The sequence below is a fragment of the Anticarsia gemmatalis genome, chromosome 20 (genome assembly GCF_050436995.1).
Source record: "Anticarsia gemmatalis isolate Benzon Research Colony breed Stoneville strain chromosome 20, ilAntGemm2 primary, whole genome shotgun sequence".
NCBI classification, from domain to species: domain Eukaryota; kingdom Metazoa; phylum Arthropoda; class Insecta; order Lepidoptera; family Erebidae; genus Anticarsia; species Anticarsia gemmatalis.
In genome coordinates this window covers 11,014,474-11,158,652 of record NC_134764.1, presented here as the reverse complement: position 1 = coordinate 11,158,652, position 144,179 = coordinate 11,014,474, and the positions used below count along the sequence as shown (strand labels likewise).

General features: G+C 38.0%; 2 protein-coding genes across 5 annotated transcripts; both read left to right on the top strand.

The window, feature by feature from the left end:
* Window positions 1-44,382: 44,382 nt before the first annotated feature.
* Window positions 44,383-87,117, top strand: LOC142981965 (uncharacterized). 4 transcript variants are annotated; one of them, XM_076128163.1, is made up of 2 exons: window positions 44,383-44,544; window positions 85,100-87,117. In XM_076128163.1, the coding sequence occupies exons 1-2, from the start codon at window positions 44,524-44,526 to the stop codon at window positions 86,732-86,734; spliced, it is 1,656 nt and encodes a 551-aa protein (XP_075984278.1). In that variant the 5' UTR covers window positions 44,383-44,523; the 3' UTR covers window positions 86,735-87,117. The 4 variants fall into 4 exon arrangements, with proteins under 4 accessions (XP_075984278.1, XP_075984281.1, XP_075984280.1 ...); XM_076128166.1 differs by lacking the exon at window positions 44,383-44,544 and adding an exon at window positions 55,559-55,794; XM_076128165.1 differs by lacking the exon at window positions 44,383-44,544 and adding an exon at window positions 55,602-55,987.
* A 13,535-nt stretch (window positions 87,118-100,652) lies between these two features.
* On the top strand, window positions 100,653-107,011 carry LOC142981513 (apolipophorin-3-like). Its single transcript, XM_076127493.1, has 5 exons — window positions 100,653-100,778; window positions 106,026-106,114; window positions 106,197-106,409; window positions 106,492-106,650; window positions 106,801-107,011. Exons 2-5 carry the CDS (start codon window positions 106,073-106,075, stop codon window positions 106,948-106,950), a joined length of 564 nt encoding a protein of 187 aa, XP_075983608.1. The 5' UTR covers window positions 100,653-100,778; window positions 106,026-106,072; the 3' UTR covers window positions 106,951-107,011.
* Window positions 107,012-144,179: the final 37,168 nt, after the last annotated feature.

Genomic DNA, 144,179 nt, shown 5'->3' with positions numbered 1-144,179 from the left:
ATGCTTGGGTACTATACAAAAAGGTAAACACAGTGAAAGGAAAACTTCAGAAGAATATTATGAAGTTAGCAGATTTTAGAACTGAGCTTGCCGATACTTTATGTAGATATCAAAGTCACTCGAAAAATAAAAGGGGAAGACCCAGTACCAACAGTCGACAAGACACTACAGTAACTTCTAAAAGACCCCGGACAGGTGTACAAGTACTACCCTCTACTGACGTGCGTTGCGATTGTATTGGTCATGAAAAAATTTTTATGGATTCTAGAAATAAGTGTAAATTTAATAATTGTAGGAAACTTACATCCTGGTTCTGTAAAAAGTGTAAAGTGTCGTTATGTGATAATAAAAACAATCAATGTTTCGCATTATTTCATGCATAGGTATATTTGATTTCTTTATGGCCTTAATGCCTGAAGTATCAAAATTGATACCTGCTTTTTTTTCTAAATAAATATGTAAAATAAATATTGTGATTTTTTTAGTTATTTTTCCCTTCATCTAGACCCTCAAACAAACATAGTAATATTTTAAAAAAATCACTTCCGTAAATCAGGCTACTAAGGGTTAACATAATTATATTATATATACCTCCAATTTAGATGCCACGGCCTTATTATGAACTAAATTATAAAATACATAGCTATTGCCTGTGGCTTTGTTTGTTAAAGAAAAGTTTGCGTTTATCTTACTTTGACGTATCTAGTAGCTTTCTAAATAAATACATTGTGTAAACACCGCAGAGGGGATTAGGACTGTTACTCCTTAATACAGGCTACATTATAGCCTAGCTAGGAGAACAGCACTTCACCGACCTGATTGAAGATGTACTTACCTACCTCTTATAAAAAAATTAGAATTCGTATGTTAATTATGTACTTACATGTAATTTCAATCTATGTTTAATATAAATAAAGATTTTTTTATTATTATTTATCTTACTACGAGAGAAAAGAGGTCTAGTCATGAGATATATTCCAGGAATGAACTAAGTAAAATAACTCATGGAACATTATTCCAACATTGATTTAATATTTCCGTTATATTTCGATTATATTAACAGTCTTATAAAATGTGTCTCGGAAGGGTTTTTCAATATTGATTGAACCGTTTTGGAAGTAACAGCAAATAAACGAACAAACTTAAATAAGACATCACATTACTATTACAAGTATATAATTATATTTTTGAATTATATTATTAGAATAGAGATTCAGAAAAAGTCTGAAAATATACCTAATTCTCTAGGTAGAGTCTAAATGACTACGAATGCTGATATATTCATATTTATTTATCAAAACAAACTTAGTCGCTATAACAAAATTAATTTAATAACAAAATTATACGGCGCAGTTATAAAAAAATATTTCTTTAGTAAAAAGGTCTCATTAATATTCAATGGCAAATAACTGTGGAATCAGAATGGAAAGAATTAGGTAGTATAATATTATAGAGTAATTTATTTAATTAGTTCCGAGTACGCGCCGAGAGAGGGTTATGTGGGTCACGCACTCGAACTGCGGATTACTGGGCGAGTTTGGTACATAGTAAACGTATTTGTGTGCGGTAGAGTGACAGAAAAGTGTGAAAAAATATGCCAATAATCTTCTTAATCACCTGTATGATGATTACTTAGAAGTCGTGAAATATGGGCTTATAGTTTTGAAGATTTCGTACATATAGTTCAATTCTCGGGTCGGGTAAAGTGATGTATAAGTTTTACATAGTCCTAGTCTTCCGAAGTTTAGTTCCTGAAATATAGCTTGCCTCATGATTTAAAGGACCAACCAGAAAATGGAGAAATATGGGTGTATTTCTTACCCTCTGCTTATAATTTTGGATATTGCCAGGTTGACATAAAAAAGTCATGCATTAGGAAACTGCTATAATCGCTCTTTAACGTGATAATTGTCAACACGGCTCCATAACTAGCTATAATAGTCGACAATAAGCTCCCTACAGTGCTGAAATCCGTTGTGTAACGTGTCACTGATGACGTCACGATGCGCCTCATTAGCGGCTAATAGGCAGTGATCGGATTACACGTGTTACGTCATCACACTCACCACACTCGACACACTCGGCACTGCGAGTGCACTGCGAGTGCGCTGTGAGTGCACTGGGCGGGAGTGTTGGTAATGCCGGTACACTCTCGGGTCAATACTTAGTGCATTCGCTCTACTTGTTACTTCACACTTAGTGCGCACTAATTTCCAGTGATTATTCTATTAGTCACTGACTACAGTAGTGCAATAGTTAAGACGTGATTATATATTCGGCCTCCGGGGCGAAGTGTCTTCACGCTTCTACGTTGGGAGGTTGTAGGTTCCGTTCTTATACGGAATAGTCGACAAAGACGTACTGTGTGACCCACAATTAGAATTGTTACACTCTTAGATTAACGGTCTCAGGTCATCTTTGGATTGATAGAACTTACAGCAGCATCACCGGAATAAAGCTGGAATCCGGAAACTTTAACATTAGTCTTATTACTGAACACGGGCCAAAAGGTAGTATTATTCTGAAACAATCTGGGCTTTCCCGGTCTTCCGACAACACTAATTCTAACATATTATATAACATATTACTTACAATAATAACAATATAACTGCACGCATCCTGGTAATTACGACAACTGTGCTAAACACAGTGTTACCGTCTATTGTCGCAAGCGCACGGAGATGCACAGGAATGCGGCGCGGCGCAGCGCGTGGCGCAACCCGCGCAGCAAGCCGCCGAGCTACAGAGACGCACCGGTGTGTCAACTACGATGGCTTAGGCCCGGTGCCCATTGGCGACAAGAAAAAGAACCCTCTGGGATTTGTAAATGATAGCTCACACTACCGGATTTGCGCCTTGGCATGCTGCAACGTCCTTACGGATACAGAGGCATTGTTAAGAATGCCACACTGTTGTCTAGCTTACCAAAGTGTCGTCGAAAAAGAGACTTTAGCAAGCTTGTGTTATTTTAACTGCGACGGCCGCGGCGTTTTAAGGGTAACGAAGTATTCCGAAGCATCTTCGAGATAGCTGATACAGCCTCAAGCATATTGAAGAGGTAGTTTTGCTACCAAGATCATATACCATGGGAAGTTTTTCATTGTTGCTATATTATTAATGTATATTTGCTTGTTTAAATCTCGTGCCAATGCCGATAATGAGCGCCGAGCCTTATGCATTTGGATACTGCACATATTTGCCAACTGGCAAGGTCTTGCAGCTTATAGGTTAATGCAATGGCAGTTTTGTAATGTTTGATCATAATCGTCTTAAGCGCTTTGTTTCTTCTACACACCAAAATGTCTGACCCACTGACATCTGTTAATGATATGAAGTTAGCAGCACTCCTTTAAAAAAACCTTCTCATCTACATACATACATGAATTTAGCGTGGTGGCCACCACTGCATTACAGACGTTTATCTTCAGATTGTCACTTGACTTCAAATATTTACTGTCGGACAAATATCATAACTACTGAGAACTTAAGTTGGCTTCACCGTGTTACGTCATTACTATGGAATCGTGCTTAATATTCTGCACATAAATTTGTCGGTAGTTATTCGTACAAAAGTTACAATGGTTACTGCTGACGTCACAAGCTTAAGTTGACAATAGTCGCGAAAATGACATGTGTTACTTGACATATTGATGGAAGTAGAATTAGAACAGACGTGCATTGGTTGTCTCGGCAGTAAGTGTACGTCTGAAAGTCGAGTTAAAAAAAATAATTATTATTATTATGTACGTCTGTTTTATATCTCGGGACTACAGAGTCCCGGACATTTGGTAGGCGTGCGTGGGGCCGAAGCCAACACGTAGAGGCCCTTTTTAGACGGCTTTAATCTTTCAATAATGTATGGTGTCACAATCCGGTGATTATCCCTGTTTACACTATAAAATGCACCCAAGGACAATCACCGGACTGTGTGGGACTATGGCAAAACTAACTGGAAAAACTACTTGGGCTATTGGGATGGGGTGCTTATGGACTGGAAACCAGGGGATCTGTGGGGACTATGGCGCCTGCCGATAACAATGTTGAAAACATGTAAAAATGGCAGGCGGAGACTTGCCAACTCACAAACTGGGCCACCCTAAACAAGTCGCATAAATAGCAACTAGGGGGCAACAGGGACGTGAGCGGCTGAAGGACGGAGAGGCCTCGCTGGACGTTAAACTCAGATCATTTGCTCCCTGAGGGTCCGGCATCACTGGCCCACTAGCCACTTACGCTCAGCATCCGTCCTCCGAACAGAGTGGGAACTCTGCTCTCGCGACTCCACTCTGGACGGCCAATGAAGGCAAGCCAGAGGCGGGGGACCGCTTCCTCGTCAGTTTTCACTCCGACCAGCCAACTAAGGCAAGCCGGAGATGAGGAAGGGTGACTTCCCCCTGGAGCACTCAGGTACCGCGGGGTCGCTACTCCCCGTCACCTCGCCTCAAGGTGCCCTGCGGGCTATTATTATTATTATTATCGTATGGCTAGTGGTCAACCTAGTGTCAAAGTTGTACAAGCCGCCCGAAGGCCTTTGACGTGGCTTAACGACTGTTATCTTAATTGACAACAACCGGGACCGACATTTTACGTGCCCTCCGAAGCACGGAGACGCCCTGTTCAATTACCACTATGCGGTCACCCATCTATGGAATGTCCGCGCCGAGGTTTGCTTAACCCACAGATCGTTTACCGACCGGTGAGCGCAACTGGCTACGGGCGCCTTGTGTATGAAAATTGGAGTCGCGATAGACCTTCGAACTTCAGAAAACTCATATAGCCATCTTGCATAGTCAACCGTTACACTGGGCTTAAGAGCAACGAAATACAGAAATTACCAGTCACGGTACTAGTGTATTGCACATGCATAGAGCTTTGGAGAGCATAGTCATTCCAAGGCAAACTGCCAATAATATTGCTCATCGGGGATATGTATTTCAGAAAACATACATACATAAAATCACGACTTGGTAGAGACCAAAAAAACGCCACTTGGTACGATCCCTACAAATTTGCCTTCAAGTTAAAATTAAGTAAATCCTAGAAATCGTGTTCATTTACAATCTAACACTATAACTAGATGAACAAGGAAACTATGTACAGTTGTAAAACGTTTCATTTAACAGTTAGTGTTCAGTACGTGAATGAGTGAGAATCACGCAACAGACGCTCGGACCTCACGTCGAAGATCATCTACAATAACAAGTTTTTATGAGGCCTTCATATTTCATACATAAGTCATGGACATCATTTGCAAAAAAATATACATATATGAAAACTTCAAAATTAAACAATATTTGCGTAAATATATTTCGTAGAAAAAAAGGAGTCTGTGTTTTGTGTATAGTTTTGTCCTGGGATTCGAATCTACTACACATAGCGGTGGTATCTGACTGCTTACTATTATTATACGAAAGGGTCAACCCTTAGATCCGCAAGCGGATCATAAAATAACGCCTTTTCCTTTTGCTACAATGCTTACAAAGTACTTTCCTTGATTCACTTTCATACACCGTGTACGTACTCAAAGTCATAATTAGGTATTAGAATAGGCCAAACCATAAAATAGTTATTAAATCAAATACCATTCTCACTTTACCTAAACACACAAAAAAGCAAGTAAATGTATAATAATATAGGAAGTGTTATATGAAACAAAAAGTTAAAGATCCACACGAGTAGTGTTCGTGATGTTGATGAGTGGTTGAGCGTCGTGCGGGTGATTAGTTGAAGGCTACGCACGTTTAGGGTACATTGAGCAAAATGATGAGTGATCGACACGACGATTTTGTTCCTAGTTAAATGATCATGTAGAAAGGCAGTTGCTAAAGGGTCCTTTAAAAAAACGTATTTGAGATGACCATTTTAGCAGTACATTTAAAATGTGAGAGTAAAGAGATAACGGGTAGTTTTTTAAATGGTTATATAAGGCATAGTCCATAATTATTTTTGGGTATTTTTACAAACTCAAGGCCTAACCCCTCCCTCATTACGGGAGGAGACCCTTGCCCAGCAGTGGGACAGTAATGGGTTAAATTTATTTATAAATTTATATTTTTACAAAAATCAGTTAGGTTAGGTTGAATGGCGGTTTTTTGTACTTTTATCGACAATTAGACACTAAAAATTATCTCTTAAAAATCGGAAAACGCTAAGGGGCTGATATTTTTTCGTACTCATTAGCTGTTGTATCCAGTAGTGAAACGAAATTGTTTCTAGGCTAAAATAAATTCAAATTCTTCAATTATCACCACTACCTTCAAGGCTACGCAGCAAGTAATGTTTTATTAAATAGTGTGCTACCTACAAGCGGTTATTAAACTTTTCATTAACAAGTCTATGAACTATCGAATGTTCTAGCAACGAGTTTTATCTCGTACAAAACTTGCATACGATTATATAGCAATTATGTATTTGGTAATAAAATTAGTAGGTACGTCAGTTTGTTTGTTAAAGAAAATGCAATTTTCTTTGGTAATCGTGACTAATATTTACAAAGACATTTTCAGAACTACTATGAAAAGCGAGGGAGGCTTAGAGTAGATTATTTTACCAATTAAGGTTAAACGACTTTTGTTAGTTGTTTAAGTAACCATAAATGCACAGTCGTCAGTTTGATTCCCACATGCTGAAAAAATTGTGTGTTCCACAAATACATAGCTACCCTTGGTTCTTATGTTTAAGGAGAGCAATTGTCTCTGAAAAATTAAAATTAAAATCTGAAAGAATAAAACTCTACTGGCTCTTCAAACAACGCCACGATCTTCAACTAGTTACATATAAATAATATTTAAAACGGCTCCGTTCTAATAACTAAGAGTAAGAAGGTCATTAATATACTTGTATAAATAAATAAAATATAATATACAGTGAGAGAGCATGTTCCTTATGAAGCCAAGTGTGAACGCTCATTATACGGGTAACGCGCCGTGAACGAGCTGAATTAAGTGATAATCAGACCATATACGGGCGGAGTCGGGCGGCAAGCGGATACTGTGGTTCATGACCAACATTTTTCTATTGTGGCAGATCCATTCGAGATTGTATGAATGAGTGTTATTTGTAAATGAAGATCTGTGACCACCGCCAGTGCAACCGGCGCTGAAACGCCGAAACGAAAGGCTTGGAAAGCCTTTAATTCCATTAAAATTTTGTATGAGAAGAGAAATTTAGAAATAAAGGGTCGTAAAACACAAACGCAGATGGTGAACAAAATGATACAAAATATAATTCTGTAACATTGTAATTTGAAAAATAAACATTATTCGTGACAAAGAGCCGCGTGTGACATTTACATGAACTTTGGTTTAACACATATGGCAGGACGGTTGGATGCCGTTAAAGATGCATTGAGGAAACGAATAAAAGAGGTAACTGAAATTATATGAAATTAACTGTAAATAAAGAATATGGTTCGAATTCGTTCGACTAGCTCAAGCTGTATAAGTTAGCTCTTTGGCTAGATTATCTGGTTAGTAGGCTAATAGTTTAATAGCAGTATAAATATCGAGCAGTAGATATATGACGTAGTCGGTCTAGTTAGTGGTGAGCGGAGTGCGGTAATTAGTGCGCGACACTTTACGTGCGTGATGAGGATTTCAGCTCGTCGGAGTACGGTTGCCATGTTTACTGTGCTCTAAAACATGGCGATGTTGAAGAAATCTAGGTTATATTGACAGTTTTTTCAAGACTTCTGAAGTCTTTTCACGTTTATTATTAGGTTAGGTAATACCATACCAGAGGCAGAATATTATCAGCGCTGATTATATCACAGAATGATAGAACGGAGGTTATGGTTACCACCACAGTACCTACACACACAACACACCGAGAAAATAATTACATAAAAATAAGGTTGTGGTTTTCGAAAAATGCCATGGGCTATATTTCTTAATTGTAGGAGAGTTGTTTATAATTATTGGAAGAATCTGAATCAAAATATATATTCTTCCAATAACTTTGAACAAGTAAACAACAGTACCAATAGGCCTAACAAACTATTAATAAGTTCCCTTCCTATATGTATGAAATCGTCTGTTTACTATTTCTATTTATTTATGCGTCAGTTAAAAACTTTATGTACGTAATATGTATGTACAATTTAAGCAAGCTACCGTGAAGGTGAACCTTGGCACCGATTTATTTTATTTTTATTTAATTCTAATATAATTTTAATTACACTTGATATATACTTGTACTCATTAAATAACACTTTATGCAAGTAATACTCGTAGATCCAAGTTTAATATGCGGGAAGCAAACACGTCCGCACCTACCAAAACAATTTTTTGCAACTGTGACAAAATGTCTCTAAACGCTAAAGCTAAACGTAGACAACTTTATACAGTATCTTATAAAGTCCAAATGGAAAAGTTGCCGACCCACCAACACTTTCCTATGAGTTGATGTCGACGACAATTGGTTTCAAAGGAGTCATATAAAGAGGTAGGCTGTCTTTAAAATATAGTTTTCAACATCAAATCGTCGACATGTGCCAGATTGTAGTCATAGGAAAATTAAAATTGGTCTTGGATTGACTCTTGTAAATCAGTAAAATATTTTATACTCGCCGACTCTCGCAATCTCACTTATATCTAAGTTTCAGAAAACAGTAGCGAATATTTGATACCGAATCTACAAAAATAAGCTTGAAAATGACAGTTACACGTTGAATTAAACTAAAACAATTCCTGATGAATTTTACAAAATCAATCTCTTTAATAAAAGCATTGTCTATAGTGATACCATATCATGTAATTAGTAAGTGACCCTCATATCACTGACGTCAGTCATCATTTTAATTAGCAAACAGCCGTACTACAGATTGGCGACATTTCAAATTCTACGCCCATGCATACGCCTTACAAATACACGTCCTTAGCAACGGATGTACAGCCGTCAGCAATATCCCAATACTCATAACTTACAATAATGTACGCGTATTGTTTAGACTGCGACGCACATATCAATAGCCACCGTGGCCAGCTGTTCGGGGTCAATGACCGCTCATAAATCGCATTCGGTTCTTGCACTGTTCTTAATAAGGGCACACGTGGGCTGCCGTGAATGAGATTAAATGGGTATTGTATTAGTGACAGCCCTAAATAAATATAATTATAACTAAATACATACATAATATCAGGTTTGTTATACCCGAAAGTTTGGACGGAGGTGTATGAAATATACATATGTATCTACTTACGTTTCACCATAAACTATGTACTTAAGACTTACGTAGTAATCTCTCATCACTCTGAAATAGGTTAATTATTGAAATGTAATTTTATTACTGGTATCTACTGATAAATTAATATTAAATAAAAAGATATAAAAAATAACAGACACGTTGTCCTGATGTCAGCCAATGTGAAATTCAATCATCAATGATTAGCTAAAGTAGTCAAAATCCTTTTTATTTTCTGAGCAAAATGTAGGATTGTAAGGAAATTGTAGTAGACCTAGAAGCAGTTAAAAAAAGCTAAAAGCTTGACAACATGCTCTCACCCCAATTGAGTATGACGACGGGCTACTATAGATATAGGGCCATCATCTTAATCAACTATAATGTTTGTCTGGCCGTTTAGAAATATCAAAGCAGTCTACTCAATAGACACTTCTGTCATTTACAATATAGCGAATAACAATAAGTCAAGCATTTAACTGTGTCTAAGACCACACACACACGCACCTCGACTAGCGGTGCTCGGTGGTGTGTCTTGCGCCGCCGGTGATTAGCCTAATTTAACACGATCTTGCGCACAGCCTCGCCGCAGTGCAACCACGATGTCAAACAATGTAATAGCCTATTAATGGCAACCACTTAAACGATTTCAATATTAACACCGCAAATTGTATTTATACGCAATTGTTGGCAATTTGCGTATATTTTGTCAAGCTTGCCTTAGCCTGAATTGCTTGTGGCAATTTGATGGCAAGACTGTGTGGCTGAAGGTTATAGGTATCTTTGAGGGACCATATCAAGCAACCCACAGCTAAGTCAATTATATTTAAAGCCTTACGATAGCATTGAGTCGGTTTGTGAGTTTACTGTTGCTATGGTAACAACCAAGAGCACGGATAGCATGCGCCAATAACCTTTGTCTCTGAACATTGCTAGTAATAAAATAAAAAAGCGCATAAGTCACTAATAGTTTCCCCTTACAGTCAATAGACTGGTAAGGAGAAACTATAAAAGCCTCTGAAAGGTCTTAACCAGACAGGCAGGTATTGGTCCAGAAGGGTCAGAGATTGAACCAAGATATACAGAAATCACACCAAGACAGGCAAGAATTGGGACAAGAGAAACCGTGATTGGTGAAAATAGACATATGTAGATAGGTCCAAGAAGCACAGAGGTCTAAGACGTACTAAAACTTGTCTTAAACATTTCAGGATGTATTTAAAACGCAAACCTTTCGCGGAACAGAGAGAGTGTTGCGTAACATATGTATTGTACAACGTTTCCTACTGATGGTTGCATGATAACATCTGCGGCGGCATGTCCGCAATGAATAGAAATGTTATTTAGCATGATTAAGTGAAGCAAGCGCTGGAACGTATGCCGTGTCTTATGTATCAGTTGGTGAATATTGCTGTAGAAGGCTCTGGCAAGGAGGTCAGTTTTGCGGCATGTTTTTCTACCTTTTCGCAATACAAGTCGCAGAAGACGTAGTTGGGCGACTTGAGAGAAATTTCTGAGTAGAAGGACTTGTTTCGCGATTGGAGTTAGTCTGTAATGCACGAATCTGAATGTGATAATTAAACCCTTTGTACTGAAGACTGTCGTTTTATGTTTTTCGGTAATCTGGGCGTTGACTAGAATTAATGTATTCTGCGAATAAGTTACTTAATCATTGATTTATTGGATATACAGATCTGATACAGTTTAGCCAGCATTAGTAGAGCAGTATAAGAATTACATTCATTTCTATTATACGTGTTTTCTGTTCACCTACTCGAACCTTCCATAAGTTCGTGTATTAATTAACAATACAAATTACTATTCTCGTACTCATTAGTACAGACGATAAATAAATTAGCAATAATAGCAAATTATTAACCAATACTTATACTTATCAACCAGTACTTGTTAAGATAACTTCAATAATTATAATTATCAGTGAGACTAATTGTATAATTAACCTTTGTCGCGTGTATTATTCATAATAATGAGATAAGAAATTAACTTTATGCATATTTATTGCATTAGTCTTGCCTCTGCCAAGCCTCTGGTCAAATACTGGCCACACGCAAACACTCCGGTTTTCTACTGTAATGAAAAAAAAATAGGACCAGTAGTGCAATTCTCTACCACTATCGACTAACGACAACCGGCTAGTTATCGAGAAATTTTGTACAAAAGTCAGATCAGCGGCAACCGTAGGATCTATTGTTGCAGTAGATTTTAAATGTCAAACTCTAGTTACTCGATAGCCCCGACTATAGAGAATCGTGCTACAGTTTCAACAACTTATAAATTAGTGCTTGTTAACCTACGTGTTAGATAAAGTAACTTGGGAACTCGGGAGCCCGGGAACTCGGGAACTCGGGACCTCGGGAAATCTTCTAACGCGGATGAAGTCGCAGGAAGGAGCTAGTACTATCATACATAAGAATTAGGATGAAGATTTAGGATGCGGGATTTTACCGACAGTTCTTTAACGCAGTTCTTGAAGGATTGCAAAGCCCTCAACCCGCAATAATATGGCCAGCGTAGTGGGCACAAGGCCTAGCCAACGTTTTTGGTCAACGAGAAGTTCTTTGGTCAAGAGAGGGTTTCATTGCTATGGTTAAAATTTTACCAAAAATAGCGCCAGATGGTTGTCGTTAGATGGCGTAGTGGCATTAAAATCCATTAATTATGGTATTATTCATTCACCGTATCATTGACATCGCAATAATACTAATACCTTAGATAAAATTAAATGACTCATGAATGGAAATTTTGATACTTTTAGGTATTTATTTAAGTACAATAAACATAATGTTGTAATTTCCAGACTGAGGTATTTGTGTGAACATGACTCAACAATGTGTCGTTTTAAAGATTGATTTCAAAATAGATAACACGTTATCAGTTCTTATCACGATTATTCACCTACATGCTAAATCTCAAAATATTTTTAACACCTGTGAAACTGGAGGTAACTTCGTCCGCGTGAATACCGGGAATGTACTGTAACATGTAACCTAATCGGTAATCCAGATTATAAATTACGGGAATATCAAATTTCGTTAAAATCCGTGCAGTTGTTTAAGCTCGATTGAGTAAAAGACATGCATACACACATCCAAACCTTCACATTTGTAATTTTAGTAAGAAGTTAGATTGCAGCTGCAAAGTAAGTCGTCTTATGATCTGTCTATCTATCTATCGTATGGTTTAGTGGTCAACCTAGTGTCAAAGTTGTTCAAGCCTCCCAAAAGGCCTTTGACATGGCTTAACTAATCTTAGCTGACAACAACCAGGACCGACTTTTTACGTACCCTCCGAAGCACGTCTTATGGTGCTAATACGGAGCCCTTTGCCAGTTTGTCCCACTGCTGGGCAAGGGGCTTCTCCTTAATTGGATTGGGTTAAGTCTTGAGTCCACCAAACTGGCTTCTTGCGGGTAATGTATTAATGCAAGGCAGTGAATTAAATTCAAGTAGGGTGATTGAGTGAATTTGGCAACTTATCGCAGAGGTTAGCGTGTTGTCATTGTGTTCTCGAGGTCGCCACAACACAATGTGAGAATACTAATATTTTAACGTGTTAGTTGTTGCGTCAACAATCGCCTCTCTACTTTTACTCAATCTATAGTTATAATACAGTAACTTTTGCCCAATAATAATTATCGCAATTAAGAATTTAACGAAATGTGTATCGATAATTACCTGTTGCATATTGGTCAACAGATTCGCCGCAACCTTTGTGCTTGTGTCATGGGTTCGACTCACAGCTGTAACAAATGTTTGTTTTAGGTCTGGTTGTAATTACTGTCTGTAGATAATATATAAAATGTTTTCAATGAGGAAATCAAATCGACGCACGTCGTAGTAGCAACCTGCCTCCGTAACCACTGCGCTAAAGCGATCATGAAACTTAAATTTTTCTATTTGATCTTTGTGATCCGTTATTTTAATTACCCTTGACTTTTAAAAAACCCATATAAAAGGGTCACCATGATTTATGGTCGATCTAAAAATACAATCTTACAAGTCCTTCAGTCCCCTTGAAGGTCAAAATCATTCGGTCACAGGTCAATTGACATTGTATCAATATGTACATAATAAATAATATTACAACACACTTGTATTTTGTATTCGAAGGAGTCAAGTCCCATTACTATGCTTATTACTTAACACGGTTTAATTATAAGCTGGAGTTTAAGTTTATACGTTGTAGGATATAGGAGCGGACTTGCGAGGCGTCGGGAAATTGCACTTCTGGTTGCTAATCACTATTTGTTATAGAATAAGGTTGAAATGGAAGTAATACACTAATTTGGTGTTTATTTTGTTGGTCTAGGGATATAAAAGCCAGCCTATTGAAATATAAAGAGCACGTTATTTTACTCTGGGCTACTATAAAGAAAATACTACCACAGGCCTAAGTCCACGGTGGCCAAGTGCGGGTTGAAGACATCGCATGCCCTCAAGAAATGTGTTAAACAATTCTTAGGCATCCAAAGTTTCATCACGATGTTTTCCTTCACCAATAGAGCAAGTGATTATTATTTCGAAGTTATGTGTGTATTACACATAACTTCGAAAAGTCATCGATGCGTTGCCTGAGGTTCGAACCATCGACCACTTGGGTGTGAGGTGCCAACTTATACCACTCGGCTATCACTGCACATTTCGATATCAATAGTCAAAATGATTAACCTCAGATTTCTGAGGTACATTTAGCGGTGGTTTTTCTATTTGAAAATGACAGTTTAAATAGTTAAATGTGCCTCAGAAACTGGACATAAGTCAGCTACAATACTCTACCGTTTGGGCTACAGAGTGCCTATAAATATTGACATTAAACTTCAATAGAATGATGACGAAGTTTCGTAACAGTTTGTTTGTTTAGTCCTTGTCGCTGCTGACCCCTCGCCGCGCTGGCCGCTGATTGGCTGTTGCGACACGATCCTGCGTCTAATGGTTTAATTGATGCGCGTGCGCAGTTATGTGACAGTACGTTGGAAGGTTAATTTATTTTGATTCGTTAGTAGTTAAATATTGTGGTGAATATTAACTGTAGTTTACGTATCTTACGTGAGTGATGCATGTGATGCGACGTATCGTGAGGACACAATAATGTTAGGCCGGTTTGACCGTATCCGTCGCTTTGCATTTTCGTAAATTATTGTTTTTCCTGACCTACATGTTCAATCGCAATAATATATGATTTTCTTTTCTTCGTCCATAAAGGTGGGTCTACGCTGAGAAAAGTACACAGCAGCACAAGCGAAGTCCGAACCGAGCACAAGCCGAGTTTATCTTAAATAAGCAGTTAGGCATAATAAAGGACATCGACACACATACCTTCTTTAACTTCCGATCAACTCATTTTTTCCACCTCAATCATTCTACATCATAAAATAAGTTCAAAGCATAAATTCTTTGCACACAGTAAGGATTACAGCTAATCTGAATGTAATCAACTGATTATAACACACGTTGTTAGGCTTTATCCTAAGCCGGAGCCACTGATCGCCTTATCTATGTGGTTCTAATTATAAGTCTGCATTTTATCACAGTTTGTAGAGCTATTGAACACTCGTAGTGAAGTAAAGGCACTCGAGTCGCACTGCACGTGTGCGCAGTGGTTAAAGTTGTCACCTCGCCGCAATAACTGTAGCAAGGCGCCCATAGCCAGTTGCTCTCACCGGTCGGTAAACGATCTGTGGGTTAAGCAAACCTTGGCGCTGTCATTCCATAGATGGGTAATCGAATAATGGTATGTGAACTGGGCGTATCCGTGCTTTGCAGGGCACGTAAAAAGTCGGTCCCGGTAGTTGTCAATTAAGATAACAGTCGTTAAGCCAAATCAAAGGCCTTCGGGCGGCTTGAACAGCTTTGACACTAGGTTGATCACTAACCATACGGTAATAAAAATAACCGCAACGCCGCGTATGGTGGGTTCGAATCCTTACCCTGGACAAATCTTTATGTGATGAGTACGAGTATTTGGTCTGAGCCTGATTGCTGATGTAGTGTCTATGTTATTATGTATTTAGAAGTATATGTATTATGAAGTAGTATGTCTAACAGTCGTTTGGTTACCAATAGTTACCATAGTACAAGCTCTGTTTAGTTTGGAATCAAAGGGCCGTGTGTGAGTTGTCCAATGATATTTAAGGATTTATTATTATTGCTTAATTTTTTAGCTTTTATTTCAGGGACTTTATTCATCAGACGGTATCGAGTTAAACGGTATCGGTAAATAACAGCAACATTTTTCAGTGAAGTTTATAAAATATGTAGGTCATAAACTTACAATACGTAAATACCTTAAAGTTATCGATCATAACACGCCGGACATGATCAAGTAAAGACCATAAAATAGTAGTTATTTTATGGTCATTATGTTATGTAAATACAGTTTTAGGCATGTTTTCAGTGAGTATCGCTGAAGGAAGTGCCGCTTCCGTAGCGTGGTGATACTCGTTCCTGCTTCCTGAATACATCGTGCATATTTAAATATTAATGTTTGCTATTTATAGTGTAGCTGTATTTTTTGTTAGACAGGTCTCACGCTAGACACGAATTCTCGAAGGTTCTAGAACACAAATCGCATTTTTTTATGAGAATTACAGTTAACTTTTGTGTGACCTATAAATATAGATACACCTGTTTTTTAGGGCGAAGACAAATGTCGTGAAGAAACTTTGCATTCCTGAAAGTTCTTGAATATAATAATATGTTGAGTCCCCAACTCTTACTCTTTAGAAGCTAAGTAGACTCTAAGCCTCACTCCTCTTTTATTACTGGAGAAGACCTAAGTCCAGCAATGAGGCAATAATGAGTCCTTAATTTTTCTTTTTTATTAGGAAACTAGCTTGCACCCGCAATGGAGAATGTTACTAGGTATGCCAAATCGCTTGAAATTTTGACTCAGTAAAGCCTGTACATGTACATGAAAACAAGTTTTTGTTTTAGTCAAAAATACCAAGTAGTTTTGGTTTTACAAGCATTCAAAGTTTCAAAAAATATCGAGTCCCGCTAACAGCGTGACGTCATAGTACACCATGCCGCGCGGGCCGCGTCCCACTTAATATCAAGTCTCCAGCCGTAGATGTAATAGCTTATGCAGTATTTTGTTGTGTTTTCGTCTGCTTATTACATTTAAAGTGTAATAATAGTAAATATTATTAAAAAAGACTATGTGAACCAGACTTAGCGTAATGTACAATGACGTCACACCGACTCGCGCGGTTACAACTTGTTTTACTTATAAATCGGAAACTAATTGACGTATCAAAGTAATTCTTTCACTAGTATTTTTTATTTTTAACAGAGAATATGGAGAGCTAATAATCCAAATTTGTTAACATTCTCCATTATGGCCGCGTATACCTATATTTTAAAAGTAATGGCTCTAACTCCGCCAAATGTCTTTAATATTGGTGCTGTCATTTTTACATGATAAAATGACAAACAAACACACTTTCAAAATAATAAATGTAAGCAAATATTAGCACTATTTATTAGCTAATCTATTAACAAAAAGAATGTGCAAAACCCAGCACTAAATTGATTAGTTATCTCAACAGTACAGAGAGCGTCTCAGATGTAAGGAATGTGTTGATCAAGACCAACTGATCATCAATTACAGTTCGTTAATCCGCCAAATAGTACACGTGTGTGCTCACTGAGCGCACAGTTTGTAGCTGATTGTAGGCTAACTATAAAAAAATAGTTGCCCACAATACTTATTTATTGAGAGCCCAGGGTCAGCTAGAAGTTTTTATTGTGCAAAATGCAACGTGCATAAACGAAAGTAGCTCTTGATTTATTTATTTTCTCGAACTTTCAGCCTGAAAACAAAATACCAGAAGTTTTTTCTATATTGTTTCACAAGTTTCGTCTGGTTCTCTGGATAAAATGGATTGAATTGTCATTGTTTTAATATCACTGAGTCGACTTTACCTTTAGCTACACTTCCAACTAGGTTTTTTACTTCATCACAACTCATCACAAAAGACATTGACCTCAGCTTAAGATTTGCTACTAACTATACGCGTGATCGGTCTAACCTTTCAGCCAGTGTGATTGTCCTCTAAGTCGCACAATTATTATGATTCATTTGATTGGCAAACACACACACACACACACAAAATATATTACGTGTGTAATATTGGTGAGAAATGTCTTAAAATTAGCGTCGGGGCGCTTACTTGACTATCATTCTCCGTTATATATGTAGATATAATATCACTTACTTTTGTACGTGATTTCACATGTTCCATAAGCTATTTTTTGTTTTGTTTTATACCCATCTTGTCGTTATATTATATGACTGCCAGCTGCAGTATTATACACCTGACCATTTTGAAGAAAATCTCCATGTTACAAATAAATATTTTGTACAAAAAGTATTATGATTTAACGCGAATAATGTAACTTCCTACTAATATAATAAATGCGAAAGTTGGATGGATGGATGGATGGATGTATGTATGTATTTTTGTTACTCTGGACGGAATTAAATTAGGTAAATTGATAACTTATAACCTGGATTAACACATGGGTTATTTTTATCCCGAAAAATCTTTTCACACGGACGTATTCGGCGGCAGAAGCTAGTTCAATATAAAACAAAAGGTTTTAGAATCGGTTCAGTGGTTTTCGAGCTAACTTTGCAACAACAAACAAAGTTTACTTCTATATTTTAAATGTAGAATATAAAAATATTATTAGCACCCATCACGTCATCAACATAACATTTGCAAAAATACAACCAGGAAATATTTTATACAGTTCATAGATAAATGTTAGAAGCCGCGCTAATTAAGACTCCGCTAGGCTTTATAATGAATACAAAAAAATAATACCTCAAAAACAGCTAGCATTTAAATGAATATAATTTGCATATTTTAATTGATAGTATGCCAAATCTATTTTTGTACAGAATCGCATAGATTTTTATCAAAATGTCAGAATTTGGCAAATATCTACCTACTTGTTAATTGATTGTACTTCGAAATGTCAAATTTATTTGTGTCAAATGTCATTGTGACCTATACTCCAATCAGTAGCGCGATTCTCTTTAATTGGAACCGTCGAGTATCGAGAGCAGTCGATAGTGGTAGAGAATCGAGCTACTGAATCTTGCTCATGTTCAGTTGAACAGGAATTCTCTACAGTCGGTACTGTCGAGAATCGAGAGTTAGACATTTAAAATGTTAAAAATAGCTGCCAAAATAGTTACTACGGAGCCCGATAGAGGCGCTAAACAGATTTTCGTCTAAAATTGCCCTATAGCAAGCCGGTTATCAGAAAATGCGTTCTATGAAAAACGGACTCTTAATGTAACTTTTAAATAGACTGCTACAGAACCTCAAATAGACCACATCGCTGCTGGGGGTGTATCGTGAGTTCGATTCCCACACGAAATAGACGTTTGCGCGATAAAAAATACCTTTTATTTTTAAAACAATTATTTTCATCACCCCCCGCGGCACAATATTGATACTTAACTCTAGAATAATTTAATAAAATAGCAAAAACATTGCTTTTTCAGTCAGTTAAATATGAGTGAAATAAAATATTCTCACGGTGTATTTATTGTGAGCCATCGCGTGGGATGATAATAAACTTTTCTGTTCTAATTCTAGTCAAAAGACTGGTTTCACAGCATTTATATTTTATTTATCTACTAATAATATAAAGGTGAATTTGTTCGTTTAAGTGCGCTTGTCTCAGAGACTACTGGATCGGATTGGAAAATTCTTATAGTGTTGAGTAGCCTGTTTATTAAGGAATGTTATAGGCTATATAACATCACGCCGTGACTAGATAGATAGGAGTAGAGCAACAATAAAAAATGTTGTGAAAACTTTAATGATCATAATAAGAATAATATATTGTTAGGTACTTATGTTTGTTTTTAGAAAAGACAACTCCCGCACTAAGAATTGCTCTTGTGTCGCGGGGACTTGTATATCGTGAAAATAGGCAAACTAAAGTCCAAGTGGGCGAAGTCGCGGGCAACTACTAGTTTAATTTATAATTGGACAGAAACACAAAAATATATGATTCATTGTCCGAACTAGTTTATTACATGTCGTTATAATGAGCGTGTCTTCCTTATTATCATGTTATGAAATGTGAACGTTTTATTTATAGTTACATATATTATGTACGAAATAAAAGATGAGATGGGTTACTTCACTCCCATAGAAGCGAAATGGAAGACAGTCTTTTTGGATAGCAATTAAATAAATGAAATAAAAATAAAATAAATACCATTGGACATCTGACACACGGTCATTTGATTCCAAACTAAGCAGAGCCTGTACTTTGGTAACCAGATAACTGATAAACCTACTTATTTACTTCTAAATACATACTTACAATAGATATATTAACACCCAGGCTCAGAACAAATACTCGAGCTCATCACACAAATATTTGTCCCGTACGAAAAAAGTAAATAGTTCTTTGGTCTCGGCCTACCCTTATGGGACGTAATTTTGTATATGCATTATGTATAAAAAATGGTCGACAAAGCGAGGAACTAAAGAAAATTAAGCCACTTAGTACTAACTAGAGAGTTCAGCAGCGCAAACCACGGATTGAACAATTTACACTACTATTTAGTCACGGCATCAAGCTTCCGAAAGACTACTAGTCTTCCGTTTACTGGTGCCAAGATTATGTAGTGTCCACTTTATTTATAGTTGTACACAATAATACACATACATTACCGTGGCGCCGCTTGTCGTTAACGTTTACTGGCTCGGCCATTTAATGAGTTTGATGACACCACTCACTGGCAGTCGCTGGCTAGACTATTGTTTACACAATGCTTTACTTACCTCAATCTAACCTTATCTTTAAATGTTATTTTAACACTGTCAAAAAGGAGTCTTTGTTGATATTACTTATCACTAAGACCGAAAAGATTTTGTGTGTTTAAAAATACAAATTTGTTTTGATTGCTAAGAATACATGGAGATTAACTAGTGTGTTATTTACTTATTTTAGCTTGACGTTTCAGCTCAGTGACGCTTTGTCCACGGGAATGACGACTGCGACTTGATAAGAAAGCGGCGGCAATACGACGCACATGCCTTGCCTTGCGTCCAAAGACGTCGTAATCTTGCGTCCTATGTAGCTGTCGAAGGCATTTTGCATTCAATCATTTCGCGTCACGCATTGCATTAGGTACGGTTCGGTAGCCTATTATTTAGAACAGTTATCGATTGCATAATGAAGAAGTTAATGTTTTTTGACCTAAACTTTGACTCTGTTACCTTTTAATTAAGTAACTAATTCACAATTTTTCTTATCACAAAAATTTTTCCCATGTCTTGAAAATATGACCGCAGGATTTAGTCGAATAAGTCAATACGTTTCTACGTTTTGTGCTTAGCAAGACGTTTGGCGATACATTTTTGCGTCGCGTCACGTCGCTAACGAGACGCAATACTAAGCGCGATGTCAAAAAACGTATAATTTTCAATAAAAAACTCTAATTGTATTAATGCGTTCAATGACCTATCACTATGTCCCGATGCATTAATTAACGCTAAATCAATTGATGCATACCTGGAGTTCTATAAAACAGATGTGAAATGTATGTAAAGTCCTCAACCCGTACCAGGCCTAACCCTTCCCTTATTACGGGAGGAGACCATTGCCCAGGAGTGGGATATTAATGGGTTAAATTTATTTCAATTAATAGCAGAACAAATAACTCTGTTCGTTGTCAGTTGATATTAACAATAACTCTATGTTGTAATTAGAACGGAACTGTTTCTGATAGTACAATGATAGCTAGATCGTCTGCGGGATGCTGGGTGTCGATAGACAGATGATTTTATTGCTTTGTCAATAGATTGATTAATGAAACAACTGTTGTAAAGTTAAGATGTATGTACTGTGCGTAACCACGAAAATTTTTCGTTTACTTACATTTTCTTTCTCATATGTTTCTTCTCTGCATGCTTTAAAACATAGACTCTTTACCATGTTTGTCTGTATATATGTTCGTGATAAGCTCCAAATCCACCGTACTGATTTTCATGCGGCTTAGCACTAATAGAGTTATTCTCGAGTTAAGTTCCAGTTTACTATTCGCTAAAGTTAACCCGTAAAGAACGTCTGTGATACACGAAGGTTGAGGAAGATGGCATTGTGTACGTGATACTAAGATATGAATCAAACCCGAGACCTCGCCATCAGCAGAAATACAAAAGCCTGTCTGTCTGTTTGTAATGACTTTAGGGCTAAACCACAAAACTCGTTTTAATGGGCTTGAAGATATTTGAAGACCCGTCTTAGAAGGAGTTCACTTATTATTTTAGTCATCGCTTTAAAATGCGACTCTTACTCTCATAATTCTGAAAGTTCGTTGTTCTCTTACAAAACGCTGTTACAAGTCATATCTCGATAATCGCAAGTGATGCTAATGTGTGATAGCGCGTCATACGAAGGGCAATGACACCGTGTAACAACACTGCATCTATTTATACTTGTAAACATCGCCGCCGGCGTTAGCAGGCGATCGCCGGCGATGGTGTGACGTCACGGTGAATAACGACCGGTGTTACTAATATAAATAACTTTACAACTTTTGCATTACTTTTTACTTTAAGCTATCGCGAGTTGGACACATAATATTAAATTGTTAAAGGGGTCTTAAACAGGCTGTCATCTGGCTCAGTCAGCCTGTGACCGCAGTCGATGCAATTCGATCGAAACGTCGGGAAAATTTAATTAAACTTCGTCGTTTTAAGACCCGTTAGCAATTTAGTATTGCTTTTTACTGATTACCGTCCCATTTCTGGAGAACAGATCCCTCCCAGAATGAGGAAGAAGTGAGGCCTCTAGTCGATCACGCTGGCTAAGTGTCATGACTATGCTTCCCAAATTTAATTACTAAGGAATTAATCATAATTTTCTTGACGTTTTGGCACTGACTTTGCTAGCTGTTTTTGCAAGCTGACTAGGCTAGTATCTTTGGTTGAATTATGCTTTTTTTCCTGTATATGAGTAATATATAAAACTTTTAGTATTCCTCATGATTCTTCCACCGTTAGCATTAGTGATAATATAATTATTTGTAGGACACACATAAATTCAGAAAAATATTTTGTTTGCTTATTATGTTTAATCATAATAATAAAATATATAGAAAAACGGCATTATAATTTATTATTTACTTCAATTTCCATTATAGTAGAACTTAATATAAATAATATTCATACAATATTACAAGCTGATATTATAGTGGATTAATTAGGTCAAAAACAAATATACATTATTTTAATTTTCCCTTTAAAAATTCTAACTAGGTATTCATTAACGTGCAAACATACCGTTGCACGGACAATCAATGATTATATAACGTAGTATAACTAATATAACAATGTAGTCGATAACTGCTAATTATGAGGAAAACTCCATAATGTTATTACTTAATAATATGTACAGGAAAAAAACACAATGATTATATACCTCTAAATAAACTAACAACCTGGCCGGCTTCGCTTGGTTTAAACAAATAATTTTACAAGAAAACCTTTACAACTTTGACACATAAACTTTCTTCTTGAATCACCTTATCTATTAAAAAAAACCGTATCAATATCCGTTGTGTAGTTTTAAAGGTCTAATCCATACATACAGACATAGAGACAGACGCAAGAGGCGACTTTGCTTTATTAATGAGATGAATCACCGGAATGTATGCACATAACTTTTGAACAATTGAACTAAATTAGATATTTTTTAATATGTCTGTAACTCTCGAGACAAGGTTTGTATGTGATCGATGGTATCAAGTTCCCACGGGAATGGAATCAACAGGATAAAATTGTACTATTCCTAGACAAAGTAGGGCCAGTCCGCTAGTTAGTTATTTAATCATGTACCATTATTTATTCTTCTTTGAATATGTCTGGCGTTTGCCAAATGTCGTACACCTACCGTGTCTCCGTAGTTAAATAAAAATAGTTTTAACGTTGTTTATCCCAAAACACATATAACGTTGAAGACAATGACGATATAATCTGTGTTGTTAGTTATTGTAGTTATAAAATAGGTTAGGTATTAATTATAATTAGCAGGCTTACAATTTACCTTCCATGTAAGAGTCCTTAGTTGCTAAGAAAGTAACGTTAGATATTACTAAATACTAAACATTGGTTCAAGTTTTATTCGTGGTGCGATTCCAGACTTGAGCTTATGCTGAAAGTTGATTGATTTCTAGCATTATATTAGACATTTGACACAATTTTCTACATCATTATCTGTCAAATACATTGAATATCGGTCTTCTTCTTGTATGGTTAGTGGTCAACCTAGTGTCAAAGTTGTTCAAGCCGCCTGAAGACCTTTAACGTGGTTCAACGATTGTTATATTAATAGACAAAAAACGAAGGAAAAGAAGATCGAATATCCGCAAAAAAAATTAATTAAAATACATCAGTATAGAATTAAATACCGAACGTTTGAAACGCAAAAACGTTTAGTTAGCATACAGAACTACAAGAGCATCTATTATATTACATAACAATACATGTCATAATGTCCATATCACTCGGATTATATTAAATATCCGTGTTTGGCGGAAGCATCTCGTAAATAACCGCTAATAGCCGGTTACGGCCGGTTATAGCGAGTTATTTGCCATCATCATTCAATGAGAGCAATTTGGGTAATACCCGCTGTTGTGCGCAGTCGCATGGAAACTTTTTATTTTGGACAAAAACTGTACAACTTATGAACTTTGGAACATCCTTATTAAGGCAGTAATATGTTCTTACTAGCTGACCCGCGCAACTTCGCTTGCGTCACATAAGAGAGAATGGGTCATAAATTTCCCCGTTTTTTTTACATTTTTCATAGCTACTTCGCTCCTAATAGCCCTAGCGTGATGTTATATAGCCTATAGCCTTCCTCGATAAATGGGCTATCTAACAAACAACAAACAAACATACAAACAAACGAACTCTTCAGCTTTATAATATTAGTATAGATAGTATAGATTAACCCTCACTACAGCGTTTGTTACCTTATAAGATATCTCTTGCATGATGAATATTGTGTCAAATGGTCCCTTACCAACAGATAGCCCGTACTTTAGTCTGTAACCTAGAACTCAGTAGTTCGTCCACAATAAATAGGTAATTCGAAATCATTATTCTAAACTTAATCTTTAAAAATTTCCGGTTGCGATTTTCTCAATATAAGATACTATGGTGACTAGTAATTATATGGACTGTAATAGAAATATTAAGTAAATCCTTCAAAAGACATTATGAAATTCAGGCAGGAGAAATTATGATGAAGATCGTTGAAATAATTTCAAACAAGAAAACTAAGCAGGACGAGCAATAAACTTCAGTGACAATTAAAATTGATTCAATTTCAACAGAGAAATCAAACTGGGAATAACTATTCAACTTTATGAATTACTCAAACATTAGTCCCGTGTGAGTGCACGGCGCAACCGCGGGGTGAATGCATTATTGTTGTACGGCAGTAACGCGAGCAGAGTCAGGTGTCACAGTTTACACTACACACAGCCTGTTAGCAAACACCACAGTACGAGACACCAGAGCTCGCCATTCTTTCGAACACTTCCTTCTATGTAGTTCATGACAATAGAAACACTTTTACTTACGTCTCAGTACTTTCGCAAAAGAGAGCAAGAGTTTACGAATTTCCAGGTGGTAATTTTTAGAAGTCACAAGTTCTTAATCTTTTCCTATTTCTAGTTAATGCCAGTTATCCCTGTTCTGTCTCAATCGTTGGTCTTACCGAATATAAACCTTTGCTGCTTTATCATTTGGATTACAATTTGTTACTGTAAAGCTTGTTCATCTTGTACCTGACAACATACATGCCACGGCATAAAAAATACAGTGCGATAAAATAGTAATAAATGAACAAATGAATATCATTGGACAACTCACACACAGTCTTTTGATTCCAAAATAAGCAGAACTTGTACTATGGTAATCAAATAACTGATAAACATACTTATATACTTCTAAATACATACTTATGTAGATACATTTACATAGCTCAGAACAAATACTCGTGCTCATGGATTCAAACCCATCACACACGGAGCTACGGTTATTGCATTATTGTTATTGGTTAATAAAGCAGAGCACTACGCGGTAAATGTAAGACGATAAACGCAACTTTCGACAATGCATATTTTTCGAAAGATTTCACTAAAAGTAAATATAAAAACCAGTGTAAGTACGATTGTGTAACACAAAACCTTTAAAACAACAATCATGTTGACATTTGTAAGCAAAATCATCTGAATGCAAGTCACAATACTCACAATTGCAGCGATGACATTTCCTTTGCGCAAACAGCGGCAAGGTTGCACACGCACAGGTTTGGCGACAGACAGTATAGCCCTATAACTTAGTTGAGAGCTTTGTATGCAAGCTTCATGGCTGACGGAGGTATATAAAATTCAGGTTTCTTTTTTATATTATACAGCTGACGGTAGCCCTTATGATACAGATTCTTGATTTTGAAAATACACATAATACTTATATGTTTTTATTGTAGGTAATCGAGACAAATCGTGCGTACCAAGGCTCTTTATTTTGTTACAAACAGACAAACATAGAATAACGCCTTATTTCCACAGGGGAAACAGAGTCCAAAGAACGCCACTTGTTAAGATCCTTACAAAATCTCCTTGGTTTATTCAGGAGGCGCCCATAGCCAATTGTCCTCACCGGTCGGTAAACAAACGGTGGGTTAAGCAACGCTTGTCGCGCTCATTCCACAGATGGGTCACCGCACAGTGGTATTGGAACTGGGCGTCTCTATGCTTCGGAGGGCACGTAAAAAGACGAACGTTCGATAAGCCATGTCAAAGAGTACGAGAGAAGAGGATAAGATACAGGATGCCTCTACCTTGTTGTCGGAGTATAGTACGATAGCTCGCCGCTAGAGGTCGCTGATGAATGTCAAGTGTACTGAAGACATAACAAGCTCAATTAACGATCAATATCGAGCTGAATGTTCTAGATTATAATACCTTAGTAGCGACAGCACAAAAGTGAAAATACCAGGAAGTTAAAGATTCTAATTTTGAAACGTAGTAATTACGTAATAATTTATGAGCTATTTTTAAACTTTAATTAAAAATGCTTGTGAATTAGGTCAACTTCGCAAAGGTCTGCAATCGAGATAACCCTTCAAAATTTACTACTCTAAATAATTATCACGCGCGCTGGACCGGAGAGTATCGTATTATAAGTCAAATATATTTTACATTGCCCGACCTGGAAATCCCGCACTTAAAATTGCTCTTGTGTCGCGGGGATTCTTACAAACATACAAACAACGGACACAGAGTTCAACCAGACCCGAAACAACTATTTGTGGGTCATACAAAATATTTCTTTTTCGTGTGGGAATCGAACTCCCTTGCGACCACCGCGCCACGTAAGCCACCACCATATCTGAAGTCACATACATTACTTGCTCAAATCACAGACTCAGTAAATAAAAATATCGAAATGTTAAGTGTCTTTCGTTGCAAACTATACAATTTAAAATATTCTTATTGAATCGTACACAATGAATGTATTTTTTATTTGAAATGTCGTCACAGTTAGCCGACTGTGACAAATTGTTTCTTGTTCAAGGGATCTATTGTAATGATATAACTTCTTGCTTATAGAATTTTGAATGTTAACGATACATTCAATTTGTAGAAATAATTATTTTTTATATTTTTTTGTTATGTTTAACTACGTGTTAAGAATAAATATCTAACTGACATGGCCCTTTAAGTGCATTAGACAAAGGTCTGTGTTATACAAACCAGGTATCTGTACTATTATTTTATTTATAGTAAAGAAGAACACTATAGAAGTAATTCAGTCTGTATCTCTGTTTGACCATTTATGTTTGTTTGTATGTCTGCCTGTTTTCCTGTCTGTCTGTCGGGTTTATCGGTGTGTTTGACTGTGTGTCTGTCTATAATTTAGCCCGTTTCCTCGTTTATCTGTTTCACTTTAACGGTTGAACCGCTAAGTCGAATTTAGACATCATTTTATTCTGAAGGATATAGTCACTCACTCGTTACACAGAAAATTGTCAATTAAAAAGAGCAAGCCATGAATTTCTTACCGTTTCTTCTCACAAGCAACCACATTTCCTAAACGGTGGTAGACTAAACATACTATGACTATTTCAAATATTTCAAAAAAGTTAAGGCATATTTGACTTAGACTTAACTTATTCCTCACTCCTTCTCAACCAAAGCTAGTACACCTACAACCAATTTAAAACGAACAAACTATCTAACAACACACTAATAGTCTTTCAATACCATCAACTATAACACAAGTCACCGTCTGCCAAGCGACGCGTGTCATTCTCGATGGAGTAGTTAAGAGGTGCTTTGTATGCAGTCTAAGAATAGTCTCAACGCAGTTAGTCACAGCGCCCCCTGCCGGAACACGGCGCTGACGAGATGCCTGGACACGATGCAAATAACGGCACACAAATAACATACTATTTAGGTGTTTACGTTTGAAGTTATAATGGAGTGTTGGATACATAAATATATTAAAAGGTTAATTATCCCCGCGATAATAATATGCAATAACTGCTTCATTGGCAAGGACGGCTGCTGCGCAGAGGTTTTGGAGTGGATTTGCGGGTCGGGCGAAGTACATATCGAGTCGAAAATCAAATTCGATTGGTTCGAACACACGGCAAAACGTAGTTTTTAAATATAAAACTAATGTAGCGACATAGAAAAGGAATGATGGAAATTTTTTATCACGAGCTTACCTTGATTTTTTGCTTGACGTTTCAGCTCGTTCTACTGATGTGGTTGCTATTCAAAAATGAAATTCTTATGCTATGTGATGATAAATAATTTTGTCCAAATATACGGTTACTGGTAGCAAGTAACTTTTATTAGTAGTTTAATATAAAAAATATAAATAAATGAAATAGTATTATACATAGATAACGCTCGCAATCAGTTTGTCCATACATCCGTCACTATCAGAGCGTATGAGAACAGGAAGTACAAAACTGTACCACATTCAGCTAAAATTATGTTAGCACATACTTTCAATACGCGCAATCTATCTCGGCCGACTTGAAGTTAGCAGCAGTAGTTGAGCAGAATAATTTTTTGGAACTAAGTGGTGATGTTACAGGCGTTACCTGCGCAGATGTACCATTATGTCTAACTTCAAACCGGTCAAGAGTACGCTTACTGTAGTTTAAACTGGGTACCACATATTGTAATTTTTCAATTATCTACTCTTTATCACAGTGCCTTTATAAAATTGACATACATGAGTTGCCAACTGATTGCAGATTCAAAACAAGCATTTGTGGATCAGAAAATTATTTGTTTCACAGCAGCAGCGGTGTGGTTTCCCTAAACCACTGGTAGTCAAACAACGATCACTATGTAAGTATTTTAATGAGCATATCTCTCATAGCGCCACGCTTCGCTCAGCACAGCTCGTGTCCTTTTGCCGAATGCTTCAAGTTTAGGCGACTCGTTAACATTCCGCCGACTAACACTAAATGTCACCAGTTAACGTGACCTTATCACCTTGACGATTGATTAAAAACTTATAGCATGTTATGATTATACTGTGACCCGAGCGTACGCTATGATAAACTTTTGTTTCTCTAAGTTCTATACCGATTTTCTTTCTCCTGATTCAACCCTGAGTTTCGTGTCGTGCTCGGTATATAGGCTATACCTTATTATTTACATTATTACCTACCTTTATAATGTATACAGACAACTCCTTTTGCAAACAGACTTTAACAAACATAAAACAACGGACACAAAGTTTAACTAGACCCGAAACGAAGCGATGTATTGGGCATACGTATTAAATGACAAAACTTTTAGAAGTGCATGAATAAATACAATGATGCACTTTTGCAGTAAACCAGAAAACTTTCGAGTCTTAAAGGAGTGTTATAAGTGAAGTGATAGCAAGCAGGCCAAGCAGACGAAAAAATAACCAAAAACTGCGATTAAAATAAAAATAACTCTTATATGGAAAAAAAAATTATAATGGTTTTATCCTTCGAAATTTGCGTTTAGTCATGGATAATCGCAAATTGCTTAATTGATAGATGCGAAATATTAGAATATGGAGATTTTTTTTTAATTCGCAAAGCAAGCTTCAAAAAGCAATTACAAAATTACTGACTTGGGACTGAACCTGAACTAATCTTTAAGCGACTACCGGTCATGCACATTGCCAGTGGCGATTTAAATGTTTTTGAATAGAGTTCATTTGTTTTGGTTGTCCTTTGGTTTACCTACTCTGAGTTTTGCCTAAGTATCGTTGTTAAGATATGGTATGTATGTATGTATGTATGTATGTAAGTCGTTTACAACGGTCAATTTTCGGCGTGCGGTTAGTCGCTTCACTAAACCACATCGATAGACCATTTACGCGGGCGATTAAAACCGCAGGCATGAATAAATAGTTCATGTCGGAGTTAAAATATTTAGTTATTATTCTATTAGTTACAAACTTAAATCAAGGTCGTGGGTTCGTGTTATCCACAAATAATTGTTACGGGTCTGGTTGTACTTTGTGTCCGTGGTTTATATGTTTGTATAAGTCCCCGCGACACAAGAGCAATTCTTAGTGTCCTTTTTAAAGTCCCGTCATTAGTTCATCACAGTAGTCCATTATCTAAACATCTTAACTCTCGAATAAGCTACAATGTTGCAGTTAACTATTGTTCAGTTAAATATAGCTCGGTCGTTCGAAGTCGGAGCTCACCTTCGTACGCGCAGTCTTCACTTTATATACGATGTCTATTTATGTTCATGTATGTTGCATATTCAGTGTGTGAAGCTACGGGTAGTTAATAGTTAGCGGTTGTATATTTTAATACCTCGTGGTGTTTAGTATCATATCAATTTTATTTTAGTAGGCATTCCTGCCGAATCTTTGAAAGTGTGGGTAAAAAAATATTGAACGACAAAAAAGATTATTTCTTTCTAAAAAATCTATCAAATCGTCAAATAAGATGCGTTCAAAATAAAATAACCAGTTGGAACTATTTTTTTTATGGACAACTCACGCTTGACCAAAACATTTCAACCACAATTAGATACTGTCAAAACAAATAAAATTACTTTACTTCTAAACTTTAAATAATAAATATGAATACACTGTGACAAGACACCCATCTCATTATCTACAAAGAATGAGCCACGTATTATATTACAAACTACACTAACATAAGACAGTTCATAGAATACACACGCATACACATAGCAATGTAGCACATGCCATTGACAGAAATACATACAATAACATTATCATATCTAACTAGCATGCCTTCATCGTACACGATCAGCATGCGGGATGTGACATTGTCCATTTATTTTTACTTTCGACTATGGAACACAATATAACATGACATAATAAGAAGAGCTCGTGGCTAAGTAACAGTTGCAGGTTAAGCTATGCTTGCCGAGGTTGTTCTGTGGATGGGTGACCGTATTATACTTACCAAGTTACTCTGTGTTTTGGGAGGCACGTTAAATTGAGGATCCCGGCTGTCGTTTTCAAAGATCTTTGCCAGCCGTTACCAGTAGCCCGAAGTTTAACAGTCTTACCGAGGGGTACCCTGTTACCTAGGTAACTGTGTTGTATAGGTCCGAAAAGCAGTGCTCTATCTAAAATCCTGGTATTCAACTTTTAGTATCTGGTGAGACAGGAAGCCGACTCAAACATAGTTGGAAGAAAGGCTAGGATGATTGTCTTATTACACAAAAACGCATTCAATGAAATTGTCATATCAAACTAGAGGTATGCATACATTGTATACGATCAGCATGCGCGATGCGAGTGGCCATTGAATTTTACTTTCGACTCATGACATAATCTTACAAAGTATGATGTCGATGATCATTTATTACTCTCAATTATATCATAATAGAGATTTCACTAAACCATGCTAACGTTAGTTTGTCTGTCTGAAACGGTATAATAGCAATTTGATAAAATTTGCCGAAGTGATGGTTTGTAGAGCGTAATTTTTGACAAACTGTATCTCCGGGCATGCATAGACAATAGTTTAACTCAATAAAAAATTATGAAAACCAAAGGTTTTAAGACATATAATTATAAAATAAATTTGGTGTAATCTTGAACACTACACGAAACTTGGAAAAACTTGCTTAATATTTTTAAAGAGCTATTAGAGCTAGAAAAATGCTTTTGCATGCTAACTTCATCGCCGTCATTTCAGTCTCGACATATCATACAAATTGCAAGGCACAAGCATGCTAATTTATTTCCTACAAATAGGTAATGACTACGAGAATACTTCCAACACAAGCAAATACAAAAACAGTAGCTAGTTTAAACTTAACTGACTACTACGATGGTTGGGTGATGATGTTAATTACAGCGGTGATTGATATTATGCAAAATAGTTGCATTCGAAGTGACGCAAACTAATAATTAACAAGCATCGATAAAGTTTAATTGTCAATATGAAATAAAAACGTTTACAGCGGTAAAGTGGGACGCGGTAGAGGTGCGCTGACATGCGCGCGCGCATCGCGAACGACAGAGGCTGACAACCTGAGGCATGCTGGAAAAGTGCGAGTAAAGTATGCAAGTTTAACCTTAAAGTTAAGGGTTCCCTTAATAAAAGTACACCTTTCCAGGATACTCTTCCAAAATAAGGGTATAGTTTTCCTCACAAAATTCTTGGTAATCCAATATAGAAAAATTGACATAAAAAAAGCTATAAACATGGATTATCGAGATGATCGACAGCAACGGGGGAGGACCAAAACGAAGAGAACGGTTTGACTTGGACGCATTCCAGAAAAGACTTGAAATTTAAGGCAGAGATCTTTGCCGAGCATAGGGACGCGAATTTACACATATTGCTAAAAGTCTTATTTTTTGAAGGTTGTTAAGCCCTGATGTAGAGATTCAGCGCATGCGCGGTAATGTCACGACATTTCGTCGAACACATGCAATTACAGCGCATGCCGCTAATAAGAGAGCAGATATGTTGCGCAATCATGTAATTAGCGACAATTAACATAAAGGTTGGGACAATGCCGCCAAGTACTTACAATAAGTGTACGAGTGTACTGTGCTTTAAGTAATTACCTTGTTAGAGACTGTTATTTAATTGTATTCGCTTTATTAAAATAGCAGTCTGTAGTTAATATTCAAAACTATGCATAGACGTCCATGTCTATGAAGTCTCGTTTTTTGTTTTATGTTCAACTTTCTAGGGACTGACTGACTGAAATGTCTTAGAATAAAATTCGCAGACATGTGAAAAACTGTGTAAATGTCACTCTACTAGGAAATTCAACTATCTAATAGATGATAAGAGGAAAAGTCATGCTAGCAAGTTTGGTACACTGGGATCTTATATTGGCATATTGCATAGTTCGAAGCAATGATATAGCAAGAGAGATCTAACAGGAGCTAAAGTGCAACGCTTTAACACTCCAATTCCTGACCCCCAACACTGAGAATTTCTTGAAAACTCAAAAATATTTTATTGATCCCTACCGGGTTTCGAACCCGAGACCCCTAACTAGCAATCGTTTACCTTGCTGAGGCGCTACATAAGCAGTCAAAACATCTAATGCTCAACATAACGTACTCATAGCAACTGGTCAAACAGTTGTAAAATCAGTACATTTACATACTAAGTATATCAGCGATAAACAATGGTGTTTGTGAGTTTATCGCGAGGCCTTCGCGATTAGTTCCAGTGGTGTGTGTATGGCGCGTGGCGAACCGTCAATGTAACGCGTTGTGGGGCGACAATCGCGGTTACACGAGGCCGATGTGACCTGGATTGGGTACTAACTAATCGAATCTTTGAAAAATTTATGACTATTACTAGCTAACACGGCAAACGTTGTCTTGCCATATAAATAAAAAAAATAGTATTAGGGATATAAAAAATAGATGTTGGCCGATTCTCAGACCTACTCAATATGCTCACAAAATTTCATAAGAATCGGTCAAGCCGTTTCGAAGGAGTTTGGCAACGAAGACTGTGAGGCGAGAATTTTATATATTAGATGAGTGTCAACGATACCTTAGAAGTTGATTGAAAGAACCATTAAGTAAAGCTGACAAGAAAAAGCTATCAATTCTGTGACTGATCGCCGAGGTCCATCGCTAGGCACAGATTTCTCATAAAAACTACGTCACACGCATTCAGCTGCTACCGACTACTTTTTGCAGGCTAGCAGTCTATCTAGGAATAACCCTACTTTGATAAACACCAGGCATCTATTTTAAGCCGAATATCTTCGGGTATTACAGTAGTTAATATTATAAGGAACTGCAACCGTCTACCGATTAAGAGAGTGCACTCAAGTCATAAAATAACCAAACCATCTGTGTAATATAATGTCTAAGAATAATAAGTTATATTGGGAGTATACACTACAGCATGCTCATATTAGGAGCACACTATAATATGATAATGCAAATTCCATTCAAAAGTTTTCAGGAACGGTAACTGTGCTTGGTTTCTGAAACATATTGTATTTTATAAACTTCTGCCTAAACCTTCGTTGTGCGAAAAGTAAATTTAAAATGTTTTATTTACCCATACTCTTCTAATGAATTTCTTTAACCTAATATGGAAGTTTGTCCTGGCTTTTTACACAATATTAAGAGTGTATAACATTATAATATTCGACAACCGTCACGCAATAATTGCATGCACATAAAATTTCACCAACACGATGCGGGCGTTGCAACTTGCATCGCACCAATGTTGCTTTGTGCTTTTTATTGCAGCTGTGATGTCTTATACAAAATCTAATTGTTTAACGTAAAAACTCCGAGGATGACAAGGGACGACTGATTTTTACTTTATGTGCAAGTCCCGCTCTGTGGCCCAATTCTCTACACTCGGTACTGTCGAGTATCGAGAGTTTGACATTTAGAATGTACTGCTTAAACAATTCTTATGGAGCCTGTTAAAGGCGCCAAACAGAATTTCATGTAAAATGTCTCGATAGCTAGCCGGTTGTCGGTAGTCGATAGTAGTAGAGAAATAATTTAAAAAGTTGTAAAATTTCGATCTGCTCTAATTAAACAGTGTTCACATTATGCATCTACATTTGTATACGCAAGTGTCATATACTTTGACATTTGAACGATCGCACTATCGACTGATTGTGATCGCAAACACATTTATTTTATGATCTTAATCCACGAGTATTCCTGATCGTTAGGTAACTAATACGTATCGTGTGCGTTACTGATTAGTATTTTACTGCCTTAGTTAATTACTTGCGATTATTAGTGGTTAATTACAGTACAAACGTAAGTAAATATCGCTTAGCTGTTCAGTGATAGCCAAGTGGTATAAGTATAGCCTTTTACGCACGTGGTCGAGGAATTAAAAGCTTGTCAGGATACCAATAACTTTGTATTAAAAACCATTCCCTTTTTCAAAGAGAAAGGATAACATTTTGAGAAAACCTACGAATCAATTCTTTAAGTAAATTGGATACTTGACTACCAGTCAAATCAGTTACTCTTTACAACATGTCACAAACACATTTAAGTGTAGAAATAAACTGTGTAGTGACGTGACACTCACAGTTTCTTATTTTCGTTGGTATCAAATGAGTGCCTAATAAAATGTTTCAGTCGTTAATACGGCATTGGGATAGTATTATTAGTTCCTGTATATCGCCGTGTATATTATTGTACATATTCAGAACAGGAAAATTACAAACAAAATTCAGCACTTATTTCATTGAGCGTTGGCAATTTGCTTCGGTGTTCTTATATGACCGCTGAACACGAGACTCCCGAGTTTTGAAACTTATAATTTGTGTGTTACTGAGGGTTCAAAGCACTTGCATGGGAAGCATGGTATTAGACTATTCGACCATACAATTCCTTTCACCATAATACATAGTTTACAGAAAGGATATTCGTCTATCAACTTCAGTAGCAATTTTGAGTATATTTCTTGAGATCACTTATTGTAACCAAGTGATTCACGTCATCGTAGGCCTGATCTAACTGTTTTATTAATTGACCGAGACCAACATCCATTCTACCGAAACACGGACACCACAAAACGGCAATCCATATAAGGAAAGTCTGCGTCAAAGGTTGCTTTACTCACAGATCGTTCACCGACAAAGACTTGTTGCTACGTCGTGTTAGACAGCTGTACATGATTGTTCATGGTACTACTAATGATGAGGCGCCCATAGCTAGTTGCGCTCACCGGTCGGTAAGCGATCTGTGGGTTAAGCAACCCTTGCCGCGGTCATTCCATAGATGGGTGACCGGATAGTGGTTTGAGCTGGGCGTCTCCATGCTTCGGAGGGCACGCAAAAAGTCGGTCCCGGTTGTTGTTGATTAAGATAACAGTCGTTAAGCCACGTCAAATGCCTCTCGGGCGGCTTGAACAACTTTGACACTAGGTTGACCACTAACCATACGACAAACAACATTGTTCATGAGTTATCAGTTTGGTGAATGGGCGTGTCGCGACCTACATCGAGTGCACTATTATTAGCTAGTGCCACGGGGCGACGACCCAAATATTTACACGAGTCTCGTCAGCTTGAGACTGTAACACTAATTATATCGGTACGACATCTTATCTTCTAAATAAACATGTGTTATTATTGTTCGTTAGTTCATCGTGCGTGTGTAAAATTTTCTACACTACGTCTAGATGTTTCCGTGTACAAATCGAAATGTACTTGGGAGTTTTCTAATCTTCTAGCATTACCGCAGGTCTGGTTAGGAGTCCAAGTGGTCGCCATGGCCGAAATTGCTCGGATAGATCATCAACACTTAAGGTCTAATCCCTGCCTCAATGGAGGAAACCCTTGCTCAGCAGTGGGACAGTGATGGGATTAAGAAAAAAAAATTCTTTCATAACATTTAAGCTTAAAATTTATAAAAAAGATTTTTATTCATCTCTATCATTACTATGTAGCATAGCCTAGCAATGATTTTACTCCAACGTAATGTGACACTCTAGGTTACAAGTACTAATGTACCTGTCACTACACATGAGACACCTGAGACCACCACCGACAGTTCGTTTCACTCGTGCACCTTCGGAAAACTTCGTGAATCTTCGGCTCGTCTCAATCGTTGTGCGTCATAGTACGCGCCAGACACTTTTTGTTTTTCATGCGTGGGTAGTTTAAAGTTTACTACTAGTTTGTTTTTAACGTTTTCTAGTTGTTTTTTTCTTTAACAGTGGATTTTTATGTTTCAACGTCAGAAGTAAAGTTTCCTTCTTTTGGTAATACTGGTTGTGGCGCAGAAATTTATCTCTGTATGATGTCTTATGCCTTCAGCACTACTGAATTTTAGTCAGTTTGTTAATTATCTGACAAAAATTTAGATGTAATTTTGACAGTTGTTTTGTTTCGTTTTCATTTTCTGTAACTTTATTTAGCAGATAGGTTGTTTGACACAAATTTACAAGACTTAAACCGAAAAGACAAAAAATTAAAACTACTGTCAAAATTCCATGTAATGCAATCTCATAGATATTTAGAATCAGTGATATCGGCCCTCAGTTTAGTCTCGGAAAACGTTTATGGGTATAGTTAGACGTTAACCGTAGAGCTGCATAGAACTAAGGCGCTTAACACACTGCCCCGCACCACGCAGCGTAGCGCGTGAATGCGTGTTCGAACGTTGCTTGTAAGTATCTCCGTTTGTATGGAAAACACGCACAGTCTAACACACAGAAAATGCATCCACGCGCGTTCACGCGGATCACGCGCATACACGCGGAGAAACATGCACCCCCGCGCGTAGGTGCGAGGCGAGACGCAAGGTATGGCACACCGAATCCCGCAGTGCCGCGCGTGATTTTTATCAAGACTATCGTGATGTAGATCTCAGTACTGCACGACCACCACAGAGAACGGCGAATAAATGAGAGCCGCCGTGCGTGAATCTACAAAACACACCTACGCGCGTGAGTGCGCAAAAAACCCGCACGATGATGCAGATCTGCACTCCCGCAGGAACGCGCGTAGGTGCGTCGACACGCGCTACGCTGCGTGGTGCGGGGCAGTGTGTTAATCGCCTAAGCGAAAATTCACGAATTGGTAGGAATCCTTAAGCTCGGTTTTTCACGTGCCAAACAAAACAAAATGGAATTCCAAACTATGAAGTTAGCGGTTGCGAGTTTAATGGAGTTATTAGTGGGTCCGCTTCGCTCGCGGTGGAAGCCTGGCTTTAGTCTGAAAATGAGATAATCCGGCCAAGAGCAAGATGTTAACGTTACCTTTGTATTAAAAATTATGAGTTTGTCCTCACAATGCAAGAATAAATTATATGCAGTTGTCTTTTTCAATAGATAATTATGTCTTGTGTATGTTCTAGCCATCCGTTAGGAGATATTATGACTCCCCTTGAGCTCAATGTGCTCTCATCACATGACAGTCTTTAGCACAGTCTGTTACAAAAGTACCTTAGGAAGTTTATATTTTTAAACACTCTTTATCTCAAATTCGGCCTCCGCTGCACAGTGGTTCAGGTGGTTGCCACGCCGCGCTACTACCATTGCATCGGGAGGTTCGATTCCCACACTTGACAACTATTTGTGCGAACAAATAATTGTTTCGGGTTGGTTGTACTTTGTGTCCGTTGTTTGTATGTTTGTAAAAGTCTCCGCGACACAATATAAATATTTTTTGCGGAAGTTGTCTTTAAAAATTAACAAAAAAATCTTAACAAGTGCATAAAAGATTTTATCTTTTATTCATTATTATTATTATTTTTTTCTCATCTTGCGTTTGTATGATTTGCTACGTTTAGTTTCCGCAACCGGCAGATGGAACAATGAACGTTTTGTTATATTTTTTATTTATTTTTTATTTAACACATAATTATTTTTGTTTTATTTATTTTATTTACTTTAACATTTACACATTTATATTATTATTGTTGAGGTTTATTTATAGTATTACATATATTATTATTATACATTCACATTGTTATTATGTCGCTACACGACGACAGTGTCGATAGTGATGATTTTTTTTCAGCTGACAGTGATTCCAGTTATGCTAGTGTTCCTTCTCTCGCTGAAACAATATCATCTCATTTCTCTGATGCTCTTAGAAATCTTAATGTTGTCCATATAAATGCCCAGAGTATTCCGGCTCATTATCCAGACATGCTGACTAGTTTTGACTGTACAAACCTGCACGCCATATTGGTCTCTGAGTCATGGCTTAAACCATGTTTAGCATCCTCTGCATACTCACTCCCTGGTTATCAGCTCATTCGAAATGATCGGGCTACGGGAGGTGGGGGTGGCGTTGCCATATACTTAAAAAATAACATCCCCTATTCTATTATTAGTTCGTCGTCACATACTGATGTTGGCGAACACCTTTTTCTTGAGATTGTACTTCTCCACTCTAAAATACTGCTCGGTGTATTTTACTGCCCCTCTTCTCGCATCGATTATTTCTCATCTTTTGAGATTCTTTTAGAAAACTTTACTCCAATGTACAGTCAAACCATAATCATGGGTGATTTCAACACTTGTCTCCTGAAAAACGATTCCCGCTCCACCACACTCCAGTCTATAGTTCAATCCAACAACCTGTCTATCCTTCCTCTCAGTGCCACTCACCACTTTCCCAACTGCACTCCCTCCCTACTTGACCTCATTCTTGTCTCCTCTTCAAATCGTGTCTCCAAACATGGTCAGTGTCCAGCTGATGCTTTCTCCTACCACGATTTACTTTTCCTATCCTACCGAATCCGACCACCTAAACCCAAACCGAAAATCCTTGTGCATCGTAATTTTCGTGACATGGATGTCGTTAAGCTTTGCGAGGATGCCGGAAATGTTGATTGGAGCTCACTCTTTGAATCTGATTGCGTTGATGACAAGGTGCGTATACTGACAGTGAAATTAATCGAGCTTTACGACACTCACGCACCCTTCCGTCAAATTAAAGTGAAACAGCTTCCGTCGCCTTGGCTTACTGACGACATCAAATCTCTGCTCCACAAAAAAGCTACAGCCAAATCGAAGTACAGATGTCGTCCCTCAGAGGCTAATAGAGAAAAATATGTAGCCATACGTAATCACTGCAGCAAGGTGTGTAGGAATGCACAACGCCGACACATTCATGAATCCGTTGAAAATGGAGATCCAGCCAAGGTCTGGACATTTCTCAAGTCGCTGGGGGTCGGCAAACCACAACAAAACCCTGTCCCCAATAGTATTAATATTAACCTCCTAAACCAACACTTCTCTGCATCATCAAAGTTAGATAATACCACGAAATGTAATACACTTAGTTATCTCTCATCTTGTTCGACTCCTGACTGTTCCCCATTTGTCTTTAGTCAATTCACTGCTTGTGATGTTAAGAGGAGCATATTGTCGATCACATCGAATGCGCAGGGTACTGATTGTGTCAGCCGTAATATGATCCTCCCTGTCCTGGATGTAATACTCCCTATCCTATGTCATATCCTTAATTTTTCCATCACTAGCGGCATCTTTCCGTCAACATGGAAGGATGCCCAAATTGTCCCTATACCAAAAAAGCGTAACCCATCTTCCTTTTCAGAATATCGTCCCATATCCATTCTCCCGTTCCTATCGAAAGTACTTGAACGCCTGGTCCATATGCAACTTAGCACCTATCTTTCCTCTAACCTACTCCTAAATCCTTTCCAATCGGGTTTCCGTCCTGGTCATAGTACTACTACGAGCCTGGTTCATATTACGGAGGACATTAGATCAGGTATGGAAGATGGCCAGCTTACGACCCTAGTATTGCTAGACTTCAGCAATGCTTTTAATTGTGTAGATTTCGATGTTCTACTGGGTATATTGTGTTCTCTTAACATATCTCCATCGGTGGTTGACTGGTTTCGTAGTTACCTGTATGGGCGCCGGCAACGTATTATCATTGAAAACAATGTCTCTGAATGGAGTGCATTATCCGCTGGCGTACCGCAGGGCGGCGTTTTATCTCCTTTACTTTTCGCTGTTTTTATCAATACAATTTCCAATAACATAACTTCTTCCTACCACCTCTATGCAGATGACTTACAAATTTATTATTGTGCTCCCCCGGACAGGTTGACGGAAGCTGTGGAAACAATTAATAGCGATCTGGTTCGCATTTGTGAATGGAGTAGAATGTATGGACTTGACGTCAATCCTAACAAAACTCAAGCCATTACCATCGGTAGCCCCAGGATGATCTCGAGAGTGGATTGGTCACTAGTACCCAATGTGATCTTTGATGGCACTGCCATCCCTTTTGGTGACAAAATCAAAAACCTGGGGCTATGGTTTGATAAGACTTTGTCCTGGAGTCCTCAACTCCAGGAACTCAGCCGTAAAACATTTTCTTCGGCGGGGTCCTTGCGCAGGCTACGCAATTTTCTCCCCATCAACACTAAAATTGCGCTTGTACAATCCCTTCTCTTCCCCATTCTTGATTATGCCGATGTCAGCTATCCCGATTTAACCGAGAACCAACTTAATAAGCTTGAGCGCCTTCAAAACTTCTTTATCAGGTTCATATTTGGATTACGCAAATATGACCATGTCTCCGAGTATCGAAACAAGCTCAAGTGGTTACCTATACGTTCACGCCGGAATGCTCACATTCTCTATCTTCTGTACAATATCTTGTTTAATCCCTCGACTCCCTTCTATCTCAAACAACGTTTTGTTTTTCTACATGACACGCATTCAAGGTTTTTACGATCATCAGAAAACTTGAGACTTAAGATGCCTGTGCACTCCAGTAAATTTTTAGACCACTCGTTTACTGTGCAAGCTGTGCGGTTATGGAATGCGCTGCCGCTATCCATTAGGCAAGTGCAAAGCTTGCCAATTTTCAAAAATCGGGTTAAGGAGCACTACCTATCACTGCAAAACACCTTGCCTTGAATATCTCCCTACTCTCACTCTTCTAACTTTTTTCTTTTCCAATGACTGTCTAAACTCCTCTTGCTGTCTCTGTATGAATATAAATATATATTTATATATATATATATATATATATATGTATTTATTTATATATTATGTCTATTTTATTTATACAATTTCTATAAATTCTCTATTTATGTAATAATCAGTGTATGTTATTATGACCTGCCTTTATTTATGTTACTCATGTATTTAGTTTATGTTACTTGTACACAATTCTACCCTTTTCTACATCTACACTTCTCTCTCCATCCCATGGTTGCCTGGAAGAGATTGCCTTGTGCGATAAGGCCGCCGTTTGTTCATCAGTATCTTATTTATATTTAAGGTTTCTCTATTTTTATTTAATGTATTTTTATTGTGGACAATAAAGAGTTTATATTATTATATTATTAAAAGATCAAGTAAAATTAATTGAGATTAAACATTGTATTCAAGTTCCAAAAGATTAAAGTTTTTCAGTGACTTTTAGAGTTAACTGTACATAATAGTAATTGAAAACATCAGTTGTACAATGAATATTGCGAACGTCTCATTCATGTCCCATTTTACAAGAATACAACACATGATTACTATTATTTACAGTACTAACAATCTATTTATATAATACTTTGAAATAAATAATGTTTGTAATGGCTTTGTTTTGTTGCATATTCTTCAGTTGTGTGTCCGTTAGAGTCTGTGATGCGTCATACTCGTTTACGAATGCTAACCGTTACCATAGCAACAACATACGTCAACACGAATCAGTCATTGAGATGAGAACCATGATTGAGATATTGTACGCACTATGAGTTATTGGGCACGGTGTTGAAACCTGGGGGCCTATCACGTATCTTAGTTGACAACTATTTGGAAGCCACTATGCTGTACATCATTTTCTTCCCTATATTATAGTTACCAACACGTTATGTCACAGCAGCAATGTACTGAATAGTGTGACTCACTCACTCACTCGGTCACTCACTCACTCATTCACCCACTCACTCATTCACTCACTTACTCATTCACTCATTCAATCAATCACTCATTCACTCATTCACTCAATCACTCACTCACTCACTCATTCACTCACTCAATCACTCACTCAATCACTCACTCATTCACTCACTCACTCACTCACTCACTCAGTAGCTACCCTTATAAAAGTTTAATGCAGCACATGCTCCCAATCTTCTAAATGTTCGTCAATAGTGCAGTAGCAGGCATCTCACGACGGCAGCGCGTGAGACGGTCGGTCGCGCTCTGCTTATACCACGGTGTACAGACTACAGTCCACGAGAGTCGGTACAGTTAGCAACGCTCGAAGTGATACACTTATCGCGTTAGCATCGCACATTACAGCTTCACACTCGCCTTCACACTCGGACTGTGTTACTGATAGTCAAGGAGAGGTTACGAAGACAGATCAGATGCATTTTCTTACCGCTACTGAACTAGTTGTTGATGATTTGTAAAATCAAACTTTATTATTACTATTCTACTATATAGGTTGTATAAGGGTATGCATATCCCTCGTAAATTGACGAGGAACTGTATACAAGGCAACATTATCATCAGCCTGGCCTTTTTTCCAACTATGTTGGAATCGGCTTCCAATCTCATCGGGTGTCGCTGGATACCAGTATTTTACAAGGCAACACATATTTCACATATGCATGTTTCTAACGGTGAAAGAAAACATCGTGAAAGGAACTACAAGGCAGATAGTTCTTTTAAGTTCTTCAAGGGACATAAAGTCACTGGTTAGCTTGGTGGCTTAGCCTGTGAAGGACCTTTGCACGAGAAAACCCTTGCCCAGCAGCGAGACAGTATTATTTTCATCTAGGTATCAAAGCAATTACATCTGACTGCGTACGCTATTAATATAAAAGTTAATAATAAAAGCTCTTATAACACGTGCAGTACATATGCAGCTGCGTCCACGCTCAATAGTGTATAGCCACTACATTGGAGTTCCGCTTCAATAGGCTCCCTCCCGACTTATTTACATGCACGCCAGATCCGAGGAGGAAATACGAATATACCCTGCTTGGTATTTCCGATATCGATTTAATTTCCTTATAAAACCGTTTTGTTTTGACTGTAGGTAAAAATTTACTGACATTGTTTTTAGACACTTTTCTCGGTATTCGTAGACGTTTTTCAGGTAGGTATGGTATAGTAATTTGGCCTTATTTGATAGTCAAGCCTTAAGGGAAGAGTTTGCACCATACATTATTAACAAATCCTACCTATGATTATCCATGCAATACGCCTTGCATCGACGAAAAAGCTAGCCTTAAAAATCCAGCAAAGATCCAAGAAAGAACTCTATCCCGATTTCCTTACCCTAAGGAACTCATTTTTCTATCAAGTATAAAAAATAAGTACCAAATCTTAGAAAGGCGTCACATATACACAGTCTCGACCGTTACTCAACAGCAGACTCTATAGTTACATTAAATCCTCTCTCAGTTCGAAATTCTCATACAATTAAACGTTCTACTACCTGGCAGTGGCCGCATTGGCACATTCAGTTGGCTACTACCTCTTCTACGGTGGTAATCGTCAGCGAGCGACGACATGCGCGCATCCCGCGCATGCGTTACGTCGCTTCATTAATTTCGGCGCACACACACTCGCGCGCACTCTACCAGTGAATTAGGTCGAGCATTGCTCTACTTGCGCGCAACTAGAACTCGACCTCTCATTTACTCGATGGATAGATTTTCATGTTTGCTTGTCTTCGCTGAGAGATTGGATATTGAGTCGGTTATGCACTTGACTAGAGTGTTCCAGATTAATTTGAGTCTTCATAAACTGTTCTTGGTTTCATCCGATACAAGCATACTCATGATGAACAATTCCTAACAATTCCTTGGACCACAAAGATTTTTGCATTTTTATTTTACAAAATTGCATTCAGGTAAAATGGTTGTATATTCAGGTATTAGAAGTTTATGCAAACAAATAAAATACTTTGTATTTTTTGCCTTCTTTTATTATTCTTAAAAAAACAATTTATTATGAAAGTACACACTAACCGTTCTAATATAAATTCAAACATAAATAAATATACATAAATAATCGATTCGAGTTAATTCATGTAGAACACTCTGTTTATCAAACACCGTGACGTCACTATGCACACGTGTACAATACTGTACAGTGTAGTGTCTGGATGCGCATGCGCAGGAGCGGCGGGACACAGCCACATACAGGACGTTTCGTCACCCATCACTCGTCAATCACTCCATTGTTTGCTCTCATAGGGATTCATTAGTCGAGTGCGCGAGTGTACTGGATCCAGTCAAATTATAAACATCGACTTCAAAAATGTGATGTGAATTTGAACCGACTCTAATTATGTGGATTTCTGTGAGACGCGTATGTATTTTTACATTATAATTAATTAGCTATACGTTTTTAAATGCGCTCCATTATAGTGTATTTTTCTAACTTGTTTTTATGCAAATAGAGGAATTTTATTTATCTTAATATATTTTCGACAATATACCTACCTACTGTGCATTGTCTTCATTGTAGTTAATTCCTAATTAATTATAATTTAGTTTTTTTTATGTTTAGTAATATAATTGTATTGAGGCTCTAAGACAAATGTTGTAAGCACTTATGTAGTATTCGTACCAAATATAAAATAAGCAAAACATTTAGGTAGGTACTTATAAATTAATCGCGCTTAATTAAAAATATTTTAGAAATAATTACCGCCTAATTGATTAAGTAATATATTCGTTCCTTCATATTTTTGTAGCAGAAATGTAATTTAGTTAAGTAATTTTTTCCGCATCCTTATTACAACTATTTTTGCAATTTAATATAAGTTAATTAATTTAAACTAACTGCTCAGCTACGCCACTGAACAAAGGTTATCTCCCTGTTTTAAACAGGTTAGCAGTATTTTTTTAAGTAAACTTAATTTTCTATCCTTTGATCAAATTTTCGACGGCCTCCGTGGTGCAGTGGTTAAGGTGGTCGCCACGTCGCCACAAATAGTTGTTTCGGGTCGGGTTGTACTTTGCATCCGTTTTTTGTGTTGTGTTTGTAAAAGTTCCCGCGACACAAGAGCAAATCTTAGTGCGGAAGTTGTATTTTTAAACAAAAAAAAGGAAGAAGTAATTGTATTAAAAATTAATAAAGCAATTTAGCTATGCTAGCAACAGTAGCAACTCACAGTTATTTTCAGTAAGATTTTTATTACTTCTTCAGGTGATATTTTAAATTGACCACGCATTTTGAAATCGCAGAGCCAAAGAACTTATTTTTAATTTAATTGCGTAACAATATTTCAGTATAATAATAGCAAAGTCTCACATTATAATTATGTGCATAAACGTTAATTAAGGTCACCACTCGTCATCGGACAAACCAGTTAGAATTGAGAGATGTACAAAAACAGTTAGTCGCATTATCATAATTGTATGAGCTGGCGAGTTTTGGTGCGCATGCGCAGACATCCTTCAGTACACTCGGATGAGACAATACATGCACTTGATTGATCGAACCATCGCAATTTTTATAACAACGATAATGTAATTATATATATTTATATATATTTGGACCTTTCCAATAGGATGGAAGGAGGAATTTGACTATGGTATCGTAAATTGAGAATCTGCATTAAATTTTTGTCATATATTTAATGATGAAAACCTGAAAGATGCTTTTCTGGATGTGCGAAAGGTTTTTTGGAAACCACTGGTTATTGCCAAAACTGCACTTGATTATTTTCAACAGAATATTTAATTCGTGACTCTTTTTAATGCCGAATCATACAGATTGTTATTACTTATTTTATTACCGTGACTATTTTGGAGTTAAAAAAAGATGTCTTAAGATCTAAACTGTAGGACAGTAGGTAGTTCAGGAAGACATACCTGGGTGTGAGATTTCCGAATATGATGTTGAAAAATGATAAGGAAGGCTTCCACCATCAGGAATACCACCACCCACATAGGATTAAAAAATGGAAACTAAAGTAGTGTAGCTGCTTAATATTGCATTTTAATTTCTTTCAAATCGTTCAATGAATCAGCCGCTTTTCAGCAGACTAAAAAAATACTAGATATTTTTAATCAGTATTAATTCTGGCTACACAATAATATCTATACTTAATAATAATAATAATAATATCTATTATCAAAGGATATCCGATCAACAAAGAGTTATAATAAACAACAGAATGATATCCGCCACTAGAGTTCAACAAATAAGAAGGGAGGTAGAAACACAGTTACAAATATCTCGTACAAACTCACATAACCTTTCACCCAATCACTCACAAAATCACTCACTAAATCTTTCATCGAACCACTCACCAAGTAACACTCAACAGTCACTGACACACACACTAGATTCAAACTCACACGAAAACACTCCTACAAACAATGAAACTCCACAAAGGCATACTCATGTATCTACCACGAATGTAATTGAAAGCAACAAAATTGATCAAGAGTTCCATACCGCATTTCATAAATTTAAAGACACCGACCCTACATCAAGACCATACTTGCCGAAACAGAGACCATCGAGAAAACTAGCTTTAATAGTTGAACACCTAAACAAAAACATACTACCAACCGTTTTAACTTTAGATCAGGATTTTACTACACTACAAACAACCATATATGTAGCAGCGTATACAGCAATCAAATGTAACGGAGGTAAATTAGAATTCGAGAGTACAAATGTACAGACACAAAACTTCAAACCTTCTTGGCAAAGGAGATTAGAAGGCAAGATAGACAGATTTCGGTCAGAAATAGGACATTTAACACAATTCATCCAAGGTAACAGAAGTTTAACTATTTTGAGAACAGTAGAATCAATAAAAAGCAAATACCAGACACACGCACAATACGAAAACAATAACACGGAACTAGAACACTTTTTAGATACACTAAAACAAAAATTAAACGCAGCTTCCAGCAGACTGAAAAGATATTTAGCTTGCTCGGCTAGAAAGAAACAAAACACACAATTTTCTAATAATGAAAGGTTTTTCTACCGAGAATTATCACGAACACATGCAAACACTACCACACAGGAACAAAACACACCAACACCCGAAATTCTAAGACAATATTGGGCTAATATCTGGGAGACCCCTCTTGAGCACAACGCAGATGCCGAATGGATACACACCGTGAATGAAACCACCAGCCACATACCTGATATGCAATTCGAACACATTCCCATAGATACATTTATAAATATTGTAAGACGTACACATAACTGGAAGGCACCTGGCACAGACAACATCCACAATTACTGGTATAAAAAGTTAACATGCACTCACCCATACTTACACAATCATATCAACACATTCATACAATCACCACACAAAATGCCTCAGTACATAACACACGGTATCACATACATGCTGCCAAAAGACAATAACACGGAAGACCCTGCTAAGTACAGACCCATCACATGCCTCCAGACCATATACAAGATTCTTACAGCATGTTTAAGCGAACTTATATACAATCACTTAACTAGTCACGAAATCCTTGCTGAACAGCAAAAAGGTTGTAGAAAGAATAGTCAGGGATGCAAAGAGCAACTGATTATTGACTCTGCCACAATAAACCTAGCATACACTAATAAATTAAATATCCACACTATGTTCATAGATTACCGTAAAGCCTTCGACTCAGTACCGCATAGCTGGTTACTAGAAACACTCCGACTCTACAGAATTAACCCCACCATCATTTCATTTCTAAAGTCATCTATGCAAAATTGGCAAACCACCCTCAAGCTGAAACAGCACTCCCCACCATCTGCTATTGAACCTATACGTATTCTCCGCGGTATATACCAAGGAGATGCACTAAGTCCACTATGGTTCTGTCTAGCATTAAACCCGCTATCTCATTTACTCAACAATAGCAGTTTAGGATACAAATTAAATATTACCGGGCCTCAATATATGCTATCACACCTGTTTTATATGGACGATATCAAACTTTTTGCCAATAATAAAAACGATCTATTTCATTTAGCTGATCTCACACAAAAATTCTCAACAGACATCTGTATGGAGTTTGGAGTTGATAAGTGCAGAATATTGTCAATCAACAAAGGCAGACTAGAAACTAATAGTTACAGCCTCCAAAATGGGGAGGATATAGAAGCCATGGATGAATATTCTACATACAAATATTTAGGTTTTAAACAAGCACGTAAAATCCAACATAAAGAAACAAAACAAGAACTCATAAAAAAATTTAAACATCGCATAAACTCTGTCTTAAAAACGCATTTACATTCCAAAAACATTATTAAAGCCATAAACACATTCGCCATCCCGGTCCTTACTTACTCATTTGGTATCATAAACTGGTCACAGACGGATTTAATTTTCTTACAGCGAATCATAAACACTCACATGACCAAACACAGAAAACACCATCCAAAATCATCCATAGAACGACTCACACTGCCACGCAAAGAAGGAGGAAGAGGACTTATAGACATACAAAATCTACATAACAAACAAATCACAACACTCAGAACATACTTTCACAATAAATCACAACATTCATATCTACACAAACACGTCACAGACATTGATAAAAAACTCACACCACTTAACTTACAGGACAAAAACACACAACCCAACGAGAAACTTAACACTTTAGAGCAAAAATTAACAAAGTGGGCAGGAAAGTCGCTTCACGGGAGACACCGAACCGATCTTAGCCAAAACTACGTCGATAAAGAAAAGTCGAACGAATGGCTTAAGAGAGGGGAACTGTTTCCCGAGACTGAGGGCTTCATCTTGGCTATACAGGATCAGGTTATTTTAACGAGGAACTACAGGAAATTCATAATTAAAGATCCAAACCAAACCACAGATTTATGTAGACATTGTAACTCCGCCTCAGAAACAATACAGCACATAACAGGCGCCTGCAAATCCCTCGTTCAGTCCGACTACAAACACCGCCATGACCAAGTCGCTGCAATAGTCCACCAACATCTAGCCCACATGTACAAATTTATTCCGCAAAAAGTCCCTTACTACAAATACAAGCCTAATACCATACTAGAGAACCAAACCTGCAAACTCTACTGGGACAGAACGATAATCACCGACAAAACAATACATTATAACAGGCCAGACATCACATTACACGACAAAACTACTAACACTATTTACATAATAGATATAGCAGTCCCCAATACTCACAACATCCAGTCTACAATATCCGACAAGTTGTCAAAATATCAGGATCTTGCAATCGAGTTGAAAACGCAATGGCGAGCAGAAACAGTCCACATAGTCCCTATAGTCCTATCATCAACTGGAATCATACCAAAAACCCTTACGCAAAGCCTTGATATCCTCCACATGCCCACACACTCTCTACACTTATTACAAAAAGCCACTATCCTCAACACCTGCCGCATTACACGCAAATTTCTCACATCATCATCTATTTCATCATCTTTATTTTCAATTTAACGCGCCGCGCTTGGCTTAGGCCCGCGTGGTGTGTAGTTCATCCCTCCAAAAGAGGGAGATATAAAATGTTTTTCAATAATAATAATACTCTATGGCACGACATCATGACATATGTCAAAAAATATTTCTGCATATTTTAAATTACAATATTTTAAATTTTACAAATATTATCTACAAAATTCATCAACAAAAATGTATATCTATATTTCAATACGTGAAGCCAAAACTTTTGGACCCCAGTTTACAAAAAAAAACGTTGTTAAATGTATGTTGAACGTTATGTCAATCTAAAATGCCATATAACCTAAGAGTGAGATCAAGTGCACATCCTCCACCTCCGGACTCGTCGCATAGCTCCGCCTCGCAGCCATCGCAATCTGCAGCAGCACCACTCGTTGAGGTTGTTGAGGCGTCGAGCTCGACTTCAAGCGACGAGTACTACTCGCCACCATCGTCGCCACCACCTGTACGACGGGGACGAGGCCGGCCGCCAGCATGCCTGGGATCCCGTGGCCCACCGGCTACGAACAGGATCCTCGCTACCGGCGGTAGTGTGCAGCGCATGAAATGGACATCAAAGTTAAATGAGAATGTCATGCGCGCATACTTTGCGGCTACAGAGGGAGGAGCCAACCTCACGGCGTACCGTAGTCGAATCCTATCTCTGTTTCAGGAGCTTGAACCAGCTGTCAACGTATCTGTTCAGCGGCTATCGGATCAAGTGCGTGCCATCCAGCGATGCCACCTGCTTGATGACGCGACACTTGAGAGACTACGTTCTGACTCATTGAGGAGCTGTGTTAACCCGACCTCATCGCAGACAGTCACGCCTACCGCGACTGCTCTGGCACCTACATTGGTCCCGGTGTATTCCGGCCCTACTGATGAGGACGTAGGTGAAGCGGTATCCTCTGTGAGTACCCAGTGTAATAGTCAATTGAGGAGTGCTCTGGAAGATGCGATTCGGGAGTATCGAAACACACCTCCACATAATAGACCGCGTTTACCTCGTTTGCCCACCCACAGGAAAAACATCTCGCTAGTCGTTGCCATGGATATGCTGCTAGCCGACTATATCTGTACCTGTAACGATTTGATTGATGTGCATTCAATTCTGTACTGTGCGGCCAATGCAGTATGTCGCATCGCTGGTGTTAAATTCCAACAAGACACAGCGGTGCGACCGAAGCCAGCCGTACCGGCTTGGCAGTACAGAATTGAACGACGTATTGCTGATGCCAGGGTGACGATTGGCAAACTTATCTGCTTCAGGTCGGGCAATATGCGCCCGAGAGTTATGCGCTTTGTGCGTCGAGCATTCATGGGGACTGATATAAGTCCCCAAGACTACCATGCCCGGATCACAGAGCGCATCGACTTTCTGAAGCAGAAGGTTTACGCGTGGGCAAACCGCATTAAGAGGTACAAAAAGCGTGTAGCGAGATATACCCAGAATCGCATGTTCCAGAGTGATCAAAAGTGGATATACAGAGACTGGGAGCGATCCGATCAAAGTGTGGGCAACATAGGCCTACCGGATGCTGATTCTACGAACACATTCTGGCGTAGTATTTGGTCGGTACCGGTTGACCACACTGAGGGTGTCTGGATGCGGGAGGTTGAGCGTGCATGTGAGCCCGTAGAAAGAATGCCGGCTATAAATATTGAGACCGAAGATGTAGCCAACGCAGTCCGTTCGCTGGCCAATTGGAAATCTCCTGGACCGGACGGACTGCATAACTTTTGGTTAAAATGGCTGCGTAGTTCGCATGCACGCTTAGCTTCCCTATTCCAGTCATCTGTGGAATCTGGATCGCTACCATCTTTTTTAACTAACGGTATCACCCACTTGCTCTATAAGTCAGGTAATGCCACGGATCCCAAAAATTATCGGCCCATCACGTGTTTACCCACGTTATATAAATTACTCACATCTATTCTGAGAGGAAAACTAAATGAACATATAACTGCAAATAACATCATGGCTATCTCTCAGAATGGATGTAGGAATGGGGCCCGTGGCACTAAAGAGCTACTCCTCATTGATACGGCCATTTGCCAGCAGGTTCGCCGGAACCGTAGGAGTCTGTCTACATGCTGGATAGATTACAAGAAGGCCTATGACTCTGTGCCCCATTCATGGCTGCTGAGGGTGTTGGAGTTGTATAAAGTAGATGCAACTCTATGCGCCTTCTTGAGATCATGCATGGGCCAATGGACGACTGGCCTTCGCTATCCAGGGTGTGGGCGGGTTCTCGGTGACGGCGAGTTGTTAAGGATAGAGCGAGGCATCTTTCAGGGTGACAGTCTGAGTCCCTTGTGGTTTTGCCTGGCACTGAACCCTCTCAGTACTTTACTGGGGATTTCAGGCCAAGGTTATAGGTTGCGAAGAGATGGTCAAGTCATATCTCACCTGTTCTACATGGATGACCTCAAGTTGTTTGCTTCATCCGAACCGCATATGGTGGAATTGCTGAAGGTGACTGAAGTTTTCAGTAATTCCATCAGAATGGAGTTTGGTGTAGAAAAGTGTGCGGTCATGCATGTAAAACAGGGGAGGGTGGTGACATCCGAGGGTTTACAACTCTCGGATCACACTACTCTCAGACCGCTCCTAGCCACCGACACCTACAAATACTTGGGTATGTCACAGGCGTTAGGCATCGATGAGGTGGGAATGAAACGATCGTTGCGGGAACGTTTCTTTGGCCGCTTGAGAAAAGTACTTAATAGTCTTTTGTCGGGTGGTAACAAGGTTCGTGCCTTTAACGGTTGGGTCATTCCACTTCTGATGTACTCCTTTGGCATACTCAAGTGGACTCAGACCTAGCTGGACGCCCTGGATAGGAGAGTCCGGTCACTGCTGACCTCATATCGGATGCATCACCCGCGATCATCAGTGATGAGACTGTACATTCCGCGGAAGTGTGGGGGTCGAGGCTTTTTGAATGCCAAAACCCTCCACAACCGCGAGGTGTGCAGTCTTCGAGATTATTTTCTCAGCACTGACGTGGGGTTGCACCGAGATGTGGTTGCAGTTGATAAAGGACTCACTCCTCTGTCCTTGGCTAACGAGAACTGGCGACGGCCTGTGGTGATGGACGTTGGGGACCGCGTGGATGTGTGGCGGAGCAAGGAGCTGCACGGCAGGTACTATCGGGCCCTTCACGGACCCGATGTCGACCTGCTGGCGTCGGTGGCCTGGTTACGCTTCGGTGATCTCTTTGGAGAAACCGAGGGGTTTGTCTGCGCAATTGCTGACGAAGTTGTCAAGACGAACAACTACCGGAAATATATTATGAAGGACGGCACAATTGACGTGTGCCGGGCTTGTCATCAACCTGGCGAGTCCCTCAGACATATAGTTTCCGGCTGTTCGCGTCTTGCCAATGGAGAGTACTTGCACAGACACAACCAAGTAGCCAGGATCATCCACCAGCAGCTTGCTCTGAAGCATAATCTTGTGGTCACCGAGGTCCCTTACTACAGGTATGTTCCGGAGCCGGTTCTTGAAAATGGCTCAATCACCATGTACTGGGATCGGTCTATAATCACGGATCGCACTATAATTGCGAACAAACCCGATATAGTGGTTGTAGACCGATCAGAGCGTGTCGCAGTAATCGTCGACATCACTGTTCCGCATGACGAGAATCTCGTGAAGGCCGAAAAAGATAAAGAAGTTAAATATTTGGATCTGGCTCATGAGATTGTCGACATGTGGGATGTGGATTCCGCGATTATTGTCCCTATAGTCGTGTCAGTTAACGGACTTATAGCTAAGAGTCTCGACCAACATCTCCGGAGGCTTGCGTTGGGCAGCTGGGTCAAGGGCCTGATGCAGAAGGCGGTTCTTCTCGGCACGGCACGAATCGTTAGGAGGTTCCTCGCCCTGGAGTCCTAACCGCCGGTACTTTGGACCCTGTTCCCGATACCGGTGGCCACCTAATTTTTATATTTTTAAATATGTTTTTTTATATTTTTCTTTTATATTGAAAATATATTTAAAAATGTAATAGTTAAGAAAATAAACAAATAAAGAGCATAATAATATAATAAAGCTGAAGAGTTTGTTTGTTTGTTTGATTGTTTGTTTGTTTGTTTGTTTGTTTGAACGCGCTAATCTCAGGAACTACTGGTCCGATTTGAAAAATTCTTTCAGTGTTAGATAGCCCACTTATCGAGGAAGGCTATAGGCTATATAACATCACGCTACGGTCAGTAGGAGCGGAGTAGCAACGAAAAATGTTACAAAAACGGGGACAATTTTGACCCATTCTCTTAGGTGACGCAAGCGAAGTTGCGCGGGTCAGCTAGTCTATAATATTACTGCTACATATTTTGGTCCTTCCTCTGTTTCTCCAATTTAAATATTGCAAATCGCTACTTGTTTAATGCTAATTATGCTGTCGCTACACAGAGCTCGCTGACATTAGTACTTTCCAATACTTTGACCGTGACATATACTCAAATACACTGAGTCGCAGCTCTTAGGATTATTTCAGACTTTATTCAGATTAGATTGCTTTTATTATCTCGTGGGCATTTATGACTCAATCTTATAGTGGACAGTGCAAGGTTTTATCATAAAGTAACTAATTGAACTATCTAAATTCTTCAGTTTCGCTTTGATCTAGAAGGCTTTTTGTTTTTTACACCTTAGTGTATAATTTTTTCACGCTTTACTAGCGCACAACCCTAGACTTACGATGTATGTAACATCTTGTGTCTAGGGTTTAAAACCGAAAAGTTTTTCTTAGTACAACAAATTTTTCCTCTGGTCTTTGCTACTTAGAACAAGTTTAAAGGGGACAAACGGTAAAAATACCACCGAAATTTCCGTGGGAGCTTCTGGATCGTTGTCTTTCACTTTTTTGCTTTACATCAAATACCAGAACAGTATGTATGTATTTGTGGTCAAAATGTGACGTTCTGTTTATGTTTGTCATTAGCCTTCAAGCGGTCAGTGGCTTCCGCTATAAAAACATTACTACTATCTAGTATCTACCATGTAAATTATATGTACAATTTCACGAACGAATTTTAAGACCAAGAAGTTTAATTTGAAGCCAGTGAAGTGATATCTTTGGTTTATTCCCATCTGCCACCCCTGAGCTTGCCACCAGGGTGGTAGATGGGAATAAACCATATCTTTTAGCTTAGAAATCACTTTCTTAGACAACTTGTGGTACGCTATAGAAGAATATTTTAGTCAGCAGTCGGGCATTAGGATGTTATTAGCATATTTTTCTAAAGTGGTGCACAAATGTAAGTGAGCTGGATAAATGGCCGCTGCTTCCTGTCGATAGCGCGCAGATTGCGGCGACATTGTCGCGCGCCGCGGCGCCGCCCACCGACCTTGTCGCCAAGTTTTTGTGCAAGTAGTGCACGCTGCACGCCGAGAGAGCGCGACTTGGCGAATTCCGGTGACAGCTATTCATAGATGTTAACTTTTGTTTAAAGGCCTTATTTGTATTCCCCTGGTGGATGTGTTTAGACTAAATAGGGGACAAGATTATTTTGACCTGTAGGAAAAAATCCAGGATTAAGAATTGAAGATCTTGGTAATGCCTATAAGATAGTAGGGTCTCAAGGTGTCTATTCAGCAGCTTTTGAATAATTACTACTACGTTGGCTGTTCATGTTATGAAGAAGGGGCCAGGGGCTGGTGTTATAACGACTCGGACTCGCTCCAACAGATTACCGCTATCAAGTAACGACAAAAACCAATTTTAATCATTATCTAACGGTAAGGTCGAGTGTCGCCGGCGCCTCGGCTCCAAGTTGTACAATAAGTGGATGCGCCTCGGGCACTGGATTGCGCCCAGCTCGCCATCCGCTGCGGGCGCTGCGGATGCGCCGCGGTGCAGGCGCGGGGCGCTCGGGCGCGGAGGAGGGCGGAGGGGGCGCGGCGCGGCGGGGGGCGGTCAAGGCCGCAGGCGCACGCGGCGCGGCGCCGGCTCCGTCAGTTCGGCCCGCGGTCCCCCGGCGCTCGCTCGTGTGTCAGTGTCTCCCAGTGGTGTCAGTGTGTGTGTTGTACAGTTAGCGCAGCAGCAGGTCGTCGACCGCGCGAGTATGAGCGCGCGCCTCCCTCGGCCGCCGCTCCACTCCCGCACTCTTCTGTGACGCGAAACTACAAGGTGAGCTCCCGAGCGAGCGCTTCCTACCCCCGCCGGCCCGGAGGGACCGGTGCAGCCCGCGCCCGTCGCGATGCTAGCCGGCCGCGACTTACTTCCACGACGCTCCCAGACCGTAGAGTACCTCTGTAGACGCGACTCCACCGCGATCACGGACTGAACTGTACACAAACCGCCAGTCACGGTTACGTTGAAGGTTGGTACGCAATAGACACGCGCTCAAACTGATTGACATCGTGTAAGGTCTCTAATTGTGTTGATAGAACAATCTAATTATCTTCGCACGCCGCACAATGCAGCTGGGATGTTGAGCTGCTCGCTGTGCTCATTACACTTGTGATATGCTCCATCACTCATAAAATATACAATCGTAGGTAAATGTACAAATGTCAAATATGCATACTTTGCAACAGAAACAACTTTTCAAAACCAACTCTCACCACCTGGATCGCCTGAGCTCTTTGTTCTACAGACAGTCGGAAGTGTGGTATCAGAGTGACCGCTGCAAAGTAAACTGAGTTCTCATAATAATTGATCAAACACTCCCACAACTACGTCTATATCTATTTCATATTTACTGGTTTCTATAACGGTGGAGGCAAATGCTGTTACCTGAGCTTTATTTGGTTCACTCTCGAATTCCTTTGGTACGAGCGTCACAGCACTCACAACACTCGCACAGACACTGATAAGCATCGCTTCACCGTCGCACGCTAAACAATATACAATTTATCTTTTAATAGCTCAGTGCATGGAAACTTGCAATCTAAAGCTTCCATGACTCACTGTGGTTTCTTGAAGGCATCGCGGCGAACTGTCTCGTCACTCAGAGTAATACATCTCTTTAGTTCCGGGGATCTGTTTTGAATCATTATCTAAGATCATGGGTATTTTTATCTTGTTTTCTTATAAGTCATTTATTTTTTCACCTTTACACTGAGTCATGTTTTATAAAAGGTTTAGTTCTGCTGTGATTTGATCAGATTGTGACTGCCGTAATGTGTGTTAGTTTGAGATAGGCTTTATCTGTCAGCTGATATGTCGTCGCTGACCCTACTTAATGATCATAGGTTGTTTATATTATTGATATCCAGTAATTTTAATCAATAATTATCAGTTTAACAGCTTATGATAACCTACCTGCTTAACAAAGTGATGTGTGTGTTACTGTCAAAATCCCTTCCGATAATCTATCTGATACTTATCCAGAAGTGATAGAACGGCTTTTAAAGTATTGAGAAGTCTTCATTAATGGTACCTATAAACATTTCTTGCAATTTCTTACATTGTTGTAATAAAGTTTTCTTCGAAACTGTTTGATGTTGTGTTTGACTCTTTCATTGAAGTCGGAGTCGATAAGTCTTAGCAACATTTATCGGAAATTAATAAGTCGGTGTAAAACTTTTTAAGTCGGTTTACAAATTTTTCGACGATGGCAGTATTGAATAGTTACTGTTTGTTTGAATTTGTTTTAGAACTATAATGAGTTTGACAATGTTTGAATCATAAGAAATCAAAGCGAAATTAAAGCCACCACAATGCATAGCGATGCACACATTAAACGAACACAAAAAAAAATCTAAATTGGTCATAAAATGCAGACGTAGAAATTTCTAGAAATACTTACATAATGTAGCAATAAAGTGATCATAAATTGTACATAAAGCGTATATGGAAATAGCACACATCCGGGATGCAGAGATTCAACGATGTCGACGTTGCAGCGCTGAGCGGCGAGCGTGGGGCACAACTTCTCGGCTCGTTTGAAAGTTGTAGTGATGCAACAGTGTCACGACCGTTTGGCACATATTCCGCACATCTCTCTTAGTTATACCTATACGTAACTCTCAGCATATTTTCGGTAGTATTTTCGGTTGTCCTCTATAAAGTACTTTAGTGTTTCGTTTGTCCTCTGACGAATTAACACGTAGTGTCGAAATATTTGTTTATGCCTAAGCATGAATAGTCAATCAGTGAAGGTTTTGGTTTCTGGATTGTAAAAAGTCCAACAAGATATAAAGGAAACTGTTTGGAAACTAAGAAAATATAACCCCATATAATTAACAATGTTTAAAATATAAAAAAAGTTTTTATATCTTGATACAAATTATTTTGTATTTCAAAAAGACTTTTAAAACTGAAGAATAAGAAATCAAAGCGTGTGATTTTCAATTTGAATTAAAGCAGATATAACAAGTAAAATAAACAGAAACGCATCGTTCCCACAACTCGTTCCCATCACTTTAAAAAGAGGTTTCGTGTTCCTTAAGTGGTCATTATACTCCCTCGGGTTTAGTATTATTTACTTCTGCTCAATTGATGAGAAACGCTCAGAACCAGTTACGCTCGCTCTCTGTAAACAATCTGTGGGTTAAGCTAGTCCAATATTCTTTTGAAGCGTGGCCACTAATTAGTATTTCAATTCAGCATCTCCACTCTTTATTGACCAAAGGGCTCACTCTGAGAAATCAAGACAAATGTTGTCCAAGACAGGCATTACGATTTAGCGCCCAACCTGGTGGTGCCTGGTGGCTGAAACTGTTTCTATCGTTGATTATAAACAAACCCTGCGTAAGACCAAAGACTAAGAACTGACTGAAGTTATCGACCGTTAACCTGAGTTAGAAATACAGCAATTGGTGTTAAGGTTTCTATTAAAAAAACCGTTCTAAGAGATAAATATTGAAAAAATAAGCAGTTACGAAGAATAGAACGACTATCAAGATGTGAGAACAATGCTACATTCGCCGAGCCAACAGCGTGACCGGTTTGAGCAACCATACAACTTGTAATTAACAGGCAAACCCCTTTGAACCTCAGAGAAGTGATAAACTTGGTCACGGCTGTCATCTTCAAATTATACCTTGAAGAAATTAGGAACAAAGTACAGTGGAGTATTTGTTTAGTCTTATTATAGCTACTTAAAGTAAAGATGAAAGAATATTTGTTACTTTATCTTTTAAAAACTACTAGGTAAATTGATTCGGATAGCACATGGCACATAAACAGATTATGTCCAAGATTAATACATAATATAATTTTACCCCTAGGAATACGGAGACACTTTAATAAAAAATAATATTCCCTCACTTTATCAATATAATCGTGGGCTTATCGGTAATTAATTAAACGGGCTTTAAGTGTTTTATTGATTTAGAAATGTCAAGTGTGACGTAATAGCAGAGAGGCCGTGTCCATTGCCATGGTCAATACTTGCCCAATACCATCAAGTTTTTACACTAAACCAATGTTTGTCAGATATACAAAGATTTGTTATTTGAAAAAAAAAATGCTTGTAAAAGTCTTACAATAATCATTAATCGTCGAAATAGAATTAATCAATGGTAATTTTTTGTATCCTTATATTATTATGTGTTATAGAAATTAATAAAGAAATAGAGGACTAGTCATTGAAAATCTTAAGCAATTTAGCGTTCAGTTACTTTTCATGAAAAGCGTAAAGAAGTAGTGCAAAAAATCACTTCGAAGAATCATGACAAAGTCCGTACAGTTTCTACAAATATGAATTTCATGAGAACAGTTGCCGCGACAGTAATTCCGACAAACTGTTCTAGATAATTCGACATTGACGTTCGTGTTACTGATTCATACAACAAAGGATATTTCAGTCGTATTTTAATTCAAAGCATTCACACGTATAATTGATTTTAATATAACATTGCATGAGTGAGTCACCCTGAGGAAGGGTCCGAAAACACTTCCTTGAGGTACCCTTGAAACAAGTACTCATAAATATAACAAGAAATAAGATATCGCAATATTGTAATAATAAAAATATTCTGCTCTAAGTACAATTTCAAGAGGTTATTTGATTATCTGACGAAGATGGTAAGATGTGGATAGACGATACAACAAATGCTGTCAAAAGCATCCGTTGTTGTTACTACAAAAAAAGTGTGAAGGATGTGGTCATTCGGGAATCCCGACTACCTGCAGGTACACTCCCTTTATCCTCACATGTTTCTACAAAACATATCTACGTCAGTATTAAGCGTCATTCATAAATTTATAAAAGGTTAACATGATACGGAAAATATTAAATTGGAGAAGTTCATTATTTTTTATTCGTAATGATTTTCATAATGACATTAAGAGCCAGTTTCATATCTTAAGAATAAGTTTCAGATAACCTATTTGCTAGATAAAGTGACAGCAAACGAACAACCTGCAAAATTCCGTTTGATAACATATCTCATACGTATCCGAAAATAATCCTTAATCGTGTATGTAAAGAACAACCACAGCTGAACCAACAATTTTTGTGCATTATATGAAAATCGAACTCGAGAACCATGCGCTCCATAATGTAAAACAACTCATCGCTTCAAACATTGTCAAATGGTGATGCTATATTACATAAATATTACTTCAAAAATGTGACAGCAGTTACGTAGTCGTATACAATAAACATGTCGTGTGTATATCAGGAACAGGTAGTGCATCGGTGAGCGCGGTGAAATGCAGCGGTTTCTCCGGCCGGCCGGGAGCGCGGTGAAACTAACCACCGAACAATGAAACATTCACACGTAATAAATACAATGATTAAATAACATTGTTATGTTTAAGATGAGGCCCTATTTAAGTAACAGATGTTGAATAACGAAACGAAAATTAAGTACTCACTAAAAATCTTGTTACGGCTGTTTTTTGCTTTGCAAGTTATGTTATGTTGCATTTTATATGTTACAGACTAACTGTTATCTGCCAATTCTCTTTCAAAAACGATTTACTCGTTTTTGCTTGGAAGGGTTAGTGTCACACATTTTCACAACTTATTTTTTCTAAAATGTCTATGTTACACTATTACAAACCATCTATGTGCCAATTTTCTTCAAAACGATTTAGTAGTTTTTGTTTTGGTCACAATCATACATACTAACAACATCTACCTTCATTGGATCGTTTATATCCCTGAAAAAGACACAGACAAATTTCACAGCCTCATATTTCAAGCAAAACCCAGTCAAGAGCATAATCTAGTTCAGAATAAACAAAACACAGCTGCACTCCTACGCAAGTACCCTTCATAGATCGTGTGGAGCGCAGACAGTGTAGTGACTGTAGACAGCTGCCCCACATTCAAGCGATAGATTAATAAGCATTGCACAACGCACTGACCTAACTGTCCGCTCTTGAAGTAATGAAAGCATGTTCGAGTTCATAAAGGACATGATACGAATGGCCTGTTGACTAATATTACAAAGCATTTGAACAGAACTGACTGTCTTTGCACGGTCGGTAGTGTATCATGTCGGGTGCGATTTCTCGGTCAGGCAAGATATTATTGCTCTTTTCCGATTGTTATTATAAGGTATATTTTTGAATCCGCACTTAGTCAACGTGGTAGACTCAAGGCCTAATCCCTTCCTCATTACGGGAGGAGACCCTTGCCCAGCGGTGGGACGGGTATGGGTTTAATTTATCGGAGTTTACTCGGAGCTCAGTAACATGTCCAGTAAACGGTAATAGTTTCGCTCCCTATTACATGAGACTAACATTGTTCATTAACAAAAAAATGGGAATCATAGGTATATTTCAAACACCCTACATCTTCGGTTATAAAAGGCGTGATATTATCTATAAGTAGTATGTATGTATTATACATACATATATGTTAAACAGAACAATATCATAGTGTACAGCTCGTCGAAATACCATTGAGAATTGAAAGTACTGAATGTAGATTTCGTCACGATGTTGTTCATGTTACGTATGCAATTATTGGATTGTGGCTTGAGAGTTGTAGCAAATAGACCTTTAGACACTAGTAAGGCTTCATTCATGTCTTTATGCAGTTGCCGAAGGTGATATGTAACAACAAAGTAAGGAAAAAATATCCTTGCATGTTTGACAGGCCAAATCAGATAAAAAATTTCATTCACATTACATTATTTTTGTGTCAGCTTTATTGATGTTTGTTAAGTATAAACGAAACGCTATAAACGAAAGTTTCATGTCCAATGTTCAAAAGTTCTACAGAAGTGAGCTTCAGGATCGCGAGTCTAAGTACTTTACCGGGCAAGTGACAAAACTCCAGGCTACTATTGAAAAATATTTTCCTATAAAAAAAATTAACTTTCCGACCCGGGGGTATACTCAAGACCTCATGATAAACAATCGGAAACACTACAGAGGCAGTCAAATAAGTAAGGATTTTACTGGATAGAGGCCAGTAATATAATATTACTACGTGTCGTCGTTCATTTCAATAACATACCCATTCCGTTAACACTATTTGCACAATTGATCATCACCTGTCAACGAATTTAGTGATAATTGCAACGTTTCTATTTACCTCGCTACTACTTCGCTGACTCCCACATTTGAGGCTACACGCGTTATACTATGGCGTGATTATATGTGTGTAAACAAGAGACTTTTTCATCGTACGATGTTATAATTTGCTGACGTTTTACCTAAAATCATTGATCTTTAGTGTTTAGAAGTAAACAAATAAAAAGCACGTCATATACCATCGCTAAACTATCTTTAGTGTCCTATAAAAGTCATATCTATTTCATCAAAATAATGTAAAATTTCTAACAGCTTAGAATTATACAAAACTCAAAGCACGCTTAATTTTCTTGGGGAAGATGGAGACCAAATAACACCCCTTAACATCACGGCTTTAAGCTTTGGCTTTACTCGATTCACATTTTTTTCAAAAATATCTAAAAGTCCCTCCCTGTAGAAATGCATACTTCTCACATTGTTTACATACTTTTACCCAGTTACTAAAATCCCACAATATTATATTCTACCATCCCTTACGGTGATTCAACTTTCACGAAATCTTTTTTTATAATCCTTCTATAATTCCAATGCATTTCAAGTCTACATTCATATAAAGAAACATCAGTTCCCGCAGTAAAACGTCCTAAAACAATCTTATTATGTGTGTTGCACGTTTGTTACGTCATATTCGCATCTGCCGCATGCAATCACCTTATACGCTTTTATGGCTCAACTTCTGATTCAATAAATATGTAATGATGTTGAGAATAAAACATATTGAAATGATTCGCGCACGACTTTGTACACGACTGCCGACTTCAACCGAGGACAGACTTTCGAGAAGCTTCTATGAAATAAAAGCTTGCCGTATTATCGTATCGTATCTTCGTATCTTATGCCTGTACTCCAACTTGATGTTTTCGCTAAAAATTGAAGCCTATGTTTGGTCCTAAGTCTTCAACCATCTCTATTAGAATTTTCATGAAATTCAGCGCAGTGGTTTAGCCATGATAGCGAAACAGTCTGAGTTACTCGCCCATAGTATTGGTATTTATTTATTATTCTCATCATGAAGTGTAGCTCAAAAGCCTACATTAAAAATAGGGTCAAATCTGCACTGCAATCGATTGGATTCGATCCCAAGACTGCTCAATCACAAAGCATTGAATAAAAATGTTTATAAATAGTAATTTTCAACAGGTCGTTAGTTCCATCCTTTCTTAAATAAATCATGAACCTGCTGATTGATGTGACTGGTTTATTGTCGCAGAGACTCGGAGAGTCGAAACCACAGTTCCTTATTATAAGAAATCAGGTTTACCTCACGCAATATAAACATTAAAAACAAAGTCGCCACTGTGTATCTTTCTCGAGATTCATTTAAAAAATACTGAATGGATTTTTATGTAATTTTTATAACAATAATAGAAAAAATGATTCATTCAAGTTTTTTACTGACAAATAGAAAAACGATGATCTTATTGGTCAGTAAAAAATCAATGGGTTAATTTAACCTTTAGCACAGACATTCCAGGGATGGTTGTCCGGGTTGGTATTTCAGCTGTGACTATGCTTCGGAGCGATTGGAAATCAGTGGGCGATATTGTTTTTTTGAGTTTTCGCCGATAATATGTTTACCCACTTTATATATATATATTTTTTTTTTATCTACACGCATTGTTACTTTATAACTTTTTATTTCTTCACCTTATACTGTTTTGTTTGACACATGACGTTAATGACTGCGTCGAAGGGTTGTTAGTTGTCAAACTGACAGTCCTTTGATTAGTCAAGTTGCGTTCGGAAATGTGTTTTATTGTTTAATATTTTTGCTGTTTTTTTTTTCCATTCTCTTTTGTGTTAGCTGGCGGGTGGTGCAGAGATGCAATTTGCACCGTAGTATTTTGTTTTTTTTATCACTTTTATCTTTATAATTACTATTTAAGGATAATTATTTATTATATATATATATATACTATCATTTATTTAATATTTATACACTATGTCTGACGATGATGCTTCATATGTTTCTGCGAACGACTCTACTACATCCTCGGAAGATAGCTTTTGCTCTACGACAGGCACGCTAGGCGACTTCGTCCGACAGACCTTTGAGCGTTCTGGGATAAATTTATTTAACGTATGTCACATAAATGCGCAAAGCGTGCCTAGCCATTACAATGACCTGCGGGAGGCATTCTGTGATGCTGACGCTCATGCCGTCCTGATTTCGGAGACCTGGCTCAAACCTCACCTTCCTTCAACTTCTTACCCCCTCCCTGGATTCTCTCTCATCCGTAATGATCGGATGGACAGGAGAGGGGGTGGCGTCGCTATCTACCTCAGAAGTGACCTCCCTTATCAAATCGTAGCTTCCTCCTGTCCTAATTACTCCGCTTCCGCCGAATTTCTTTTCTTGGAGGTTTGGGTCAAAGGGGCTAAAATCCTTCTTGGCGTAGAATACTGTCCCCCATCTGTCGACTACTTCTCCAGTATTGAACTAGTGCTGGAATCTTTAGGGTCCGCTTACTCGCATCACATCATCATGGGCGATCTCAACACCGATCTCCTCTCTCCCGGTTCACTCCGTTCCCGTAAACTCCTAGACATCATTAAGTCCGCCAGTCTACATGTTCTACCACTGAATGCCACTCATCACAACACCGAAGGCGATGATACATGGTTGGACCTAATGATTACGTCTGCTCCCACCCTTGCCTCATTTTTTGGTCAATACCCTGCCCCTGGTTTCTCTCATCACGACCTCATTCATTTGTCCTATATCCTCAAACCTCCCAAATCCCGTCCCAAGGTTCTGTACAGACGCTGCTTTGGGCGTATGGACGTAACTAAACTGTGTAGGGACGCTGCGAAAATCGATTGGGAGCAGCTAACGACAGCCCACACAATCGATGACAAGTTAGGCATTTTTTACAAAGCTGTTATTGGGCTGTTTGACGTCCATGCGCCCGTCAGAAAAGTGAAACTCATGCTACCGCCTGCTCCCTGGATGACTGAAGGTGTTCGTATGGCCATGAGGCGTAGGGATAGGGCATTCGCAAAGTTCCGCAGAGACCGCTGTGACGACAATTGGGTTCGGTTCAAAGTTGCAAGGAACAGATGCAATCAGATGGTACGCAATGCTAAACGCCGACACATTCTCAGTAATCTATCTTCTTCTTCCCCTGCTGATATCTGGAAGTTCCTTGGGACTCTAGGTATCGGCAAACACCGTAGTAACGATCCACAGTGCACGGTTGGTTTGGATGTCATCAATACCCACTTCATTTCCTCTGTACCTTTGGATCACCAAACCAAATGCAACACCGTTCGTGCCCTGATGAATTTACCTCGACTCAATTTCGAATCCTTTTATTTTGCTCCAGTTACACCGGAAGATATTAAGAAGATTATCCTGTCAATTAAGTCCAATGCAGTGGGCGCCGATGGCGTTAGTCGTCATATGGTCGTCTCTGTCTTGGATCATCTGCTCCCCGCCATTTCCCATATCATAAATTTCTCCCTTACCTCTGGTACTTTTCCTTCTCTGTGGCGCAAAGCCTACATTATACCGTTACCAAAAATTCCTAATCCCTCAAGTCCAGCTCACTTCCGCCCCATATCGATTCTCCCTTTCCTCTCCAAAGTGCTTGAGGCCTGTGTACACAAGCAACTAACACAGTTTGTGCTTAATAACAACCTCCTTGACCCACTTCAATCTGGGTTCAGACCAGGTCATAGCACTACTTCCGCCCTCCTAAAAGTGACTGGCGATATTAGGGCAGGCATGGAGGATACTAAAGTCACCGTGGTGGCTTTGGTTGATTTCTCGAACGCCTTTAATACCGTCAGTCATGATATCCTTCTCGCCATCCTTTCCCATCTTAACATATCTTCCGGTGCGCTGGATTGGTTTTCCTCGTATCTTCAAGGACGCCAACAGTCGGTTCACATCGGTGAATCTTCATCGAGCTGGCGTGAACTCGACACTGGCGTCCCACAAGGCGGCCTCCTCTCTCCACTATTGTTTTCAATTTTCATTAATCTTGTGACTAAAAACCTTCAGGGAGCGTATCATCTGTATGCGGACGACTTGCAACTCTACTCGCAAGGAACAGTGGATTCTATAGCCTCAGTTGTCGCCACGTTAAATAACGACCTCGAGCATGTCAAGTGTTGGTCGATGAAATTCGGCTTGGCTGTTAATCCTACCAAATGCCAGGCTATAGTTGTAGGAAGTAATCGTAGCATTAGTAGGTTAGATCATATGCAGGTACCACCAGTTGTATTTAATGGCTCTACCATAGAACTGACCCCTACCGTAAAAGATCTTGGCCTGTACTTGGACTCAACTTTAAGCTGGAGAGCCCAAGTTTCTAATGTTTGTAAAAGAGTCACTGGCATACTGAGGGCTCTTTATCGTCTTAAGAACTTTTTACCTTCTAGGACTAAAGCTATGCTTGTGCAGACCTTAATCTTCCCTCTGATCGACTATGGTGATGTGTGTTACTTTGACCTGAATGCAGATCTCCTCAACAAACTAGACCGTCTTCTTAACAACTGCATTCGATTCATCTTCAACCTCCGCAAGTATGATCATATATCTACTTATCGCTCCCAACTTAGGTGGCTACCTATTCGTGAGCGTCGACACTTACGTGCACTCACGACTCTCTTCTCTTTTCTCTCTTCTTCTACTCCCCCAGCCTACCTAACTCCCTACTTTCAATATCTGTGCGACAATCACAACCGTAACCTCCGTTCCTCAAACAATCTTCTTCTTCTATGTCCATCTCACACTTCTGGGTTTGTCAACTCTTCCTTTCCTGTCCAATCGGTTTTATTATGGAATGCGCTCCCTCTTGAAATCAGGATGTCCACTAACCGTCATACGTTTAAGAGCAAAGTGCGGAATCTCTTGTTAAAACAAGTAGCAGAATCGTCACACTCGTCTTAGTTTTTATTTATATATATTTATTATTCATAATATATATTGTATAATTCAGTATATAGTATATTTTATTATTTATTTATGTATATGGGTATATGTATTTAATATTTCTTATTTGTTAATCATTATGTATGTATAAACCTATTTATATTTAAGTACACGTACATACATGACCTCATTTTTATTTATTGGTAAACCTGGTTCTTAACGTCCTTTATTTTTATTTTTTAAACACCTACTTCTTTCAATCTCTGCATCACCCTAAGGTAGACTGGTAGATAATGCCTTTGGCATTAAGTCCGCCTGTATACACATGTATATGAAGTTTAAAATAAAAATAAAAAAAATAAAATATTGTTTGATTTTGATATGATAGTCGTTAACCCATATCAAAGGCATTTGAGCAGCTTGAACAACTTTAACTTTGGCTAACTGGGGCATTAATCACGAGATAAATGAATAAATAAATAAGTGTGTTTGGTTATAAATAAATCTTGACAGAAATATGATGACAACAAAAAGTCTCTGTGGATGTACCTTGTCAGCCAGGTCCGCTAATAAAATAAAACATATTCATATATTGTTATTGTTACCGAACAATAGGTTGATTTACTTGTTTGACTGCTCCAGTTGCCAGTTGCGTTTCATTCGTGATCTCAACGTAAAAACTCGGTGTATTTCTCTTCCTGTCTTTCTGGTTGTATCACACTAGGTGTGCCGATAGTGCCCAGTCTTTTAAGTTTATATTGAATACTCCACTTTTATTGGTAATGTTAGATGGACTAGAGTCCACCATAAACGTGGCTATCGTTACACTAAAACTATATGTTGAATATTAAAATCGAATGAAAATATTATTTTTCCAATCTGACTAAGACTAATTCGATTCGGGCGAATTCTAATATCCAATAGGTAGCCTATAGTTTAGTTTTGTGCAAGGCAGTGGCGAAGGCTCCATACAACTCGATTCCTATCGGCTTCCCTTTCTGGACAGACTTAATATTAGTGTTAAATTAATTGTTTACTATTGCCAAATAAAACACAATTAATTAATAATCATCAATATTTAAACCGAAATCTTTAACTAGAATCATTAATCTAATCGAAACAGTACGAAAACGCCTACCCTTCAAAAATTACGCTCCGCTAAAAACGCAACGTGAAGTAATAATAATGAAACAAGCCGGAGGCGCTGATCGAGAATCGCGTACAATAAAAACTATGGCGGCGATGTCGCTTACGACCTTTTGGATCGCGCTTCGCACCGCGCTGCATAGTGGCGAGCAAGCCGGAGGAAGAGCGGGTTGCCTCGCGCTACAGCGCTCGCGCCGCGGCGGACACATGATCTTACGCATGTTTCTGTCGCGGTGCGAGCCGCACGCAAGAGCGAGATGGAAAATATAAGCTAAGCATCCTGCATAAGTACACTAGTCCCAAAAATTAAGGGATATAAAAAAAGAATCCAAATTTTTGGGTGATTTTCAACAAGCTGTAACTCCGAGGGAAATGGTCGTACAGAAAAAATAAAAAAAACAAATTGTAGCTTCAAGTGTCTAATTTTTAGATATGACGATGAAAATTTTTTGTCATGGCCAGGTCTGGAGAAATCCAACGAAAACTACCAAAAAAAAATTTTCCCAAATTTTTTCCATCCTAAAAAAAGGTCCACGGGCTTCAAAAATTTTTTTTTGATTCTTTCGTTTTAAATTTCTTTTAGAAAATTTAATCCTCTTTAATTTGCCGTATTCAAAAAGCCTGTACGACGATTTGCCACGGAGTTATCGTCAATCAAAGCAAAAAAGTTATTTTTGACTTTGATATTCAATAACTCCGAAAATAATGATCGTACAGGAAATCAAAGGAGGGTTTTGAAAACTGCACAATATTCTCTATAAGAAAATGTAAACATCTTCTAAGAAAATTTTTTTTTTTGAATTGAAACCTCGGACTGAAAAAAAGACAAAAATTCGCGAAATTAAGGATATTTGGATAACTTGGTATAACTTTGGATAAAATCGATGAACGAAGAATATAATCGGTAATTTTTCAACCTCAAAGTGTCCCCTAATATCCCTCAAAAATTCAAAGCGCTGCGATTTTTTTTTCATTGTGCCCCGAAGCTTCAAATTCTTTGTTGTTGCAAAAATCACCATTGTGAGCAATTTTGTGTTTTTAATCATTTTTTTAATAAACATTTTTTTTTCTCTCTAAAATCTTTATTTTTTCGATTAAAAAGCAAATCGCAAAACGAGAGATCGTCTATCGCTGCCATGAAGTCAAAATCGAGATTCGTCAGTCCATAAGACACTGGACCACTGTCTACGACCCCAATCGTGATGGTCATGCGCATAAGCCAATCGGGCTCGACGATGTCGTGGAGTGAGCATAGGCACGCGATTTGATTTTTAATCGAAAAAATAAAGATTTTAGAGAGAAAAAAAAAAGTTTATTAAAAAAATGAATAAAAATCACAAAATTGCTCACAATGGTGATTTTTGCAACAACAAAGAATTTGAAGCTTCGGGGCACAATGAAAAAAAAATCGCAGCGCTTTGAATTTTTGAGGGATATTAGGGGACACTTTGAGGTTGAAAAATTACCGATTATATTCTTCGTTCATCGATTTTATCCAAAGTTATACCAAGTTATCCAAATATCCTTAATTTCGCGAATTTTTGTCTTTTTTTCAGTCCGAGGTTTCAATTCAAAAAAAAATTTTTTCTTAGAAGATGTTTACATTTTCTTATAGAGAATATTGTGCAGTTTTCAAAACCCTCCTTTGATTTCCTGTACGATCATTATTTTCGGAGTTATTGAATATCAAAGTCAAAAATAACTTTTTTGCTTTGATTGACGATAACTCCGTGGCAAATCGTCGTACAGGCTTTTTGAATACGGCAAATTAAAGAGGATTAAATTTTCTAAAAGAAATTTAAAACGAAAGAATCAAAAAAAAATTTTTGAAGCCCGTGGACCTTTTTTTAGGATGGAAAAAATTTGGGAAAATTTTTTTTTGGTAGTTTTCGTTGGATTTCTCCAGACCTGGCCATGACAAAAAATTTTCATCGTCATATCTAAAAATTAGACACTTGAAGCTACAATTTGTTTTTTTTATTTTTTCTGTACGACCATTTCCCTCGGAGTTACAGCTTGTTGAAAATCACCCAAAAATTTGGATTCTTTTTTTATATCCCTTAATTTTTGGGACTAGTTTATTAGTGGAATACAGTTTTTGTCCAGTTTGACATTAGGTCATGTTTGTTTACTGTTTACATCTTTCGCGCGCTCTATAACAAATTAGAATATTTGTGTTTATTACTACATTATTCCTTGATAATTGTGTTTGTGCATAATTGTGAATGTATCAGTATATTAAACAGTAATTGTTTTGCATGTTTCTATTAGAGTAAATTTTCATTTTGTCAGATTTATAGGTTAAACTCATTACAATAAAAGTGTTCTGCGTTTATCCGTAATGTGTTTGATATTTTATTGTTGATGAATACATTCTAAATTGCTTGTATAATAAGTTATTAAACAACCAGTGCGAGACAATCATCAATCGTTCGATATACGTTATCTTAAATATGTGCTGTTGTGTTACCTACGTGTTACTACTGAAGATATAGTAACTTAATACAAAACAAGCATGATTAGGTAGCATGGTAAGTACCTATGTATTATTAGTCTGTAGAGAGAAATAAGATACTGTAGTCGAATGTAGATAATACTCTCATATTGTTATTATGCAGTAATACGCTACTTTTACGTCGGCATTCTTACGATGTACATAATATGTAGGTACTATACCTAGACAATGACTCATAGCTCCGGCTTACCTTTTGTAAAAAATGACCCTTCGCCACTGGTGCAAGGTATGGTCGGTCTCAATAATTTTTCATATCCAAAGAACCCGTCTTCGAGGCCAAATCCTTGTTTCTGTTGTATTATTCTCAATAGCAGCCCAGAGATTGGTGCTACACAGGGAAGCACCCTCGCTCCCGATCATATGTTTTTAACAAAATAAACAATGAATTGTAAATCCATTTCATTGAGCCTTCGTTTTGTGAAGCTCAGAAGATGTAGGGAAACGCTCGTAACATACTAGAAATATATATGTTGTGATAGTAAGCACTAAACAGGTTATGATCAAGTTTAGGTGCACATAACGGCTCGTGCTAGCTAGCCTCGCCGCTCGCCTCCGCCTCTCGATCGCGACACACTTTCTAATACAGCTATGTGTTTGATCATCTCCGCACTACGAGTACGCCTGCGACGCTGAAATGAATATGCTCTATCTCTTTCTTACTTGTATAGAAACAAATGAGTAATTTCACCTACGTCTTCTCAGTTTCAATAACAGTGGATAGTTAGGGACTTTGGAATCTTACTGCTACACTTGTGATGTTTCAAAGCCTAGATTATCACTTAATCATAGTCAGTCTGAGATACTTTCGACCATCCAATAAAAAGAAAAATAAATCATTTATCTGTCTCTCTCACCTAAGTTTAATAACTTAATTAAAATGAGCAATTGTAATTTCGTCAGAAGGCATTTTGTGTGTTCATCAAAAGACTCCCTACACCAAAAGTTACTTGCAGGTACAATATCTAAACCAATCAAATCATTAACTAACTAAAGTTAAATACTTATTAACCTTCAATGCTGTCGAAGCCCCGCTAATTATCGAAAAATAAGTTAATTTCTAAAATCATCAATGTCAGGCCACCCATCTGAAAACTAGCCGCATCATACGTACCTCCCATTAAGTTGTCTACGTAGTGGTGAGCGTATCTTCGAGTGCCGTAACTGAATGATGTGCTGTAATTGTGCATATCGCGTTATGTAACCGTTGGTAAAAGTTTACGAATCGTGTTAGCAGCACAGATAGTTTAGACACGACTAACGTTTGACTGTCGGTAGATTACACTGATCGACAGGTATTGTCAATGTGGTTGGTCATTGTATGCTTGAAAGAAACTGTATTGGTGTGATTTCTTACCACAAATCAGCCAGATTAAGTGTAACTATTGAGAAATTTTAAATGACTTATTGATCAGCGCCTCTACCGGAAATTTTGTGAACTAATTTTTGGAACGTCAAATTCTCATTACAATAGTATGAAATAATGAAAAAGCCTAGTTTCGTACACAAATCTGTGATAAGGTTGATTCTGTCCCCGTGACACTAAGTTCATCTACTGTGCTGAAGTTAATTAAAAATATGTTTCTGATTTTGACCCAATATTTCAGGTTAAATACAGCCAAGTCACAGTTAAATTTCAGCATTTATCTAGGATTTTCTTTTCGCAAAAACATTCACCACGAATGCAGCCGCGGGGAAAAGCTACTCACTATTATAATAACGCAAATCTGTGTACATAATCAAAATGTGATCGTTAGAAGAGCAAGTAACGCACGAGACTGACGCTCAGATCGTTCACATTACAATATTCATAGGCCGATGCTCTGCGCTTTCTAACTCGTGTCCTTTCACGATTACCCTTTGACATTCGGATAAGAAAGGCTTTATGTACTGTCAATGTAAGAGAAGTTAAGCCCTTCTGTCATTGAATAAACAAGGTAGAATTAAGGGTTAGTGCTAATTTTAGTGGATGGAGGGAATTTAAATAACATTAATTCTTTAACAACGTTCCCTTTTCTATTTTTCAATTTTTGAAAGGAATAATTCTAATTAACTCAATACAGCTATAAAAAAATCTCTGACTTTCTTCTTTCATATAATTCAAGACAATTTAAATGCTTCTAAAATATCTCCTATTTCAAGCCCAGCAATAAGAAAATTAATTTATTCCAGTACTTCCCGTATCCCTCTGCTTGAAAGAGCCTATTCCCAGAAATTAGGAAACAGTTAAGTTCTGAGTCCATTGGTTACCACTCTCATGGCCTGGCTACTTTAACAGGTTCTTAATATCGAAGGAATTATTCCTATAACTGTAATTCATTTCCTACATATATGAAACATATCAATAACGTCACAATATAATTTACAACAGGGAGTGAAAGAGTATATGTGTCATATGTCTGTCGCTTCGAGCCCTCGCGGCCGGAACACGGGCCATTGTTTGCAAATGGAGCCTCTTTCTGTTCCGACCCGATACTAAATACAAAACAATAAGTCGTGCCGCCATCTCAGGAACTGTGACTTTGTATTCATATTTCTTTATAAAAGACTGATAACTTATCGATTAGCCGATATTTTGGCTACAGCGGCCAGTTTTTTTTTTAGATGCCTGCTCGCAGCAGACGTCTACAGATAAGTGTTATTGATTAAATGAGGGTAAAATGGGCAGGCAGACAGTCCGCCCCCAAAAACGTCAGTATCAATTTAGTTGCGTATGTAAGTTATGTAAAACTAGCCCGCAACTTTGTAAATGTAAAAAGACTTTTCTTTGTAAAAAGTGACATTTGTCTTAGCAGCAGTTATGTGTATTGTTTTAACAAAATTCATTCGGCAGTTTGGGCGTGAACGAGTAACAAACATACATTCAAACATTCATACTCAACTAATGTAAAAATTAACAATCCGGGCAACCAATGAGAATTTCATGACAAAAAAAAATACGCATGAATTAAAAGTACGCCTCGAGACTCACAGTAACATACAATACACTACCGTCACAACAGGCAGTACATACTTAATTTTCAGATAATAATAGCCTATTTATCTTGAAATCATCGCAGGGGGCCACTTGTACAAACGCAGACGGCCTAATCAAATGCACTGGCACGCTCGTCCGCTGCGCACGCGCAACTATACGCGATACATCTTAATATCGGTGATAAGGATACGGTTTGATAACCGTGATAACAAGCTCTACTGATGACTAGTTGAGTAGTGACCGTTGTTGTGAGTAGACGTGTAGTATGAACTGTGGGTTACTGTGATGGCCAAATGTGAGGTAAGCAGGATGTGTAGTTTGAATGAAAGTGATGAGATCCAAATATGTTTTTTTTTACTTTTTTGTTTTAAATGAGTTGGGGTAGAAATAGGTTAATTTATTATGCGTTATTCAATTTTTAATTAGTTTGGTGACTTCATTTTATCGCTACTTATAAAATTGAGTTTAAATATTTACAGATATTGAAAATTAATAATTAACTTGAAATTTTACTTTCATTTCTTTTAATGCCGATATTCCGACATTTATTTAACAGCAAGAAAATATACACAAGTTAGTTATTCGTTTTTTTTGGCAGTAATATTTTTTTAATACCTGACTTGTCTTTTCTTCTATAAGTGCATTTATTTTGCCATTGTTGCATTAATTGCAAATTAGTTCATTCATTTTCGAAGTGAAACCGGTGATGTTTTTTATCAATTGCATTGTGAACATTGTGAAGTGACGATTTTGTTTTTAAAATGTTAACATCGGACAAACCAGTGTGGACTGTGGTCAGTGAGTGAGAAACCGATTTTGATGATGAGGTGCTTTTAGTTTAAAAAAATATATGCAGGTATGATAAAATGCTGTGCTGTAATGTGATGAATTAAATCGATTGTATCCTCATTTAAATCTTCATTACAATAACTTGAACATCTCAAAATAACGAAAAAGCATAATCTGTTTATAATAAAATTGCAGAATCGGAAATGAATTTAAATTAAATCAATATTTATAAAAAAAAACTGTTCTCTAAAAAAAGGCATATACATAGCTCCATCTACGGTCAGTTTTTTGTATTAATTAACATCTTTGTTCTTTGACAGTAACTGTGACTAGACTTATACAAACATCTACACACACAGCTTTCTTTCCCGTAAAAAGTAGCGTACTAAGCGCTGGTTTTTCGAAATATTTACGTTTTCTACTGCACCTGTGTCATATTTTTTCGCTATATCTGGGGGCACGGAAGTGCCCCCGCAAGTCGAGCAAAAAAAAAGCGGCACGGCCGTAACATCCTTTTCTCGAAGCAATTCGGGCTATTTTGACACCCCTATAATTTCGTTGTGGATAAAACAAGAAGCCTGGATTTTCAGCAACTAATTAGTCATTGTATAAACACGGTATATTTAAAATTTCAGTCAATTTGAACCAGTAGTTTAGGAATGACAACTTGTTAAAATTTTGAATTTTGTCACTCACTGATTCACTGACTCACTGACTCACCGATCATCAAAAGTCTAAGGTACTTCTAGCAGACTTAGAAGCTTAAAATCTAGAATACAAATAGGGTTTAGTGTCTTAATCATGGAAAAAATTTAATATTTTCTAATTTCGGTCCAGTTTTCTAAATACACCAACTGCAACAATAACTTTGTAATCCCATATAAATGTATAAGATTACAAGGTTACATTTGCAATTAATGAATTATTATTACAGTAGAAAATAAAATAAATAGGTGTAAATAGTAAATAGGTACCTACTATATGAGACATAACGGGGGAGGGGGTATAGGGTGGATAAGGGTGTTTAGCCCATGAAACTGAACAACATTCCCATAGGAAAATATGTTGAATTATGAAAAAAAAACGTTTTTCCATACAAATTGAACTTATGTTCGCTCTACAAAAAGAAGTGAGATGCCATCAAAAACATTCTGTAAAAACCTCAAGTCTCGCCGTAAAAAGTTGTGAGATCGATATAATACCAAGTCGATTAATCTATTTAGTCTCTACTTAAAGGACCTTCTGTCTTAAGTTATTACGTATGTTATTATCATGCCAATTTAATAAAAAATACCTTAAAAACAATTAGATCGACTTGGTCATCGCAAGAAAACACAAATTCGCCATTAACATTTCAGGAGCATTAACTTCTCGTCGTGCTGTGTAGTGTGATACATACTAATAATTAAATCATGCGATGGCCAGGTCGGTCTAATTGTTTTAAAGGTATTTTTTATTAAATTGGCATGATAATAACATACGTAAAAACTTAAGACAGAAGGTCCTTTAAGTAGAGACTAAATAGATTAATCGACTTGGTATTATATCGATCTCACAACTTTTTACGGCGAGACTTGAGGTTTTTACAGAATGTTTTTGATGGCATATTCTTATACTGGCGGCTCACTATTAATATCAAAGCACTGTAACTAACAGTGACTCAGCACGAGTGCTCAAACGATCAAGTGCTTGTCCCCACAACACTCCCGTTTGTTCCACATTACTCACCACATACAACTTACCCAGCTAAGTGCGATTTGCACTCGCTAACCAACACGACATACTCACATCATTGGCCCGGCACGGACGGCATGCTTTACACCGCCACGCTAAACGTTTAGAAATGTCCTCAAGTCTTTAAACTTTCTTAAAAGATATATAAGTGTCTTTGGATAACTCACACATAATTTCAAACTAAGCAGAACTTATACTATGGTAACTATTTAACTGAGAAACATTCTTAATAAGTCGTTGTATTAAGCTGTTATTGACAGCGTCCATGGCGCAGTGGTTAAGGTGGTCGCCACGCAACTACGTGCTATTACCATAGGTTAGGTGGTCATGGGTTTGAACGAAAAACTCGGAACAATTGTTCCGGGACTGGGCGTACTATATGTCCGTCGTTTATTTGTTTGTAGCAAGAGCAATGGATTTGTAATTAAAAAGAAATTGTTATATTTAAGATTGCTACCTGAAATCCTTCGGCTAAGGCAAGAGTGTGAAATCAGTTCATTTTGAATATGAAAAACTAATTTGTACTGAGTAATTTTATTGTTTAGCCAAGTAAAATTACTTTGTCGTCAGCCTCTTCTATTGTAATAAACATTAAGATACTACTCTCAATTATATTTAATAAAAGATGTAGGTCAATAAGAACACTTCATTGTTTCAAACAGTTTAACTAGTAGACGCGCGATACCATAAACTTGTAGTTCAGACAGACAGAGTCTTATATCTGGTGTGTAGAGTGATACAAACCAGATGCGCGGCCGTGAGCACTTCCAGTCTAACGAGGTATAAGTGGCCACCGTCCTTTGCAATAAACACGATGATCAATGTGATGTGCTTGTTTACAAGACGGGATTTATGGACTGTGCAAATAGACTGATGGAGGATTTGTCTGTGACACATTGTTAGAATATTTCAGAAAACGTATTAATTGACTCATATGAGTTTTAGAGATAGTTTCACAGTTTAGTAACAAGTGTTAGATAAACTATCTGCTTGATAAAATAATAGTAAATGTATGAAAAGAATTGTCAAAATTTCATCTTATAAGATCTTATGGTTATGTAGAAATTATGGCTTTTTAATATATTTTATGAAATCTTTGGCAACTGGCTACTATCCGTGAACTGCGCCCCGGTTTTCTTAAATAAGTATCGGTTAGTCTATCAGGTGGATAATAAGCAGTTGTGCTCAAACATTTCCTATCACTTAATCTGTCTAATGGGTAATCTAAAACTCATCCCTATGGCTTGAAATGTTAGCCCCCATTTAATGTTTTTAATATATTTCTTGTACAAAAATTTCAAAAACATATCGACGAATTCGGTCTAGCCGTTTCTTTTAAGACTTTACCACACATTTAGCAATCTTTAATTACAAAGACTAAAAGACAATAATCTGCATGAAAATCTACATTGTATTTCAGTTGTTCACACAAAACATAAATGAGTAAGTAATTATAATGCACTGTTTAAAATATATGACAATCTGATCAGTAATTTTTAAGTTAATTACGCTAGATTTTACCTATTTTGTTTTATAATGAGAGCATTAAAACTTGTGACTAGTTTTGATTGAGATTCATAGCATCGTTCGATATTCTGGGAAATCCTATTGCTTTGGTATCGAAAATTTGACATTTACTTTTTTGATGAAATTATACAGATAAACATTATCAGTACCTCGATTCTCTACCACTATCGACTACCGGCAACCGGCTAGCTATCGAAATGTTGACATTTAAGAGGTACTGCCAAAATGTTTCCTACGACACCCGTCAGAGGCTCTGTGCCTCGATTCTCTACTACTATCGACTACCGACAACCGAACTGTCATCGAGAAATTTTGTATGAAAATCTGATCAGCGCCCCTGACGGGTGTCGTAGGAAACATTTTGGCAGTACATTCTAAATGTCAAAATTTCGATAGCTAGCCGGTTGTCGGTAGTCGATAGTTGTACAGAATCGAGGTATGATCATCTTTTCATACAAAATTCCTCGATGACAGTTCGGTTGTCGGTAGTCGATAGTAGTAGAGAATCGAGGCGCTGTTTTCACCAATCGACGAAAGAGCATATTTTCTAAACATTTCGGTTTACTTAACTCGATTAGATTTTGATTTTTAGTTTTGAAAATTTGTAATCGCTTATTTTCAAATTCGCAAATCACCCAAATAAATATAATAGTATATAAATAAATAATTTTAATAGATAAAATTTAGTTATCAAAACTGTTATATCATTCAAAGAATTTATTAATAAACGCACTGATAATTTACTATCATTCAATAAATATTTCCTTTCGATCAGTTAAAACGATGCGACGAGGATTATTGTGATAATTATGTTATTACTAATTATTATCATATATTTACTGAGTCATAAGAATTTAGTACTACTGTGTCACCTTTTTGTCTAGACTTACACAAAACTTGGCAGTAGCAACACTTTGCCTGAAAGTAAATCGAACCCGAGACCTTCTGTTTCAAATCGCACTAGAGTTTTACAAATGTACTTAGTAACATAAGTCCATACTCGCTTGCATAAAATCACGCTTTTTTTCCTAATGGGCAAACGCTTTCTGGGGTAGCAGAGTGACTAAAATTACTCATCGGTTTGAAACTATAAAATGTACAATGTACATAGCTATATTAAAAAGGACATAATAATTCTACTCCCTTCATCATCGTGAGTACTTAAATCTTATTCTTTAGGCATTCTCCGAAATAATCTGACGCAATATTGATAGTTTTATCAACAATCTATAATATTGTAATTCGGTACAAAAATCTGTTGTTATTCGTTAATTATTTGTACAAGTTGCGAGCAGTGACGCGCGGTACAACACGGCTAATTCCAGATACTGAGTATTTTACTAAGTAATCGGTAATTTACCAAACTTTTATAGATAAAGTATACATAAAAAATGTAAAGAAAATACTTTCTTTCACAATAGTTGCAATGTAATCAAAAATACCTTCAGATTTTACCAATATAATGCCACACTTGTGACGTCATAATGACAGTATTTCTATATAAACAAACGTTTTTGTTGTTTCATAAAAATGATGTTTTAACTATAATTAATTAAACCCTTCATTCTATTCTTGTTAATTCTTAGTTCATGCTTCATGCATTATTGATCAAGTCCTTTATAGAGATTTTTTTACAAAAAGACATGGTATATTCAATTCCCTGACCGAATTTCGAGTGTATGTCCGAACTGTAGCGCGATTCTGTACAATCGGTACTGTCGAGTATCGAAATTTTGACATTTAGAATGTGCTGCCAAAATATTTCCTACAACACCCGTCAGAGGCGCTGATCAGATTTTCATACACTCAATGACAGGTCGGTTGTCGGTAGTCGATAGTGTAGAGAATCGAGCTACGGTACCTATTTTTCAAGACTGTATTCGTTTTAACGTAGCTAATTACAATTCTTATTATCAAGATTATCAGTGATAACATTCAGTTGAGACCTTGGTATTAATATCGTTTCGATAACAGTGCAAGTGATTACTGAATAACTACTCTAATAGGAAATAACTAGGATTGTTATGAGTATTTTGTATTATGAACTGATACGGGGAGGCATAACTAAATTTATGTATCAGTGTACTAAATTTTATTAAAATCGGTCCAGTAGGTTTTTGTGAAAGAGTAGCAAATATACATCCATCCACCTACAAACTTTAGCATTTATTATTAGGAGGATACTTTTTACATTTGACTGCTTTCGTGGTGCAGTGTTCGATTCCCACAAGGAACACTTACTTGTGCGATCCACTAATAATTGTTCCGGCTCTTGTTGTACGTTGTGTCCGTTGTTTGTATGTTAGTAAGTCCCCGCGACACAAGCGCAATTCTTAGTGCGGGAGTTGTAAAAAATGATTCACATGGACTCACATAGTCTCATTGAAAAAAACGTAACGATACTTGGAAGTTGTAAAACAATTCAACATTTATAATCCAGTTTTTATGATCTATTATCGTTTACAAATGAGTCCTTTGGCATAACTACTTATTATCTTAGTTAAAGCGCTACCAATCACGTCTTTCGTAATAGAAGTGTTATCTTATCGTATTTTTTTCCAATTTAATGGTTATTTGTGTTGATTGACATTAGCAAGTGCTTAACATATTGTACACGTGTGTTGTTGCCTGTAAAGCCTGATGCCGGCTCCACATTATTGCCGTGAAGCTCCGTGAACAGACGCGAACGTGAATGTGGACGGTTTTCACGGGGTCCACGCGCGTTCACGCCTGTTCCCCGATCAGAGTCGGTATTAAAGTCCCGTGACAAAGGGTTCGCGCGGCGTTCACGCATACACATACACATTCACGGCCCCGGCGCAGTTTACTCTGGACTATAAAGGGGTACGGACCGTATAATGCGCTCAGCTTTTCAGATTATAGAAAAATGGTGTGAGGAACAACAACTTTCTTGTTTTTGACATCTATATAGTGGTATAGGGACACAGCAAATAAAGTTATCGCAGCAGCAGCTTCTACGTCCATTTCGCGGAGGGTTTAGAACTATTGTGAGCATTCCGTGAATGTGGAGGGCATGGAGTCGGTCCGTGAATTCACGGCGAGAACCTTTTCCTGTTCTATATCAATACGGAGTAAGGAATAATATAGGTAAACATAATTGGACAACTCACACACGGTTATCTGATTCAAAACTAAGAGCTTGTACTATGGTAACCAAATAACTGATAAACATACTTATATACTCGTAAATACATACTTATGTAGATACATTAACAACCAGGCTTAGAACGGATATTCGTGCTCATCAGACAAAGACTTCTCCCGACTCGAATAGTTAGTTTTCGGTATTGCATTATAAACAATATATGCCTGACAATTCATAATTGTGATTACATTTTGGCTAATGTTGGTCGACCGCACGTGAGGTCACAATGTCCGCTACTACCTATAATTGTGATCCATCATTATATTATAGTATACACGTGACACTGCTCTTCAAACGTAGTTGTTTAATGCTTAAAGATATTCAATAGAATAAACTTTGACGGTGATTTAAATGCACACTGATATGAGAACACTGAATGAGTGGTATTTGAACTGGGGGTCTCCGTGCTTCAAGGGGCACGTAAAAAGACGATCTCGGTGCACGTCAAAGGCCTTCGGGCGGCTTGATAGACTTTAACACTAGGTTGATCAATAGCCATACGATAAGAAGAACACCCAGTGGGTTCAAAAAGTAAGTCGGATTGCCGGTATCGGAAGTGTTAAAGAAGCTAATACGTAAACAGCTGCTAAATCTTTGATGTAAATTCAGTCGGCCCTGCTTCTTCGACGTATCATAATACTAGCACTCGACAGTCTAGCGAGTGGCGAGTAACGCCAGTGTAATGTTCTAGCGAGGACATTTACAACCGACCTTTGTAGTTTGTATCTACACGTCACATCGGATCATACGAACTCATAAACTCGATACTAAACAATTATGTACCGTCATTTATCTCTTGTAAATAGAATTTTGTGAGTATATTCTAATTAATACTCGTAAATAAACAGTACATTGTATATAGTATAATATCACGCTTGTTATGCAAAGGTATAGGCTGTGTTGAGTGAAAAATACGACGCTGTATACAACGTTCATTTATTCCCAAATTCCTATTGTAGCGTCAGCAGTGTCCCTACATACCCGATTGTTTGCCAGCTCGGTACTCGACTTGAGAATCGAACAGGAAACCTCATGATCAACAGTCGTATACATTAGCACCCAGACCAGAGAGGCACAAATAAAACATACTATATTAAGATTACAAAAGTAAATTATCTTCTATAACTAACAGTGATAGCCGATGGTATAAACTTTAGCCACCCGAACAAAAACCCTGGACCTTTCAAAACACTGCCTTTTAGAAGCTATGTGTGTATTACAAACAATTATCACTTGTTCTAACAGTAAAGAATAAGGTCGTGGAGAAACCTTGCAAGCGTGACGGCTATTTTTAATAGTACTTGTAGGAATACGTAACCCTCTTTCAGGCATGGTTAAGCCTTTCATCCACTATAACTATGACGCAAGGGTTGGGAACTAAGATGGCATGATTAGAACTTCTTTAAAAGTACACTTAGTACTGTATCTATTTTTTTTTAAGCTTTTACTGTCCCACTGCTTGGCCAGGATCTTCTCCCAAACGAGGAAAGGGTTAGGCCTTGAGTCCACTACGCTAGCTAAGTGCGGGTTGGAGACTTCGCGTGCCCTCTATAAATATATTGAACAAATTTTAGGCATGCAAGGTTTCATCTCGATGTTTTCCTTCACCGTTAGAGCATGTGATAATTATTTCTAATACACACATAACTTCGAAAAGTCATTGGTGTGTAGTCTGAGGTTAAAAACGTGATTATTTATATACCTAAGTAAACAATGATTCTATGGCTTTCTCGATAATGTATAATTTCCCATTTGTATGAGTGGTGCGTGTAATTCATAACATATTCTAATTTACAGCCATTTCACAGTTGAGTTCGTATTGTTTATACATGGTGTTGCTATAACGAGTATAATTGCACCGTGCCTTTAATTTATTTATTTCTAGACTTTTGTTTAGTTACACGTGTAAATTAACGCTATCTCACTCCTTTGCGTTGTATTATAGTTTGACAACTTAGTATAGAGCCGGCTGATCTATACAAAATTGAGAATTTAGTACAGTTTAGTATTCAGTGACCCGCACTCTTATGCAGCTTAAGGTGGTCTATTAGATACAGCTAGTTTATTTCAGAAAACATAGAATTATTAATCTCAATCTATATGTACGATTTATATATATATATATATACCAAAGTTCTCTACTAATTTGTAGGATTATTGTAGTGTCAAACACATCAAAATATTCGCTATTTCGACATCGGTTTTTGGAAAATACGGCGAAAATGTTGCCTGAAGTTTTAAAGGTTTGTTTCCGTAGTCCGAGTTGTATTTTGAAATCGTGTAAGGCCTTTCTGTGCTCCTGAAGTTTTGCGTTAAGTGTTCCCGTTTATTATTCGGTACAATAGTGTGACGGGCAGGATGCGTAAGATCGTTTGTAGTCGTCAAACTAGCACTTCGATGTATATTAATATTATATTTTACCTTATATTTATTTTGTTTTGTCCATAAATAATATTGCGTGCTGAGCGGTGTTTATTTATAACTATCAATAAACGCCTAGTTTTTAACAAATTTTGTATGAAAAACTGATTAGCGCCTCTGATGGGTTTTACAAAAACTATTTTTTTTTATGTCAGTCGTCGCTAGTCGATACCTAGCGTAGAAAACTGTGCTTCTGTTTAACAACTATTATTAAAACAGTATTTAATTATATTCTGATGTAAACTACTATATGAAAGAAATCAACTTAAAGCAATACATTGACATAATAATCAGTAATACTAACATCTAAATAATACATCACTTATTCCAACGGTGAAGGAAATATTGCGTGCCTGAGATTTCTTCAGAACAGTTCTTGGAGGTATGCAAAGTCCCCAACCCGCAGTTGGCTAGCGTAAATGACTCAAGGTCTAACCCCTCCCTCATTACGGGGAGGAGACCCTTGGGCCAGCAGCAGGACATTATTGGATAATAATTTTAAAAGATTGATTCACTGTCTCGAAACCAAAGGACATTTTCAACTATCTATAAAACATCTTTCGCTTGATGCTGACTCAGTGGTAACCTTGAAAGTGCCCGACGACATTTAACTCAGACGAGCAAAAACTAGTCCTGCCGAGCCCAGGGGTGAGGGGGGTGAGTGCACGGGGTGGGGGGAGGCAGGACCGGTCGTGTTCCCGGAGCCAAGGCCGATGACCTCGCACAATGACGCTAATTCAGTACTCACTTGGCAACTGAAGTTTTCATTCAGCTGTCTTGAACAATAAATTTACGACGAATACACCATTTGTGTGTAGGGGTAAATTGAAATTGTTATTTTTATTATTTTTCCTTTGACATAGGTCTATGTCCTCTACCTTTACGGGAGGGCAATAGTTCACTGTTTGAGAATTAATCAAATAGTTTATTTGACATTTGTACTTTACCTGAAATTAGTTCTTTAGACAACCGCTAGAGGCGCTGTTTGTTGTTAATATCTTAAATTTGGCAAAAGCCGTTTCATGTATTTTAAAGCATTAAACACTGAAGTAGGATTTTTTTTTGGGTATTTGCTATTAGGATTAGGTTTATTTTGATTAAGAAAATTAATTAATATGTAATTAGACATTTATAACGTATTAGTTGTTAGTGGTCCTAACTTAACGATTGGTCAACAATTTATTGATATTTTTTTGTTTATTTCGTATCGACCAAATATCCACTAGCTGTTATGTGACCTCGACATAAGTTCAGATAAACACGTCCGAAATACTAGCAATCAATCGTATTATCAAACGTTTATTATGTGGCTCGGTATTAGCATGTCAACAACACAAGTGTGTAACGAATCTTTTACTAGGCGAGAGAGAAGCCTTTCTTGTAGGGCACTATTTATAGTTATTGAAATAAGACATTATATTGAGCACGTCTTACGTGGAGTCGCACTTATTGCTGTCTAGTGTCTACCAGATAAAAGATGTAAATCTAAATACGCCAAAGAAGTTATTAAATAATTTATTATTTATTATTGCCATTTATACTCTGTTCTATGAGTGCATGATGACTCCCTGTCTTAGTTCTGTCAACTGTCAGACACACGTCATCATATTCACCTCGATGTGTTATGATGTTATAATGTGAGCCCATGTCTAGGGGACCACGTAGTTTTAAGATTTAATTTAAGGGGGGGTTTGCATAGTATGACGTCACACAGAAGTAAATTACCAGTGTTAAGCACAAGTATTGTCACAATGAGAATTCAGTATAGCTGAGGTGCGTGAGTAGTCGTGAGGGAGGCTGAGATGAGGGAATGTATAGTAACGCGGCGTTATGATGTTGCAGGTGATGCGTGGGTGGTGCGGGGCGTGGTGCGGCGGGCGCGCGCGGCTGCGCTGGCTGGCGGCGCTGCTGTGCTGGGGCGCGCTGTTCGCGCTGGCCCTGCCGCGCCTGCAGCCGGCCGCCCCGCGCCGCGCGCCGCCCGCGCCGCCCGCCCGCCTGCTGCTGCAGTCCGAGGCGGCGGCCTCCACCCCGCCGCCCGCCACGCCGCGCGCCGCGCCCGCCACCGACACGCGCGTGCTCACCGAGGAGGAGCTGCGAGCTGATGCCGAGCGCCGCCTGCCCTCGCTGCCGCTCGCCTACTGGCACAAGCACCAAAACGACAAAAATAAGTTCTTCAAGAAGAAGGACTGCGCGCCCTTCCCCTCCATCTACGAGTTGGAGTTCCACAACACATACTGGCAGACGTTGAGGACGGGCGAGGGCGTGTTCCACTTCTACGGCGCGTACCTGGACGCGCGGAACACGTCGCGCATCGGGCCCGCCGTGCGCATCCTCGCCGTGCACGACCGCATCAGACCCGCGCTCGCCACGCACTGCCAGCTGTGGTTCGAGGAGCGCGAGGCGCCCGTGGTGGTGCGCAACCTGGAGTACAAGTACGTGTGGAACAGCAAGTGGGGCAACTATCGCGACCACGTACTGCAGCCGTACCTGCTGGCGTGCGTGCTGCCCGCCGAGGTGCGCCACCTCGTGCCCGCCTCCGTGTCCGTGGTGGAGGCGCCGTGCGACCGCGCCACCAACAATCTGCGCGTGCACTATGACCGCCCGCCGCCCGAAGAGCAGAAGGAGTTCGCCATTTGCGTCAAGGGGCTCGACTTCCTGCACGAGGACTTGTCCGTGCGCCTCGTCGAGTGGATCGAGCTGGTGCGGCTGCTCGGCGCCGACAAAGTGTTCTTCTACGAGCTGCAAGTGCACCCCAACATCACCAAAGTGCTCGACTACTACGCCGAGCAGGGCGCCGTGAGCGTCACGCCCATAACGCTGCCCGGCGGTCAGCCCAACCTGCCGGGGCTACAGCATATGTACCTCAAGAAGAAGACGACGCACAAGCGCCAGATGGAGCTGATCCCGTACAACGACTGTCTGTACCGCAACATGTACCGGTACCGCTGGCTGGCGCTGCTCGACATCGACGAGGTGATCGTGCCGCTCGAGGACACGGACTGGAGCTCGCTGATGCGGCGCGTGCTGCCGCTGGCGGCGCCGATGAACGGCAAGCCGCCGCGCTCCTCGTACCACGCGTCCAACCTGTACTTCCTGGACTCGCTGCGGCACGAGCACGGCTGGGAGGAGGGCGCGCCACACTACATGCACATGCTGCAGCACGTGTACCGCACGCGCAACTTCACCAAGCCGGGCCAGTACGTGAAGGCGTTCCACGAGACGGAGCGCGTGCTGGCGCTGCACAACCACTTCCCGCTGGCGTGCCTGGGCGGCGCGTGCTCCTCCTACCCGCTGGAGACGCGGCACGCGCGCCTGCAGCACTACCGCGCCGACTGCGTCACGGCGCTCAGCAAGTCGTGCGCCGAGCTCAGCGCGCAGCCCGTGCGCGACACGGCGCTGTGGCGCTGGCGCGAGCCGCTGGTGGCGCGCGCCGCGGCCGTGCTGCGCGCGCTGGCCTTCCTGCCGCCGCACCGGTAGTGCGCGCCCCGGCCGCGGCGTGGCGCCCCGGCCTAAGTGATTGTGCGATTATCGGATCTCTAGTGAGTGCGTTCGTTCTATACACAAATGGGTACAAATGAAGTTATATTTTGAGACATACTGTTTGTAAATCGAACAAATAAAATATTTATTATACAATGTATGTTTTAATGCCGCGCAGCGAGGCCTTCCGCGGATCGTACTGACGTTCATCTGATTCTACTATTGGCGACGCTTCAGTTCCTATTGATTATAACGTTAGAGTCTTGGTTAGTATAATGTGTTAAACTAAGTCATTGATAGTATATTATTATCTACATGTAATTCGATATTACCGATAATGGTTACATTTGATAAATAAATAAATATCATTTATTCTTGAATCTGAGAGACTTATTCCTTCCCCTTCACAATGAACATTACAAACAATGTTCCGAGTAAGTAATCCCGAATTATGAGGTCATTGTAGTATTTGATGATTATTGTGACCCTTCCACCACCTACCTAACTACTCGAGTTCTTACCTAACTACACTTCTTCTGAAGAGTTGGACTTGTTGATTGCGATAGCCCATCTTACATAGAGATAGGCTATCATCGTACAAGAGGAATACTTTCACTCGTCATTCTCATTTTGCTCACAATAGTCCAACTGCCTGCTGGGACCCCTGATCTCCTCCCGAAGTGATGCAAGGTAAGGCTAGGTTTGTTCATGATGTTTTCCTTCACCGTTAGAACGGCAATAATATAGTTTCGTTGGCCAACAATACTGTAAAAATGCTATTCACATCCACCGGTACAAGAATATGACTGCATTATTGAGACGGGCGTAGAATCCCGTATTATCTATTTAAATGATTACTGAGTTTCGCAGCAGCGGGCACAGACCTCCATGTGGAAAAGAATAGCCGTAGGTCCTGTGCTGGCGCATTGCACGTTTTACAATGTTTGTTCCATAGTAAAATACTATAGCGCAAACCGAATGTTATCACCAACGACTAAAGAGTTTATCCTAACTAGAAAAACGGTTCGACCCGGGTATTGAACCCAGGTTGTTTTATACACTACCGCTCCCGCTATAATACCGCGCCTATTTAGAATTATATTGTAACAAGAATATCCATATCCAACGATACGTTATTGAAACCCGCCTTATAACAGCGGTAGTTAAGTCTCTAGCCTTGAAGAGACCAAGGGCCGTACTCAGACATGTTAAAGGGAACCAATTCCTATCGTACGAATGGAATAGCTAAGCGCCGGGTTAATAGACTGGTGTATTAGTGTACTGACTGCCTCTGTGATGCAGTAAGTAGTGTATTTTAATGCTGATTATGCGGTTAGATTCCCTGGTCAGACAAAATACTAACTTTACTATTAGTACTTTGTATTCTAAATTACTTTGTATACTTATTTATTTTATCAATAGTAGCCCGGGATTTGGTAAGGTCAGTTAATATCAATAGGCTCACACCATTACATGGGACATAATGTTATGTATGTTTGTGCTACTCAGGTTTGGGGGCTATTGTATATCGCGTACTCTCGTACACTAGCGCCCACTGGGTTAAAATTTAACCCATTACTGTCCCATTACTGGGCAAGGGTCCCCTTCCGTAATGAGGTAGGGTTTAGTTCTTGATTTCACCACGCTGGCCATGTGCGGGTTGGGGATTTTGCATGCCCGCAATGAATGTATTAAACAAATTTTAGGCATGCAAGGTTTCCTCACGATGTTTTCCTTCACCGTTGGAGCATGTGATAATTATTTCAAATACACACATAACTTCGAAAAGTCATTGGTGTGTTGCCTCGGGTTCGAACTTGGACCGCTTGCGTTAATGTGAAAATAATCTAAATCCAAGAATTTAATTAATTTCACTTCATACCATGATCTAGTTTGTAATATAAGAGTTCGATTTGATATAAGCTCAAATCAGGATTAAATCCAACTACAATTTGATTCTGTCTAGAGTAAGTCGAAGTCGGTAGATTTTCATTCAAGATTTGTCGAAAGCTAGCAAGTTGTAAATTATCGATAGTAGTAGAAAATCACTGTGGCCTTCGTAAAGCGGCGCCGACCTCTTGACCTGGAAGATGAGCCTTTACTCATACATACACATTATGTAGATATGGCTATATTGTAAGTATGCTAATCTCCGAGCAAACGATTGTGACACGCGTATGTTACTAAATATTGTTGTGAATATTTTCTAATGGAGAATGTTACAAGGTATTCCAAATCTCTTGAACAGTATAGCCTGTATGTATACATATAAACTAGTTTTTGTTTTAGACAAAAATACCAAATAGTTTTGATTTTATAAGCATTCAAAGTTTCGAAAAATATCGAGTCCCGCTAACAGCCGCGTGAGCGGCTGTGACGTCATACTACATTACCGCGCCGCGCGGGCCGCGTCCCGCTTAGTATTAAGTCGCCAATCGTTGTTGTAGGTGTAATAGTTTGCGTAGTATTTTGTTGTGTTTTCGTCCGCTTATGTTTAAAATAACTTATAATAATAGTAAATACTATTCGATTAATAAAATGGATAAAGGATTTTAAAAAGGGCAATCGGATAATGTACCTCAAATAAATGGAATAAGGGTTGCGAATTATTTGTGAAACAAATAGAGGTTTTGTTGCTTCCGAAATCCTACTTAATATTATAAAGGACTATGGGCAAAAATGTATGGGCTCCGTCCCCACCTACCAACAAACATGGAACTGATACCAACGTGTTCATAAAGTGCCCCCTATTTAATTAAAATCCTTTGTTTTTGATAAATCAGTGGGAATCTTATATTTAAAAAAAAAAACAATTTGTAATTATTATTTAACGTATATTTTTATTTTACATTTGTGAGTTATTTTAACATTATTGTTATATTACAGTACTAACTCATATGTATAATAATGTCCTCCTAGCCGATATACGGCTACGGCGGTCAGTTTCATTGAAACTGGCCATCTGTGCCGGACTTTGTTTATAGTGTCCAAGTGTGTGCACAATACACAGGTACACTCTCTATTCCATCACTCTCATAATTTGGTGGGACGGATAACCGACACGACCAGTGAGAGGTCAGGCGCAGGACCGACGGCTTTACGTGCTCTCCGAGGCACGGAGGTCTTCGACCTCAACTTCCTAACTCCGGGCAATCTCTAGGAAATTCTTAACAGAAAATCTCAGAAAAGACTGTTTGGCCCGACCCAGGATTCGAACCCGAGACCTCTCGCACCGCAGTTGCATATACTACCGACCGCGCCACAGAGGCACTCATATGTATATACTTATATCATTTCCATTATATGGTTAATACATGTTATTGATTTCATATTTCAATAATTATTTTTACTCGTCAATTATAATGCTGTCTAACAGATGCGCTGGCAGATTAAAATCTGATCAGATCTAAAATCGTGGGTTGGAGAGCGGGGGGAGGGGGTTATTTTGTACCCAGCTATCTTTATGTGCATGCGGCGTCCGCCGCTGTGCACTAATTAATAAATAAATGAGCATGTATTTTGGAATTAGTCGTCAATAATACGTTAGCGAGATATTTGTTTAAACGTAAGATACTATGAGAACCCCATGCATTTGGGCAATGTCGCCATAGTATAAAAATATCGTCTTGCCAAGATATATCAATTGAGCTACATTTCATTTTTGTTGATGGGTGGGGACGATTCCGCCCATAGTCCTTTGAAAGTTTGTGAGAATGTATATATGTACATACATAAGTACATAAGTAATACATATAATGACATACATATGTCATTGTATGTATGTATGTATGTACGTATGTATGTGTGTACGTACGTACGTATGTATGTATGTATGTACGTATGTTTGTATATGTATGTATGTAAGTATGTAGGTATGTAAGTATGTATGGATGTTTGTTACTCTTTCACGCAAATTTGACAGAACCGATTACGATGAAATTTGATATATACCTGAAGACCCAGAATAACACATAGACTACTTTTTATCCTCGAGTTCTCGAAGGATCGGGATTTACGCGGGAAGGGTTTCCATGCGGACGAAGTCGTGGGCGGCTTCTAGTCTATTATACATAGGTATAATAAGTAATAATGTTAGATAAATATTTACGATCACTGCATATTATAATGAAACAATTTTTAACCGAAATAATCGTATACTTATCGATTTTACATTTTTCCTGCCACAGTAAAATCAATAAACTCGCGATCAATCCGGTTAGAAATTGTTTCATTATAAGATGAAGTTATTTATTATTACTTATGTACTTACTTACATAATATTAAATTACATTTAGGCACAACATATGATTTCCTAGTATTTGAATTGAACATTTTTAAAAGTATTTAGGAATAATTTCAACGCACCGAGCGCGCGACCTCAAGCGGACTGTGTGAGCCAGACTGAGCAAGTGTAGAGTGACGTCACACCGTCACGGAGAGCTAGCGTCGTGCGGTTACAACTTGTTTTACTTATAAATCGAAAACTAATTGACGTATCAAAGTAATTCTTTCACCAGTATTTTTTATTTTTAAACGAGAATATGGAGTGCTAAAAATCAAAATTAGGTAACATTCTCCATTGAGGCTTAATTAGGTTTAAATCAGAAGAATGCTTAATAAGAGATAAAATAACGAAACGCCTGAAGTTTGTAAAACAGAAAGAACAGGGACAGTTTTAGTAAGGATACTAATTTTTTTTAATCATGGTATCCCTAACTATATTTAATATTATGCTTAAGAGCATCCCTAATAAGATGAAAATAGAAGAAAATTATGAATGAATACAAGGAAAAGTATTGATCATAATAATATACGAGTAGCGCCATCTATTGCTTCTAGCAAGTACTATTACGTATAGTCTCTTTGGCACTGATGTAAAGTAAAGAAGAATGGGTACATTTTAAATAGTTCTGCGTATCCGTCAGAGATGGCGCTGTACTCTGCAATTTAAATTAAAAGTTAGTTTCTCCGTTCAGTTCTGATCTTAGCTTTAGGAGTTAATATCAACTGCCATTATAATGTATGTAGGTATGTTTCTTCATTTTTTAATTTTATTTACAAGTTTCTAGATATTTACCTCCTATTCAAGTTATCGGTGATATGGTTGCCTGTGTTTTACACTTTCACGACAATACCGCTAAACCTATTGTGCTGAAATCTAAGCGGCTGAAGCTTTCAGGCATGCAACGTTTCCTACATTATTTATGACTAACTAGTTGACTTACCCCCGGTTTCTGAGTACATTTAGCGGTAGTTTATCTATTCAATAGTTTTTTTTTAAATGAGTTTTAACGCTATTGAATAGATAAACTATCGTGTGCAAGAATAGATAAACTAAAGTTTGCAAGGATTGTAAGGAAGGAGAGACCTTGTCCAGCACCTATTTTCGCTTATTTTTTACACGAGACCTAAGCACATGTTCGTTATAATTTGCAATATGTTGTTTATCAGATGATGATTATGATCCTGTGTCACGTACACGATGAATACCGTACGTGTAGTTTTCCAACTATGTTATTAATTAACAAGGCATGATAAACACTGGGCCGCTACGATATGGCAGTCACTACATAGTTCTTCTGTGATTTTGTCTGTCATCTAACTCCTAAATAGCTGGACCAAATGATACAACTATTTTTGTATTTGTTTAAATGGTCTCCTGAAAAGGAATTTGGAGTAGGTAGGTACCGCTGTTGTTAGAATACGACAATGTAAAGCTGCTGTTTCATGCAGGACACCATAAACAGCTAAATTCGTGCAGGAAACATTCTGTCAAGTACATATTTTTTTTATTTTTATTTTTTATTAACCCATTTCTGTCCCACTGCAGGGCAAGGGTCTCCTCCCAAACGAGGGGGAGGGGTTAGCCCTTGAGTCCAGCACGCTGGCCAAGTGCGGGTTGGGGACTTTGCATGCCCTCAATAAATGTATTAAACAAATTTTAGGCATGCAAGGTTTTCTCACGATGTTTTCCTTCACCGTTAGAGCATGTGATAATTATTTCTAATACACACATAAATTCGAAAAGTCATTGGTGTGTTGCCTCGGATTCGAACCTGCGACAACTTGCGTGGGAGGTGCCAACTTAAACCACTTGGCTATCACTGCTTTTAAGTACATATAAGAAGTATTTTTTCAGTCTATTCATAATAGACAAAAACTGATAAAACATTTATTTAGGTGTTATCAAGTGAGTGAGTGAGGAAAGTTTTAATGTTAACTGACTGATTGAAAATTTCTCTATCTACCTCTAGAAAACGAACTACAATGAAATATAAGTACATGCTATACATATTATGTAGTGTCGCCTTGAGCCCTTGACCACCATTAATTACTGGCACTGATATGTAATCTATCAGCAAATGAATCATCTGTACAAAGTCCTGCTACATTCTATTGTATAATAAATAATAACACTCCGGTGTAAGGAACTATGAACTCGTGTTTATCTCACGCACTTCGGCCTGCGTCGGCGCAAGTTTCAGCTGCATGCTGCATGCATCCGCATCGTGGCTTCATCTCATTAACAGTGTGGTCTTTCAAAATCATTGTAACCGATTTAATGGAATAACCTACCCTACTACTACTAGGGTAAGGTTGCGATACAAAGGTATTTTGAATAGACCAGCAGGCAAATATTGTTTAATTCCAACAATATCAATTAAATGGTTCGAACAAGGGGACCAAATATTTATTTATTACGTTTTGATACTAAACGCTTCATAAATATATTATGAATACTGCGGATACTTCAATGCTTGCTACGCTTGCGAATGCTTCCATACTTCTGATTTTATAAGTGGTCCAATTGTAGCAACATTATCCTACTATTTTCAGTAATTAAATAATTTAACGAAAACGGGGGAGGCCTAAACGATGATAGCGGAATGATCTGTACCTCGATTCTCTACCACTATTGACTACCGACAACCGGCTAGCTATCGAAATCTTGACATTTAAATGTACTGACAAAATATTTCCTACGACACCCGTCAGAGGCGCTGATCAGATTTTCATACAAAATTTCTCGATGACAGCTCGGTTGTCGGTAGCAGTAGAGAATCGAGCTACTGGACACATTGGAGAAGGACTAGTTGGAAATTGCCGCCGAACTTAAAATCCACTCAGAAGTTTTTACATAAACTGATAACCAACTGAACATGCAACTATCCTCACAAATTTTCACATTTATACTATAAGTCGAATTTATATTTTTGGTCGTCGTATACACTAGTGCACAGGTCACATCGACAATTTTAACTACATTGATACAATGACCTGTTTTTTACTAGAAATTCATCACGCGATGTTTTGTTGACAAGTAGTTTATAATGATAATAAGTATGTTTACACACTGGGCGTAGATTCCACTGATACAAGTTTGTGTTTGCCATAGTAACACAATATTAATACTATGAAATTAGGTCTCGAGCGCTTTTTCTCAGCCACTATTGACAACCGGCGAGCTTTCGAGAAATATGATCAGCGCCTCTGGCGGGTGTCGTAGGAATTATTTTTGTAATACATTTTGTAATGTCAAATTCTCTCGATATTCGATAGTATTGATTGTAGAAAATCGCGCACTGTAGACTTTTCGCGATTAACATAAGAACAACTAAATTGATTTTATGTTCTTTCTGCACCTAGTTTTCACTAATAGGATTTTTTAAAGAGAAACGTCAAGTGTGTATTTTATAAAGGCTTAGTGAAAATATATACATACAAAACATAACATCCCGCCCTCTCCCCATAAGAGTAGGCAGAGACCAGAGAAAATAGTATTAAAATACTTAGCGTAAAAAAGTAAGTTAATTGTTCTCAAATTGTTTAAAAGCCCTTTATGAAGAGCTAAGAGGAACCACTCACTCATTTCGAATCATTTCAACTTACTTTACAATGTGATCTATACTTTAGGTGCTGCCTACAATCAGCAATTTAGTCACTTAGTTAATCTCTCGATTTGACCGCGACCTTAAAAACATCTCCGCGATGCGTCACGCACTTCTCGGAGAGATATCCGTTTATTTAGGGGGCGTATTATAATTACAAGTAATTAGTACGAACAAACAACTAAATAAGCCAACAAACAGTGTGCTTCTGAGAAAGGGTCAAGTTTAATTAGTGATAACTAATATGTTGTTCACGACGACGGGCGCAAAATGTATGAGACTAAGGGTATGTTGAGTAAAAATTAAAATCAAGTCATTATAAACGAATTTTTTTAAAATTCAACAATGCAACTCTAACACTAGATATAGCTTTTTGCTGCAGGGACTTTTACGAACATACAAACAACGGACACAAAATATAACCAGACCCGAAACCACAATTTGTGGATCGCACAAATTATTGTTCCGTGTGGGAATCGAACCCTCCCGATACAACGGTAGTAGCGTGGCAACCACCTTAACCACTGCGCCAAGGGCTTGAAATAAAGTATCAGAAAAAAAATTGTTCAAAGTTGGTTTGTCTATGTTTACCTGGTACAAGAGAATAATTCCTATTGCAAGATCTTTAGTTTGTCACAAAACAAGATCTATGGTAGATATTTTCGGTAGGTTAATAAATAACAATCAATAACAAAAGACTATTACAGGTAGTAAGAGTTTTTGCAAGATATCCACCTGCTTACAACCAACATGGCAACCCTTAGGTACCATTGTTAATATCAAGTTACTTGTCAAGTGCTTTGTTGTAGACGTTACCTAACGGCTACAATGCTACGCTAACACACACACACACACATAGTCACACATATACACACTTAAAAAAAACACGTTTTTTCTTATAGAGTTAGGCAGAAAACGCCACTTGCCAGGAATAGTCGATACCTACAAACTTGACAGAGACACATTTTTATTAACATTTTGTAAAATTGCAATTTTCATCTTCTCATCTCATTCGTCTACAAAAGTCGAGTAGTTGTACCTTGTACAGGTGCAAGGAAGAGCTAAAACTGGACTTTGTACTTAGTAATTAACTACACGTCCTAATAACTTTGACCTTCATTCATCCTAATTATGCTTAGTATAAAAAATACAAGGAAATAACAAACATTAGATTTTCAAACGCAGCTTGTTTTTGAAACTAGTTTTTATGCTATTTGACTTTGATCTTTGGACTAGCGACTATTTAAAAGAATTAATGGTATAACAGAGGACGACTTTAAGGACAATACAAGGTAACTAAACGATTTATAATCACTGCTTTCCTACTTATATTATAAACTAGCTGACCCGCGCAACTTCGCTTGCGTCACATTAGAGAGAAAGAGAGATTTTTTTCCCCCGTACTCTGCTCCTATAGGTCGTAGTGTGAAGATATAGAGCCTTCCTCGATAAATGGGCTATCTAACACTGAAAGAATTTTTCAAATCGTGCCAGTAGTTCCTGAGATTAGCGAGTTCAAACAAACTCTTCAGCTTTTAATATTAGTATAGATGCGAAAGATTGTTGGTTTGGACGGATGTACGAGTATCTATGCAATATGCATGTTTGTTACTCTTTCAAAAAAATGTGGGACGCTGATAGCTTATAATGTGAATTAACGAATATCATACTTTTTACCCCTGTAAATCCATTCACACAAAATCGCCTGCCGCGTCTTTCTGTCTGTTTGCGATAAACTCAAAATCTTCTGAACGTATTTTAATGCGATTTTCACAAATATACAGAGAAATTCCCAATTTATTTTACTGTTAACCTATTACAGTAAAATAACTTCTCAACTCGGCCGAAGTTTCAGCCTTTTGGCAAGGAAGGATATTATATTTTATATAAAAAAGTCCCCACATCACATGTGTGATGACCAGTAGCCACAATCGCGTCACCGTTCGGTAACTGTGGTCACTTGTTATCTACACTTATAGGTAGGGTTACCAGGGGTTATAATACAAATACCGGTCACGTTAGTCATCTTAGTTGAAAAATTTATAATCATGGCAACCAGCTATATATATCAATAGTTATTATGGCCTATGTAGGAACATGTGGTCAGGTACAAGGCTATGATATTTCAGGGCGGCTTTCGTCTCCCCTCGCTCTGCAGCTGACAACTGCAAGAAGGTAGTTTATAATTCCTACGGTTATCTAGCATAATTTGTTGGTTTATTGGGAATAATCGAGTGAGTCCATCAGGAACCGGTCATGCGTAATTGTGTAATCAGGAACTTTTCAATGTTGGGCAAGATGACGGTCGGTAATCAAGCAAGCAATTAACAAAAAGAATTGGAGAAAATCATTCATCCATTCATCATATCTCATAGGACCTCACAAATAATTGTTCTGAGTGGAAATCGAACCCACGACACAATGATACCGGCGTGGCGACCTTTACCTCTGCGTCACGGAGGCAGTCTCTTGTTGTTGAAATATCCTGATATCGCCATACAATTCTCAACATCACTTTTTCTTGATGATTCCTCTTGCAGACAGGTAAAAGAAGCGCCGGCGTTATTTTCACTTGTTAAAAATTTGTTCTGCAACAAAATCCTGCCTATTTCGGTCATATGGTAACTCTACATATAAGTATGTGATCATTCAGCTGTATATTACAATATTACATATATAACTAACACTGGTAGACCGCTACAGAGTGCGAAATAAGATAAAACAATGATAACAGTGCTCAGGTCAAGGGCGAGACTCGAACTCTTTGAGATTCGCACGTCGTTGTATCAATGAATTATTTTTTTACTGAATTTTGGATCTTTGTCACTATGTAGGTAGAAGAGTACAGATATATGTATGATATCATGCCTGCTTTACCCGAAGGTGTAGGCAGAGGTGTATGAAATACACACACGTTTCGCGATTTAATAATTTAAATCCCGTGAAATTGGGCGCGAGCCTTAACTCCGGGCTTCTGTAGCTCGATTCTCACTATTGACGACCGGCAACCGACCTGTCATCGAAAATTTTGTATGAAAATCTGATCAGCGCCTCTGACGGGCATCGTAGAAAATATTTTGACAGTACATTCTAAATGTCAAACTTTCGATACTCGACAGTGCCGACTGTACAGAATCGCGCAAATATTGAGAATTTTATTTTTCTTTTTCGTCGGACTATAGAAACAAGACATAGCTTAATTTCAATTAAGTTATAAGTAAGTGTAAAGATAGTTATTACATTTTGCAGTTTGTAAAAGGAGTGCAGCTTTAATAGTACCTACCTCAATTACGAACTAACTGTACAGTGGTTCATTAAGGTAAAGAGCCAATCAATTGATCATCGACCGATGGTGAAATAGGTCAGTCTTAAGAATCGATGGTTTTATAACTACATACAGAGATGATCAAGGCATGTCTTGTAAGGAACAATGTGTTTTAGGCTAATAATTGGGATGGTATTTGCTAAGTAAGAATACCCTACATTTAATGTCAATGTATGCACATACTATCAATAAAATTATTTTCTCAAGCCCGACAATACAAGAGTTTTGACTGTATTTTGACTGCCTCCGTGGCGCAGTTGTTTAGGTCGCCACGCCGTTCCTATTGCGTCAGCAGGTCGTGGGTTCGATTCCCACACGGGACAATTATTTGTGCGATCCACAAAAGTTCCCGCGACACAAGAGCAATTCTTAGTGCGGGAGTTGTCTCTAATAAGATAAAGAGTATAGAGAGGTATATCAGTTTTTAATGGGATAAAAAATCCCAACCTGCATTTGGTTTCGGCTCTCTTTCGTTCCACTTGCCCAGCAAATGACAAAATCCTTAGATTTACTTATTTAATTTGATACACATTAAAATAGTAACAGTAAAATATAAATAAACAAAGCTTCGAATGATCATCAATTTTTACAACAACAGTCATCAACAGTGCTCCACAGTCTCCTCACGTCCTAACAACAGATTATACACCCGGATACACTACGTACAGTCACGAGCACAAATATGTGTACATTGACATATTTTTAAACACAAAATTACGCCTACAAAATTGAAAATTATAAATAAATTAATTTAACAAATGATTCTGTGCTGATTCCACCACGCTGGCCAAGTGTGAGTTGGAGACATTGCATTCCTTTAAGAACTGTGTTAAAGATCTCTCAGACACGCAAGGTTCACTGTTGGAACAAGTGGTAATTATTTCTTATACACACATTACTTCGAAAACTCATTGGTTTCGGGTTTGAACCATCGACCACTCGCGCGGGAGGCGCATATTGTGGCTACTCGGCTGTGACTGAAACTGAAAATAAATTGAGACTTAAAAATTATTTCACATTAATTCATTTCAATGGAACGAAAAAGTGCAGCAGATTGTTATCAAAATGTTACATTATAATTGTATGATTGTAGACGTATTTTTCCTCGTGACCGTATACCTAGTACATACCAGTATGTATATATACATCTACCAGTGAGCTACTACGCTACTGACATGTTCCTTGTTACGAGACGACCTTCGTGCGAGTTTTGGACATCCATTTATGTAGGGTTGCCCATTTTAGACGACGAATGTTTGTTTTAAAATAATGCTTGTTATACCGTATCTTTAAAGTCCGCAGGCTAGGCTTTTGGCCATTGTGGTAGACTGGTGTCATGTGACAATCTTTACCGTGCTGGCTCGCCTGTCTTCTGAAAAGTGCTGCAGCCAAATGGGATATTCTTGAGTCAATCAGCATGCAGTAAAATACATAAAATCACGTCTTCTTCCCATAGGTGGAAGACACCAGAGAACACCACTTGGTACGATTTCCAAAAAAAATCCTTGCTTTATTCATATCCAAACGTCTTGTCATGCAGGATCACCGGTTACAAGTTCTTAGTGTACTATACAATAAATTATCTGCACATATAAATCTTTACTGGTACTGGAATTTGGTATGAAGATACCTTAAAATTGTAGAGGACTAAGAGAGTATTTTTGGAAATTCCACCCCGAAGGAGATGAAATTCCACGCGGGCAAAGCCGAGTACGGAAAGCTGGTTTAATTTTGAAATTTCATAATTCCTTATCGTTAAAGGAGTTTCTGCATTTGGCCTCTATTACCTTAGTGAAGGACTCCCATATTTTCTAGTCTACTTGTTCTATGTAGTTCCAGTCTACATCTATCGGAAAGTAAAGGAAAACATCACGCATATAATATATTATCTATAAGGGTGTTTATTGAACAGCTGTCTGCAGTGTTTATAAATAAACGCATCTGCTTAGTCAGTTAACTTCCACGATAAGGGCAATTACTGTGAACTGTAACAATCTCGTAATTAACTAACGATCGCTGATTAACTTTATGTAAACATAAACACATTATATCTATATTGAAATGGTAACTAGCTGACTTGACACTAAAACTTAAAAGTATTATGGTTAGGAACAACTAGCTTTTGTTTGCCCGCGACTTCGTCCGCGTGGTTATGTGACTTACGACAGAATTTCCATATTCATTTTCTCTTCTAACCCCTAGCGTTGATAAGCTAGCTTTGTTTTTGCCACAATAAATTTCTTCACTTGAACGTAATCGCGGGCAGGGAGTAGTATTTGAATTCAAAATTCAAGAAAAACGAAAAATTTGTCCGTTTGTTACTCTTTCACGCAAAAACTACTCAACGAATTTTGTTGAAATTTATTATAACCTGGATTTACACATAGGATATTATTAACTTCAGGAAATCTTTTCACGGGAACGAAGTCGCGGGCTACAACTAGTAATATAAATGGAAAAGTTGGATGTATGCCTGTTCGTAAATTTTATCACAAAACTACTGAACAGAATTTGACAATGTATGAATCTTTTGACAATGTATGAATTATCTGTGTATGAAATTGAAATTTCATACAAAGACAAGACCTTACTATTTCTTCACTTCAACCAAGTTGCAAGCTAATAAATACATAAGAAAAAACGTACAGCACAGCCCTCGCCTACTAAATTAGTGAATCGCCAATTACTTATTGAACAATGAAGTGGGATGTGCGGCGCAGGTGAGCGGCACCGCGGCGCGAGTCTGTACACCACTCTCATACGACACACACGTACATACACCGTACACCATACCGTATAGGAAAGGCACAGGACTGACGAAAAAACTGTGAGTAATAGTATAGTTAACAACAGAAATATACATTTCCATATATACCCTAAGCTTTACCAAGTGAATAGTGGTAAAAGTTCGAAATAATTGTTCGGACTTTTGCCATTGAGAGTTGGTAAATCTTAAGTTTTACCGGAAAATCTTAGGATTTACCACAGTTCGGGCTTTTACAGTAATATATATTATTATACAGTCATATTTGTAGTAAATACATAAGTATGCAGAAATGATAGTATTAAAAAGCACGCCAGAAATCACGAGAGTTCCCTAGTTGCACTGATAAATACTAGGAATACATACAACAAACTTTAACAAACAAATAAGTTACATTGTGTACAACAGCTATTTATGCGATCCACAAATAGTTGTTTCGGGTCTGATTGTACTTTGTGCCCGTTGTTTGTATGTTTACAAAATTCCCCGCGACACGAGAGCAATTCTTAATGCGGGAGTTGCCTTTTATAAAAAGTATACAAAAATTGTTTTTGTTTATACAAAAAACGTTTAATTTAACACAATCATTGGTATACTTTCGCTAGTAATTGTACAAGGGTTATATACCATGGTAGCACGCACCGCTCTCATGTTCCACCCTCCCGGATCTAGTCCCAGTGTAATGTTTACCGTTTACTAAACGATATTGACATCGTTAACGCCTATTACTAATTAGTTGATACGGCTGCAACGTGAGCGAGGGCAGGCCGCGACCCCTGAGTTACATCACCCACCTACTTGGAACATCACGACTTTTACACCCTAAGGTGAAGGCAGAAGTGTTGCACCCGCATTTCTCCATAAGCAATGGAGAAATGCTCCTTTGTAATAAGAGGCGAGAATATTACTTATATTACTAACTCTGGACGATTGCAAAGAATATTCTAATATCTATACTTACTAATATTATAAAGCTGAAGAATTTGTTTGTTTGATTGTTTGTTTGTTTGTTTGAACGCGCTAATCTCAGGAACTACTGATCCGATTTGAAAAATTCTTTCAGTGTTAGATAGCCTATTTATTGAGGAAGGCTATAGGCTATATATCATCACCCTACGACCAATAGGAGCGGAGTAGCAACGAGAAATATTACAAAAACGGGAAAAATTATGACGCGTTCTCTCTAATGTGACGCAAGCGAAGTTGCGCGGGTCAGCTAGTGGATTATAAAAGACCGACCCTATAATCTTACCCTGAACCTAGTGCTCTGTCAAGTAACAGTCGGATGCACTACCACTAGACTATACTATACCCACAATTATGTTAAAATTGTAATTATAACAGACTTAAACATTTTATTGCGGACGCGGTTGTCACTCCCGCATAGGTCTTATAAGTCACGAAAGAAGATGTTCCCTCATTACTAATATTCCTCTATCTGACGTCACCTGAATGAGATGCAATAGATGGACACAGGCCAATGATGATGATGATGATGAAACATTTTATTAGGCACAAATTTGATTGGTAGTAAATTATCCTATTTCACCAAATTAAGTTCAAATGTTAAACCATGAAATGAGGGTTCCAGCGACATACACCCGGTTTCTTAGGTACATTTCGCGATAGTTTATCTACTCAATAACGTTTAAACTCATATAAAAAGACGCTAATGAATAGATGAGCTACCGCTAAATGTATTCAGAAACCGGGGGTTAATCAGCTGGTCTTGTGGTCCGAGTCACGGGGGCAAAAATGATTTTTTAATCAATCCGTATACTGGGACCCTATGTCCAGTTTATTGCGGTCCCAGTCGCGTTAACCCTCCATGAAACATATTTCGAGGGTATAGCGCTAAAACCCTATAAGTGACAAAAAATAAAACAAAGCTTTTTTATACATCTCGATGCGTCGTTTGCGCTCTTTTTAGTAGTGTAATCAAATAAGTAAATTTCACAGTGCAAAGCAAATTACTTGAAGTAATAACCCAATAAAGTGCATGTGTTTGTTTACGACTAAATCACTAAAACACATAAAGGTTAGGTAAGGTGTTAGCCATTTTATTCTTATTGGGTTCTAGCACTATACCCTCGATATAACTCTCGTGCAGATTGTTAAACATTACATCATTGGTAAAGACTTCCTCATAGCCGGCCTACGCCAATTACTGCACAACTCGATACAATGCTGGAACTAAGATCGTATCTCTCGAGGTCAGGAGTAGCCGTTATCATCCGAGTCAATGTACTCTGTGTCAAATATCACATAACTGCGATTCAGATTTTAAGATATACGAGTTTATTAAATCACTGAATGAATTATAAAGACTGTCGCATTGCTAAGCATCAAGTGCCAAAATGAGAGAGTATTCCTGTAAATACAACACTCTGGCCAAGTGCAGGGACTTTGAATTCCTTCAAGAACTGCTTATAAACCACCTATCTTCTTACACATGTAAATATCTATCCCTTTTTTATGAACGATTCCGCAAAGCTGTATAAAAATTAGTTCAGTAGTTTTTTAATATAACTGGTTTCGACTAGACCATGTAAAATAAAGTCGTTTTTCGCTGTCTGTCCCTTTGTACATAATATATGTACATAGACTTTGATGTGTTTTTTAAATGGAAAGAGCGATTTAAGGGGTAGTTTTATGCGTAATAATTGTAAAGGTTTTTAGTAAAATATTATTTACAAACGTATAGCGGACACTTGTGTAGGATATAGGGATAAAATTTTAATATGTAGCTTGTACTATCTTACTCCTGACCAATATTCGGTTAAAGCAACCAATTTAATTAAAGATATGCTTTTCAGGAAATTAATTCCACCTGTACAGCTTTTCAGTTTACAAACTTCAGATTCATGAAAATCAAATCAGTAGTTTTTGCGTGAAAGAGTAACAAACATCCCAACTACCTTGAATCTTTACAACAGTAGGACAGCGCCACAGAGGAACAAAACATGGGCTTTTAAACACCTTACCCTCCTTAGCTGCGCAGTCGGTACAAAAAACGCTAAACACTGTAATTATACAGGTAGACAGGTAGAGAACATAGCACGTAACTGAATCCATTGTAGTCATTGTTAGTTACATTATAATTGTTTAAGGTTTTTGGGACAGGTACAGGTTACAGGTAGTCTCTTATTGTTGCCACGAGGTATTAAATATTGCTGTCACGTGGTATATAATGGCATATAGCGTCACCTGTTTAACACGATGGTGTACGCAGAGTGCGCGTTTCGTATTTGCACTTTGCAATAAAAACAGCCGATTCTCCCAAAAATATCAAGTGCCTATGACAGAAAATTTTAGATTTATGATTTATTTAGATTATAATGGATAACTCTGTGTAGTTTCGAACTAAAGTATTTTGTATTAAACCACCTTCAGCTAAAAAGCTTGCAGTTCAATTATGCTCAAAATTTAAAATTTTATTTACCTCCACCAGTCACAAACTTTGCTAGACTCCCTACTAAATTGACATATTTTTAAAGTCAATTTAGTAGGGAGTCTAAAAACTATCACAATAATACTAGGGTACTAGTATTATTGTGATAGTTTATGTACCCATGCATTTGAGTGCTAATTAAATATCTCAGTGTTTGCTACTTTTTAGTGTTCCGTACCCAAAGAGTAATAGACGGGACCCTATTACTAAGACTTCGCTGTCTGTTTGCCTGTTTGTCTGTCTGTCACCAGGCTGTATCTCATGGACCATGAAAGTTACACAGTTGAAATTTTTGCAGATTATCTATTTTGCTGGTGTAGGTTTTACGAAACGAAATACAAAAAAAACATAATAAAATAAATATTTAATGAGGCTTTCATACAACAAACGTGATTTTTTGCTTTTTCTATTAACTATGGTACGGAACTCCTAGCGCGCGAATCCAACTCGCACTTGGCACATTTTTTATTCTAATTGAATTACGTTAGAGGTCAACATAGTGATTAGACTTTGGACTGCAACTCCTTTTTTCTTTGGACTTTGATACCTAGTCACAAGGTTGATACAAGTTATATAACGAGTATTTGTTCTTATGAGTGAAGATTCGGAATTTGTTAGTTGCGTATAATTAACTAAACGCGATTAAAATTAAAGATACCTTATTTGTTTACCCGACGTTTCGATCAAATTGCATCTACTGTTGTCACGGAGCTCTCTGCTTTGAAAAGCCTATCTACTTGGAAATATTTCGCGGGGTAAAAAGATGTGTTAATCCAGGTTATAAACTAGCAAATACCAATTTTATGTCTCTGTGGTCCGAGTAGTATGCGACTGTTGAACAGGCTTCGGTCTTTATTCTCAAAAATCGACTAAGACCCACTCAACATTATCAGCCTAGCCTTCCTTCCAACTGTGTTGGAGTCGGCTTCCAGTCTCACTGGATACAGCCAGTATTTTACATGGAGCGACTGCCTAGCGGACCTCCACAACCCAGTTACCTGGGATATAACACTATATGCTTCGGTTAGACTGGTTGTTAGACTTTCAAGCTTCTGACTTCTGTTAACGACTGTCAAAGATCTTTGAAAATGACAATACCGAACATAAATATCTTTGTGTACAGGCAATGTACAGAATATGGCAATCAATGTTTAATATTCAAACCTTGTATACTCTGTCTGATTGTACATCAAATATAGGATTCAATTATAATATCGAACAATATCTATCGCTGACCATAATAAGGTACCATAAAAATACCAAGTCTCATTCCTACAGGGGTAAGCGGGGATCTGTAGAAATAGCTCTAAAGTGAACTATAGTTTAGAAGGACATTTCGCTTCAAAACTATAATTTCGCTTGCAGACCGTGACACACAAATGTGTCAAAATCACTGATCAAATCTCATTCACAGCAAAACTCTTTGTATTAACAGGAAAAGACAAATTATATAGAATACCTATGATTACTGTACAATAACAACACAGATAACGTGACGCGATCGACACGTAATTTAGTGAAATTCGCCATTTTTTGTAACATATCAACCGATAGATGTAGGCTCAGCATGTGTAGGTGGCAGTCAGGAACTGTGTGCATAGGTCAGGTGTGATAGCGCTGACACGGTCAGCGGCGCAACCCGGATCACGAGTGTTTGTAAACACAGCGGTGCATGCGGGGGCGGCGGGGCGCGGGGTGCGGCCCGGGCACCCACGGCCAAGGCGAGTGCAGGAAAATTTTACCCCGCCGGTACTAGCGCGCCCCTCGACTGCCCCCGAGCCGTTATCGCCGCGCGCTCGCCGGCCGCCTATATAACGCGCACCCCGCACTCTCCCGGCACATTCACTGTCGTGTTACAGGCAGACGCACACGGACCTGATATCTCCACTTCGTTCAATACATCACAATGGCAGCCAAGTTGCTCGTTCTTTTCGCTTGCATCGCCTTGGTGAGTACACTACCCGGAGCGAGTCCAGCCTCGTGTTGCCGCATCGTTCATAACTTGACCGTTCGCGTGCTTGTTCCCTCAGAGCCAGGCCGGTCTGGTGCGCCGTGACGCGCCCGCCTCCTCGCCTCTGCAAGACATCGAGAAGCATGCCGGTGAGTTCCAGAAGACGGTCAGCGAGCAGTTCCAGTCGCTGGTTAACTCCAAGAACACACAAGAGTTGAACAAGGCGTTGAAGGACGGCTCCGAATCCGTGCTGCAGCAATTGTCCGCTTTCTCCAACACCCTGCAAAAGGCGGTAAGTACTGACCAGCAGCGAGAGACAATTGAGGGATATGACAGTGATTGAACTGGGCTAAATATATTATTGTATGTTACAGTTGGGTGATGCTAACGGCAAAGCTAAGACCGCTATCGAAGAGACTCGCCAGAAGATTGAGACCGCCGCCGCTGATCTGCGCAAGGCTCACCCCGAGGTCGAACAGCAAGCCAGCGCTCTCCGTGAGAAACTGCAGGCCGCCGTCCAGAACACCGTACAGGTAACAATCACTTGCATACCTTGCCACCTGATTAGTTAGAGTTCACACAGTTCACATTATCACAAAAATGATTTTTGTGGAAACACCTTACAATCGCGTCTCATGTATCCACAAACTCCCAGCATTCTCACATGTATGTATGTCTTCCAGGAAACCCAGAAGCTCGCCAAGGAGGTAGCCAGCAACGTTGACGCGACCAACCAGAAGTTGGCTCCCCAGCTCAAGCAGGCGTACGATGACTTAGTGAAGAACGTGCAGGACGTCCAGAAGAAGCTGCACGACGCTGCCACCAAGCAGTAAGACCGCGGTACTACACCTCGCTACACGATAACCTACACCAAATAAACATATACTCCACCTACTTTGTTACTTTTTGTATACAAACCTAGATACATCCAACCGTCCCTTTATGTCATTGATCGACCGACTAATTGGTAGTGCGCTAATCTGCAGTCGGTACTATCGAGTAACGATAGTTTGAAAATTAAAATATACTGCAAAAACAGCTCTGCTACTAGAGACGCTGATCAGATTTTTAGACAGAAATTTCTCGATAGTTACCTTTGAGTACCCGATACTTAAAATTTCTGTACTTTGAAACCTGAAACATATTTGGCTTGAAAATAATGAACATTACTTATTGATTGCGACATCCGTATAGCATAATATAAGTGTAGTATACAGAATTCATGGGGGTAGGTTATCAATCTCATGGGGGCGGGCAAAGACCCAAGAATGCCACATATATGAATAAAAATCAATAATCGGACAACTCACACACAGTCATTTGATTCCAAAACCAGCAGAGCTTGTACTATGGTAACCAAATAACTGATAATCATAATAGGTACATACTTACATAGAAAAATTTACAATTAGGCTCAGAACAGATACTCGTACTCGTCACACAAATATTTGCCCTGGGTGGGATTCGAACCCACCAACACGGCACCACGGTTCGTGCGACGAGATGACAACGTTACTCATTGCGCCAACTTGCTACAATTCTTGCAACCGGTCACATATCCGCTTTTTCACACGTGGTCATAACTTTAAATTATAAAAACCGTGTATATTGTTAAAATATATTTAATTCACATACTTTTTATATTCGCTAACTGATAAAAGAGCGCAAATTTATTTCGCCTATCACTCAGAACTTAGTGTCAGCGACCTCTGTGTCATTCGATGTCAAATTTGATAAATAATAGCTGTTGCCTGTGACTTCGGTCGTGTGAAGAGATTTTTTGAGTTGAAAAGTTTGATGTAGGTACTCCAGTAAATAAAATAAATAAATTTAACCCATTAATTGTCCCACTGCTGGGCAAGGGTCTCCTCCCGTAATGAGGAAGGGGTTAGGCCTTGAGTCCACCACGCTGGCCAAGTGCGGGTTGGGGACTTTGCATGCCCTCAATAAATGTACTCCAGTGTTTAAGCAAAATTTCTTAAACGTCTTTTAAGTATACTCACGAATAAAGTCGCTTCGAAGCTGACTTAGGAAAAAAGCAGCCAGTGTCTGATGATTTTTTACAATCCCCGTGCACATTTATGTTAAAATTCTTTTAGAAGACTGCGTTAAGCACAAACTTTTGGTTTCGGTAGTGGAGGAAAATAAATAAAAAGAATAATGAAGTAGAGTTTTTGTCATATTATCTTTATATATATAATTATTCTGTAAGTGTGTATGTCACTATTAAACGACTGGACCGATTTTGATGAATTCTTTTGTGTGTGTTCAAGGGGATCTGAGAATGGTTTAGATTCACAATTTTGTCCGCTGGACAATGTTTTTTAATTATTTTTTTATTTATTAGACAGGACAACGTCTGTCGGGTCCGCTAGTATACGTATATACATATACACTGATAACTTTGAAAAACATATGAAAACGTACTCAGCGCCTCTATCGTATTTCATGGGAACTAATTTATTAGAACTAATTTCACGATGTAATATTCAACAGCCGATACAAAAGCTGACCAAGTGTCAAGTGTAGCGAATCGCGCTAAAGTTTGCACCTTGCCTGGCCTTATCAGTTCTCTCGTTGAACTGTTGATGATAAGCGCGCTGGACCTTGATCTCTAACGTTATCACCTTATCACCGCTACTCTCCAACTGTCACTATCTCCTAATTGTTACATCATTACAGCTTTGTATTACAATGATTTTATGATCCAACAATTATGTACAGTATGCAAGGTGTGCGTATGTCGGAGGTATACAAAATTTTGATTATCAGTCAACTACTGACTTATGCAACGGACGGTTGCCTGTTGGTTAATTACTTTTTGGCAAACACTTTTTACTCGTGTTACATCGTGTATAACTCCCGTACGCATGTACGGGAGTTATACACGATTCGAGAGCATTCTCGAATTAGCTATCCATACTAATATTATAAATGTGAAAGTAACTCTGTCTGTCTGTCTGTCTGTCTGTCTGTCTGCTACTTAATCACGCCTAAACTACTGAACCAATTTGCATGAAATTTGGTATGGAGATATTTTGATACCTGAGAAAGGACACAGGCTACTTTTTACCCCGGGAAAATGACGCATTTCCCGGGAAAATTCAGGTGGCGAACGAAGTCGCGAATATTCAATATTATAATGACACTGAATTAACAAAATTCCGTTGTCATGGCAACTGTTTTAATGGCGGATATGCCTCAGCGCAATTTCGTTATATTAAGAGATATAAATAATTTTGAGAATATTTTTCGCGAAAAAAAGGCATATTTTATATCAACACGCCACGACCAATAGGAGCAGAGTAACAGTAAAAAGTGTTACAAAAACGTGGAAAATTCTGACCCATTCTCTCTTATGTGACGCAAGCGAAGTTGCGCGGGTCAGCTAGTACATATATATATTACCTTAGCCTTTGTACCAAACTATGTCGGTGTCGGCTTCCAGTCTCACCGGATGCAGCTGGATACCAGTGTTTTACATGGAGCGACTGCCTTTCTGACCTCCACAACCCAGGTACCTAGGTTATAACACGATACCCTTCGGTAAGGCTGGTTGTCAGACTTTCAAGCTTCTGACTACTGTTAACGATTGTCAAAGATCTTCGAAAATGACAGCCGGGACCCACAATTTAACGTGCCTTCCAAAACACGGAGGACCTCGATATGTATAAGATGGTCACCCATCCACAGAACCACCTCGGCAAGCGTAGCTTAACCTCAGATATCGATCCGTGTGGCTGTTGTTAACTAAGCCACGAGGTACTTTCTGATAAGTTGTTGGACGATTTATTATTATTTATTTATTAACATCTTACAACAGTATTCTACATAATATGTAAGATAATATAATTGCCTTCTTTCCCAAGTTTTATGTCCTCCTAGCCAATATTCGGGTAGTGTGGCCACTGGCCTGTTTCAACTAAGTGACTAAGGGTTTGTTTATAGTGAGCAAGTGTGCGCATATTTCACAAATACCTACTATCGTTTAATGGCTCTCCGGTGGGACAGTTATGGGTCTTCGAAGAGCTGAGCACGAGTAAAGCAAGTGGCATGGACAAACTTCTACTAGAAGCGCCCTCGTTCGGGGCTTTTCATTTATCTGGCCATAAAGTACTCTACGAGCAACAGAAATCTGCGTCTTCAACTTCCTGACCCGCAAATAAAAATTTAAAATATAGTTTACTAGCTGACCCGCGCAACTTCGCTTGCGTCCAATAAGAGAGAATGGGTGAAATTTTTCCACGTTTTTGTAACATTAATTACTGGTACTCTGCTCCTTTTGGTCGTAGCGTGATGATATATAGCCTATGTCCTTTCTCGGGTATTAAAATATCTCCATACCAAATTTCATGCAAATTGGTTCAGTAGTTTAAGCGTGATTGAGTAGCAGACAGACAGACAGACAGAGTTACTTTCGCATTTATAATATTAGTATGGATTAAGTAAACTTACTATAAAGTATTTGAAATAGTGATAATTATATTGTATTATTTACTGTTTCTGAAAAGCTGGTTATTCGTGAGAAGAAACAGCAGTTGCCTCGGCAATCATCCATACTAATATTATAAATGCGAAAGTAACTCTGTCTGTCTGTCTGTCTGTCTGTCTGTCTGTCTGTCTGTCTGTCTGTCTGCTACTCAATCACGTCTAAACTACTGAACCAATTTGCATGAAATTTGGTATGGAAATATTTTGATACCCGAGAAAGGACATAGACTACTTTTTACCCCGGGAAAATGATGCATTTCCCGGGAAAATTGAGAAAATTCAACGAAGTCGCGAAAAATCAACATTATAATGACATTGTATTAACAAAATTCCGTTGCCATGGCAACTGTTTTAATGGCGGATATGTCTTAGCGCGACTTCGTTATACTAAGAGATATAAATCACTTTGAGAATATTTTTGGTGAAAAAAAAGGATATTTTATATCATCACGCTACGACCAATAGGAGCAGAGTAGGTAACAGTAAAAAGTGTTACAAAAACATGGAAAATTCTGACCCATTCTCTCTTATGTGACGCAAGCGAAGTTGCGCGGGTCAGCTAGTTAACCATAATTTCTTGACTTCAAAATCAGAAATTTCTCCTCAGAATTCTTAACTTACTATTCTCCCCTTTTTAATCATTATTCACACGCGAACCAAGTCGCTGACATTAGATATGAAGCAAGAAGCAGTAAGCAACGCCATCTAGTTACGAAATAACAAAACAATAGTATTGTGGTCAGTTTACCGATCTACAGATAAGTATCGAATTATACATAACGTGACAGCATATATACAAAAAATGCTGTAAAAATCTTTATGTTGTACTAACTGTAACCTACCAAAGATAACTAAGAAACTATTTGATAAATAGAATACAACAAAAAAAATTAAATAAGCTCAGGTTTTTACGTGCTAAGTTAACTTACACTTATCCGGAGGTGTGACTAGCTCTTAGTACTCTCTATACAGAAAACCATTTATTTTTGTCACACAAAAATATACATCTAGACATAATAAATACAGAACTCAGTAATTAGTCAGTACATTTACATACAACAATGCGCTAAAGCTCAGTACACGCTGTGCTAGGCACAACACAGATTTTTAGCTGTCCCTAACAATTCACACAGCACCTTTTATAATAATTTACAGTATTTGTAATAAGCATATTTTCTGATAAATAACTATGAACCGTGACTTTGTAGACTCGGTTGTATAAAGCGTGTAATACATCATATTTATTATGAAACGAGAGTATTGCTTCAATATAGAAAGATAACTTTTGTGCTAATAATATCTGCAAAAAACGTAAATTACTTTTAATATTGGCATGATAATAACTTTAATAACTTAAGACAGAAGGTCCTTTAAGTAGTGACTAAATAGATTAATCGACTTGGTATTACATAGATCTCACCACTTTTTACGGCAGAGAGACTGAGTTGCGAGACTTGGGGCTTTTTACAGGATGTTTTTGGCGGCATATTTATTTCCGACACAATTTTGAAGAAACAATGGTCACTAATTTAGAATTTTAAAGGTACGATTTGACATAACCCCGCATCTGATTCAATTGAATTCGATCTGCCGGGAGTAATTCCACGTGATCTTGTTATGTTACGTTGCATGAAGGTAAATTTAATAAACAATATTTGTTATAGCAATACTTACCGATAATGATTGCTATTTAACTTTTCTCAGGCGCTTCAATTTATTGAAAACATAATTTTAAAATGCTTAAAGTCTCTTTGGCTTGAAGATGGTTAAAGATCTACTATCAAACTTAAGCTGCATTAGTTTTAATACCTTTGAGGAACTTGAGATGAATAGGTTACTCAATAAAAATAGGTATTTGCTGTACTACCACAACTACTACTAGTTCTGCCGTTGAAATCATAATAATATCTATACTTAATATTATAAAGCTGAAGAGTTTGTTTGTTTGAACGCGCTAATCTCAGGAACTACTGGACCGATTAGAAAAATTCTGTGTTAGATAGTCCATTTATCGGGGGAGGCTATAGGCTATAGCAGAGTAGTAATAAAAATGTTACAAAAGCGGGGAAAATTTTGACCCATTCTCCCTAATGTGACGCAAGCAAAGTTGCGCGGGTCATTGCATACATATGTATCTCAACTGTAATTTTGCAGTATTTGCAAAATGTCAGTTTTGAGAAAAACGCGCCAAAGACTTTTACGATTTTACACACTTCATGCTTATTTTAATATTCATTTAACAATACTTAGATATGTATATCTTAGGCTTGCTACACACTACACACATATTCCGGCTGACCTTGCCGGGCGAGAACCCGAATATGTGTAGATGTCCCCAATCGGCACAAGCCGAATAAGTGAGATGAGTTGGTTTTGTTGTTGGATAAATATGTATATAACTGAATAATTATGCATGTGTACTGGTTGGACTACATGAGCGCAATAGTTAACTTCAAATATAATATCAATCATCTCGTCTTACAATAAATAAAATGTATTCCGCAGGCGCTATATACTACTAGCTGACCCGCGCAGCTCCGCTCACGCTTTCTTCTATAGCTGACCCAGCAGACTTCGTACTGCCTCATCGATAAATAAAAGACCTCGAGAAACATCTTTTGTATAAAATGATTTTAAAACAAACAAATCGAATCTGTATTTAATAAAAGAGTATTTATTGAATAAAGCATGAAGTTTTATTATTATTTTCAATACATCATGTTGCTTACTTAGAAAACAGAGTTTTCCTGAAATACTGGCTATTAATAAGGTTTAAATTTGATATTCACAGACACACACACTGTTAAAATACAGTCTGTTTATTAATTTAAAGCTTTCTCATAAACCATATTTTTTGTTTTGTTTTGTGGTGCGTAGATAAACAAAGAAGACGGTTTTCCGACGCGCGAACACGCGACGTATAATTGTAAATGCGCGAAACAGGGAAACTCCAAGTTGATTCCACAAACTTCTAACGACTGTCCTTGCGATTTATTTATGGTCATCGCAAAGGCCAGACGTACTGGAAATTGTAAGCTTTTAAAATCGAATGGTAAGTCCGTTGGAATCATCGGTATCCGCGGGATCAAGACATCCTCTCCTTTGTATTTGCCTTTTATGATTGTCGCCTCAATGACGTTATTCATCAGTCTTTTCACAGCCAGTCTTGTTCCATTGCATAGTCGAGGTTGATTATTGTTACGCAGCATGATGACAACTAATCCTACTTTTAACTGCAAAATGTGAGGTGGTAATCCAGGCAATTCTAGTGAATTTAAGAACTCAGTGGGATAGTTGATTACGTCATCCTGGTTCATTACGGTGTCGACTGATTTGAAGGAAACCAACTGTCCTGGAAGAAAATTCTGAATGGTTGCATTAAGATCCTCGACATCATTATTGTTCGCTGCCAATATTGCTCGTTCACCCAGCCAATTATGGTTATTGAACTTTTGCGCTATATCTGGGAAAACTCGCTGAATAAGCTCCACTTTTGAGTCTGTGATGTGACAGAAATCTGTAGGTAATGTGATGAATCCGGTCGAGGTGTCCACTGCAACTTTATTATTTCCAATGTCTAACAACTGCTTCGCAAACACATTTGCAGTTTCATCTTGTTGCAAAAATACTCGCATGTTAGTTGTTAAGTGGAGTGTCTTTACGTACTGCCACAAATTTGATGATTTTAGGCATGCATTTAGTTCATCAGCAACAGTTGATCGGAATCGGGAATAACTGGAAGAGTTTGACGAAAATCACCTGACAACAGAATCATGGCGAAAATATTTTGGTTGTCCGAAGATCTTTCAACGTTCTGTCCAGCGCCTCCAGTGACCTCTTATGGGCCATTGTGCATTCATCCCATACAATCAATTTGCATACCTGTAGGATCTTGGCCATTGCGCTATTTTTGGCGATGTTGTATATTGGTGTTTCGGTGATTTGCATGTTTAGTGGTAATTTCAAGGCAGAATGTGCAGTTCGCCCGCCTTCTAGCAGAGTTGCAGCTATTCCAGATGAAGCCAGCGCTAGAGCAACATCATTTCGCGATCTGATCCTCGCCAAAAGCAATAAAATTAAAAACGTTTTTCCGGTTCCTCCGGGAGCATCAAGGAAATAAATTCCACCAGATCCACTGTTCACAGCTTCTATCAAAGTGTCGTACGCAATTCTTTGTTGTTGATTTAATTGTGGAACATTTGTACGAAATGTTTCGGCCAATGCTTCAATGTCGTACTGATGTTCTCTTTGCAACTCGTGGTTTAATGCATCGTGCATATGACGATTGGGTGCTGTCATTCCCAAATACTTTATTTGCCATCAATAAACACATATCTTCTATCATGATCAATGTGTCATTGTAAAATTCTTCATTCATTTGTATTGTAGGATTTAAAGTTTGACGGCGCACACGATGCAAAACATCCTCAGACATGTCATCTCTATACTTAACCCACAAATCTTTTGGATTCGAGGGGAAACATGTCGATATGATAATCGCAAACGACGTACGAATTTGATGCGGCGACAAAGATATTACGGAATCCTTGAGCGTATCATCCCAGTGCGAATCGTTCTCAAGTAAATGTAATAGTTGACATGCCTCACGGTAAGTCGCACACAACTGTCCATCAACTGTTCTCAGTTGTTTAAACGATGTCGGACCACGAACATTCACCAACAACAACCGCAAATAATAACATTCATCGTTATTTGGATGTACTGTGTAGATGCGACCCAGTGAAGCAAATACATTTGGATGTCTTTCAACTGGTGTTCCTTGTTTTCGACGCTGAAACGATTTCGATGATGCGTCCCATGTGTAATAGCGTGGCATGTCAGCATACAGCAAAGTGCGAGCAAAATCATCAGTTTGACAGACTGTGAAGAAACTTGTTAATGTTGTCGACGGTGGATGTGCCACTCTGTCTGCCGCGTTAGATTCATTAAAATAAACTCGTTGACCATTTTCTAAATGGACTGCCAAATGGACTACTGTAGGTTGTCTTTCATGGATCGCAAATGGACGACCTAAGTCAGGTCGTCTTCTCCTCGGCATCGTAAATTGTAATTAATCAAATTGAGAAAATTTCCTGCTCATTTAGCAGTAAAGTGTCACTATCACAAAAAATAGCATATTACTTGGAATGTCACTATCACAAAGGATCACCAAAGTAAAGAAAGTTCTAGCGCACGTAGCCACAAAGATAGATATAATATTGTAATAATTCTTACAACTTCATGCTTTATTTAATAAATGCTTTTTTATTAAATACAGATTGGATTTGACATATTAGTTGGTTGTTCTATTTTAAAATATCTAGATATTTGTTTTTATTTTCGTTTTTTATGTACTACTAGCTGACCCGCGCAGCTCCGCTCACGCTTTCTTCTATAGCTGACCCAGCAGACTTCGTACTGCCTCATCGATAAATAAAAGACCTCGAGAAACATCTTTTGTATAAAATGATTTTAAAACAAACAAATCGAATCTGTATTTAATAAAAGAGTATTTATTGAATAAAGCATGAAGTTTTATTATTATTTTCAATACATCATGTTGCTTACTTAGAAAACAGAGTTTTCCTGAAATACTGGCTATTAATAAGGTTTAAATTTGATATTCACAGACACACACACTGTTAAAATACAGTCTGTTTATTAATTTAAAGCTTTCTCATAAACCATATTTTTTGTTTTGTTTTGTGGTGCGTAGATAAACAAAGAAGACGGTTTTCCGACGCGCGAACACGCGACGTATAATTGTAAATGCGCGAAACAGGGAAACTCCAAGTTGATTCCACAAACTTCTAACGACTGTCCTTGCGATTTATTTATGGTCATCGCAAAGGCCAGACGTACTGGAAATTGTAAGCTTTTAAAATCGAATGGTAAGTCCGTTGGAATCATCGGTATCCGCGGGATCAAGACATCCTCTCCTTTGTATTTGCCTTTTATGATTGTCGCCTCAATGACGTTATTCATCAGTCTTTTCACAGCCAGTCTTGTTCCATTGCATAGTCGAGGTTGATTATTGTTACGCAGCATGATGACAACTAATCCTACTTTTAACTGCAAAATGTGAGGTGGTAATCCAGGCAATTCTAGTGAATTTAAGAACTCAGTGGGATAGTTGATTACGTCATCCTGGTTCATTACGGTGTCGACTGATTTGAAGGAAACCAACTGTCCTGGAAGAAAATTCTGAATGGTTGCATTAAGATCCTCGACATCATTATTGTTCGCTGCCAATATTGCTCGTTCACCCAGCCAATTATGGTTATTGAACTTTTGCGCTATATCTGGGAAAACTCGCTGAATAAGCTCCACTTTTGAGTCTGTGATGTGACAGAAATCTGTAGGTAATGTGATGAATCCGGTCGAGGTGTCCACTGCAACTTTATTATTTCCAATGTCTAACAACTGCTTCGCAAACACATTTGCAGTTTCATCTTGTTGCAAAAATACTCGCATGTTAGTTGTTAAGTGGAGTGTCTTTACGTACTGCCACAAATTTGATGATTTTAGGCATGCATTTAGTTCATCAGCAACAGTTGATCGGAATCGGGAATAACTGGAAGAGTTTGACGAAAATCACCTGACAACAGAATCATGGCGAAAATATTTTGGTTGTCCGAAGATCTTTCAACGTTCTGTCCAGCGCCTCCAGTGACCTCTTATGGGCCATTGTGCATTCATCCCATACAATCAATTTGCATACCTGTAGGATCTTGGCCATTGCGCTATTTTTGGCGATGTTGTATATTGGTGTTTCGGTGATTTGCATGTTTAGTGGTAATTTCAAGGCAGAATGTGCAGTTCGCCCGCCTTCTAGCAGAGTTGCAGCTATTCCAGATGAAGCCAGCGCTAGAGCAACATCATTTCGCGATCTGATCCTCGCCAAAAGCAATAAAATTAAAAACGTTTTTCCGGTTCCTCCGGGAGCATCAAGGAAATAAATTCCACCAGATCCACTGTTCACAGCTTCTATCAAAGTGTCGTACGCAATTCTTTGTTGTTGATTTAATTGTGGAACATTTGTACGAAATGTTTCGGCCAATGCTTCAATGTCGTACTGATGTTCTCTTTGCAACTCGTGGTTTAATGCATCGTGCATATGACGATTGGGTGCTGTCATTCCCAAATACTTTATTTGCCATCAATAAACACATATCTTCTATCATGATCAATGTGTCATTGTAAAATTCTTCATTCATTTGTATTGTAGGATTTAAAGTTTGACGGCGCACACGATGCAAAACATCCTCAGACATGTCATCTCTATACTTAACCCACAAATCTTTTGGATTCGAGGGGAAACATGTCGATATGATAATCGCAAACGACGTACGAATTTGATGCGGCGACAAAGATATTACGGAATCCTTGAGCGTATCATCCCAGTGCGAATCGTTCTCAAGTAAATGTAATAGTTGACATGCCTCACGGTAAGTCGCACACAACTGTCCATCAACTGTTCTCAGTTGTTTAAACGATGTCGGACCACGAACATTCACCAACAACAACCGCAAATAATAACATTCATCGTTATTTGGATGTACTGTGTAGATGCGACCCAGTGAAGCAAATACATTTGGATGTCTTTCAACTGGTGTTCCTTGTTTTCGACGCTGAAACGATTTCGATGATGCGTCCCATGTGTAATAGCGTGGCATGTCAGCATACAGCAAAGTGCGAGCAAAATCATCAGTTTGACAGACTGTGAAGAAACTTGTTAATGTTGTCGACGGTGGATGTGCCACTCTGTCTGCCGCGTTAGATTCATTAAAATAAACTCGTTGACCATTTTCTAAATGGACTGCCAAATGGACTACTGTAGGTTGTCTTTCATGGATCGCAAATGGACGACCTAAGTCAGGTCGTCTTCTCCTCGGCATCGTAAATTGTAATTAATCAAATTGAGAAAATTTCCTGCTCATTTAGCAGTAAAGTGTCACTATCACAAAAAATAGCATATTACTTGGAATGTCACTATCACAAAGGATCACCAAAGTAAAGAAAGTTCTAGCGCACGTAGCCACAAAGATAGATATAATATTGTAATAATTCTTACAACTTCATGCTTTATTTAATAAATGCTTTTTTATTAAATACAGATTGGATTTGACATATTAGTTGGTTGTTCTATTTTAAAATATCTAGATATTTGTTTTTTATTTTCGTTTTTTATGTACTATGTATTTTGTGACTGAGTTTTAGCGAGACTAACGAACAGCAATTCATTTTTATATATATAGATAACGAAGTCGCGTTATGGCATATCCACCATTAAAACAGTTGCCCATGACAACGGAATTTTGTTAATTCAATGTCATTATAAAATTGGTTATTCGCGACTTCGTTCCCCACCTGATTTTTTTCGGGAAATGCGTCATTTTCCCGGGGTAAAAAGTAGCCTATGTCCATTTCCTGGCTCTAAGCTACCCCCCTACCAATTTTCAGCCAAATCTGTTCTGCCGTTCTTGAGTTATAAGTGGTGTAACTAACACGACTTTCTTTTATATATATAGAAGATGGAGTTTACGCTCATTCAACTTTGTTGTTACTTGAAAGAGAATATTACACTGTTTTTACTATATTATTAATTATTTTTTTCTTCCTATATATTTTTTATGATTGTAAATATTTTCTTTTTGTTAATTAGTCATAGTTTAGTTTAGTATAATTAATATTTCTCTCTGTATTAACATATCTAGAGGTTGTCGCTGGATAAGTATAAGTTAAGTTAGAACCAGTTTCACACCTTACAAATAAGTATCAGACAACCTATCCAAGGGTATATATCAACCCATGAAGGGTTCCGAACTAATGCTTTTTTTAAAATATGATGTCATATAATATATAGAAATATTTATTAATTCTAGGATTTCTAGTAGAGGCGGCAATAGAAATACATTATCTACAATCAATTTCAACTGTTGAACTTTCACGGTTCAAACTCTGCCTTGTGGTTGACAGACAGACAGGCAGGCAGACAGTAGTACAGGGTACAGTGTCTTAGTAGTACAGGGTTCCCGTTTTACCCTTTGGATACAGAACCCTAAAAAACGTTTTTTTATCAATTGTTTCTAAAGAGTTTTAAATATAATTGGTTTTCTCCCTCTAATCAGTCAAAATATAAACATCAGAACTTATCGAAACTGTGAAATTACCACGTTATTAAATAAAAAAACAACGTAATCTAAAGAACAACAATACGCACAAAAATTAAATAGTGGTATAATGTTTCAAAAACCGTTTCAAAAAAGCTCACTGCCTAAGCTCAACCTATTTGTTTCAGCCATTCAGCCGTTACAGATATTCATACAGAAAATACTCTAAATTTAAAATCTACATTATATTAATCTACATAAAGGGAATTAATATTAGGGAAACAAGTCTTTTCGCATTATAGTATGTATGAACTTGTAATAAAATCTCTTTGGCTTCGAGAATCACAAATGAGTACACGGTTCATTAGGTTTCTTTCAGTGAGCTCGTGAGGTATAACGACGGTAGGCGACTGGACCGTAGCTCTCTACCATTATCGACTACTGACAACAGGCTAGCTATCGACAAATTTTTGTATGAAAACCTGATCAGCGCCTCTAGCGGGCTTCGTAGGTACTATTTTTGCAGTACATTTGAAATGTCAAGCTTTCGTTTAGTAACGACTGCTATCATGCTGCAATTTTAATAAAAAAATCTGTGAAATCTAGGCAGGTAAACGAGTAACGTGTGTTTATAAATGAAGTCAACGCGAACGAAATAGCGGGCACCAGCTAGTATATAAGCATAAAAGTATGAAGCTTATATCTCAATTGACCTCTTGAACTAACACTGGGTTTTTTTGATAAATATGTTCGACGTAGTTCGATATTATTTACAAGCTCTACCCCGCGGATTCACTTATCTTTCTGGAGATTCGTCTTAACATCATGCCATTTCTACCTCTACCTTGTAACTTTCTTCATATTTTTTGTTATTTCATCGTATGACCATTAACGGTCAATTTAGTGCCAAAGTTGGTCAAGCCGCCCGAAAGGCCTTTGACATGGCTTAACAGCTTGTCTTGCAGGCTTGACAGGGACACTTAGCTCAAATACCAACGGTTATCTTTCTATAGATTGACCAAACCATGGGTTGCTTAATCCTCAGATAGTTTATCTACCGGGGAGAGCAACGAGTTTAAGTGTTTTATAATTTACCTATCATACTCAAAAGTATTGTTCAAATCAAGGGAGTGCCTACATAGTAGCAAATGCTGTCAGCATTCTGGGAACGTTCCCGGTAGACAGCGATGCAAAGAGGTACTTCGATGGTCAGCGCACACTCCCATTCTTTTTTAATTTATATTTTGCATTTTTAGGTCGCCACGCCGCTACCATTGCTGCGGGTCGTGCGTGGGTTCGATTCCCACACGGGACAATTATTAGGGCGATTCACAAATAGTTGTTTCGGGTCTGGTTGTACTTTGCGTCCGTTATTGGTATGTTTGTAAAAGTCCACGCGACACAAGATAAATGATTAGTGCGGGAGTTGGCTTTAAAAAAAGTTTAGTTTAAATCTATACTAATCTATACTAATATTATAAAGCTGAAGAGTTTGTTTGTTTGTTTTTTTTGTTTGAATGCGCTAATCTCAGAAACTACTGGTCCGATTTGGTAAATTCTTTCAGTGTTAGATAGCCTATTTATCGAGGAAGGCTATAGGCTATAAATCATCACGCTATGACCAATAGGAGCAGAGTACCAGTATAAAATGTTACAAAAATGGGGGAAAATTTCACCCATTCTCTCTAATGTGTCGCAAGCGAAGTTGCGCGGGTCAGCTAGTATTTTATAAATTGTAAATATTTTTCTGTAAATAATAGAAAAGCAGTTTTAGAGATAAATGCGTACAAACAAACTAAAACTCAACGGCTTAATTATATATTATTAGGTATATTTTCGTATGTATATAAGGCTACGACGTTTGGTACATCGCACAAGTACAAACTGCCGGCTTCGAACATGTTCTCTGTAAAGTTAGTCGCTCTGTTCTTCATTGTGTTTGTTGGAGTCTCATGTGAGTATTTAACGATATTTTTATGAAATTAAATAAGCAATAAAAAAAATATATATTTGTTTTTTTACCGATTACTGTCCCGGTAATTTGTTCAAATTCTAAACTGATTATAAGGGTCCTGAGTTCGCATTATGAAATAATTTGACAAAACTGTGTAGTGAGCTGTTTTTACCAAATTGTTTTGTTCTAAATACCAAAGTTTATCATAAAAAAAATCAAGTTCTGCAGTATTTTATTTAAAAGAGTAGATATTAAATTGCATTTACGTTTCGAGAAGTTTGCTGAGCTTTTCTGTGAATTAGCCGCGGTGAGAATGTTGAAGTCGTAGACGTCTGTGCCTCGGAGAACACATAAAGCCTCTTATCCTGTGCCTGAGCTCTTACTGGTCGTATCAGAAACCGATCCTTTTGATAGTGTTTTTTATACTATAGACATTTGAAGTGCATCCAGCCCTTCTTTACATAATAGTTTCTATCGTAGGCATCTTTGACAAATTCTTAACAGAAAAACGTAGAATACATTTTTAGCCCGACAAGATTTTCGAATCCGAGACCTGCTAGTCGCATGAACAACCGACTGAGCCACAGAGCCCACGATCTATAGTGTATCAAGCTCCATACTATTGAACTGGCTGTATACGAATTTCGGCTTAAAGACATTGTTACGAATAACAGATGCTCCCATCATGCTTCCAATACACTTGTTATCTTGCTTATTAGCACCTTTATACCTATATACCAGCTCCTTACATCATCAATGATTTATACCTAATAGAAATATTGTTAAAACTATTTGGCGATTAAAAAGAGTGTCCAGGAGTTTGTTGGCAGCTCTTCTCATTGGCCCTACCTTCCGAACTGGCGGTAAATTCACTCTATGTATCATTGACTATCATAAGTGTCAGCATTTGACCTATATGAATAAATGATTTGATTTTGAACATGTTTTGTTCTCAGGGACACCAGGCACTCCTAACACCATGGTAGAAGCAGCGCCGCAACAGTTTCTAGTAAGCTACAGAGTTGACAATTCACAAAACAATCTCTACCAAGGACCTGTCTACGACATTAGAATGCAGAACGTATCGACAGACGGAAACCTTAGTTTGATTCTTAACAATATACTTCAAGGGCTAGCTAATCAAAAACCCTGAGAAAAATTATAACACCGATGTCGAATGGCGGGAAATACAGCAGCGATACTTTCTACCACTATCGACTATCTACAAACGGAAAAATGTTGAATGGATTTCTGATCAGCGCCTCTACTATCGTAGGAACTATTTTTGCAGTACATTTTACTATTAACTTACTGCAGCAGTTGCCGTCAATATTCAATGCTTTTTCCAGCAAAATTTTATTTGTTCGCTTGTTTTTTTTAATGAGTTTAGGAGAGGAGAGAGTGAATGAGAGGATATAGTGGTAGATTATTGTTTAGTATAAGATTGTTGTACCTAATTAGTTAATAATTATAATGTAGTGTACATTTTTTGTATATAGGATAATTCTGTAAAAATAGTTATAAGTGTGAAACAGAAAATAAATAAATTTCAAATATTTTCATTTTTTTACATAGGCAATGAGTACCTATAACAAGTCTTGACAAACATAGATATAATCAGCAAAAGTAACAAATTAGTCGACCACCAGTCAAATAAGCAAATTCTTAGGAAATTTTAGAGACACATTTTATATAAAAATACTGACGATAATGACGTCACAATTTCATTATTTTCGCGAGCATTTTGGGTGAACGTTTCCCTTGATTGTTTTATATTTATACTTTATGTTAAATTAATATAAAGAAATAAACAACACTACACTGAATTCAGTCGTTTTATTTTCTCTGCAGCATCAAGAATTGCAGTTCATAGTTCGAGTAGATTTTTACAAATCATAATTAAATAACATTGAAATAAAAAAAATGTATTTCACCCACCAATGTCCCACTGCTAGGCAAGGGTAAGGGTCCCGGAATGAGGGAGGGGTTAGGCCTTTAGTACACCACGCTGACCAAGTGCGGACTTTTCATACCCACAAAAACTATAAATAAATAAATAATAATCATAAATATCATTGGACAACCCACACACGGTCATTTGATTCCAAACTAAGCAGAGCTTGTACTATGGTAACCAAATAACTGATAAACATACTTATATACTTGTAAATACATACTCATATAGATACATTAACATCCAGGCTCAGAACAAATACTCGTGCTCATCACACAAAGATTTGTCCCGGGTGGGATTCGAACCCACCACACGCGGCGCTACGGTTGTTGCGGCGAGGGGACCGCTTAAACCACTGCGCCAAACGTGCAGTTAAACTGTTCTGAAGAACCCTCAGGCATGCAGGGTTGCATCACGATGTTTTCCTTTATCGTTGGAACAAGAGATCATTATTATTTTGTAATTCACAGATAACCTCAAAAAGTCATTGGTGTGTTGCCTCGGGTACGAACCCTCGACCACTTGCGTTAGAGAAACTTAAACCACTCCTGCTATCACCTACTTATCACTGCTCTGCAACAATAAATAAAACAAATTCGAAATAAAGTATTTTAATTAAATTGTATCATTTCGTAACCAATATCAAAATATAACAGTACATATTAGTTCGTATGCATATCTCTGAATATATTAATTTTATATTTTTAGGCAACTCACACTTGGTCAACTGATTAAAAACTGAACAATTGGTACTATAGATATGAACCAGACAACTAAAAAACATTATGAACTTATATTCTATCAAATACACACTTGTATTAAATCAACACCAGACTTAAACGCTTATCACACAAATATTTGGGTGGGATTGGAACCCACAACATACGGCGCTACAGTTATCTCGAGGTGACAACGCCAACCACTGCGCCAAACGTGTTTTTACCCGAGTTACCCGTGGTTACCAATCCTGATGTTTAAATCTTTCCCAAGTTCTGCGCCTGCCAACTTTATACTGTAGTTGGGACCACCATATACCGTCGTCTTAGAATTGTCCACCTTGGTTGATGATATGTAGGTGTCGAAAAATAGCGGAGTAGCTAGAGCAACACAGTCCGGACTGCCCGGTATCCCTGAAAAAAAAATTTATGTATGTGAAGTTCAAATTATATTTATTTGCAGAAAATATGGTACAAAAGATGGTTTACAAAATAAATTTGTTGGTATGCTTTGTCATAAAGCTGACATGCAAATATTAAGCACACATTAAGTGTACCTAGGTACATATGTATTTCTGAAACTTAAATTAATCTATGTATACTTTAATATCTAATATTTTTTTAATTATTATCACAGAGATAAAAACTGTACATTTATAAAATGTTACTGAATTGATAAAATCAAAATCAAAATCAAAATCAAATCATTTATTCATATAGGTCAAATGTTGACACTTATGATAGTCAATGATACAGAGAGTGAATTTACCGCCAGTTCGGAAGGTAGGGCCAATGAGAAGAGCTGGCAAGAAACTCCAGGCCACTCTTTTTAATCGCCAATTAATTTTAACAATCTTTCTATTAGGTATAAATTTTTGATGATGTAAGGAGCTGCTACCAACACTACCGAACACACATAGGTATAATATAAATAAATTAAATCAATATAAGGGTGCTAATAACATAACAAGTGTATTGGAAGCATGATGGGAGCATCTACCTAGATCATGATAGTATTGCAGTCATAAGAGGCATCTCAAGAGCATACTATGGCACAAGGAATTATATCGATTAATACTTATTTACTTAAAAAAAAAATATTTGGCAAATTCACCACAACCAGGACGACCAGTCACCCCAAGCAGCACCCGTTCACGAGTATGACGCATGGACCAGCCATCACCCCCTTCGCACATATTAGAGGGAAGGGGGTGACCCGGCACACGACGCCGCCGCAAGCAATGACATTTTAGTGAGCATGACGAACCCTGGCATGTGGGAGCCCACCATATCTATCAAGAAAAGAAAACGAGTGCCACTGAGGCTCGTGTGATACCTCTCTGTTACAGAGTTAAAATACTACTGATTAATATTTATACAATGCAAAGATGAATATATACATATATAGATATTTAATCTTGATTTGTGTAGAACGCGCAACTAATCCCATGATTTCTTGTCCATTATATAATCGTCGATCTTATAATAACCCCTTTTAATAAAATGATCTTTAACAACTAATTTGAATTTTTGTTGGGGTAGATCCATAACACTGCTGGGAAGTTTGTTGTACAACCGAACACCAAGACCTGCAAATGAGTTGTGTACTTTTTGCAATCTATTGCAGGGACCTACTAATTTGTGCTTATTTCTGGTATTAATGTTATGAATGTCACTATTCTTAGTAAACGAATTTATGTTTTGTTTGACGAACATTAAATTCGCAAAAATATACTGTGATGCCACCGTCAGTATACCTATTTTCCCAAATACCTCCCGCAGAGAGTCCCGCGCTCCTAAGCCGTAAATAGCGATAAGATTGAGACCCGTATTTTTCCCATTGCGGTGTACAGAAACTTCATGAGAGAAAGCCGGTCACAAACATCACTTATTACGTTAAACTTTGAATAGTATCGTTAACTCTTGTTTGAGTTCGGATTTGACTGCCCAGTGGTTAAGGACGCAAAATCACTTCTATTGCGTCGGTAGGTTGTGGGTTCGATTCCCACACGGAACAATTGTAAAATACACAAATAGTTGTTTCGGGTCTGGTTGTATTTTGTGTCTGTTATTTGTATGTTTGTAAAAGTCCCAGCGACACAAAAGCAATTCTTTGTGCGGGAGTTGTCTTTTTATATAAGAAATATTGAAGTACTCACATGAGACTCCCACGAACACGATGAAGAACAGAGCGACTAACTTTGTGTAGAACATGTTTGTGTCAGACAGTTGGTGCTTGTGTGATGTTCCTCGGACCAATATTCTTATATATACTACTCATTATCACACCAAATGTTTCATCAACTTCTTCGAATGTTGCAGATTAATACATACATAATAGATAACATGCAATATTTATTCCTTGACCTCAGATAGTATTAACGATTTTCCTTCTGTAATTGTTATAATTTCATTTTTAGTAATAAAATCTTTTTGATACATTTCTTGCACCAGGCCAGCGTGGTGGACTCAAGGCCTAACCTCTCCCTCGTTTGGGAGAATCTTTTGTCCAGCATTGGAGCAGTCATGGGCTAAATAATACCCAAGCACGCAATGAAGAACAAGGCGACTACCTTCGTGTATAGCATATTTGTGAAAGATAAGTAGTCAAATAAATAATAAATTTTATATAAATATCATTGGACAACTCACATACGGTCATTTGATTTGAAACTAAGCAAAGCTTGTATTATGGAAACCAAATAACTGATAAACATACTCGTATACTTCTAAATACATACATAAAGATACATTAACAACCAGGCTCAGAACAAATACTTGTGCTCATCACACAAATACTTGTCACGGTTGGGACTCGAACCCACCACACGGCGCTTCGGTTATTGCGGCGAGATGACAATGTCAACCACCGCGCCAAACATGTACCTTGGGTACGCGGTCTTCCAGTGAAATGCCAATTTTGCCATGCTTTTACCAGCAATGTAAATTATTATAAAAAATAATAATTAATTAATAGAGGACATTGAATGCGATAAGATACTTTATAATAAAAATAAGGTAAATTAGTCCATTGAAATGTTACAATTTGAGGGCCGAATATTGCATTTCTTAGAGGACGCAATTTTATTTTTGGGACATGTAGGGGGGGTCAATAGAAGCTTAACTTGAAGTTTGTGGGGTCGCCACCCTTGTCCCCCGGCCGCCATCTTGGAAAAGGGGTGGAAACACTTTTTTCGCTATATCTTGGAAACTATGCGTCTTACAATAAAATTGTAAAAGCATAATTTGTAGCAAATTATTTTGTCTACAAATATGTTGAATAACTTTTTGTCCTAAATTAACAATTAAAGAAGTTATAAGCAAAGTAGTGATTTTTTTTTTACAAAAATTTTCTTTCCGAATCCGGTCTATTTCGGAGCGCTGTTACTGAGTTTCTAATTAATGAAATAAAAAAAAATATAGGGCTAAATTTTCCTCGCAAAATTATCTACAAGATTGGTCCGAGTTAATTTTTTTAAATATATTCATATCAGTTTAGCCTTTTTTCCAAACTATGTTGGAGTCGGCTTCCAGTTTCACCAGATGCAGCTGAATACCAGTGTTTTACTTGGAGTGACTGCCTGTCTGACCTCCACAACCCATTTACCTGGGATATAAAACGATACCCCTCGTTAAGACTGGTTGCCAGACTTTCAAGCTTCTGAGTACTGTTAACGACTGTCAAATATCTTCGAAAATGACAGCTGGGACCCACAATTTAACGTCCCTTCCGAAATAGGGAGGAACTCGATATGTGTAAGATGGTCACCCATCCACCAAACAACCTCGGCAAGCGTAGCTTAACCTCAGAGACCCATCCGCGCGGCTGTCGCTAAAAAAAGTTATAGAGCAATAAAGAAAATAACTATAAAAAAATTGCACTTTTCGGCTTATAACTTCTTTAATTGTTAATTTAGGACAAAAAGTTATTCAACATATTTGTAGACAAAATAATTTGCTACAAATTATGCTTTTACAATTTTATTGTAAGACGCATAGTTTCCGAGATATAGCGAAAAAAGCGTTTCCACCCCCTTTTCCAAGATGGCGGCCGGGGGACAAGGGTGGCGACCCCACAAACTTCAAGTTAAGCTTCTATTGACCTCCCCTACATGTTCCAAAAATAAAATTGCGTCCTCTAATAAATGTAAATCTCATGTAACATTTCAATGGACTAAATCTTTTGTTAAAAATATAAGTACTTAAGTACTAAGGTTCAATAATAATTACCTCAATATTAACAGTCTAATAGTCTCTAGTCTAACCATTGGAAATTCCCATTTACAAAATAAACAATAAAAGAAAGTCACACTAGGAGGTTTATAGGATCTCGTGGCTTAGTACCAACAACCGACAAGGATCGGTCGGATGGGTGACCATATTATACATACCGGATTCCTCCGTATTTCGGAAGGCACGTTAAATTGTGGGTCACGGCTGTCGTTTTTAAAGATCTCTGACAGTCGTTACTAGTAGCCCGAAGCTTCAAAGTAGTTTAGTAATTAGTAGATCAGTATTGTTCAGGTTCGTGTTACCCAGGTGTACAGCACGGTTAAGGCGCCCATAGCCAGCTGCGCTCACCGGTCGGTAAACGATCTGTGGGTTAAGCAACCCTTGGCGCGGTCATTCCATAGATGGGTGACCGTATAGTGGTATTTGAACTGGGCGTCTCCGTGCTTCAGAGGGCACGTAAAAAGTCGGTCTCGGTTGTTGTCAACTAAGATAACAGTCGTTAAGCCATGTCAAAGGCCTCTCGGGCGGCTTGAACAACTTTGACACTAGGTTGACCACTAATTATACGGCAATCAACAACAGCTCGGTTGTGGAGGTCCGATAGGCAGTCGTTCCATGTAAAATACTGGTCCACAGCTGCACCCGATGACACTGGCAGCCGATGACACTGGCAACCGACCCCAACACAGTTAGAAGAAAGGCTAGGCTGATAGAATAGTCACCCTGGCTACTTATATTTTTGCTAGTAGTGTCCGAGGTGTACTGAATTCATAATAAGGTGGGTCAAATATGGCCAGCCTGAAAATATTGAAATATATATTTAACGTTTGGAATCAAATAACCGTGTGTGGATTTGTTAGCCAATATTTATTTATTTAAATTAAAACACAGATATATTGCATTTTTTTTCAAGAGCAACAATTGTACAGCCTAGGACTGCGCTTTAGTATTCACCTGAGCTTGGAAATAGCAATCGGTGTATCGGGCCGGGTGCCTGGACGACATTTCTAGATAAATCATCTATTTTCATGTAAGAATTAAACCATCCTGCATCTAATCGTGAGTCCAGACTGCGGTGAGGATCAAGGACCATCTGATTGGTATCTTCTTCAATCATGAAGTTGTGGGACCAATGAAATCTTATTGTAACCTTGAAGCAGCTAGTGCAACTCCGGTGGTGACACTGCCTGATACCCCTGAGAACAGAAGTGAGCTATTGCAAATAAAACCTACCTGTAACCTTTTATTATGTACTAGCGCTCGATAAATTCTACCTCCAAAGAAATTTTTCCTCAAAATTGTGATAAATTCTACCTCCAAATGGATAAAATACGGAAACATATAAGCATCCCCTAAGAGCATATATTAGGGGGTGAAAGTGTGTATAAATCTTCTTACATTTTCGACTGATTGAACTGAAATTAACCTAGATTCCCTCACAGGATACTTTTTACCAAGGGAAACATTTTCACGAGACGAAGTCGCGAGCGGAAGCTAGTATACTATAATAATGTTAATACTAAGTATTGAGCCACAGCTGTGAATGGTTGATTCGAACTAATTACTATAACATGGCCGATTTTGGCACCTTTCCCGTGAAAAATACTATTTAATTGATCGACATTCTGTCCGTCATTAGCCTTTGATGCTGTGGCTGCAGCGTCATATGATTCCAGAGTTTGAAAGAAAGGCTAGGCTGTTGACACGTTACAGGAACCTGAATCTTGATAGTATTCTTACAATAAAACAAACTGATACAGAAACATGAATTTATTTGGTAGTTGTAGTTGACTACAGTTACGATAATACTAATAACTTCTATTAGCCAGATGTAGCTGTGAATCTTTGATTCGCAGCCATTTCTATCAACTGGCCAATTTTGGCAATTTTCCCATTTATAATATTAAGAGATTGATCAACGTGAGTGTCTCCCATATGAGCGAGTCCACCTAACTTTGATGCAGTCTCTCCACCGTCACGTGATGTGGCAAGCACCACCTGACGGATATCTCCTTGATTGACGATGTTAATTGATCCATCTATCTTAGTATTTGGAGCAGCTAGTGCGACTCCGGTGTTGGGACTGCCTGGTATCCCTGAGAAGGAAAATAATAACGAGTTAAGATAAAAAGTATTACTCTAATATAGTAGATCTCCGTGCCTCGGACAACACGTACTTGAGAGTGATGTAATAGAGAGTTTAGCTGTGTATGTACACTACACACTTGTCTACCATCAAGAAACTCGTGCGCTGTTTCAATGAAACTGGCAGCCGTGGCCGAGTATCTGTCAGGAGGACATTGTTCTTATTACTTTACCATTGTCATTAGTTAACATCTATTTAATATGTACACTATCGATGATGAATGAAACTGCACGTTTGGCGCAGTGGTTTAAGCGGTCACCTCGCCGCAACAACCGTGGCGCCGCGTGTGGTGGGTTCGAATCCCACCCGGGACAAATCTTTGTGTGATGAGCACGAGTATTTGTTCTGAGCCTGGATGTTAATGTATCTATATAAGTATGTATTTAGAAGTATATAAGTATGTTTATCAGTTATTTGGTTACCATAGTACAAGCTCTGCTTAGTTTGGAATCAAATGACCGTGTGTGAGTTGTCCAATAATATTTATTTATTTATTATTATTTATTTAAGAGTAAATGAATGATGTAAAATACTCACATGAGACAGCCACAGACACAATGAAGAACAGAGCGACTAACTTTACAGAGAACATGTTTGCTTCAGGTAGTTAATACTTGTGTGAAGTTCAACATTTAAAACGTTCTTTTATATGCGTCCTCTTCCAGTGTTATGACTAAACTTGGCTCAGATAGAGGTCAAAGACACTATTAATATTGCACAGATACTGTGACACTCTGTTATCAGATCGGATAATTCCCTTCAGCTTAAAGAAAGTACCAAATATTTGACTTAAACTATAACTTTTTAAGTCAAGCACAAGGCGTATTTGATTCAAGGATTGTTTATTTGTTCGTTATACAAACAGCACACGTGATATACAACTACTTCAGAGAACAATCATGGTTTGATTCTGATATGTACGTTGTATACGTATTATTGGTACACACGACATTTATGAACATCACTCAACTAATACATACTAAACACTACACACACATTTAACACTTCAATATAATATGGAATATACATAATATATAGTTACAAGTAGTTTTCATTAGCAATCGCGTATAAAAAAACTGGAAAGTGTCCGATGTTTTTGTAAATCCTTCGTTTTGATACAAGAAAAGACCAACCGACCTGGGAGTCGAACCCGAGACCCTAGCAGTTGAAAACATACCGACCGCGCCACAGAGACTATCGTAATATTATCATAGCCATATAATTTAATTATTTTAATACTAGCTGACCCGCGCAACTTCGCTTGCGTCACATAAGAGAGTATGGGTCATAATTTTCCCCGTTTTTGTAACATTTTTCGTTGCTACTCCGCTATAGCGTGATCTTATATAGCCTAAAGCCTTCCTCGATAAATGGTCTATCTAACACTGAAAGAATTTTTCAAATCCGACCAGTAGTTCCCGAGATTAGCGCGTTATATCAGGAGCAGAGTACCAATAAAAAATGTTACAAAAACGGGGGAAAAATTAACGCGTTCTCTATTATGCGACGCAAGCGAAGTTGCGCGAGTCAGCTAGTTATATATACATATGAAATACTCTCGCCTCGTGTTACAGGGGACTTACATTGTGATTAACAAAAGGTTATAGATTGCCTTAGTGCAATAAAGCTGACAGTTGCATCGTGTTTAATTTTTTTTTTTCTATGAAAAGGGTGTTCTAATTTCTTCAGAGTACATTTTTCATTTCAAAACGTGGGCCCCCGGCCTACCTCTGCCTACATCTTCGGCTTCAACAAGTGTGATGTTATGTATGTACGTATTAGGTCGGGGAGAAAGTCTTTTCGCATTATAGTATGTATGAACTTGTAATAAAATCTTTTCTCTACACAAAAAAGCTCGATATTTGGGTACCTCACGAGCTCACTGAAAGAAACCTAATGTACCGTGTACTCATTTGTGATTCTTGAAGCCAAAGAGATTTTATTACAAGTTCATACATACTATAATGAGAAAATACTTTTCATAGCAGTTTTAGTGAATGATGTGTTCACCTGTAACAGGTATACATATTAGGAATGCCTTTTAAGTTACTGTACCTTTTAACAGAATGTAATAATATGTCTACTGTTGGTGATCCAATAAATTAATAAATTAATAAATAAATAAAAGACTTTTCCCCGACCCAATATGGATTCCGACGGGAATTATCCGATTTGATATTACGATATGAAAATGTCTTTGACCTCTGAACCAAGTTTAGTCATAACACTGGAAGAGGGCGCATATAAAAGAACGTTTTAAATGTTGAACTTCACACAAGTATTAACTACCTGAAGCAAACATGTTCTCTGTAAAGTTAGTCGCTCTGTTCTTCATTGTGTCTGTGGCTGTCTCATGTGAGTATTTAACATCATTCATTTACTCTTCATCATCGATAGTGTACATATTAAATAGATGTTAACTAATGACAGTGATGGTAAAGTAATAAGAACAATGTCCTCCTGACAGATACTCGGCCACGGCTGCCAGTTTCATTGAAACAGCGCACGAGTTTCTTGATGGTAGACAAGTGTGTAGTGTACATACACAGCTAAACTCTCTATTACATCACTCTCAAGTACGTGTTGTCCGAGGCACGGAGATCTACTATTATTAGAGTAAAACTCCGCGGAGTCCTCTGTCAGTCTCATTGTTACTTATACTTGTTCATAACTACGTATTTGTTTGTACATTTACTTTTTATCTCAACTATTTACTATTTTCCTTCTCAGGGATACCAGGCAGTCCCAGCACCGGAGTCGCAGTAGCTGCTCCGAGACCTGACGTAAATGCATCAAATAATGTCATGAATCTCGGAGAGATCGGTCAGATGGTATTTCAATCATATGACGCTGCAGCCATAGCATCAAAGACTAATGGCGGACAAAAAGTCAATATCTCGAATAATCTTGTTAACGGCAAAGGTGCCAAAATCGGTCAGTATGCGGTAGTTGGTCCGAATCAACCATTCACAGCTTCAGCTTAATACTTATCAGTATTACCATTATTATAATATATGAAATTTTGAATAAATATATTTGTATTTATTAATGATGCGTTCTTATTAACAATCATATCACTTATTAGCAATATTTTCGTATAATACATTTTAATGTTGTAAATATTTGATAAACGTTGAAAAGTTTTATAGATTCAATGAGCAGTAATTCTGAGCGGTCATTTATGAACGAGAACAAAAATGTATGGTTTTAGATGGTGGTGTTAACACAATCAGACATACCTACAATTTACCATATTCTGGGCAGTAATAAGACGTCTGATTCGGGAATCCAGCCCGATAGTTTGAAATCAGGAGCTCGATTCTTTTTTACTATTAATCGACTTTTGACAACTGGCTAGCTGTCAAGAAATTTTGTAGGAAAATCTGTACCTCGATTCTCTACTACTATCGACTACCGGCAACCGGCTAGCTATCGAAATTTTGAAATTTAGAATGAACTGCCAAAATGTTTTCTACGACACCCGTCAGAGGCGCTGATCAGATTTTCATGCAAAATTTCTCGATGACAGGTCGGTTGTCGGTAGTCGATAGTGGTAGAGAATCGAGGTACTGATTAACGCCTCTAGTGGGCATCGTAGGAACTATTTACCAACATTTACTTTTTCGACACTCGACAGTACCGACTGTACAGAATCGCGCTGTTGCAGTGGTATACACTTACGACTGCGGCACTGAGGCTGGATGTTGTTAATCTTCTATACTTATAATAAATCTGTACAGAGGACAATTCTGTACATGAAATATATATTTAAAATAATTATCAGGGGGTGATTAGTGATCGATACTGATGCCAAAATTGCAATCAGTAAAATTTTTGTCTGCCTGTCTGTCTGTCTGTCCGTCTGTCTGCATACTCTTTAGGCACTTGTCCCACCGCCGACGATGAACGAGTAACGAGTTGGCGTGCCGCGGGGAGCGAGTGCGTTGTGTTGTTTAATGACAGCTGGTTGCTCTCTCGGCGTGTGTTCTAATCATGGAAGATAGTTCTAACTGGAAGGATCACTAAGAATTATAAAATTTTCAACATATAAACTATCCTTAGTGTGCATCAAGAGCAATAAATAATGTATAAAACTACTTTTGATTGTTTTTATACCAAAATTCTGTTTAATGAAACAACAATTACCGAATTTAAATTCAGTAATAATCTTAAAATTACCTCGTTTACTCGTTACTCGTTCATCGTCGGCGGTGGGACAAGTGCCTTATAGAAACAAAAACTACTTAACGGTTTCTAACGATACTTGGTACAGTTATTCGTCATACTCCTGAGGAGGTTATAGTATACTTTTCATTACGCTACAATCAATAGGAGCAGAGCAGTGACAGGAAATGTTGGGGAAGCGGGAGAAGTTACCAGATTTTTTATACTTCCGTCGCAACTTTAATGGTTAAAGCTACATAGAAATCATGTATAACGGAAATATTTCAAACAGCATGTGTCTATCTTTTACGGATGACTTACAATAACACGTGTTACTCCCAATAGTTTAGCAGTTCGGAGATTTCTGATTATATTTGTATACTCTTACGTTTATAATACCAATAACCCCATAAACGAGGAATAAACGAGGCGCCCATAGCCCGTTGTGCTCACCGGTCGGTAAACGATCTCAAGGTTAAGCAAAGCGGTCATTCCATAGATGGGTGACCGCATTGTGGTATTTGAGCTGGGCGTCTCCGTGCTTCGGAGGGCACGTATCCTACTAATCCTACTAATATAATAAATGCGAAAGTTTGTGAGAATATATGTATGAATTTTTGTTACTCTTTCACGCAAATACTACTGAACCGAATACTATGAAATTTGGTATATAGGCAGCTAAAGACCCAGAATAACATATAGGCTACTTTTTATCCCGGATCTCCCGAGGGATCAGGATTAACACGGTAAGGGTTTCCACGCAGACAAAGTTGCGGGCGGCCTCTAGTCTAACATAAATTAGAAAGGGCTAACAGCACTTTGCCCACCTGGTAATTGAACCACTGAGGCAATCTAGTGTGTGAGCTGAAACTAGTTCAGAAGCATCATACACTTCGCATCGAGAAAAGCGACCATATTATTATACATTTATCGTCGTGTTAAGAAATACTTCATTAATTATTAAGTGAAAACTTTGCTAACTAATATGTAACTTTACTATGTTTTGACTTCTCTTTCACCCAAAATCCTGTTGTATAGTCATAAACTACTCATCTTGTATCACGATTCACGACTTGCTATGATATATAAATTTCCATGGGACGTTTTCTAACGCTTATATACATACAATGTCTTTCACTACTCTTTCACAGAAGTGACCGGCTGTAAAAATCTATACTAATATTATAAAGCTGAAGATTTTGTTTGTTTGTTTGAACACGCTAATCTCAGGAACTACTGGTCCGATTTGCGAAATTCAGTATTAGATAGCCCATTAATTGAGGAAAGCTATAAGCTATCATCACGCTACGACCCTTTGGTCAGCAGAGTACAAGTAAAAAATGTTACAAAAACGGGGAAAATTTTGACCCTTTCTCTCTTATGTGACGCAAGCGAAGTAGCGCGGGTCAGCTATATAAAATAATACGTAAATAATCGAAAAAAATACTTAAACAGTGAGGATTTATTAGAGTTTTACGACTCTAATGTCATTGAAATAAAGATGGTCATTTTAATTTGTAATCGTCGATTATTTCTCATCGGCTGAGTTTGGCGACAGCCATCTTCAATAAAATAGTATGTCAAGCCCTTTCCTCTAGTGTTTATTATCCCGTGGTCTCGCCTTGCCTGGCGTGTACACACAAAGGAACGAAACTGTTTTGAACGCGCCACAGACTCCTCCACTTGATTTTACATTTAAGATAGTTTCTCTGAGTCTTGATACCATCGTAAACTATTACATCTTGTTAGAAAAAATGTCTAGTAGATGTTTTTTAATGAATCTGAAGAATAACACCTCCCACGCAAGTGGTCGCAGGTTCGAACCCGAGGCAACACACCAACGACCGTTCAAAATTATGTGTGTATTAGAAATAATTATCACTTGCTCCAGAGGTGAAGGAAAACATCGTGAGGAAACCTTGCATGCCTACAATTTGTTTAATACATTTATTGAGGGCATGCAAAGTCCCCAACCCGCACTTGGCCAGCGTGGTGGACTCAAGGCCTAACCCCTCCCTCATTACGGGAGGAGACCCTTGCCCAGCAGTGGGACAGTAGTAGGTTAAATTTATTCCATGAACAATAGCTGCCTAAGATATGTGTTTCAGCATTTCGTAAAGAAAAAACACTTTTCTTAAACTGATTTATTTTTCAACAACCAAACCTCTAGTTCGTCTCATTCGGATCAATTTCATGACGCAGGTGTACTGTAGTCTTCTAAATGTTTCGAGTGGACTTACACCACAACCCTGTATCATTGTTTATTTGAGTGCTCAATATTAGTTCAATACTTTACGAGCGCCTACAGGAATATGATTGTAAATCAGAACATTTAAATAAATATATAAAAATATTTTATTAAAATTTACATACTACGTTTATGTTATACGTGGGCCACTACTTATATTTTGAGCCTAACTATGAAAAACGGTAAATATGTGAGTGAAAACTACTTTATCGTGTTCTCGGGTATTCTTATGCATGATCTAGATAGATTTTTATCCGATCGAAATATTTTTTTAATATTTTTTTTTCTTTCCCGAAGACCACTCAAAAACAAGGTGTTTAAAAGCATAACCTGTTACTTGAGCCGATGAAAAGTTAATGTTTACGGTATTTATTGTTGACGTTTTTGATTAAAATAAAGTCATTTGTTGTCAAACTGTTACGGTATGGCGAGAAACCCATTCATTCGATGTTTTCGTCCACATATTAGCCGGTTGTTTAACAAGATGCGTTAAGGCTGACATTGTTTTTATAGAACTCGACCTGTAGGATTTTGTGGTTTTTCCATATTTCAAACCAGACTTTAGGCAAATTTTTGGTTGTAAATCAATAAAAATTAACCATTCTAAGTTTTTCTGAAGGCACTTTGTGAGATGATAAAGTTTTTATAAAAAATCAAGGGACCGTTTGTTTCGAAATGCTTCGAGCGCGAATAACTTTTTCTGGATTTGGTTCATCTTAAAGCACCCATAAAGTCGACTGGTGTTTATTTTTCGCATTATGCGCATAGATCCGAGATCCGTGTTCTATCACGATTTGATACATGTATTTTTTAAGCAAAACGATAGATTTTTCAAGCATTTATTTGCGCTAATCGGCGCGAGAACCTTATCTAATTGTTGTAAAAAAAAAATGGTTTGTTTAGAAAAAATCTTCTAATGGGAAATGTTGTTACCTAATATTTTATATCTAAGAGTGGAAATAATGTTTAGGATTTTGTTATTCTTTTGATGCATCAGGAAACGAAAATGCATAATAAATATTCGCCCAGCATCATTTTTTCCGGACACAACTGGTGACCTTGGACGACCTTCAGGAATTTCATTGGTGAGGGAAAAATAATCATGACAGAACTCTATTTATTGGCGTTTTAAATTTTCAAAGGATCGGACTTTATCGCCAAAATAATAGATAAGTCGATATAGACACGACTGTTTCGATAAGTCACGTCGAAAGTCGTAAAAAATATTTGCACGAAAATGTTAACATCCGAATGCCATTTTTCCGCACACTTACAATTTTCGATCGACTATATTGAAAATATTTTCAGCGCAGATTTCAAAACGTTCTTCGGAATGTAGTAGTCAAAAATGTCAAACTTTACGATGAAAACACCAATTGACGTCTAAAACAATCAGATTCGTCAAGGCTCAAAATATAAGTAGTGACCTAAGTACTACTAACTTCTAGTAGTAAGATGTAGCTGTGAATCCTTGATTCGCAGCCATTGTTACCAACTGGTGAATTTTAGCATCTTTCGCGTTTACAATATTATTAGATTGATTAATATCAATGTCTCCCATGTGAGCGAGTCCAGCTAACTTCGATGCAGTCTCTCCACCGTCACGTGATGTGGCAAGCACCATCTGACCGATGTCTCCTTGATTAACGACGCTAGTTGATCCATCTATGTGAATCTTTGGAGCAGCTAGTGCGACTCCGGTGTTGGGACTGCCTGGTATCCCTGAGAAGGAAAATAATATCGAGTTAAGATAAAAAGTATTACTCTAATAATAGTAGATCCCCGTGCCTCGGACAACACGTACTTGAGAGTGATGTAATAGAGAGTTTAGCTGTGTATGTACACTACACACTTGTCTACCATCAAGAAACTCGTGCGCTGTTTCAATGAAACTGGCAGCCGTGGCCGAGTATCTGTCAGGAGGACATTGTTCTTATTACTTTACCATCACTGTCATTAGTTAACATCTATTTAATATGTACACTATCGATGATGAAGAGTAAATGAATGATGTTAAATACTCACATGAGACAGCCACAGACACAATGAAGAACAGAGCGACTAACTTTACAGAGAACATGTTTGCTTCAGGTAGTTAATACTTGTGTGAAGTTCAACATTTAAAGCGTTCTTTTATATGCGCACTCTTCCAGTGTTATGACTAAACTTGGTTCAGATAGAGGTCAAAGACACTATTAATATTGCACAGATACTGTGACACTCTGTTATCAGGTCGGATAATTCCCTTCAGCTTAAAGAAAGTATCAAATATTTGACTGAAACTATAACTTAGGAGTATTTGATTCAAGGATTGTTTATTTGTTCGTTATACAAACAGCACTCGTGATATACAACTACTTCGGAGAACAATCATGGTTTGATTCTGATATGTACGTTGTATACGTATTATTGGTACACACGACATTTATGAACATCACTCAACTAATACATACTAAGTACTACTCACACATTTAACACTTCGATATATGAAACATACATAATATATACTTACAAGTAGGTTTCATTAGCAATCGCGTATAAAAAAAACTGGAAAGTGTCCGATGTTTTTGTAAATCCTTCGTTTTGATACAAGAAAAGACCAACCGACCTGGGAGTTAAACCCGAGACCCTAGCAGTTGGAAACATACCGACCGCGCCACAGAGACTCGTATAATATTATCATAGCCATATAATTTAATTATTTTAATACTAGCTGACCCGCGCAACTTTGCTAGCGTCACATAAGAGAGTATGGGTCATAATTTTCCCCGTTTTTGTAACATTTTTCGTTGCTACTCCGCTGTAGCGTGATTTTATATAGCCTAAAGCCTTCCTCGATAAATGGTCTATCTAACACTGAAAGAAATTTTCAAATCGGACCAGTAATTCCTGAGATTAGCGCGCTCAAACAAACAATCACACAAACAAACTCTTCAGCTTTATAATATTAGTATAGATATTATAGATTTTCTTCAGATAAAGCCCGGGGTTTGGCAACATGACCCATGTACATAAGGCACATATATTTATGTAGATCTATACTTAATACTATAAAGCTGAAGAGTTTGTTTGTTTGTTTGAACGCGCTAATCTCAGAAACTACTAGTCCGATTTGAAAGATTCTTTCAGTGTTAGATAGCTCATTTATTGAGAAAGGCTATATGCAGTTATTTTTAATATCGTACAAATATTGTGACTCTTATCAAATCGGATAATTCCCGGCAGTGTACATTTTAGGTCGGGGAGAAAGACTTTTCGCATTATAGTATGCATGAACTTGTAATAAAATCTTTTCTCTACACAAAAAAGCTCGATATTTGGGTACCTCACGAGCTCACTGAAAGAAACCTAATGTACCGTGTGCTCATTTGTGATTCTTGAAGCCAGAGAGATTTTATTACAAGTTCATACATACTATAATGAGAAAATACTTTTCATAGCAGTTTTAGTGAATGATGTGTTCACCTGTAACAGGTATACATATTAGGAATGCCTTTTGTTACTGTATCTTTTAACAGAATGTAATAATATGTCTACTGTTGGTGATCCAATAAATTAATAAATTAATAAATAAATAAAAGACTTTTCCCCGACCCAATATGGATTCCGACGGGAATTATCCGATTTGATATTACGATATGAAAATGTCTTTGACCTCTGAACCAAGTTTAGTCATAACACTGGAAGAGGGCGCATATAAAAGAACGTTTTAAATGTTGAACTTCACACAAGTATTAACTACCTGAAGCAAACATGTTCTCTGTAAAGTTAGTCGCTCTGTTCTTCATTGTGTCTGTGGCTGTCTCATGTGAGTATTTAACATCATTCATTTACTCTTCATCATCGATAGTGTACATATTAAATAGATGTTAACTAATGACAGTGATGGTAAAGTAATAAGAACAATGTCCTCCTGACAGATACTCGGCCACGGCTGCCAGTTTCATTGAAACAGCGCACGAGTTTCTTGATGGTAGACAAGTGTGTAGTGTACATACACAGCTAAACTCTCTATTACATCACTCTCAAGTACGTGTTGTCCGAGGCACGGAGATCTACTATTATTAGAGTAAACCTCCGCGGAGTCTTCTGTCAGTCTGATTGTTACTCACACTTGTTCATAACTACGTATTTGTTTGTACATTTACTTTTTTTCTTAACTCTTTATTATTTTCCTTCTCAGGGATACCAGGCAGTCCCAGCACCGGGGTCGCACTAGCTGCTCCGAGACCTGACGTAAATGCATCAAATAATGTCATGAATCTCGGAGAGATCGGTCAGATGGTATTTCAATCATATGACGCTGCAGCCATAGCATCAAAGACTAATGGCGGACAAAAAGTCAATATCTCGAATAATCTTGTTAACGGCAAAGGTGCCAAAATCGGTCAGTATGCGGTTGTTGGTCCGAATCAAGCATTCACAGCTTCAGCTTAATACTTATCAGTATTACCATTATTATAATATATGAAATTTTGAATAAATATATTTGTATTTATTAATGATGCGTTCTTATTAACAATCATATCACTTATTAGCAATATTTTCGTATAATACATTTTAATGTTGTAAATATTTGATAAACGATGAAAAGTTTTATAGATTCAATGAGCAGTAATTCTGAGCGGTCATTTATGAACGAGAACAAAAATGTATGGTTTTAGATGGTGGTGTTAACACAATCAGACATACCTACAATTTACCATATTCTGGGCAGTAATAAGACGTCTGATTCGGGAATCCAGCCCGATAGTTTGAAATCAGGAGCTCGATTCTTTTTTACTATTAATCGACTTTTGACAACTGGCTAGCTGTCAAGAAATTTTGTAGGAAAATCTGTACCTCGATTCTCTACTACTATCGACTACCGGCAACCGGCTAGCTATCGAAATTTTGAAATTTAGAATGAACTGCCAAAATGTTTTCTACGACACCCGTCAGAGGCGCTGATCAGATTTTCATGCAAAATTTCTCGATGACAGGTCGGTTGTCGGTAGTCGATAGTGGTAGAGAATCGAGGTACTGATTAACGCCTCTAGTGGGCATCGTAGGAACTATTTACCAACATTTACTTTTTCGACACTCGACAGTACCGACTGTACAGAATCGCGCTGTTGCAGTGGTATACACTTACGACTGCGGCACTGAGGCTGGATGTTGTTAATCTTCTATACTTATAATAAATCTGTACAGAGGACAATTCTGTACATGAAATATATATTTAAAATAATTATCAGGGGGTGATTAGTGATCGATACTGATGCCAAAATTGCAATCAGTAAAATTTTTGTCTGCCTGTCTGTCTGTCTGTCCGTCTGTCTGCATACTCTTTAGGCACTTGTCCCACCGCCGACGATGAACGAGTAACGAGTTGGCGTGCCGCGGGGAGCGAGTGCGTTGTGTTGTTTAATGACAGCTGGTTGCTCTCTCGGCGTGTGTTCTAATCATGGAAGATAGTTCTAACTGGAAGGATCACTAAGAATTATAAAATTTTCAACATATAAACTATCCTTAGTGTGCATCAAGAGCAATAAATAATGTATAAAACTACTTTTGATTGTTTTTATACCAAAATTCTGTTTAATGAAACAACAATTACCGAATTTAAATTCGGTAATAATCTTAAAATTACCTCGTTTACTCGTTACTCGTTCATCGTCGGCGGTGGGACAAGTGCCTTATAGAAACAAAAACTACTTAACGGTTTCTAACGATACTTGGTACAGTTATTCGTCATACTCCTGAGGAGGTTATAGTATACTTTTCATTACGCTACAATCAATAGGAGCAGAGCAGTGACAGGAAATGTTGGGGAAGCGGGAGAAGTTACCAGATTTTTTATACTTCCGTCGCAACTTTAATGGTTAAAGCTACATAGAAATCATGTATAACGGAAATATTTCAAACAGCATGTGTCTATCTTTTACGGATGACTTACAATAACACGTGTAACTCCCAATAGTTTAGCAGTTTGGAGATTTCTGATTATATTTGTTTACTCTTACGTTTATAATACCAATAACCCCATAAACGAGGAATAAACGAGGCGCCCATAGCCCGTTGCGCTCACCGGTCGGTAAACGATCTCAAGGTTAAGCAAAGCGGTCATTCCATAGATGGGTGACCGCATTGTGGTATTTGAGCTGGGCGTCTCCGTGATTCGGAGGGCACGTATCCTACTAATATAATAAATGCGAAAGTTTGTGGGAATATATGTATGAATTTTTGTTACTCTTTCACGCAAATACTACTGAACCGAATACCTACAGTGAAATTTTGCTTAATCAGTGAGGATTTATTAGAGTTTTACGACTCTAATGTCATTGAAATATAGATGGTCATTTTAATTTGTAATCGTTGATTATTCCTTTTCATATTTCAGTTGTCATCGGCTGAGGTTGGCGACAGCCATCTTCAATGAAATAGTATGTCATGCCCTTTCCTCATGTGTTTATTATCCCGTGGTCTCGCCTTGCCTGGCGTGTACACACAAAGGAAAGAAACTGTTTTGAACGCGCCACAGACTCCTCCACTTGATTTTACATTTAAGATAGTTTCTCTGAGTCTTGATACCATCGTAAACTATTACATCTTGTTAGAAAAAATGTCTATAGATGTGTTTTAATGAATCTGAAGAATAACACCTCCCACGCAAGTGGTCGCAGGTTCGACTTCAAACACGAGGCAACACACCAATGATTTTTCGAAGTTATGTATGTATTAGAAATTATTTATCACATGCTCCAACGGTGAAGGAAAACACCGTGAGGAAACCTTGCATGCCTAAAATTTGTTTAATACATTTATTGAGGGCATGCAAAGTCCGCAACCCGCACTTGGCCAGCGTGGTGGACTCAAGGCCTAACCCCTCCCTCATTACGGGAGGAGACCCTTGCCCAGAAGTGGGACAGTAGTAGGTTAAATTTATTCCATGAACAATAGCTGCCTAAGATATGTGTTTCAGCATTTTGTAAAGAAAAAACACTTTTCTTAAACTGATTTATTTTTCAACAATCAAACCTCTAGTTTGTCTCATTCGGATC

What these genes read in the sequence shown, in the direction of transcription:
- LOC142981513 (XM_076127493.1), top strand. Translation starts at nt 106,073, where the DNA reads ATGGCAGCCAAGTTGCTCGTTCTTTTCGCTTGCATCGCCTTG. An exon ending in CCAACACCCTGCAAAAGGCG is followed by an intron (nt 106,410 to 106,491) that starts GTAAGTACTGAC and finishes TGTATGTTACAG; the next exon opens with TTGGGTGATGCTAACGGCAA. An exon ending in CCGTCCAGAACACCGTACAG is followed by an intron (nt 106,651 to 106,800) that starts GTAACAATCACT and finishes TATGTCTTCCAG; the next exon opens with GAAACCCAGAAGCTCGCCAA.
- LOC142981965 (XM_076128163.1), top strand. Translation starts at nt 44,524, where the DNA reads ATGTGGATTTCTGTGAGACGC. An exon ending in TGTGGATTTCTGTGAGACGC is followed by an intron (nt 44,545 to 85,099) that starts GTATGTATTTTT and finishes ATGATGTTGCAG; the next exon opens with GTGATGCGTGGGTGGTGCGG.